The following is a 116,945-nucleotide window of genomic DNA, read 5'->3' as shown; positions in this document are numbered from 1 at the left end:
ACAGCCGGTGGGTCAAACCGAAAGACATGGAAGTGGTTCGACCAAATGGACGGCATTTACGGTCACCGCCCGGCGAACCGGGGCAAGGAGAGTGGCGTGGATACGGCGACGTCTTTGTTGGAGGTGATGGAAAAAGTGTTGTTCTTATCCCCTTGGTGCAATGCTTATATCTTAACAAATGCATGTTCAGTCTTTAACTTGTGTAAAAAGTTACACAGGTGTCTCATGTAAGTTGTTCTGAGTGAGCTAGCACACAACGCTGTTTTGGAAGGCTAGCAAAGTGTCTCACCTATGCGGTTTACGTGTATGCGTTTCGTATGTTCACACTTTTTATTTTTTTTCTCTCAAGACTCGGTTTGTGCAGCCGATGAGTGTTCGGTTGCTGAGGTCAGCGAAGATTCTCCAATCCCGCAGGCTTCAGAACCGACACTGGCATTGCAATCTGCAGCTGAGGCAACAGCTGCTATCTGCATTCCACCGGCACCAACACTGGCTTCGACGCCTGTATAGACAACTCCTGCTGTTTACTTTTGTACTGTCTTTTTTAATAAAGAGCTTGGTTTAACTAAACAATATGAATTGTCAACTGCATTACACATTACACTCCATCGTTGTGTTTACTTTTGACTAACATGACACTTTGTAGTCACCTGAAACCGACGTCCCGTTAGTGGTGAACGGGCCGACTCCGCCCACTTCCAGGTTACGGTTTGTGTGGAAAAGGAAATGGTACTAGTGCCGTGTCGTGCCGTGCCGTGTAGTGTAGTGTCGCGCTGTATCGAACCGAGTAGAGTAGGGCTAGCTCGGCGGTGGAAAAGGGGCATAAGGCACTGTTGCATTAAGTGCTGGAAAGTGGCAGTGGCATTGCAGAGACCGAAAGGCATATGTTGGAATTCAAACAAACCCAGTGGTGTAGTGAAGGCAGTTTTCTCTTAGTCCTCAGGGTCCATCTCCACCTGCCAATACCCGCCCGCCAGGTCCAAGGTAGTAAACCACCAGTCTCCTCAATTCTAGGGAGGGGAAAAAGCATCTTTGTGGGATACAGAGTTCAACTTCCTATAATCCATGCAGAACCTCCAACTGCCATCTTTTTTTTCTCACTAGTACAATAAGTGCTGCCCATGGACTGGAGCTTTCACACATCACCCTTTTTTCAAGCATGTCAGAGAGAAGTGTCCTCACTTCCTTGTACATCATAGGTGGTAGTGGTCTGAAACGCTCTCTAATTGGGTTAGCATCACCAGTGGGTATCTTGTGCTTTACAGTACCTGTTCTCCAAAAATCCTCATCATGTGTGGCAAACACCTTCTCCCATTTTCTGAGAAGCTGCTTCGCCCTATGCTGTTCCTCTTCAGTTAAATCAGATCTGCTTGTTAGATTGTTTAGGTCAAAAAGGTCAGATGGCTCACCTTCTACAGTGTGGACACAAGCTTCAATCCGTCCCACTTCAACTACACCATCAGTCTCTGGGGTCAAGCTCACATTTTGAGCTCCCAACACATCCGTCTCTTCCACATGAAACAGCTTCCCCAACTTCTGGTAGCGGTCCAGGGACACACTGAATGGATTCAGATTACGAATTTGTACAGGAACTCTGCCATTATTAACCACAGCCAATGTTTTTGCAATACTCACAGTACTTGGCTCCTGGTGTCCTTCTATCATTGCAAGATAGTCTTAACCACCAGGACCAGCTTGGGCTCGCCCCCACACCACCACTTCACTTCTAGCAGGCACCTGGATTCCTGTGCGTCTCACTGGCCAGATGTAGCCCAAGAATCCATCTGGAGGGGTGGCGGCAATCTTCTGGCACACAGCGAATGCATCTTTCCAGGCTCGCTGTGACTTTGGGTTCTGGCAAGAGAATGAAACTGGGCCTCCTGGGCCTTGAAAAACAGCATCCCAGCAAGAGCGGATAACATTCATTCCCACTGTCAATGGTGAAGAAGTAATCCCATGCTCAACAATAACTATGCCATGGCCCAGTATAGTTAGCCCCTCTATTTCAAAGTCCATAACAGCATATCCCAGGTAGGGGATTTTGAGCCCATTAGCAGCTTTCTGCTTCAGAAAGGAGGTGGGGGGTTGGCGAAAGTGTTGGGCAAATACACTCTGATGCATTAAAGTGACTTGAGAGCCAGTGTCTAGGAGGGCCTGTGGTTTGACACCTCCTACAGATAAACCCACTGTGGGACATTCACCAATAAAAAGTTCAGCGGTCCTTTGAGAATCTTTGACAGCTCAGTGACAGGGTAAATCAGTTTAAACCTGAACCAGATTCTAAGGAGTTTTTGCAGAATCCTGCAATCTGGCCAGATTGATTGCACTACCTTGTTTACCATTTTCATCCCACATGTTTGAGTTACCGGCTCTAGGGCGGCTGGTTCTAAACTGTGGCTGATTATAGGCAAGGCAAGGCAAGGCAAGGCTAGTTTATTTGTATAGCACAATTCAACAACAAGGTGATTCAAAGTGCTTTACAGAGACATTAAAACAATAGAAATAAACTGACAAGGACCAATGAATGGGAGGACTCAGATGCAGAGAGTAGCGTAATTCAGACAAGTTTTATTAATAAATAAACAAAGGGGCTATGAAAACTACTCTCGAACAAAAAGGAAAACAAAACTGACTATGAAAAGTGATAACAAAAAAAATCACTCCAGATGGAGGAAGAAAAGGATCTGTAAGAAAAGCTAAACTGAAAATCTCTCCTTAAAAACTGGAGGCTATTTTCTATGGCTGAGGCACTATGAACAAAAAACACTCCTAAAAAGGCTGGAGGCTATGACAATGAACTTCAAATATTGCGGTAGGTTTCTTTGGCTGTGAGCTATGAAGAAAAGGCCTGGCATGAACGAAAGATCGAAACACACTGGCAACAAGACAAAGGGAGACGCAGACTATAAGACACATGAGGATAATGGGAAACAGGTGGACACAATCAGGAATCAGGGAAGACACTCCAACATGTGACACATGAGGAAGAGCAAGTGACCTGAAACGAGAGGAGAGTTATTCTTCAAAATAAAACAGGAAATCACAAGACAAAAAACAACCCCAAAATAAAACCACCTCACCGCGGTGTGACATAAACAGCATGATTTAAATCTTAAACAAAAAAGAAAGATATAAGAACAATAGATAAAATCAGTAGTTAAAATATGATTAAGTTTTGAAACTCAAGCTTCAGATTTGGAGCTTTATCAGGAGGTCACTGATGTATTCTGGTCCATGACCATTCAGAGCTTTTAGACCATAATCAGAACTTTAAAGTCTACCCTCTGATGGACAGGCAGCCAGTGTAAAGACCTCAGAGCTTGACTGATGTGGTCCACTTTTTGAGCAGCAGAGTTCTGAATAAGCTGCAGTTGTCTAACTGACTTTTTAAGTAGACCTGTAAAGATGCTGTTACAGTAATCAAGCCTACTAAAGATGAATGCATGGACTAGTTTTTCCAGGTCCTGCTGAGACACTAGATCTTATAACCTTGATATATTCTTACGGTGCGTTCAGACCGGAATCGTTCGCGCGACGTGATTACATACAAAGTCAATGCAAAGACGCGAATAGACGCGGATTCGAGCCAGCGGCGCGAATGAGGCAAATGAGGAGGCGTGAATGAGGCGAATGAGGAGAATACCTTCGCGCGAGTGAAAAGATGCGAATTCGCGCGAGTTCAGAAAATCCAACTTTGGCGAAATATTCGTGTCACGACAGCCTATCAGCGTTGAGATTCTGGACGACAGTGACGTGGAGACAGATGGACAGGCGCTCCGCAGCTGAAATGGAGTCGTGTCTGGGTCAGTGACATCACCGCCTTCTCCAGGATTTGCGTCTGGATGACGGCCGCTTCCAGCGGTATTTCAGGCTCACCAGGACCCAATTTGATGACCTGCTCGGGAGGATCGGTGCCGTGATCTCTCGGCAGGACACCAACTACAGGCGCTCCGCAGGTGAAATGGAGCGCCTGTAGTTGGCACCGATCCTCCCCAGCAGGTCATCAAACTGGGTCCTGGTGAGGCTGAAGCCCGCATCACTGCAGACACCGCACCGATCCGCCTGTCAATCTCCTGCTCCCTTCGTCCCTCACTCGTGAACAAGACCCCGAGATACTTGAACTCCTCCACTTGGGGAAGGATCTTATTCCCGACCCGGAGAGAGCATTCCACCCTTTTCCGGTTGAGGACCATGGTCTCAGATTTGGAGGTGCTGATTCTCATCCCAGCCGCTTCACACTCGGCTGCGAACCGCTCCAGTGAGAGCTGAAGGTCACGGCCCGACGACGCCAACAGAACCGCATCATCCGCAAAAAGCAGAGACCCGATTCTGAGGTTGCCAAAACGGACCCCCTCAACGCCCTGGCTGCGCCTAGAAATTCTGTCCATAAAAATTATGAACAGAATCGGTGACAAAGGGCAGCCCTGACGGAGTCCAACCCTCACAGGAAACATGTCCGACTTACTGCCGGCAATGCGGACCAAACTCTGACACCGGTCATACAGAGAGCGAACAGCCCATATCAAGGAGTCCGGCACTCCATACTCCCGGAGCACCCCCCACAAGAGTCCCCGAGGGACACGGTCGAACGCCTTCTCCAAGTCCACAAAACACATGTAGACCAGTTGGGCGAACTCCCATGCACCCTCCAGGATCCTGCCGAGGGTATACAGCTGGTCCACTGTTCCACGGCCAGGAGGAAAACCACACTGCACCTCCTGAATCCGAGATTCGACTATCCGGCGGATCCTCCTCTCCAGTACCCTTGCCAGGGAGGCTGAGGAGTGTGATGCCCCTATAGTGGGAACACACCCTCCGGTCCCCCTTTTTAAAGAGGGGGACCACCACCCCGATCTGCCAGTCCAGAGGCACTGCCCCCGATGTCCACGCGATGCTGCAGAGGCGTGTCAACCAAGACAGCCCCACAACATCCAAAGCCTTGAGGAACTCAGGACGGACCTCATCCACCCCCGGGGCCTTGCCACCGAGGAGTTTTTTAACCACCTCAAAGTCCGTCCTTATCCATCTTTCTGCCATAGAGTCTCCTTTTGTTAGGATAGATGTTTGCCTGGTTTGCCCGCGTACGTGACCAAAGGTTATGGGTCAGTTGCCACTGGAAGTAAACAAAACCATGTTTATTGCGTAAATTTTTTTAATGCATTAAATATTTAAAATTAATTTCCAAAATTAATGCGTTAACTTTGACAGCACTAATTATTAGTATATTAAATAAATTCAGGAGTTCCTTTGTCCACTCGGTCATCAGTGTTGGAAATAACGGCGTTAGAGTATAACGGCGTTACTAACGGCATTTTTTTTTTTCAATAACGAGTAATCTAATTAACTACTACTAACTACTGAAAAAAAAAAATCGTTGCAACGCCGTTGCCGTTACTGACAATGTGAAATTGCGCGTTACTACAATTTGGTTGAATGAAGCCCAAGGTGTCAGGTTTTGGCCACACATCAGCTGCCTGGAGAGAGCATTGGTGGGGATGATGACCACGTTGCAAATACGATGATGATTGGCTGGGTGGCCGGATCATGCCCTGCTCAAGCTATCTCGCTGCACGCTCTGACTGCCAAACACAACAAGACAGCGACAATTGCAAAGAGCCAGGGAAATTCAAAGGTAGCGTTCTCAAACTGGAAGTACCGGCACTACTTCTCGCTTATTGAAATTAAAGGCAAGAATGTTTATGTAACATACACGCTATGCACAGGAAAAAAGACTTTATCCACGTCTGCCTCGAGCAACTCGAATAGTATGAAGCACCTCACATTAACATATGCTAACATGGCAGGCTGAAATCTATTGAGTTCAAATAAATAACAAATGTTCTACAATACTGTATATAGTGTTTTTATTCTTCGATCAGTTAATATGAACATCTTTGATGTTAAAGATGTTATAGAACGTAATAGCGTATAGAACATGAAAAATAACGTCAAAGTTACTTTGCTGAGTAACTCAATTACTTTTTGGGAGAAGTAAATTTTAACTGTAACTAATTACTTTTTTAAAGTAAGATGACCATAAGGATTTTTAACAGTGACTGCTGACATGTTTTTCTCAATCTATCCATCCATCCATTATCTATACCTCTGAATCCGTCGGTCGGGTTGCGGGGGGGCTGGAGCCTATCCCAGCAGTCAATGGGCGAGAGGCGGGGTACACCCTGGACAGGCCACCAGTCCATCACAGGGCCACATAGAGACAAACGAGACAAACAACCACACACGCTCACACTCACTCCTAAGGACAATTTAGAGTCACCAATGAACCTAACATGCATGGTTTTTGTACAGTGGGAGGAAGCCCACATATACACGGAAAGGCCCCAGCTGGGAGTTCAACCTGGAACCTTCTTGCTGTGAGGCGACAGTGCTAACCACTACACCACCGTGCAGCCCTCTATTAATTTTTTATTCAATTTTTGTGAGCTACTTGACTAATTTGAATTTCCCCCATTGGGGGATGACTCAAGTATTTTTCTATTCTATTCTATTCTATTCTATAGAATTCTATTCTATAGTATCTATTCTATTCTCTGCTTCTCTGTTGTATCTTCAGCGAACCAGATAGCGTTATAAATCTTTGTTTGGCACTCTTTCTTTGGTACTTTTAGATTTTTTAATACGTATTTATTTTTGTTTTACACAAGCTGCTTATACGAGATACTATATAAACGGCAAAAAGCAACTGAGGTTTACATATTTGTTTGGCTGTGATATCTCAAAGCAGTCCATCTAAAAGAGTATTCCCTTCTAATAGAACTGACAATTCCGACCATTCTGATTTCCTTGAACGTGTGTTTTTGTTCCCGCCCCCATTGGTATCACGTGAGATTAGGGCCGATTTTCTTTGGCCTCTGACAGCCGTCAATCTGAAACTCACCACACACTGTTGAAAATAACAAGGTTTTGCTCGAGGGGGCAGTAGTGGACTGGCTGTTTAAAAATTGTTTGAAGATATGAGAGTGCATAACAAACAATTCAATTCGGCAACTGAAACGTTAAGTTGAACTCAACAAGAAAAACAACATCAGGTTAACAGTTGGAGCTGGGCGAGAAGGCCTGTGAGTTGGTGAAACTGGTTTAAACGACTCAGAGGAGGAGTTGCCTGAGAAGCTTGATTTAGTTTAACCATCAGGAAGAAGAAGTATCACCGCCCGCTCCAACTCTCGCCAGGGGACAAGGGAAGACGGTCTGCGGTCATGGCTACCCTCGGTAACTTGGGGTCCGCAACCAGTCCTATTGTGATCCTAGCGCCCAAAACAAAGACGAAGAAGAAACACTTCGTGCAGCAGAAGGTGAAAGTGTTTCGAGCCAGCGACCCTGTCCTGAGCGTCTTTATGTGGGGTGTCAATCACTCGGTGAGTCAGTGGAAGCTAACATTTCAGTAAATGCTAATGTTGATGTTATATTGTTCTCTTACTTAGCCGTAGTGTCGCCGTGAGAGGCAGTTTTGCCAGTATATACGCAAAAAAACATTACCACAAATATGAAGTTATGACGCCTAAACGTGGGACTAGTCGGGCTTAGCGACATTTGATGGCAATCTTTGGAAAATATGTTTAGTTAGCCACATGCCTACTTACTCTGATACGTCAACATTCAGCTACACACAGGTTCTCGGACATTTTTCATTGGTTTCACATATAGTTTTCACAAAATGTACAGTATAATTTGTAGTCTGTTGTAAGCATTTACATTATTTGAGTGTTTTTGCTACTTTCACCTGGCTGATACATTTCCATTTAGTATTTTTTTCAAATTTGAAACTTTTCATGAAATTCCTATATTGATAGTTTTAAGGCATCTATTGTAGTTTTATTTTCTTTACGTGGGTCCATGTCTTGTTTAGTGGTTATGTTGTCATTTTAAAACTAATTCGATTCGTAATTTGGAAGTGTGGAAAAACAAATAAATACTCAATCCATCCTTTAGTGTCTTCAAACATCCTGTGTTGTCTAACTCGCATTCACAAATTATTCAATTCTGTAACGCTGAAAATGGCAACCAATGCTGTTTTTTGGTAAATTGGAACAAGTCGGTGTTTGGTATGATAGTATGGAAGTTTTTCTGTGCCATCAGAGTTTGAATGCGAATTTGTAATATCGAATTTTTACGGCATCAAAATCAGACTTTAAATTTGAAAAACCAACAGTGTAAAAAAAAAATTCAGTGGAAAAAGAACAAGACTCAACATCCGGGTAAACAGGGAGAAGCAATCGATCCCTGTCTCAATTCATCCAACGGCAGCCAATCAAGTTACGCTCCATTGGACAGATCAGCCATGTCCACCAATGCGGGTGATGGTGCTTCTGTGAGTGAGTTTACTTTATTTGCCTTTGTGTTAATAGAATTGAGTAATAGATATTACTCAATATCTATTGAGCTGATCTGATGAATTGAGACAGGGATTGATTGCTTCTCCCTGTTTTCCCTGTTTAAGCACAAAATGTGCTTATATGATGGCTTTTACATAGTATTTGGGTTTTGAACTGCTTGTCAGGCAGCACAAGACATTTGATTCTTTTTTCTTTTCAGACATAAAAAAACTGACCGAAATATCCAACGTGACTACTTACAACCTCGAGCAACATCATTAGTTGTCTTGCTTTGTTTTTGTGGGATATCTTGCAGTGATCAGAAGTTGCACATCTGTTTCACACACTTAGAAGGGATAATTGATTATAGTTTCTTCTTACTACAGATTAATGATCTAAACCAGGTGCCTGTTCCAGTCATGTTGCTGCCTGATGACTTCAAAGCCAACACTAAGATCAAAGTCAACAACCATCTCTTCAACAAGTAAGACACATGAATATGCACATGATAAAGATAAAAATATTGTCATTTGAAGAATTTCTCAAGTGAAAAATTAGACTTGAAATGTTCTAGAGATGCTCTGGAGCGCTGGCATGTGAGAAGGTTAATATCCGCAACAGTTGCTCTTTACATCTTATGGAGATTTTCTACTGAGCCTCAAATGTCAGGAACTTCCGTAGGTAAGACAGTATATGAACATGTCGACAAATATTCAGGAGGATGCTAGTGTGTGAGTGAGAGCGGGTGTGCTGGTGAGAGAGTAATTTATCCTGACCTGTTTGCTGCTTTACACTATTTTGGATATGTACAAATACATCCAGTACACATGACGACACAAGGAGCATGTGCTCTAAATGTATTTTAAAGAAAACATGATTTCACTGGCTGTATTTCTGCATCACATGCTGCATCCTGCGTCCTTCTCTCTTGCATTTCCAGATGGGAGAATACATTTCTAGCAGAAAGCCTCCTGCTGCGATGTGTATGTGTAAACGGCAACTGGTGAAATAGATTGAACCAAACGTTCTCCTGAAACTCTGGTGTTCAAGTGTGAAAATGGCTTTGACTTTAAAGCCAGACAAAACCAGTTTTCAAACAGGTTTTCAAACTTTAAAAGGAACATAAGAGTAATTTTTGCACTTCCTGTCCTTTTGGCAGAGAAAACCTCCCAGGACATTTTAAGTTCAAAGAATACTGCCCTCAAGTCTTCCGAAATCTAAGGGAACGGTTTGGTATTGAAGATCAGGACTATCAGGTATATTTATGTTCTGTAAAATTCTCACATATTTTGTTAAGTCTTTTGAGCCTGATGGAGATGGATGATCCTATACTAACTAAGCTGCATGCTTTTGGTGTTATACCCAGGTGTCATTGACACGCAGCCCTCCAATGAGAAGTGTTGATGACCAGGGAGAGGGTCTGCTCCTCAACTCTTATGATCGTACATTGGTTATCAAGCAAATCTCCAGCGAGGATGTTGCAGACATGCACAGTATTCTATCGGAATATCACCAGGTAACATCTTAATGCTAAATGCATAAAGTTTAGTATATTCTGCAAATTGAGCGAATGTCATGAAACAACTATCAATATGTCAAAAGTGTCCTATTTAACAATTTCACACAATTTTCTCAGGTCTTATTAAGATGTATGAGACAGGCTTTGGTCAAAATATGGGTTGAGCAAGTGCGCCTCCCTGCCCTTTTGGTGAGGTGGGCACATGTTGGCTCAGGGCACACATGCTAGCATGTGGCGACTCACGATGTGTTTACATATATAACCTATTTGCAAAACCCTCACACTCATTCTGTACTTTAATGCAGTAAATGCAATATAATGAAGCGATTCCTTCAGTCATAGAAAAAAACACTCCAGCTCCATATATAGGTATAGATAGTTCATCCATTTATCTAAGTGGGAAATATTTTAGTTGTGTAGTAGTTTTAGTAGTTAGCACCAGATGCTGGTAAACAATGCTTTCTGATCAACTGTAGGAGAACAAACGGAAGACGTACACCACTTAACACATAGTAATGCATGTGTACCATTAATTACCACTTCAACATTTTTATATAACAATGTCATTAAATAGTTGTACTTTGTAGTTGTCCATTGTTTTCAGATCTTTCACATCTTATCCACTCAGCTGTCTTAATTGCAGAATGCAACCATTCAATTAGACAGCATTAAATTAACAAATTAATGGTGGAACAATAATGTTAATCTTTCAAAAAGTTAGCAAAAACTTCTTAGAAGTTGGTGCACGTCATCTTCGTTACTTAAGATGTTAACGTTAGCTGTTGCTATACAAAAAAAAATGAATAGATAAATCGACAGTGACAAATTATGTCTCAGATACTTCCATTTCCCTCATTTGAAGTTTAGGCACTGAGAGTTGGCACTTATACCGCTTTGTGGCACAGTTTCTTCAGTCCAACGTTAAACTGGACTAACTTGTTAAAACTGTGCGATTAAAAAGTGGTTCCTGCACATACAGTATTTTGCTAACTCTTGCTGGAACATTACCCTCAAATAAAGTTTATCCAGTGGGCTGTTATGTCCTCTGAGGCTGGTGGTAGATGTTAGATGCATGCTCCTCAGAAGAGGTTACAACAGGACATTTCCACCAGAAGCTGCCATCATCAGCTGAGTGTATGCGAGCGGGCAAGTCTAAGAGGTCAAGGCTTACCAGAGGCGGTAGAGTGAACTTTACGAGTAATGTACTTTTAAATTGAAAACCAAATTGGCTTATTAAATGACGACATTTAAAACAAAGGGGAACTTTAAAAAAAAAAAAGGTAGTCTTTTGAAAAAAAAAAACATGATGGGAGAAGTTGTGATCAAATTGTCAAATTACTTCTGCATGTGCACGTTTAGGTGGACTTGCAAGCCGTTTTCACACATGAACACCAGAGATTTTCACAAGAAAATCTTGTTGTATGTTAAAGATACTGTTTGTGTAATTGCACCTGCATGTAAAATGTTTATGTATACAAAGCAAAATGTAAACATATAAAATTTTAGTTTATATGTTTTATGGGAATGTACACGGCATCAGGCAAGTTTGGCCTCCAGAAAATGGTTTCCCCTGAAGGTAAGAATGAAGTAAGAATTCAGTGAGCTCCTGAGAGCGACTCATTCTTTCACAAATGTTTGTAGAAGCAGTCTGCATGCTTAGGTGCTGGAATACTTTTGGCAATGTAGTGTACTTCTGTGTTGAGAGCATTATTCCCACAGGGACAGCTAAGTGCTTCCCTAAAAACAAGCCCTGGATCACCAGTGGCCTGGAAAAGCTACTGAAGAAGAAAGCCTTTGTGGAGGGAGACAAGAAGTCATTGAGTACTGCTCAAAAACCGCTGAGAAAGGAAATAACAGAGAGTAAGGAAATTATAGAAAAATGATAGAAAGCAAGCTCCCTCCAGGAGAGATGTGTGGTCGGGGATTTTAAAAAAAAAAAAAAAAAAAAAAAAAAAAAAAAAATCACAGGCTTTAAGTTGAAAGAGGATCAAACTGATGGAAAGTCGAACAGAGCGATAGGCTGAAAATGTGATTCAATAGGTTCAGTTCAGATCGGCACTCAGTATGTTCTACGCTTGCCTCCAGCATTGCAAGCCTCACACTCTTCCTCTACCTCCATCCTCCCTGTCACGCCTCCATATTGTCACCCTCCACCTCAGTCATGGATCTTAGCTCAGCGTCACCAACGTCTCACCCCACACCAAGACACTCTAAGACCTTCTTTTGCCTCCCTCTGCTGTCGGGTAAGGAGGCAGCTGGAGAGACTGAACCAGAACAAGACCGCAGGTCCAGATGGTGTCAGCTCCAGGGTCCTGAGGGTATGTGTGAAACGGCTTTGAGGGGTTCTACAGCATCTCTTAAGCCTTAGCCTGAGTCAGGAGAAAGTTCTACTCTCTGCTCTCAGTGACTATAGACCTGTTGTCGCGACAGTCTTCATCATGAAAGTCCTGGAGAGACTTATCGGCTGACCTAAAGAGTGCAAAGAATAACGCTGCAGAAGTTGGTGAACATAAGGAACAACACTGCCCACCCGCTTTCAAATGCAATGTGATCACCGTGAGGCTTCTTCCGCTGTGTCGTAACACTGGAAGACACAGGTCATTCCTGTCAGCAGCAGTAATGATTCATAATGAAAGCTTATGATGATTAAAAGCTTTTTCATTTCATTTCATTGAAGTAGGTGTGTTGGTCTTCAGGTGGCATAGAGAAAGGCTGCTCTGGTCTGGCTTTTTCCTTCTACACTTAAACAAAAATATCAGAACAAATGAAGTTTCTCTTCTACATAAACTGCAAAGTACTTCCGTGCAGGTTTGTGTGTGGCCATAATGTTGTTACCTGTGGCGCTGTGTACATGAGCTATTGTGCAGCTTATTTGTGAAAATTTAATTGGCACAGAATATGATAATGTGACACTGGTTTGCCAGTAATCATGGAATTGATTAGTGCCTCTCTGACTCATGACTGATAGTTATCTTGTCTGTACCTTCCATGAATACTCACAGTTGTTTCCTTCCTCTAGCACATAGTAAAGTGTCACGGCAGCACTCTGTTGCCACAGTTTCTTGGTATGTACCGAGTGAGCGTGGACAGTGAGGAGGCCTACCTGATGGTCATGAGAAATATGTTCAGCCACAGACTGGTGGTGCACAGGAAGTACGATCTGAAGGTGAGGAGGAATTGCATCAACAAACAGATCTTTAATTGCACAATCCGATTCTTAGCTTTGCTCACAAAGTGACAAGGAAGTCTCACAGGTAATAGTTATTACACTGCTGTTACAAGTACAAATAAAAAGACATGTTTGCCATTTATTTAGACATTTCAACCAAAAAAAGAAGCTTATTTTAACCTAATTTCTGTAGCTGAAATGTAAAGGTATGACTTTTTTTTTTTTTTTTTTTTATAAAAACCAAAAATAAGAAAGAGGATAACATTTTCTGACATTTCATAGAGTAAACCAAATGTCAAATCCTTTGATGCCACCTCCATTCATACCATTTCTCAAAGGTTCAGCAAAGATATTTAGAACAGTTTCTTTTTACAGGGCTCTCTGGTGGATCGGGAAGCAAGTGACAAAGAAAGGGTAAAAAAATGTCTTGCTCTACCATCCTTTTCATGATATTCTTTTGCTACCTATCTCGTCCTTATCGTGTGATATTTTACTTTTCAAAAGGAAAAAGAGCTTCCTACTTTTAAGGATATGGATTTCAGGAACAACTTGCAGAAAGTATATGTAAACGAGGAGGAGAAGGAGAAGCTCATGGAGAAACTCAACAAAGATGTGGAGGTAAGTGTGCTGTGTTGTGGTGAATAACCATTACCACACAGTGGCAGTATCACCCCTAAGATGCTATTTTGACTATAGACTATAGGCTTTTGACTATGCGCACTTGATTATAGATGTGTAATTATTTGCTAGTGAACAAGGGGAACAAGTCACTGCAACAGAAATAAGAGCTGAAGAATGAAATGCAGTCATTTTGATGATTTGTAAAGAATTTGGTCACAGTTTTCTTTGTCTTTGGCTCCTTAGGTTGTTGCTGCATGTTTGCTCAAAGACCAGTTCAGACATTGATTGTTCTCGCCCTAACATAACCTGTAGTTTATGAGAACAAGATGGATTGTAGTCCATGCTTGATATGACTCCAAATGATAACATGAAAGTTACCGAGCTGTTAGTTGGGAATAATAAGGTTTCAGTCAAAATGAACTGAAAATCCCTCAAGTTGAATTTTGAATGTCTGTGACATAGTACAGTCACACTAAAATTAGAATATCTTTTGTAATTTGCTCAAGGCAAACATCTTTCTCACATCTTCCTCAGTTTTTAGTCAAGCTGAAGATCATGGACTACAGCTTGCTGCTCGGTATCCACGACGTCGGCCGGGCTGAGCGGGAGGAGGAGGAGGGTGAGGAGGTGTCCAATGAGGAGGAAGTAGAGTCTGAGAATGGCATGGCACAGTGTTCCACAGTGGGATCTTATGGCACTTCTCCTGAAGGAATTGCTGGTTACATGTCCTCCTGCAAACCTCTTGGTTCCGGGGAGTTTGATTCCTATGTGGATGTGTATGCAGTTAAGAGCTGCCCAGGTGAATACTTCATTCAAACTTCAACATTTTTCTCACTTAGATGTGAAACTAAATCTTGAAATCTGATAATAGAATGCAAAGATTGATTCTGTTCTAGGATTTATGAGTACCTCTGACACAGACTTCCACTCCTTAATCTCAGTGCACCTCTTCTTTGATGAATGAAATTTGTGGGAACAGTCATACATCTACTTCTTCTAAGGCTGGTTTATGTTCTGATGATACTGATAAAGTTTTCAATGACATTTACCTCGCTCCTCTGTTAGAAATGAGTTTGTTGATCAGTCATCTTCCACTTTGGTGGAATGGTCTTTCAGTGAAATGATTAAGACTTCTCTGAGTGGCAGCAACGATGAGAGCAGTTTTAATTCACAACATTTTAAAGAAGAAAGCCTCAGTGCTTCCTTTATTATCTCTAGGAAACACTTTACCATTCTTTATGTAAGAAAAGAAAATCACTCCTTCCCACAATTCATTGCAGCCACAAGTTTCAAAGTGACATTATTAACATATAAACATGGATTGGTGTAAATAAATATTAGGACAAAGTAATACGTGTAAATGGCACAGCGATAAAATTTTTCCCTTTTTATGGCTTTTTTTGCAGCTTTTTTTTAAATGATCAACTTTCATAATGAGGTAATATATTTTTTTTTATATGATAGATTTAGTGTGAACCAGCATTTTAGGATAAGTATAATTCTTTTTTTTTTTTAAACATCTGTTTTTCACAGCTTTCACAGCCCAGTACAGCTATATGTTTGTATGTGAGATTTTTTTTTCAGCACAGTTGTGTTATCCTATCTTTTTATAAATTTCCCTCACCATCTTTCTTTAACATGTTAAAGACGAACATTTTTTAACATTTTAGATGAAGTCAGATAAATTATTATTGGAGGTTCAAATTCAAATCCACTTTATTTCCTCATGATGAAACACGTGATGAATAAAAAACAAACAAACAAAAAAGTTCACCAATGGGTCGTATTTTGACTCTTTGACCGAAACCAATGTCTTTTCCAAAGGCACTCTGACACAACAACAGGCTTGGGATCGAATCGCCAACTTCCAATTGGGAAAACAGCTTCTGTGCAACGAAAGGCACAGCTACCCCATTTCAGTTCAAATTAAGCCTCAGCATCCAGGGATACAGCTGCCTTCTCTAAGCCCAAGCTTATCCAAGACTGACTTCGCCTAAGTGATACACTGTCCTGTTGTTTGACCAATCAAAACATCATTTTTTGGGGAAATGGAAATAGTAACTTACTCTTTTGTAAAAACAACATAATTCTTAATGATACGTACAGGTTTTGAAGCAACAAGCAGCCATTCAGATGACATCTTTATTTCGTCAAGAAACAATGCCAAAATAACAATGACATCTCGCACTAAACAATCCAGCACCTAGTCTTCAGTGTTATGTGGTGCATCACATCCCCTCTATACCCCCTATACACAGTTCAAAGCACCAAAAAAATCATGGTATATAAGTACAAAAGGCACAATTCAGATTCAGTCTTTCTGTAAATTGAAAATCTTGTGGGTTTTTTGGACCTAATGGTTATTACCTGAGTTCTGTGACTACCACCATTAATAAAAGCTTTGCCAAATTGTTCTATTCCTTTAAACCCAGGAGCCCCTCAGAGGGAGGTCTACTTCATGGGCCTGATAGATATTCTCACTCAGTACGACACCAAGAAGAAGGCTGCTCATGCAGCAAAAACTGTCAAACATGGGGTGAGTAGCACAAAAGAAGAAGTAGTCATTTATCTAAAGCATTCCTGGTGAGTTTGATGTTTGTGTCTGTGCCGTGTAATTCTGGGCACCCAGATGATGTTAATGACCTGTTTTTTTTTTTTTTTGCTCTTGGTCTTTTCTCTCTTGTTGCAGGCTGGCGCTGAAATATCCACAGTCCACCCTGAGCAGTATGCCAAACGATTTCGGGACTTCATCTCAAACATTTTCGCATAACACCTGAGAGTGAACACTGCCAAATGCATTCCAACTGAGAGCTGAAGTCTTCGACTGTAAACCAACACTAGTATGCAGGCACAGAATATTGTTGAAACCTGATCATCTGAGAGACAGAAAGTTGTATCAATAGAATTGAATACTTATGATGCATATATTTATTATTAAGATTTAAGGGGTATTTCTGTAGGTGTTAAAAACTCATAAAGGGGCAACTCCAGAGCAACGGTGTATCTTAAAACAAACTGCTGTTGATCAGTGTTAAAAGTATTGAACTACATAAGTAGCAGATCAGAATTTATCTTTCTTTTTTTCAATTTTCTCTTTGTATCCAAGCTTGAACTGAACTTTAAAGAATTGTTAAAAGATTTGCTATCTCGTACTGAGTTAGATGAAAACAAATATTAATCGTATATCTGTGTAGTAAATATTAGATGGTTTGCTTAGCTTGACATAAAGGGGCCTATCTCTGTCTGAAGGAAAGGAAAGCAGCCTTCTTGCACATGTAACATCACAATCAAATGTTGGCCTTCTGAATCTGTTGGACGGGTTATTAGATATTGATATCAAGCTAATGGAACAGAATTAAAATAAGTTTGAATTGTTGCTAAACCAATAGTAGTAAAAAGGAAATGTATATAGAAAATAAATAAGATAGACAACAGATTGCTATATTAAGGAATCATTTGGTTTGCTGCCTAATCTATTCAGCTAAGATATACAAATTATTCTTTATTTTTGGAATTCTTGTAGGCTCCATTCAGCACCAGTAACATAAAGTGCTCCTGCTTTTTCTCTCTTTCTTTTCAAGCCTGTTGCTCTGTACCTTGTTAGAATTGAGGTTGAGCAGATCAGACCAGCCCTCTCAAATCACACATAGTTATATAAAGCCCTTCTGTGAGGATAAGAGGTGAGGGTAAGAGAACTTTTGGAAAAAGCAGAGCTTACTATTTCCCAGTTTCCAATCCTTATGTTAAACTAACTAGTTACTGTTCCATTTCCTTTGCAGACAAGTTATAGCTCTGCAAAAGAGAAGCACAGAAGATTGACTTTCCCAGAATTACACCTTTAATCCTACAAATTGTTATTAGAAATTAGTATTAAACAGTTGTAATATAGGTTAGTATACACTAAATATTAATTTATAGAAGGCCATCTGGACTTTTAGAATGCTAGATATGTGGGGACAAAAACTTTAATAAAGCAGAATATGCACTTTACATGCAATGACTTTGACAGAGCGGTGAAATCTAACACAATTTGAGTGGAACAATTATGGTGTACTAGTTTTTTGCCAATTCCATGAAATATTTCTAGAACAACTTTGTCTGTTGAATTGATAAAAAAAAAAAAGGTGACCATGTCTAAACATTTAGCCTGTGAACACATCTTCAGCCATGCTGCACAGCCTGTAAGTGGAACATGGGCTTACTCACTTGCACCCAGACCTGCACCTGCATTAGTGAAGGAACTCTTCTAAAGTTCGGGACCAGTTTTGCCTTTTGAATAAAGCAGGCCTTGTTCGATGTGCAGTTCCACATCAGAACAGTTCGGAAAAATGAGCCCATCCATCATGGTTCTGAAACGACTGAACACAGTATGGTGATTTTTGTGTTCAATTGGGTGAATGTGTACTAAATGAATCATTGTGATAAAGTAGTGGGGACTATCATGTGTAGCTTACTGACATTTCTGATTCTGTTGTAGTGAGCATACTGTGTTAAACATTAGCCAGGTTTCCATTAACCGGTAAAGTAATCTTTTAAAAAACTGCAAAAAAGAAACGAGTCAGAGATGTTGCCAAAGACTGGTTTGCAGAGAATAAACCGGGCTGCTCGCTGTTGCTAGAGAGTGTTGGTGATTGTAAATGAGTAGAAGTTAACTGGCCTAACTGGAAAATAAAGCTTTTACCTTGAGGAGAAAAAAATGACAACAAATATTTTGGTGGACATCCACAAGGGGAAAATAGAGAATGCTTTTCTTCAACAATTACATAAATCTTTGGGAATATTTGGGACATATGTGGGACGATATCTGCTCAGTTAAGTGATTTTATTTTTCCAACTCCGAAACAAAATAACCGAGTTATGTGATTTACACAGGCAAGATGCAATTTGCAATGGTGTCTCTGTTACTCCTACTGTGTCAAGTCTTCAATTTGGTCAATAAGCAAGGTTTTATTATTCATTGAATTTTTAAATAAAAAAAAATTATTTATTGTTTTCTATTACTATTCACTATTCTATCCCTTTCTTTTTTACATTAAAAGTACATTTCAGTGACTTAGCCTTATGAGAGATGATTCAGCATTCCTGAACACAGACAATAGCGTAGACAATGATATTCTGTATGATGTCTCATTTAATCGATGATTACACATGTTTTTTGCAAATCAGGTTTTGGTCCAAAAATATATTTTTACACTGATTTTCTGCTAAGTTTGACTTATCGCTGCTAAATGAGTGTGACTATGGGCATGACACTGGTGGGGGAAAAATGGGATCTGAGGCTAAACTGTCAAAAGACACACAGCATTGACTTTGCATAGACACTGGCTTTATCAGTCACTTATGTTAAGAATCAAATATCATAAAGTGTTAAATGGTTTGCCAGAGGAATTGAATGTATTCCCTAGCCTACCGCCTGCCCCTTTCGCTCTGTTTGACGCTTCAGTCTTTGAAATACCTTCAAATAATATGGTATAATTTAATTTAAAGGTTTTTAATCCCCCCAGGATGAGCCTATGTTATATATGTTGACCATGTCCCTTTTCATATGGTCTCACTTCATTTATCCAAAGTTATTTCTATTCCACTTCTTCTTCGTAGTTTGCTTTTCAACACATTCTCTTTGGCCTTGCTATTGTTTTCCCTTGCTTTTCATGTATGTGAACAAAAATAAAAACAAAAGTACTTTCTTACCATCCTTAACATATGAAAAGTCCATTTTAGGAGGCTAGTTTTTATACTTAATTTTCAACTTGACAACAGCTTCAATCGCTGTTTGGTTAGGTTTAGCCATTAAAAACTACATAAGTGTTGGAAAAAATTTGTGACTTATTTAAGCGGCGAAATCTTTTAGTACATATTTAATGAGATTCATATTACAGTTTTATTTGATGAATGATCCCCATGAAATTGAATTATTAACCCTGAAAGGCAAACCAATCGCTGGTGCTAGACCCAGCAGTCCATGCTCTTTTTTTTTTGCCTTTATAGTTTTTACTGTACATCTTCAAAGGTAGATGGCAAGTAATATCACTCAATGGGACGAGATCTTACTAACTGGACCATTAAAGGAAAACCTTCTCAAAATGTCTTACCATATGTTAAAAATCTTTCTTTTGCTTACTAGTTCACCAACAGAAGACAAATGTGGTGCAGGCGCATTAATAAATCTCATAATCTCAACATAGTTCAGCAGACCTTCAGACAATCTGAGCTGAATCTGCATTGGTTGAAAAAAACTAAAACATGATTAGATAAGAATCATGAAGTTACACAATATATACAGTATATAAAAAAATATTGTAGCCAGTTAGAACCTTCACTTTGACAAGGACAGTTGCACCCCTGGATTAGCGGCATCATGGCTGCCAGTTGTATATAGTATTCCCACTTGAAACGGGACCTGTCATAAATTGAGACACAAGCTACATGATTTAAGACATCAACAGGGCTAGTATATACTTCCCATTTACTAGGAGATAGTTCACTGCTTGACAACTGGTTTTCTGCAGTTGTTGACATCATATAGCTTCTCTTACAAAACATGAGGGCTTGTTTCCTTGTTTCTGCTGACTGGTTCCTTCCTGTTTCATCAGAGGAGACCAAATTTGCTGACAGGTTCCTACTTTTTTTCACTAGAAAATCAAATGGAATAAGACAATAGGATTCAGGCAGGATTAGCAACAGGACAGAAAGAGGGAGCAGTTGAGAGGGTCACTCTGCTGCAAACTGCTGACGATCAGTGGAAGCAGAAAGAACACGAGGTCCAGGGAGCACATCCCATCCATCGGTAGGAATCGTGGCCAACACAAATTTTCCTGTGTTCTCTCCATATGAAGCTGATTTCACTTTAACCTCGGCTGTTCCTTGTGAAAAGTTGCATCTGGGCATACCTATCAGGAACCACCTCAGTTTGCTCAATAGCAACCTGATGCAACAGTTTGTTTCTGGGATCCATTATCCTGCATGTCAAGTTTGAGCCTGCTCATGGCTGAATATTTAAGTCAATGGCACGTTACCTGCTCTCTCACCACCGTAATATGATGATGAGGATGTATGTGCACATTTAGGTTAAAGAGCTCCCTTCCTTCGTAAGGTTGATGTAGAACAGGCCACACATCTTCTGCCACTCTCTGCCTGTCTAAGCTCATCGGGATGGTGGTGGTGGGGGGCTTCCTGGCATTGTTCTCTGCTATGTGAGGACTGTTATTACTGTTTCTGCTCTATAAACACACAGAATTGTTCAAGGTCATTCACATAAACAATTTGCTGTCACAGAGAAAAACTAAAGTTCCATCATCTCCACAAATACTCAGACTACTGTAGTTGTTGGGTATAACAGTGATGGACAAAAAGCTGTGTACAGGGAACCCGTTGACCGGTTTATGGTATTGTGTTAGAACAGGCAACTCACTTTGAACACATACAAAACAACAAAGTTGATTGTGTATTTTAGAGAGACCAGGAATAAGGTAAACACTATATCCATCTTGGGAGAAGATGGATATAGTGAGAGAGGTGGTGGTGGATGAAGATACCTGGGAGTTTACTCGAACAGTTGAACAGACCTTAAATGCAAGGCTGTCTATGTAAAAGGACAGAATTGACTGAACTTTTAAGAGAGCTTAGGTAAGAATAAGAATAAGATTAAGAATCAAATAAGAATTTCTGCACTGGCTTCAGTTTTTTTAGATCTAGAGGGCTCATCTTTAAAGTGCTGTCTAGTCTTTATATAAATAAAATAGTTGTTACTCTCTGAAGCTGAATCTCTTTTTTTTTTTGCTATAGCCTCATCAAAGATCAGGATCCTACAGAACAATATTAAAGGTGAACTTCCTTCCTGTAATTAAGGTCAAACTATTAAATTTTTCATAAATTTATTTACAAATAACACAAATGTTCTATTATAAAGATTTGCATGGGGACAGTTCATATGTGTTAAATCAAGATGACCATTTGCTCATTATGACACCCCCCTCTGATAGTTACTGTATCTGGAGCAACAGAACCAGCGGGTGTTGTCTTCCGTTTGTACTGTCTGAAATCATTGTAACCAATGCTGTGACAGGACAGTATAGTGGATGCAGGTGCCCTTGTTATTTCTCTAGCTTTTCAATTCAATTCAAATTCAAAATTCACAAATACTTTATTTATCCCAGAGGGAAATTAAATGTTGATGTAACTCAATTAAATCAAGGAGTTATTATAGATGATGATGGCTGTGGGCAGGAAAGATTTCCTGTAGCGGTCCGTTTTGCATCCAAACTGAAGAAGCCTTTGACTGAAGAGACTCTGTTTTCCGATAACAGTCTCATGGAGAGGATGTTCAGGGTTGTCCATAATTCTCTTGATTTTATGCAAAATCCTTCTTTGCATTATTGTCTCCAGAGGTTCCACAGTCGTCCCCAGAACAGAACCAGCCTTCCTTATCAGGTTGTTGAGTCTTTTTAGGTCCCTGGTTCTGATGCTGCTGCCCCAACAGATGACGCAAGAGGAAATGACGCTCTTAACAACAGACTTGTAGAAGATCTGCAACATCTTGTTGCAAACCTTGAAGGACCTTAGCTTCCTCAAGAAGTACAGTCTGCTCTGTCCTTTCTTGTAGATGGCTTCACTGTTGTGTCTCCAGTCCAGTCTGTTGTCCACATGAACACCAAGGTATTTATATTCCTCAACCACCTCCACTTCTTCTCCCATGATGGAAACAGGGTTTGATCTGACCCTGTTTCTCCTGAAATCTACAATCATCTCCTTTGTTTTGTTAACATTCAAGATGAGATGATTGTTCCCACACCATGCCACAAAGCGGTCCACCAGCTCTCTGTACTCAGCTTCTTGTCCATCTCTGATACACCCGACCACTGCAGAGTCATCTGAATATTTCTGTAGATGACAGGAGTCTGACTTGTACTGGAAGTCTGAAGTGTACAGAGTGAAAAGGAATGGTGAGAGTACAGTCCCCTGTGGTGCTCCTGTGCTGCTGATCACCTGGTTAGATACACAATTCTTTAGTCTGACAAACTGTGGTCTGTTTGTCAGGTAGTCATTAATCCAGGTGATTGTTGATCACCTGTCTTGATTTGGAAATGTATGAATCCTTGACATTTGTGTAAAACAAATCCAATGTCTTGTTTTCTCTGGTAGAGCAGCTGACAAACTGTTGAAAAAGTTCACTGGCAAGCTTTGATGGCGTAAAAAACACTCTCTAATATGGTATGGCCTCGACAAACACACCAAAAGACAAATGTTTGGTTTCCAGTTTCTCTTTATTCATATCCTTTGAAGAGTTTTGTTTTGATTTCTGCGACTGTTTTTGGTAGGTAATAACCACAGCAAACAAGGAATATCCATAAAGACCTGACATTATGGCACTGCTCTGACCTTGTTGTCTTGTCATAAGATTTGTCATCTTAGTTCAGATCTTTACACTTGTTCATTATTTTTCCCCCTTTTAAACATTAACTTCATGAACTGGCTGTTCACTAGCTACCTGTTACATAATACCCCTTCATAGATGCTATTGTTATGAGGTCATCACTGTTTTAACTTCTTTAACTTTTTACTAAGGTGTCAGTGGTTTTAAAGTTACATAGAATGTCTGGAGGAGTGCTAGCTATTTTCTATAAAAAAAATTCCAGAAGGCAGCACCCCTCATAGAGAGCCTACTCCATTATGCTTAGCAAGTACCATTCACCATTTTTCAATATAAAATGTTTATAACATACTCCAGGTCCAAGATTAAAAAAAAAAAAAAGGGTACTTAGAATAAACAGAAAAGGAATATATAACAAATAAACCAGCCTCTCTAAAAGAGAAAACCATGCCAATCTATCTACAGCTAGGACAGGTGTCAAATAGAGCTAACCTCTACATTAGGTCGTCCCAAAATAACTTTATTTTCCAAGGCATTGAGGGGGAAAATCGATTATTATGTTTATTTAAACAGTCTCGACAATTCCTTCTCCTGGAGCCACAAAACATCTGACTTGCACGAAGCCATCTTCAATACCAGTCTCATGGCATCATTATAAGCAACTAAAAGTTTGTGCATGCTTGATTTTCTGTGATTTGATCACAAATGTGCAATACAGAGTGCTATTTATTATCTTCTAAACAAAGACATCCTCATTCTATCTGTACGTGCGCCAAACTTTCTTAGGAGAATGTTTGCATAAGCAAACCAACAAGATTTATGCAGCATAAAAAATACAGTAGTTCAGACATTTTAAATATTGAACTATCAGATATTTGACCTCTTTGGCTCTAAATGTGATGACAGCACTCTGACTGAAATTATATTTAAATCATCAAAGAGCAAATACATGTCGTGAAGAGCTTTTGGAGACCAGGGGCCTCATGTACAAAGACTTGCATGGATTTCCTAGTGAAACATGGCGTACGCTCAAACCCAAATGCCCTCCAACGTACAAAAATATCCAGATGTATGAATCTTTGCGCACGGATCAATCCAAGCACATTTCGTTTGTACATCCCAATCAACGTGGAATTGAGCGCACGTCGGAGCACCTGACTCCTCCCTGTCCACGCCCCTACTTAAATATGCAAATCATATTTAAATGAGCCCTGCACCTGCGATTCCCATCTGTGTATGATCAGAAAATACAGAAAAGGAAAGAGTAAGATGGAAAAAAAAAAAGAAACTTCACGGAAAGCGAGATGTCGGTGCTACTTTCTGAAGTGGAAGCGCGCAAAAATGTGCTCTTTGGCACGCTGTCCTCCGGCATAAGCAGCAAACGCAAGAGGACTGGGTAGGAGGCGAGGCTGTCAATGCTGTGGGGTCTGAGAAGCGCACACAAGCAGAGGTGAAGAAGTGGTGGTCCGACATTAAGGTGGATGTGAAGCGGAGACTAGCTGTCCACCCCCGATGTGTAGACAAAACAGGCGGGTGGGGGGTGGCCGACCCTGCTTGAACAGAGAGTTGGCGCAACTATGGGTGACACTGCTCTCTCTGGGGTGGTGGGAGCACATGTGGGTGACTCTGATTACCCCCGAGGTAAATACCGATGTTTTTGTGTAACTCACAACAAACGTGTTCATACAGTAACATGAAGAAGTTTTATGCACCGAATATGATGCTGTGAAGGACAATTACACAAATGAAGTTACTCACCAAGAAGCCACCCATTGCGCACAGCGCCAGCTTGTAGTCTGTTCCCAACAATGCTGTTACTCAGAATGTATGAATCTACGTTGAACCACAGCACCTCGCTACAATGTTGGTTAATTGCATTTGTGCATCACATATGATCTGTAAATAGATTGAAGGAAAATTTTTCCTGTTGATATATACAAATTCATCATGTGATTGCGCTTTTATAGCAATGTGTGAGCAGTCGATAGCTCCGATTACATCAGGAAAACCGTCTCTCGCTTCAAATTGAGCTTTAATGTTGGCCTGTTCAACTGCATTGTCGGAATTTGATATACCTGGCTGAGATGCGGGCAATTCCATCCGACCGGCTGGAATGGCTCGGGTCAGGGTAGACTGGCACAGTCTCAATCGGTTGGCCAGCTCCCTCTGGAATGCTCCGGTTGCTAGGAACCCCAGTGTGCACATCACCTGTGGGCACAAGCAGCGCATGCCTCCTCGCTGTGTTGCGCTCTAACGTCGGCCGAAGCTCTGCGCACAGTTCTAGGAGGATTTCCCTCGGGAACCTAAAGCGACTGATGAGCCAGTCGCAATCATGTTCACACACACTCTCTTCGAATTGCACCATTTGCAAAGTCTTCTAATACTGCTGAAGCAGCCATTGTTTTTAATGGTATGCATTGCACCACTTTGTGCATGCTTTTATATCCACTCGTGTAACTGCAGACACATGGGTGTGTTAATTGTTTATTAGTATTACTTGTTCATGTGTCTCAAATGTGCACATTACAGTCTGAGGACTAATTGTTTTCACATTTATTTATTATAACAGTTTCCCAACATCACCTCTAAGTGTCGAAAAAGAATCAACAGCTGTAGAAAAGTGCGTAAGCTAGCCCTGAAGTTGATCTGAGGCACCGCACATTTCCAAGGTTATTTCGCTCTTGATACATCTGATCGTTGACGTGAAAATGTGGGTACACCACTTTTTTGTGCGTATGCACACTTTGTACATAAGGCCCCAGGTCAGCTTGGGGTAAATAACACAGGATTGTTTTCATACATGATATGCTTCACCAGTAAATGACCAACCATGTAGCCATTTTCACACGCTTTTGACTTTCTGGGCTGAATATAAAGATAAAAAATGACCTCAATCTGGGTTTTCGGTGGTCGAGTGAGTGGAGCACATACATGCATGTTATTCTCCTAGTCTTTCTCCTCTCTTTCCTGTATCTCTCTACTGTCCTGTCCTTTAAAGGCAAAAATACCCCCCAAATACCTCTCCTTATCTGATACAACTCTTGACCAAAACCAGGGCTGATACACTATTGCCCCATTTAATTTGTATGGTCTGGAGGGCATACAATTTTGGCCGATAAGACTTTCTGTGATTTGCACAATCAAGATTCAAGAAGCTTTATTTCTCACTAGGGAAATTGCTGTGCAACAGTTACAATAAAAAGGGGGAAAGTAATAAAATAGAAAATAGAAACTTTAGAAGTATCAATTAAACATACAAAAGCGTGCAGAGGGCATGTGCCATGCATGTGTCATTTTCATCTTTTAAACCTATCTGGTTATATGAGCTGTCACTTTACCATGGTGGAGGGGTTTGCGTGTCCCAATGAGTCTGGGAGCTATGTTGCCCGGGGCTTTAAGCCCCTGGTAGGGTCACCCAAGGCAAACATCCTAGATGACGTGATCAGACAAAGAACAGCTCACAAGACCCCTTATGATGAAAAAGTTTGTTGAAAAACGTCTTCCTTTGCCTGGACATGGGTGACCAGGGCATCTCCCTGGAGCCAGGCCCGGGGGCGGGGTCCGACAGCGAGCGCCTGGTGGCCGGGCTTGTGCCCATAGGGCTCACCACCCATGGGATGGGCCAAGGGGGTCGGGTGCAATGTGAGCTGGGTAGCAGCCGACGGCGGAAACGTTGGCTATCTGATCCTCGGCTACTGAAGATGTCTCTTGGGACGTGGAATGTCACCTCTCTATTGGGGAAGGAGCCTGAACTGGTGCGCGAGGTTAGAGGTTCCGGCTAGATATGTGCGGGTGTGGGCATACTCATTGCCCCCCGGCTGTGTGCCTGAACATTGGGGTTTACCAATGCCTCCCTCCGCCTTTGGGTGGGGGGACGGGTCCTGACTGTGGTTTTCTGCTTACGTACCAAACAGCAGTTTAGAGTACCCACCCTTTTTGTAGTCCCTGGAGGAAGCACTGGAGAGTGCTTCTGCAGGAGACTCCCTCGTTCTGCTGGGGAACTTAAATGCTCACATGGGCAATAGTGAGACCTGTGTGGCAGCTGTCGCTCTTGTCTCCCTCTTGCTCTTTGACTCAGAACCTTGCACAATTCTGGGGTCAATCATAATTAGGCCGCAGGTATAAGAGGGGGTAGTGCGTACTTCGGCTCCCCTCTTGCTTGTGGCCCGTGGGCATGCCCACCCCCTAGTCGCCTCGCTCCATGCTCATACGGGCAGGTAAGTTAGCGGTAGCTCTACCGTCGTATCAGTGTAATTTTTAGATGTCTGCTTTGTGTTTTACAAGCAGCCTTGCTTTTATTAGGCGGCGCCCTGTGTCCCCTCTTATGACGAACGCCTCGATGTGCCTATGAACACGTAAAGCTCTCCTCTGAGCGTCCGTAGACTCACCTGTTGGTATGTGTGTCTCACGATAGCCTTTTAGGTTAATTTACCAAGCATGAGCGTTCCTGTACTAATGGTTTCTTTGTGTTAGGGGGTTTTGAGAAGCCCTGCTGCTCTGACTCCACTGCTTTTCCGGTCTAGTCTGCTACTCCGGCGCTGCTGCCCGATCCTGCTTCCAGCTGCTCTCGGTCCTCTGCGCTGCTTTCCAGTCCTGCTCTGTGCGGCTGTCAGCGCTGTTCTTCGGGCCCTCTTCTTTGACAGCTTATTGCTATCCAGGCTGCATGTGTGGCCCTGAACGCCACCATATACCAGTCAGTGGCAAGGATTGGTGTGGGCGTCCCGGTTAACAGGGTGTCATCATCCTACCCCTGTTTGACTGTGGGGCTGAATTTTAGTTATTTAGTTTTTATTGAATTGATTTACTGTTTAATTGGTTTATTGTTTTGTTTTGTTTGTTTTGTTTTGAGGATCAAATCCCATTAATTGTTTTATCTTGTCCTCCCAGGTGCTGAGAGCTGAAGGTGGTGGTCCTGGTGTCCCTGGTGTCGGTTCCCATTCTGTGTGTGTGTGTGTGTGTGTGTGTGTGTGTGTGTGTGTGTATATCGAGCACCCCCTGATTTGTCGTGGTTGTGATTGGCACAGGTGGACCGGGTGCTCCTTTCCTGGGATTCCTCTCACTCAGTATTGACCTCCCCTCATCACCACCGGTAGGCCTCAGCCCTGATGCTGCTCCCCCTGCTGGTATGGATGGTTTGGTGTTTTAAGGAAATGAGTATTTTCTAAATAAAATTGTGTATTTTGAACCCATGCCACATTAATGACAGACCTGGCTGCCTTATAGCTAACTGTTCAATCTATTTCCTTGGGTGTAAGTCCCGAGGTGGTGTTGTCGGACAATATTACTTAGCATTCCCTCCATAAATATTTTTGGTTTTGTTCTGCTTCCTCCCCCATTGCTCGGGGGTGATTGGGAAGAACGCCCCCCCCCCTGATCTGAATCAGAGTGGTGTTCTGTTGTTGGACTTCTGTGCTCGTCATGGATTGTCCATAACGAACACTATGTTCAGGCATAAGGGTGTCCACATGTGCACCTGGCACCAGGACACCCTACGCTGCACTTCAATGATCGACTTTCTGGTTTTATCTTCAGACTTGCGGCCGTATGTCCTGGGCATTCGGGTGAAGAGAGGTTTGGAGCTGTCAACTGATCACCGCCTGGTGGTGAGTAGGCTCCGCTGGTGGGGGAGCTGCCAATCAGACCTGGCAGGCCCAAAAACTCAAAAACCCGGACGGCCTCCAAGAGATTCTGGTCCACCTTCCGGCGGCTCAGGAGGGGGGGGTACCATCAACACCATGTATGGTGAAGATGGGGCTCTGCTGACGTCAACTAGGGACATTGTGATTCGGTGGGGGGAATACTTTGAGGATCTCCTCAATCCCACCGACATGCCTTCCGATTAGGAAGCAGAGTTGGGGAGCTCGGATCTGGGGCCTCCCATTTCTGGGGCTGAGGTTGCTAAGGTGGTCAAAAAGCTCCTCTGTGGCAAGCCCCAGAGTCGAATCTCGGATTCAGGAGGAACAGTGTGGTTTTCGTCGTGGCCGTGGAACAGTGGACCAGCTCTACACCCTCAGCAAGATCCTGGAGGGTGCATGGGAGTTTGCCCAACCAGTCTACATGTGTTTTGTGGACTTGGAAAAGACGTTCGACCGTGTCCCTCGGGAGTCCTGTGGGGGGTGCTCTGGGAGTATGGAGTGCCAGACCCCTTGATAGGGGCTGTTTGATCTTTGTATGACAAGTGTCCCTTTCAAGAGTTCCCTTTCCACTTTTAAGACCAGGCTTAAAACTTTCCTTTTTGACAAAGCTTATAGTTAGGGATGGCTCAGGTGATCCTGAAACATCCCATAGTTAAGCTGCTATAGGCCTAGACTGCTGGGGGGCCTCATCTGACACACCTTTCCTCACTTCACTCTCTTTATGTATATGTGATATTATTTTGGTCATTAACTCGTGTTTCCCTGTTCCAACAGATATCCTTTGAATGGTGTTACAGTGCCGTCGCCGCGGCAGCCCCCTCCCCCCCTTTCTGTCTTCTCAAACCCCAGCTGGTCGAGGCGGATGGCCACCCTTCCTGAGTCTGGTTCTGCCAGAGGTTTCTTCCTGTTAAAAGGGAGTCGTTTCTCTCCACAGTCCCCTCAGGCACGCTCAGGCCGGGAGATTGGACCGAAAAACAAAAAGAATTATGATTATTATTAATTAATTGAATTCCAATTGGCTTGAATTGGACTTACTATCTAAGTGCCTTGAGATGACATTTGTTGTATTTGGCGCTATATAAATAAAAATGAATTGAATTGAATTGAAAATGTCAGGGTTTGGTCCGCATTGCTAGCAGAAAGTCGGATGTGTTTCTGGTGAGGGTTGGACTCTGTCAGGGCTGCCCTTTGTCACGGATTCTGTTCATAATTTTTCTGTCTTTTAGGTTCATCAGGTAGGTTTAGAAATTAAATTCTCTGATCTGATGAAAGAAAGATTTTTGAGGTAAAAGATGATTCTAATCTATTTGGGAATAAGGCTGTAACATAGGATATTGTGGAAAAAGTGGGGCGCTGTGAATACTGTCTGGATGCAATGTAAGTCACTTTGGTATTTTAAATAAGGTGCAGTAATGTTGTTGCCATAATTCTGCAAAGATCCAGAAAGAGGCACTTTACATTTGTTAAGAAGGCTTATCACTTCAGCTTCTCAGCCACTGAATGAGCCCTCATGGCTTCCTCCTTTCTACAAATGACACAAATGAAATACTATATCCTGCAATAATGAGCTTCATTAATGTGGATGTCATAACACATAGCGGCATCCTTTTGTTTCTGGAAACACCATAAGAAATTAATTTGTATTGGTTTAATAGGCTCAAATGTGTTCCTTTGTAAAAGTTGACAAGGGCACTTTTTCTGTCCTGACACTATTTCAATTTCTAGATAGCAGAGTAATCAATTTTAAACATTTATTAACATGTGACTGGTAGATGATTAGTTGCTACAACCCCATATGGACATCTGCTGTACTGTAATGCAATGATCAAGCCATGAGGCTTGATATAAATTGTCTTGACTTAATTCAGACCTGATTGGCAAACAATGAATTCAAATAAAAAATATCTGCATTCATATCCCAAAAATATAAACACTGGAGATATTGTTGTTTTTTTATTAAGAAATAAATATCAATACAAGCCTATTTAAATACTAATTTTCATTCAGAGAACTTTCATATGGTGTGTATACTATTACAATAATAGAATCCTTGTCAATGTGTGAACTGAATCTATTACAGCAGTTAGCACCTGATTACCACACAAAAATCAGATGTGGATTTCCATGACACTCATCTACCTAAATTTTGCCCTGCTTTAAAATATTTATTTTTTTCTTTTAGGCATAGAATGTCAAAGTGGTCCAAAGGGCTTGTCAATAACCATTCGCAGGTGCAGGGCACAACAGTTGTCAGACAAAATCCGAATCGATATATAACAAAGCTTCTGAGAGTCAGTTGTGCCACCTCATTCTTCCCACCACCTCATCCTTCCCACCAATTTTCCCTAATGGGCTAGAGAAATTCATATTAGTAAACATAATTGGTGGCAGTAATTAGAGATAAATCTCGTAGTAGTCTCTTCAGACTCATTAATTACTCTAAGGGCACTTTTTAGATTATAAACATCATTCTGTGACACTTAATGAGATATTTCTTTGGAATGAGTCCAAACACTTTCTTTGAACACACTCTCACAGTCAAAAGTGTTAGCAGTCAAACAAACAATCATGGCTTAATGTCTTTTTTATTTTACAGCAAGGAAACTCATTTTTCACAATTGCTTTGCCATGAACTCCTTTATAGATCTCAAGTCTTCAAGACCGTACAGACTGTCAGACAGCAGGCTAGCTAATCCTAGTGCAGTCCCTGCTATGTCATTAGTTCTGTGTATCTACAATTTGTGAACACATTGTTAGCCTCATTCTTTCATTGGAAGCCCAAGAACAAGCTGGAGAAATCTTATGTTAAACAAAGTATTTATTAGTGGCCACATGTAAAGTATGGCAGCGCTGGACTTGGAGTGACAGAGCTCTCGCAGGAAATCCGTCAGCCCGAGCCCCGATATCCGGAAACTTTTCATATTTATGTTCACCTTTATCTCACAGAGGTTGGACTTACATGCGACTGAGTATAATTGGCCAGTTTTTAGTGACATGAGCAGGCCAACCACTGTCTTCGTCATGTTCTTTGGATGTGATAAACAGTGTGTGTGTGTGTGTGTGTGTGTGTGTGTGTGTGTATTGTTTTAGGCGTGTATGAAATGTACCAGACCTATCTGACCAGATAGAGAAGCTTTATCTGACCCAGTTATTTAAATCAAATCAAATCAAATCAAATTTATTAGTATAGCACATTCCATGTACAAAACAATTCAAAGTGCTTCACATGAAATAAAAGCATTACAGCAGGGAGTATAATAAGCATTAAAAATACATAAAAGAATATAAAGAGAAACAAATAAATACATTTTTTTTTTTTTTATAATATCTTCATTGAATTTTCTTTGTAAAAAAAGACATACAAGAACAAAAAAACAACGATCAAGAGAGTAAAATAATTCAGAAGTGTTCCAACATACATCGTCAGGTCCAATTTTCAAGCAGTAAACACTTGATCCGTACAACAGTACCAACAGACTGAAATTCAAACATGGCGGTCGGAGAGCCTCCTCTATGAAGGTGCATAATCATGAGTCCACAGAAGATATATTATATCGTATAGTCCAGGGGGGCAGGGGAAGAAAGAACTGGGTCATGCAGAAGTTGCTATACTGTTCCAGGCCCGTCCATCAGATGTGACAAGTCATTGTCCTTCATATAATTGATGAAGCGACCCCAAACGTTATAGAATATCTCCTGTCTGTCTTTGAGAGTGTAAGAGATAAAGAGGTAAACAAGATGTTAGTTCGCTAAACCACACAGCAATAGCAGGTTTACCAAAGCTTTTCCATGATAAAGCTATTGTTCTTTTTGCTTGTAAAGAACACATATTTATAAACATTTTTTCATGGTGCTTAATCCTATAACCCTCTGGGTAAAGACCCAGCAGAAAGAGCCTATGTTCCAGGTCCAGTCTAATTGAGAGAATCTGTTGTATAGTCAGTCTGACCTCCTGCCAGAACTCCCCCACTCTTGGACATTGCCAGATGCAATGAAATAAGGTGCCCTTATCTACCCCACATCTATTGCAGGTGTCTGGAATATTCAAGTTAAATTTGTTTAATTTTTCTGGAGTAATATACACCATTATCAGCCAATTATATTGTAGGAGTCTTAGGCGAGTATTACACGTCCCTGTGTGGGCTGCTTTACATGCGTTACGCCAATGTTCCAGTGATAGTTCCCCCTGTAGATTTGATTTCCATGCATTAAATTTAGAATCAGCAGAATCAGGGGAAAAGTCCCTCAGTAAGTTATAAAATACAGAGATGATGCCCTTTCCAAAAGGATTTTTTGTAAACAATTTTTCCAGAATGGATAATGGAGGGCAAGACGTAAAATGGGTATGGTTTGTTTTGATAAAGCACCTTAGCTGAAGATATTTAAAAAAATGTTTGCGAGGGATGTTATATTTTCTAATTAACTCTTCAAAGGTTAAAATATTCCCATTATTACCATAAATATCTTTTACTTGTTTTATCCCTCTATCTGCCCACAATTTGAAACCAGCAGACAAGAGAGCAGACAAATCAGCTCTCCCTGGTCTGAAGGAGCTGTTGCCCCAGATTGGGCTGAAGTAAGAGAGGGAGGGGGGGTCTTTTAAGTACTTACTGACTTCTTGCCAGACTCCAATCATGTTTTTCACTATAGGATTGGAACATGATCTTTTGAGTTTTTTAGGTTCATCTGAGTATAGATAACTGGGAAATGGGAGATTTAGGGAGCTCGATTCAATACACATTCAATCCACAGTTGCCTCAGGCACGCTCAGGCCGGGAGATTGGACCGAAAAACAAAAAGTTTTCAGTGCAATCTGTTGGTTTTCTTAGCTAAGAAATTGTTTTTGAATTGGCTCTATATGAACGAATTGGATTATTTTATGAATTATGATTATTATTAATTAATTGAATTCCAATTGGCTTGAATTGGACTTACTATCTAAGTGCCTTGAGATGACATTTGTTGTATTTGGCGCTATATAAATAAAAATGAATTGAAATTGAATTAGAAAAATACAGAATATGAATACATAATGTCTAAGAACAAAGCCAATTATAACAACATTCAAGTGTGCAAAAAAAAATGTATATGTTCCTGACAAGTAGGATCCGACATCATTGTTTTTGTTCTTTTGCAGGTGATGATATTAAAATGCATACCAAACAATCATTTTTTAATGAATTTTTTAATGGCATACAGTACAAGACATCGTAAAAAATAAATTTAAAAAGTATATCGTGGTGACGTCAGTGTTGTGGCCGGTCCCTGTATGTCAGTGACTCACCACAAAAACGACATAGGGCTTCATATCTATCCATGGATTGCACATCATAAAGGAAAAAGACAACACCAAAAGCACACAAGGCATTCTCTTCCCTCTTGCTGGTGTCTCTGGATTTTAGCTCCACTTCTCATCACTCACTGTGGATGTCCTGTTAGATGTGTGTGTTCATGGGAAATGGGAGGGCTGAAAGTCCTGGCTGCTTGATTGCTCAGATATTTCTCAGCATCAGTCTGCAAGCTACACAGAGGGAAACAAGACTTTGGGAGGAACCAGTTCAACTCCAGTCTGCCCATCATTACAACAAGGTACAGTTCAGCATTTCCATACATTTACAGATAACCAAACTTAGATTCGGAACCAGAAAAGGAGAGCTGCGTAAAGTTTCTTTTTCTTTTTTTGTCACTCCAGAGCTTGAAATAGATGTCCTTGTGTCATTGTAAAACAAAAATGAACTGCCTCTGGTCTTACCTTGAGCAAAAAGAGCTATTGAGAGCAGCTGCTGATTTCATTGGCAGGTGGAAATCTCTGAGTTCTGTTGAGCCTTTTTTTAAATATTCATTTTTATTTGTTCTTTTAAAAAGAAATTAGGAACAACAAAAAAAAAATCTTTATATGTTTCTATTGTAAATCTAATATTTACAATTTATTTGTAAAATACATGAATAATTTATTAGAATGTGTTCCTTTTTTCTCTCCCAACCCATTGTTGGTATGTATGGTCTTGTTTTGGGTGATGATGTTGGTAACTCATTCTTTTAGTTTTTTCCCATTGTCCTGTCCAGCATTGTGGCAGCAGAATTGTAATCGGAATGCCGTTTAATGCCAAACATATTTGCTTTGCCAAGGGAGGCTTTATGAATGCAAAGCTTCCCTTGTTTCCCAAGTACTGCTTATCTATTAATTTTTGTTTACAATACTTTACATTTAAAAGTGCCGAACCTGGCAGGCAAAGAGGGAGAGTAAAGAAAAAGAAATGGGAAAGAAACGATGGCTCATTCTGATGAGAGAAAAAAATTCAAAGACAAACACTATATTTGTACTTTCTGAAATTAAACATAGTTAAGAGAGTACCATAAGTGTCATAAGTGTGAGGCAGAGTGCTCTTTGTAAAAAATATTGCCATATTGTTAGGGTGTATGATTTTAATACTGCACCTTTAAGTAAAACATCTCTGTTCTGAAGGTTGTGAAATGGCAGTCTGATAACATGCCGCGCTTTTAGTATTTACCTCCAAAAACATTAAAAGTAACATCCTGCCCGGTGCTCTACTCCTCCTTTGCCATGATGTAACATATGAAAACAAAATCAGATTGACCCCAAAGTAAACCTAAACTCTGTCCAAATGTGAAACATGTTTCCTCTGCCTTTCAGTCCAGACCATGACCATCCAGGAGCACAACCACTCATTGGACTTCTTGAATGGCACACCATGGTTTGTATACGAGTGCACCATCCAACTCGATGCCGACTACAGACGCATTGCCCTCTTCCTGCTTTACCTTTTCATCTTCATGGTTGGCCTGCTCGAGAACCTGGTGGTTGTCTGGGTGAACTGGCGTCGACGCCACTCAGCCAATGGGGTCATCTTCTGCATCATCAATGTGAGCCTGTCAGACCTGATGGTGATTGTGATCCTGCCTTTCTTCATGATGGAGGTGACCATGGACAAGGTTTGGCTGTGGGGCCGCTTCCTCTGCAAGGTCACCAACCTTATCTACGTTGTCAACTTTTACAGCAGCTCCTTCTTCCTGGCCTTCATGACCCTAGAGCGTTATCTGTCCCTTACCAGACCGTCGTCCTCAGCTTTCTTCCCTGTGGTTGGCATGCAGCGCTGGGTGCTTTGTGGAGGCCTTTGGGTGTTCTCCTTGTTTCTAGCTCTGATGGAGAATGTCCATGTGGATCTTCTGGAGTGGAATGAACCGGGCTGCTACATGCTGCCAGAGTACAACTACACTGAATGGTTTGTGTCTGTAGCCTTTCTTTGCTTGCTCTTCCAGTTTCTCGGTCCTGCCGCTGTCATCATCACATGCAATGTGTTGATTGCCCGTGCGGTTCAAACAGCGCCAGATGTGCAGGGCCGGCGGGACGTGTGGCTGGTGCACATGTACTCCCTGGTGTTTGTGGTGTGCTGGCTGCCCTACCACCTGGTCATGTTCCTGATCATTATAGACGACCTCGACCCATATGTCTTTAGTTGCAATACTGTGGAAGCCCTCTACTTCTCTTTTAGCGTGGTGCAAAGCCTCTCCCTTTTCCACTGTGTAGCAAACCCTCTCCTCTACAACTTTCTCAGCAAGAGTTTTCGAAACAACCTTATCAACACTGTGATAAACTACATACCCAGAGAGGGGACTGTAAACCAGGTGGGGGCCAAACCCAGCACTCCTAATGAAGGTGAGGAAGAAGTGGGGAAGCAGCACACGTTAAGTAACGCCAGTACCAGCCAGTCTGATGTTGGATCGTAGAAAAAGAAAGAAAAAAAAAAACACTGAGAATAGCGAATAGTGTGGATGTCAGGTTTTTTTTTGTTGATAAGTAAAAGTGGAACAGAACTGAATCAATCCTATGTGTTCAAGGAGCATCAATTAGGCACAACATCCTCTCACAATCCACTTTTTTTTTTTCCTTTTTCGGAAATGTTTTTTTGGTCTGCAAACCTGCACAACTCCCGCAGGATCTTGTAGCAATGACTGTAATCTGACAACAAAGAGGAAGAATAGTGCCACGCCAGGAATGTCTATAAACCAATCATCTGCAGTCATCAGGCAGTTGCAATCCTTATATCCATGCAAACATCTTGCAAATATGAAAATATAACTGTTTAATTATAGATAAATCCTAGCATGCCTTCCTGAATGCTTATTAATCTTTTTCTGGGTGCTTATGTAGTAATGATCTGTTATCATACAATAAAACACCCTCAAACACTGTATCGATCTAAGCTTTCTAAACAACAGTAACTTGCTGAAAAACAGTAAAACAATGAAAAGGTTTGGAATACATATTTGGAAGCTTCATGTTTATTTTACAAGTCACTCCGCTTCTTCTACAGTTACTGCTGATTTTTCTAACACTGACTTCCATTTCTGGAATGTGTCATGTTCAACAGTTTAAATGATAAAAAAAAAGGTAGGAAAAGTAAAGGAAATGGGGGTGTCAGTCCACAGATGGCACAATAGCAGGAAGGAACATGGCTTTTGAAGGGCAAAGGTGAGAAGCGTCTGGAAGCAGGAGGCCCATGATGTCGCACATTTTTCTGCAAGTTCATCACTTAAATGATAGAGGAATTTTCTGTGGCAGGACGTAGTAAAAGGCCATCCAACAGATTGAAAATAATGTAGGAGAGAGAAGTCTACATAGAGGCATTCATTTAAAAAACATTCATACACAGCTTCAGAAATAGATACTCACAAATATAAAGGCATAAAAATACAATTAATAGCCATACTGTTGTCAAAAATATGAGTTAGAAAAAAATGTCACTAAGAAACATGGAGCACTTACAGAGCATTTTTATTACAGAACAGGCTTCAAATGTTAAAAACAACTGTAGCATGTGACTAAAAAGCTTTTACGTCTTCAAGATTAAAAGAAATCACCTTTATGCAAAAAAACATAAATGGAATTCACATTTTCTCTGTGCAGTGAAAAATACAACTTTAAGGAAACAAAATAAAATATGTACTAAGAAAAACTACAATAAGTAACTACTTGCCACATTAACCGCACACTCGTATAGAGCAGGAAGCACCGTCACCAAGTGACGTCCCCTTCTCTTCAAGTTCAGAGACTACAACTCCAGGTTGAGTCTGTGTCTAACAGAGTTGAACAGTTTTTTGATCAGAAAATTGTATGGCGATGGTACATAAATGATGAAAATGTATCATTTCTTTGACAGTCACAATGATGATTGATCAACATGAGAAAGGACTGTAATTGAGCCATAGTTCTGCAGGTTTCAGCCACTTCTTAAAAGTGCAAACTAAAGTCAGAGTAAAATGACTTATGATGACAGAGTAAAGTAACTTAAACCCACAGATCACGCATACCGATTACAGCCCAAACTGTAAAACCATGACAAATGTGCTCCGATTCCAGCTCCTCAAATCCGATGTATTTTGTGTACATGATATAATTTTGTGAATACTTTTTTGGTTGGACAAAATAATCCAAATGAAGATGTCATTCATGTATACATTTATATATTTTGTTTTACATTTTGTCAAAAATGGGAAAATTTGAGTCAAATAGTCAAAAAATGTCGATAACATTATTTGCTGTTGGAATCTTTTTCTTTCATATCACAAATTAAATGTTTTTGAGTTTTGGAAAGGGTGAACAACAAAAAACTATTCCAAGATGTCTTTTAGGGCATTTCAATTTACATGTTTGACAACAGATATTCAAACATTGCCCACAAATATAACCAATATTGAAACTAATCTTTACTTGCAGCCCTAGTTTATTATCCGCAGTGGTCAAGACAATCAGGCAGAGAGGACGAGGCATGCAGCTCCTCAGGTGTCCGCATTAGGCAGTGGTTCTTTGGAATGATCGTTGTACATGAAGGTCTGCTCGATGTTGAAGTCTGGTGGAAGGTAGTCTTTGTGGAGCTCCATATGCGACGACACCAGCTTCAGCGTAGAGAAGTAAAGGCCACACTCGGTGCAGCGATACATGAGTGCGCCGGCATGCGTTTTCAGGTGGCAGATCATGGTGGAGCGGCCTCTGAAGAAGCGCAAACACACCTTACACTGGTAGGGTTTCTCCCCTGTGTGGATGCGGAGATGATAAGTGAACTCCCCAGAGTGGGCGAAGCGTTTGCCACAGTAGTGACAGTGGTACCACTTTGCACGCAACCCTGGTGTGTCGGCTCCTCCTTCTGGCCCTGAGCTCTCATTGGTCTGGTCCCCGGAGGACAAGTTGTGTACTCGACCTTGAAAGAACTTCTCTGGTATGCTGAAGCCCCTTCCCATGCCCAAACCCAGGTTGCTAATCTTAATAAGGCTGCCAATGTTGCTTGAAGAAGAGGAGCAGGAAGATGGGGGACACTCCAGAAACTGTTCGGCTTTACGTTTGCTTAACCACCCATGACCCCATGTGTCTCCCACACTCCTAATGGACTCAGAGTTGTGCAAACTGAGGTGGTATTGAAAGGCAGAGGATGAGCAGAATGTCTGTGGGCACAAAAAACAATGCATCTCCTCCATAGCTGTCATACTTTCTTCCTCAATTTCATCTGTTCTGACTTTGTGAGTATTCAGCGTCAACTGCTCCCTCTCCTGAGCCGCTGCCTCATCAGCATGTGCCATCATATGTCTGTCCAGCAGGGGGCGCTCTACAAAGCAGCAGACGCATTGTGGGCAGGGGTACACAGGTAAAGAGAGGTGGGCAAGAGTGTGCCAGAGCAGAGAGCACAAGGAGAGCTGAGGGAGGTGACACACTCCACACGTCAGGCTCTTAGGACACACATGGCTCAGCAGGTGATCTCTGACAGTCTGCAAAGGATGAAGGAAATGTGACATAAAGGAGAGAGTTAGACCCTTTCACACGGAAAACAAAGACCCCCTTATTAGGCCTAGTCTTTTATCTATTTAAATTGCTCAAACTCACAACAAAAGTAATTCCAAGGTGCTTTAACGATATAGTCCAAGTCAATCAAATTCTAATTCAATTCAGTGCAGTCACTGTAATCTAAATTACACTCAATTCTAAAGATGTTGGGATGCTGCATAAAATGTATACAAGAACAGAATGTAATAATTAGCAATTTTCATAAACCAATATTTAAGTGACAATTAAAAGATAGAAAACATTAAACATTTGACCAATGAAAAATGTTACCTTCTATTAAATTTGATGGCAGCACAGCTCAAACTAGTTGAGACAGGGCCATGTTTACCACTGTAGCATCCCCTTTTCCTTTAAGGAGATTAGTTACTGGACCTGCTCAACAGCCTTCGGTCCTCCAAGTTATATTTCACATTTCATGATGAACAAAATGTTTTTTTATTGGTCAAATTTTTGGAATGCAGGCAGGCCAGTCCAGCCCCCAGAATCTTTAACTTGTGATGCCATGCCATTGTAAGAGATGCAGTATGCAGTTAAGCATGGTCTTGCTGAATATGTAAGGTCTTTCCAGGAAAAGACATATTCTGGATGGGAGAATATGTTGCCCCCATCCAGCATATTGATTGAGGGTATGCACGTAAAAATGTTACAAATCCAAGAAAGCTCACAAACTGTTTAGCAATGGCTTTGTGTAAGATATGTTAATCAACACAGCCAGTGTGGTGTTACCAACCCCCTGCAGAATCCTTTTTTTTTTTCTTTAACCTTATTATTAAACTAAACCATTTCTAAATCTTAAATTAGAAAAACTAAATTAGAAATTATTTAGCTATGTGACCTGTTCAGGGTGTACCCTGCCTCAAAAAGCTGGGATAGGCTCCAGCCTCCCCTCAAATGCAGTGGATTTTACCCACAGCTAAAATCTGCAGAAAAAAAAAGTTTCTTCTCTTGTCTTGCATTAGGCAGTTTCATCATTAAGGTCATTAAGGATGCACAGTCCCTGTAAACAAAATACAGCCTCAGTACAAGTCAGATCTGGCCTGTCAACTGCTGCCTGTCCATCATTGGCCTGTAAATAAACCAGTGATCTATACTCTTTACTCTTAGCAAAGATGAAGGTTGACTAACTACAACTTCTCACATTTACTTAAAAAAGCATGATGGCCGGTGTACAGTAAGTTCTAAAGACATATGGACATTTTAAGCTTAAATGTCAAGATGCCATCTGTGACCGCTGGCATAGTCTAAAAACTAAACTAGGAAATTGTTTAGTTTTCGTTGTAATGTAGAGTAAAAATAACACAATGGGGAAAATAAAAAGATTTGTCCTTTTGACATAACAGTACTGCAACAGTAAGTTAGTCAGTTCTTCGTGAAATACAAACAATTGTTTACATGTGAAGGATTTAATCCCCATTGGGGGATGCATAAAGTATTTTTCTAGTTTCTATTCTATTTAGGGGATGTCTTTAAATTTCTGTTACATTAAAAAAAATTTAAGTTATCATAATGGGTAAAATGTGGCAGAACTTGTTTTGGTCCTCATGTCTCCTTTTGAACCACACCCGACAGGCAACAAGATGCCACTTGAGTACCTCTTAGTGTCCATTTTTTCCATATATTTATAGTAATTTATAGAATTCTCATCCTCATTTTTCATGTTATTGTTGTACTACTGATATTTTCCATACACATTTAATGTCTTTCGCTCTTGTGAGCCTGGTGTCCCATAAAGAATGATGTATCAAACTGACCTGACATTTAAAAGCATTTTCTTAACTCAAAACAATTTTTTTAATACCTGGAAGTCCTTACTGAGGGTTGTGGTGCACAGGGCACACTCAAGCTCACAGGATAGGCCTTGGCTGCTGTTGGTCAGCTTCTCCTGTGGTATGCTGTAACTGGAGGCTGTCTGGTGGTGGTGACGCAGCAGTTTGTTTTGGCTGCAAAGTTGCAAATGACACATGTCACATGTGAAGAGCTTAATCCCAACATGGGAGAGGGAGTGGGAGACACCAGCAGCACGATCCGGAAACGAGGCCCCGCATACCCTGCAGAGCCCCAGCTCTGTCAGGTGGGTCTCACCGTGTCTCCTGATGGTAGCTGGGTCTGGCGGAAGAAGCGCTGAGCAGGCTTTACATGACAGCACCTGCAGGAGAAAGGTGCATTCTGTAGTATGGACACACATTCATCCTGAAGCATTCTACTGCAAAAGAACACAGCAATTACCTGGCTGTTTGCACTTCCTCCTTCTCTTGTAATCCTGTTCTCCACACAAACAAGGTCATCTTCAGCACTCTCATTTTCCTCCTCCGTGAACTTCTCATCATCACTCAACTCAATAATCCTACCTGCTGACTTCCTCCAGTGCTCCTCCTCGGTTCCCTCCATTGCCTCACTCTTCTCCCCCGTTTCTCCCGTTTCCACCTCTCCAAATATCACCCTGCAGTCCCTCTGCACATCCATCAGGCCATCCTTAACTGACCTTACATGTAGGATGCCTAGAGGCTCTCCTGAATATGAAGTTGGGGTGCAGATCTCAGCTTCGAGCTGAGCCGCTGAGTCAGGGAGGGAGCAGGAGTCCGATGGCACGGGCTTGCTGCTTTGAGGAAGATGGCCTCTCTCAGAAATCATTTGACCATTTGTGTTACGATTTTCACAGCCCCGTTCGGCCTCCCCATCTTCCAGACCCTGCTCAGTCTTCATGTGGCACAAGGGGCCTGGACGCCGTACAGTCTCAGTCTGACTGGAAAGGCTGTTGCTGGTTAAAAGATTATCTTGTTGTAGCTGATCACCTTCTGCCATCTGCCTATTGCTCATATGAGACTGGACATATTCTGTCTTTAGGTTCAAAGAGAGACCCTCAGTGTGAGATTCACAGTCAGGCCTGACTGTCCTTACTTGGGCAAGAGGCGAGGAGGCGGCTGCTGATGGAGCTGCTGATGAGCAACAGGAAGTGGCGGAGGAACACACGGAGGACGCAGTCACAGAAGCTGCACTAATAGCTATGATTGCAGTTGGAGCAGAGATGATTGTGGAGTCCAGAGGAACCTCTCCAGCCCTGCCTTTTTTAGATTTGGCAGACACAGATGCCTGCAGGTCAGGGAAAGTGGCGTGGCAGGTCCTCACCAGTTCACTGATGCCAAACCTCTCAGCCAGCTCATACAGCACCCCGACATCTATAAGATCAGTCAAGATCTCCCCTGTATACACAAATGTCAGCACCTTCTCAAAGTTGGCAGGGGAGATAAATTCCAGCGAGACGACAGCAGGGGATAAGACGGGGGCCTGGGTGAACAGGTTGTGGAAGTACGTACCGGCACAGGCCAAAATTGCACGGTGCGCTCCAAAAGTCTGATTGCCCACTTGCAGGAACACATCACAGTACTGGCGTGTTTGGCGGCAGCGGTTGAGCTCGACTAACAGGCTCACAGCATGGGCAGGACCCTGCAGCTGGATCCTCATGGCTACTGCTGCTCGTAATGCTACAACTGATCTGCAAGAACATGTAAAAAAAAAAAAAAAGGTCAAGATAAATATGGAAAAACAACAGACACACTTCTTCAACTGCAAATATCTCCATTATTGATTCATTTATAGATGATACTCAAAGGTCAGAATAGTGGGAAGTGTCTGTGACACCTAAGTAGGTCATGGAAACATTAAAAAAGAAAAAAAAAAGGTTTTCATCAATGACTTTTACTTTTGCTGTGCAAAAGTATAGAGCTTACCCTCAAGAAAAGTCACACACCAATATCTGGCTGGACAACCTTTAGCTTTGACAGCACACATTCACCATGACAGTGATACATGCAATGTCAAAACATTCATTTTCTGTCAGAATTGCATTCATTTTTTGTTAAGATCTTGTATGGATGATGGGACAGTTTGACCAATCCATAAAGTTATCTCAAGCACATTGCAAAGACTGTCCGTCATGTTAAGATCTCCGTGTGTAAAAAATATCTCGCGCAGGAGAACTACTCTTTCATAATTTGATACCAATGAATCCAGGCGTTGTGAAATGTTGGAATGTGCCAATGTCATCAGGGAACAAAAAACATCAATTGATGGAAAATCTGGTCTTTCAGTTCATTCAGGAAGTCAGCTGACCTTATTTTTTGCACACATTATACTGCCGAACGTAGACTTGACCAACTGAGGTAACTCCAGATCGTACCTCCCCTACAGGCTCGTGCAGTAGGCATTTGGCATGATGGATGAGGCACTTCATCCGATGCTCTTCTTAACCTAATGTGCCCATCACTCTGGAACAGGTTAAATCTGGACTCTAGAATCCAATCTTTATGCTGGCTGGTAAAATTGATGGTTATTTTTCTCAATGGCCTTGCTGACAAATAGTTTTCTTACGGCTACACAGAGTTTTAATGCAATCACTTTGATTTGTCTTTGCTTTGTGCATTTTGGAAATGCTCTGAATTTCTACTGTTGATTTTCTTGGATTTGATTTACTTAATGTATTCACAAACTCTGATCATGACTATCATCATCCATCCAATCTATTTTCTTTACCCGCTTAATCCAACACAGGGGGAGCTGGAGCCTATCCCAGCTGTCATTGGGCGACTGTAATTATAATCATTTTCCTCTGAAAACATCTTGAAATTATGGTTCACCAAAATCAAATTTATCATTCTTGGTTTTAATAATGCATTGGATAGTTCTTTAAAACATTTTGACCCTTGCAGTATTTTTCCAATGGGAGTCTCTGCAAACAAAAAATATTTTATGCCTGTCAAACTTTGTTATCGTTGGTATTTTTGTGTTGAAACTAAAGATATGGGAAGAAATGTGTGTTTGTAACAATTGCCTAAAGTTGGAATGAAAATAGTTATTTGCTGAATTGTCTGGTATATGCAAACAGGTCTTGTTCATCCCTTAATGTAATAAGGCTTCACAAACAATAGAATGTAAAAAAAAGAGATTTCTATTAAGATACAAATAAGTGAAAAAGTAGTACATATCTAAAGAAAAACTTTGGTTAGACCCTCCGAAAGCCTGAAGGATTAGAAAAAAAAATAGCTAGATTACAAGAAAGTGTGGTTCCCGGGGAGAAAAATATAAAGAAGTAAAAGCACAGAACTATATGTTACTATATGTGTATTCTGTTAACGAGTTAATCAAATATAAGAACATTGAGAAAGTAATAAGTATCAGTTTCCTGTTCCTGAAAATAATGTTTTCAAATAACAAGTTTACTTAAACTTAAAGTATAAAATTCCAAAATGCTCTATTATCAATAACATAACACAAAGAAAACTAGCAATTGACAGAACCTGGAACTATTGAGTAATGAAATAAACTACCTCTTAGCAATCAAAACAGGCACTGAGGATTCATGCATGAGTAACTGGCCGGTAGCTTTAGCTCCAAAAGCAATTTTTAAATTAATTTCAGATTGTATTGAATATTCTGATAATTTAGACATTTAGCAGTTTGGTCTCTGCTCTTGATCAAGTGATTGAAGTTGTTATATGACTGAGTAAATATGGCAGCCTTTAAAATAAATCAATTCCCAGCTGAGATATTGAAATTCTAATATATAACTATAACTATATACACACTTGTTTTTAAGTGAGATAATAGTTTGTTCCAGTAACCAATAAAATGCGGTCTAACACATCGATGTCTCATTTTACATTTACAGTTACATTAGCGTTTTTGCTGGCTCCTGCTGACTAAACTCTGTGTCACTGTATGTCAATGATGCTGACCAAGAGCAGCTCAATAAGAAGCAAACGGAGCTCAGACATGTTTTTAAAATTTTTATTATATTTTGCTCACTAACAGCTAAAAACACACACATTTTAGAGGTATTCGTTACATGTAATCTTTGACTTACCTGTGGACATGTATGTCTAATCCGTGAAAACTCGTCTCCTATCTTCTGTTTTCAAAAGGACTCAGGTGGTCAGCTACATGCATCTAATTACTAGCGTTTAGGTGGTCCGTCGCACTGTAAAGACGTCAACTAAAGCTGTGACGTCGCCCTCTATTGGCTGGAGGCGTTACTGCAACGAAAAAAGGCTCAGGAGGCAGTTTTTTTAAGACAAAATAAATAAACCGAAAAGAGTAAATTGAAACTGACATTGATTACATTTCTAGATTTAGTTACATTTCCAGTTTTAAAGGGTCTCTACGGTCCACTAAATGTATTTTGTCCAGGTTTAAGACAAGAGTATTGGATTTTGATCGATATAAAGTGAGATGGAGGAAAATAGACTGACTGACATTTCTCCCTCTTGTATTTCACAAACAAAATACATTTTTCAAATTGGATTTGAAACAGGGAAAGTCGGTGAGAGCAAGATGTCAGCAAAACACCTCTCATGGCACTCTATGGCCTCCCAGCAGCTACTCTAATTGCAGACTGCTACAACTAAAATACAAAAGGGAATATTATTACAATTATTTTATCCCAACTGACTTTTTAATACCTACATGGTATAAGGCTTTGACTTTTTCCCCTGCCCTTTTGTGTAAGTTATAAGCTAATTACCTTGTGAATACAGTTGTTCATCCACATAACATGCTATTATATACGTAATACCGGATTTGCATGTAGATATTTATCTATGAACCATGTGTGTCTCGGTTGTGTTTAAAAACTTCTGATTATACCTGAAACTAGACCTTCTTATTGATAATGTATTTCATGCATATAGCCTGTGTGCAAATACTCTGTTTTTCAGATGTTGCTGTAGCGTATATACTTCCTTGAGGCATAGATAAATTCTACATACAGACATACAAAGATATAGAAGAAGAAAAAATAACTGTGCATGACAGGGTCTTTTAAGTCTCAATTTGTTTATCAAGCCCTGGTGTGATAAATATAATTGTTGTCATTTCTGAGCTAAAAAGGATCTATCAGTACTTCAGATAGATTAAAAATTTAAAAAAGGGGAAAAAACAAAACAACAACAACTATGATAACACCCTTTGATAACACAAACCCAAGGCTTACTTTTAAATAATCTCTAAAGACTCTTTTCACAGCATTATAGTATTTTTAAGCATGATCTGCTTTATTGGGAGGATGATGGGGGAGCTTGGAAATTTGGGCTCTTATGTTTTGATATAAAATAAAACTCTTACAAACCAGAAATTTTTGTCTCTGCATGTCTAAAACTTTTGAAAAACCCATTGAATTGTATCTGCCATATGCAAAGCATTATTGTTTCCTCATGTCCACTTTACATTTCTATTACTTGGCAGAAATGAATAATTTGGCCTTGATAATTAAGAATGCACCTGCATTATTCATTGATCAGTATTCTGGTGTGATTATCTGAGTCATTTAGTTAAGGCTAAATGCACAATTTTAAAAAGCTGTTAAATCTATCAACTACTCTCAGCTTTACAAAGTTTGGTAATTACATTTTATCTAAGAAAAAGATGAATGTCTAAATTATAAACCCATTTATTACCTGTTGAGACATATGAAGTGAAAATGCCAACTTCATCAACATTCATTGTCTCATAACAACAAAGAGTTGTACAAATAATGTGCCAATACTTGCGGTAAATAATGAATGAGCTCACAGGTACTCTGACCTGCAGAAGGCAGTTGAGGGAAGTTATTGGGATTCATCTTCTGGGGAACATAGAAAACAAATTGTAGCATCTTTCTTATAGCTACTCCCGCCTGAATCAAAACAGAGGACAGCTTAAAAGGCCAATGTCTACACAAAAGAAACAAAAACTAGTTATGTTATAATATTAATAAATGCTAATAAAAAAGTTTATTTTATTCTGGAGACCATTTCTTTTGCTGATGAGGAATTAACACGACCCACAATGTGTCAGAAGAAACAGTGACAGCTGTAACCACTTTATACTTCAACATGAACTCACAGGATCGACCTACACAACAGTGATATAAAGGTGAGTAACATCTTCATCATGTGGATTCTCAGCAACCCCAAATAAAACTTTTATTACACAAGTTTACATTTGTAAAATCATCACTGGCTTATGACATGTTGAATAATCAGAAATGATGGAAGACAATGAAAAATCAACGTTCTTAAAACTACTTGTATGAAATCATTAACAAAACTGCGTTGGCCTGTTTATGTATGTCTTTGTTACAGAGTTGAACATTACATATGTAGTATGTGCACTTCTTTACTTAATAAAACATAATATCTGTGATCTTTGATAATAATTATTCATTTAATATTCCAAACATTCATGTCTGTAGTTTAATCATAACTATCTCAGCAGATTTATCACTGAAAATGTGTTTAAATTGGCCAAACTGACAGGCAGACATGACTAACAACATGCCATACTGTAGTTTTATGTTTATTTGTAAAGCCAAAAGAAAAAAAATGCCATTTTGGTCCAGTCACAACAAATATAAATAAAATCCTCACCCTGTTCTTGTACTAAGTTGGTCAAAACAGTGAGAATCTGACACAGTTCACACTCAAATTTGTTGCTTTTCATCTTCATAGCTGTATTTACTTTTTCAGGATGAAGTGAAACAGAAGCAGCAAGAGTGTTGGCTCTAAAATTACAGATTGCTACAATTCTACTTGAGCCACTTTGAATTGAGGTGAACAGCCAGATAGTAATTCAGCAATAAGTATTTTATCGAAAAAGTGACTGAATATTGCTTTGCAGTTGTTTGATATGTTGTTCAATGTTCAGAAATTCATGTTTGATCCTTTGTATGAAGTAATACAGTAGTTCTGTAAATTTGTTACACTTCAGCCCCTTCCACTCTCGGCTCTGCTTGTTAAAACAATTTCTAAACTGCAAGCATTCTTTGCCTTTGCCTCAGTGTGATAGCATCTTGAGTCCACACTATGACACCCGTTTCCTGGAGCTGGTTCGACCAAGACTGGCAGTGCTGGAGCGGCGGGAGAGGACAGGAGTGGCAACAGTGGGAGATGTCTCATTGGAACACCCATGTTGGAGCAAAATATCGATGCAGCCTTTGCTCCCTGTTTTCCTGGCCATCATCATGGCTGTCTGGCCTTGGTTATCTTTCGCTTTTACATTGATTCCATACTGTGGAGAAAGAAATGGAAAACAAACATGTAAACCTATTTATTGAATAAATATTGATTACAGGGTCAAACATTTGGCAGCTCTGATCACCTTGAAATATAAGTAATACAATATACAATGAAAAAGTCAAGTACTGAGCACGGAAAACCTCTGGCACTTTGTTTGGGGCCCCTTAGGTTTGACAATATTCAGTGAGCTGTTTAGAATGGCCATGAATTTCTACATCCCACTCTCAACTGAGAGTAGAAATATCCAGTCTTCTCATCTCCACCCAACTTCAAAGTTCAAATCATGCTGCATATACTGTGCCTCAGAAGTGGGAACTTCAACCTCTTTTGCTTTAGGCTTTGCGGTAAACAATACAATTTAATTATATAAAGGTATATAAACCACTTATCATAAGAAAAAAAATATCAAACTCTACCAGGTATTTGTCCACTGTTTTATATACCAACTCGGAAATGCTATAGGCCTAGACTGCTTAGCGATCTCCTATATCACACGTTTCCTCACTTTGCACTCTTTTTCTCACTTTATTTCCACATATGATATTATGCACATTTAGCATTATCAACAGGTATCCTTTGAATGGTGTTACAGTGTTTGTTGTCCCCTCTTTTCTGTCTTCTCAAACCCCAGCTGGTCGAGGCAGACGGCCACCCTTCCTGAGTCTGCTTCTGCCAGAGGTTTCTTCCTGTTAAAAGGGAGTCGTTCCTCTCCAGTCGCCTCAGGCACGCTCAGGACGATAGATTGGACTGAAGACAAGTTTCGGTGTAATCAAAGGAAATTGACCTATTTTGAATCTAATTAATTGGATTTGATTGTATTATGATTGCAATGACATTTCTTGTGATTTTATACTATGTATATAAACTGCATTGAATTTAATGGAAATCATACCTCAATTTTTTTCCCAGTCAGAAGCGGGAAAGTATAATCTTCCATTTGTCTTTGAATACACCATCAAAATAAACTTGCTACCTTCAGTAAAAAGGAGGCCACTAAGGCAAACAGTTCTCAATGTTAGCCTATACAATAAACAAACAAAACACAGAAGAAGGAAAGGACAGTGAAGCACGGGGTTTATGGAGCTGAATTGTAACAGAGGAATTAAGTGAGTTTTGACCGTGGTATTAACCTGCTAGGTGGTCTTACATTTTGTGGGGCCCTGTTTTAACAACCTGAACTAGTTGAACACATGACTTGCAACAAAATTGTGCCAAAAAGTTGGAACGTTACCAACTGGCCATGGGCAAACTGCAGACAAAGCCTTGAGCCTATCCCTTCTGTCATTGGGCAAGTGGTAGGGTTCGTCACTATTGACCAAAACATGTCACTGGCATTTCATTCAGCTTGTGAAAAAAGAATGTCTCCTTCAAAACATATGCTCCACTGAGTTTAGGTTATCACCTGCAGTACATTTAATACAGAGGCCACCTGCTCTTACTAAGTGTGTCAATTATGATAGATTAATCAGTTTTGATAAATATGCAGATGAGGCTTACGGTACAGGTTTGACAGTGTTTACAAATGCTCCTTGATAGTTCATTGTAATAACAGCAAATATTCAAAGCTTTAAGTTGGCTTCACATATGGAGCGTGACATCTGGAGAATGTCATTATTTTCTTTCACCTGCTGCATGAGACACCCATCTCAGCCATAGCTCCTGCAGATGTTAGATATATACAGTTTTGGCTTGGTGCCTATTCTACATGTGTGAGGTAATTGTCGTGGAAGCAGTTTTCAGGCTAGCTTTACACCAGGAATGTGGCATGTGTATTGCATATACTTTGCTGAATACCTGCAAACAGAGTGTGTCTACTCTATCAATTTTTCTGTTGTGCTGTAATAACTTCCAAATCAACTGCTTTTAAACACAGGGAGGCCTCTGCTTATTCCATAAATAAAAAAATTGGTATTACCTTGGTATTTTTCCTTTTATAGGCATTGCAACCTGTAATGTCAATGTTTCCCCTACCATTATATTAGGGGGATGCTCCTAATAGGGCAAACCTTCAGTCTCCAATCTCTGGAAGACTGTCACTGGTTTTCCTTTTATGTATTTAGCACCATCAATCATTTCCTCAATTCTGACCAGACCAGTTTCCTAGTTCCAGCCTGATGCTACCATCACCTTGCTTCACTATGGGGATGGTATTCTTGGGGGGGGATTAAAGGTACATAGCGACATAGCGTTTTGCTTGATAGCTAAAAAGTTCAATGTTGTTTTGACCCGAAGACCCTCCATATGCGCAGCGAGCCTCCCATGTGTCTTTTGGTGCAGTTATCTGTAAGCAATGCCTGGGCCTTCTCTAAAGTCCAGCTCTATGGAGCATAAAGCTTACAGTGGTCTCTTTGGACAGATACATATTCTTAAACAGTAGGGTTCACTACTGAGAAAAAAAGTGCAGTGACACTGCAGGAGTAGCTTTAGAAGTAGTCACTAGTGAAGTGAAAAAGTAATAAGCAAACATAATTTCATACTTTCAATTTCTCTGTTTCACTTTTAAGCCTTTTTTTTCGATGTTGTATCCTATTTGGTCTGAATAAGGTAAATAAATATGCCTCCATAGAAGGACCTGCTTGCAGACTCTTCGCTGTAGCTCCTCCTGTTTTCCCAACACACCCCTCACGCAGCGTGCACAACGTTGCAAAAAACAAGTGGTACATGAAGCTGCGATTATGCTCGCTCCATTGGTCACTGACTTCAGCACAACGCCATAACTGTTATACCAGCATTACAAACAGATCAAATCGAGAGGCACACAAACAGGCCAAACGACACCAAAGTGCCAGCTAGAGTGCTAGGAGAACAGCAAGCACAAATCAAACATGATGGTCTGCACATGCTAAGTTCCTGGTGAGAGGCCTATATCAAAGAAAAAAATAGAATGTCTCTCTTAATTCTTTTCACCATCACAGTGCATTGCTTCTATTTGAGCCATGAGATCAAAACTATACAAACAGCGGGCACATGGGTGCTAAAGCTGGCTCCTTGTCTCTGTTGACTGCACAGTATAGATGCAGGGAGAGGTGGGCCTGCTGTGGGGACGCAGTACATTGCTTTCACAGCTGTTTAAGGCTACCTGGAAAAAACAAATCAAGCTGACATGATTGTTGATGAACAGAAAGGAGAAACCCACCCAGACAAGCAGCTGGGTCATGACAACATCCCCAAGCTGACAAGCAGCGTGCAGAGCCGTGCGAGGCAGTGAAGATGATCCGACTGGTTGAGTGTTGATTTGTTCCTTGGTGCTGTGGGCCAGAAGAAGCTGCAGCTGGGGCAGATCTCTATCAGTCACTGCAGACAGCAGCCACTCAGGCATGCTGTCTTCTGGAAGCTGGGTCCCTGAGGCAGGCTGAAGAGGCGCTACAAACGCACGCTGTTCGTATTTAGCACGAATCCAGCCTTCTCTTTCCTCTCTAGTAAAAGATTTGGAGAAAAATTGGAAAAAAGAAAAAACAGACACAAGTGTCAGAATACACGTACCTAAAAATACAGAGGTTAGACTTCTTGGACATTTAGGTTTCCTATACGTACTTAATTTTGACTCCACCATTTGAAGCTTTGAATATTTAGTTCATATTAAATTTACAGCAAATGTAGAGAAGCATTTGACAATAGTATAAAATGCTGCACACTACTGTTGAGACAAAAGTTCACAGAAATATGATAAAATAAACTTGATTAATTTATTTATCTACATTTGGGCATTTGAGCATCAGTAATCCATTTAGTCATGTCGGCTGTGAAATATGAGTAAATACAACAGTGAAAGCTATTAAGTGTAAAAATGAGTTGAGATTTAGGGTCAGGGATTAGGTAACATCAATTAATACTTGAAGGATAAAACTTTGTCTTATTACAAAACAAAGCAATGTTAATCATTTGTTAAACCATTGCATTCAATGTTATAAATGAGTGTCTACAAATCTATGGCACCTTTGTTGCTGTTTGAAAGAGAATTTATCACACCGAACGCTATAATTATCTGCTAAAGAAGCAGAGTGACTGCTTCTTCCCCCAAGCAGTCACTCTGTTGAACACCCAGGAATAGCACCCACCCCTACAGTGAACATAGTCAATCAAACTGTTCTGCTCATCTCCCTCATCTGCACCTTAAAAACTTTGATCTTAGTTACAGTATTGCTATTAAAATACATTGTTATTGCTCTCAACTGCCTTGCACTACAGTTATTTCTAATCCTTAACCTGCCTACTCTGATATTGCAATATTGCACTATTGAACAATTCTCACCCTCTTCAATTGTATCAATTGTATTATTGCATTTTGCTTGTACCTGTTGAGGTATCCATGACCATGGTACACTAACCGGGACAACAAGAAGGCGGACATTCCCAGCCGCACACACCTCTGGAATATTGCATTCCCACCCATAGTTTCTATTTATTGCAAATGTACATACTGTATTTATTATTCTCATACACAGCCCTATTTACCACCCATACTCAATTCCATTCTTACTGTTCTGTATTTCTAATTTTTATTCTTTTATGTTATTGTTGAGTGTTGTACTTTTGGGAGTGAAGTTTTACCGGAGTCAAATTCCTTGTTTGTTTAGTCAAACCTGGCCAATAAAGCTGATTCTGATTCTGATTCTGAATTAAATGTAGTTTTATTTGACCCAACCGTGTAGAATTAGGTGTTGGTTTGGTTCGGCCTCGGGTGCAGCTCTCCCAGATGCTGTTGGCCATGTGGTTTCCAATGGCAGCCAGGACTTGTGTCAGCTCTCCAGGCCAGTCGTCCAGGTCCAGCGAGCGAACACGAGACAGATGAGTCCCCAGATTCCGATGGATCCCTGAGCACTCAATACAGATCAGTGCACCCAGGTTTAAACTAGCCCAGGTGGGATCTGCAGGGCGAGAGAGGGAAAAAGGGTTACAGCATGTGATGCTATCAAGAAACTAAAAGGACTAATAATAGAAAATAAACAAAGCACAAATGATGACGACACTGCAAGCTGTTGTGTCTTTACGCCAAGTTATTGTCCAAAGGAAATGTTAAGAGTGAAAGATGACAGATGACATTTGGGAACGTACTTGGTGCTTCGCAATCCACACACAGACTGTTGCCCTTGGCATTACGAATGGCCTGCAGTGCCATTGCCTCGCTGTGACTGCTCCTCCTCGCCTGAGCATACAAAAATGGCAATCATCTTATTAATCAACATATATATTTCTGCTATATTCTATACATAGCTTGGTAACATGGGAACCTGAGAGAGAACATATGAAGAACAAGGTTCCCTTAATGTTCAATTTAAATTACAACTGTAGGAACTGTTTGTCTTTGAAACTTTGTAGCAATAAATGACTTGACAAGATTGTTATAATTTATCTATTATAGATGCCATGTTTTAAGCAGCTCAATGTCTGAGTTTTGTGGGTCTTGGTGTGAAAATATGTTTTAAACCAGCTTACAAAAGTAATATCCAAGTATCCTCATCATGTAATATTTGTTTGCTATAAAAAGAAAGTCTGATCACTATCATGTATCAGTCAGTATAAGCTTTTTTCTCTATCATTCACAAACCTACACAACAATAAGTGCACGAGGGGCAATGTAGGATCATTGTGTTGCCCAAGGACCCTTTGAAGCATGGACTGGGGAAGCCAGGAATCTAACTACCTATAGTCCCTGATTGGCATGTGACTGCTTTACCTCCTGGGCTGCAGCCCACTTATGGAAGAGTTTCTAACAGTACACTAAGTTTCAGTTCATATACTAATCAGTTCATGCTTTGTGTGATCTGAGTTTGTTTAAATTTCTGCCATTTTGAGAGACAAAACTCAGAGAGTGTACATGTATTAAATATATAGGCCAATCCATGTTACATGACTTACAGTAGCTTTTCTAGTTCATGTCACTTATTTTGCACAAACAAATTGCATGAAAAGCTCTACTATTAAATACTTTTCAGTCATGACGTTTAAATTTAAAAAAAAAACAAAAATTCCCAACTACTCTAAACTTTTGTTAAAGCATATATGAACTTTTTTTAAACAAATAGAGATTGTTTACTTTTTAAAAAATTTACATTAAATAGTTTTTACGTTCTAAAGTGGCCAATGAGTGCAGTTTGGAAAGATAGAAAAAGAGTTTGGCATTAACAAGGTACAAATATACACCTAAGAGATGGATGAGTGCAGTTTTACAGCAATTAAACAGGAGGAAAAATGAGCAATTTTATAAAAAGTATTAAATGATTAAGGATGGAGGACGAATACACTAGTTTTCAATTGTTTAAACATTAGTGATTGGTATTGGCATGATTGGCATGACATGACCCCTTCAACCCAGTTGAAGGTTAGGTTGATTTTTTTTATGCAGAACCAAGTATCTTCTAGGTATGACAGAATTGTTTCAATGCTATTCAGAAATAATATTTGATAGAAAGACAGAAAGACTAAAACATTGAAAATAATATTCTAACAAATAGCTATATGTAAAGTCATTTATTAATGATCTGAAAAATGTAAACCTTTGTGGAAATACAAATTACAACCAAATCCAACAATAAATAGGCAATTTGTGAAACTAAGAAAGCATAAAATAATGAAGTTTAGTTTTGAGGGATGAACTTTAGAAAAATTCAGAATTCTAGAGGCATTTGAAATTGAGCTTTAGAATCAGAAGTTTTTCCATATTCAAGATAAAACTGCTTATGTTATATGATTTCAAGAAACATGACAGTTTCAAAATAATCCATGACATGAACTGGTAGGGTTTAGTGACTTGGCATGGAATTAACTCTGCGCCCCCAAGAAATGAACTAATTATTTTCTGCTAACAGTCCAATAAATGTATCATATGTATGTAATGTATATATAAATGTGTGTAAATGTCTCATTTCGCAAAACAAGAAAGAGAAGTTCAGCTGCTTTTCTACAATGTTTTTTAAATTAAAAAAATAACTTTTTTCAAGAAAAGGCTCCTCCAGAGACATTTCAACAAAACTCCAAAAACTTTTTTTTTTATAGTGTCACTGTTGCTTGTGAACATGTAAACACTGCTGCACTTTAGTCTATACAGATAACAATGCAAGAACAGAAAGTATGGAAAAGAATCATCAATAAACTCTGGAAAACATGTGCGCAGTAATGGGACAGCGAGAAAGTCCATGCAAAACAAATAAAATGCTCAACTTAACTTGAGCAAACTGATTTTACAATCTTTCAAACTTGCAGAGAATAACTGTATTGCATTACTCATTGTTAAAAACTACTAGAGAAAGAGTGTTTTCAGAAATATTCTCTTCTTTACCTTGTTTCTGCCACTCTCACAGGACTGGAGGCTGGCTAGGATCTGGCTTTCTATAGCCGACACCCAAGAGTCCCTTTCTTCCTGGCTCTGAGCCTCAAAGTGCCATGTCTGCCCAGTAAATGAAATTATAATAAAGTCTGCATTCTCTTCATCTGCATGTAAAAGAGAAGCAGAATAAAAGGTTAATGGATTGTATTTATATAATCACTTTTTATCACCTCTTAAAGCACTTTTACACTACAAGCCTCATTCAACCGTTCACAGACACACACACACACACAGCACTTAGTCTATACAATGTCGCAGGCTGCACAGTGCTTTTTCTACCACTCACATTCACACATTGATAGACACATGGGAGGCAACTTGGGTTTAAGTGTCCTGACCAAAGACATTACGATATGTAGTATGTGGAAATCTGGGATCGAACCCACTGACCTCCTGGTTCTTCTTTGGTGTATTTTGCATTTCTTGATCCACTAATTGCTTTTAATTAGAGAAAGTTGTGGACTGCAAGGCATGTCCTGCACCTGTTCTCTTCTAGTACAAAGCCAGGCTGGTGTAACAGATGCAGGATATCATTTAGCATTGATGTTAGCTGGTTGGAGGCATGTGTTCCTCTAAAACCTGTCAGCAATGCTGATGCCTCTCCAGACGTTCAAGTTGCAAGTTCCACAGGCACTAATGTACCCCTATATCATCAGATATGCAGGATTTTTAACTGGGCTCTGAAAACAAGTTGGATGGTCCCTCTCCTCTTTAGTCTAGAACAGTGGTTCCCAAACTGTGGTACGCGTACCCCCAGGGGTACGCGACATGACGTAGGGGGTACACGGAAAAAAATGCATAAAAACATGGTTTGCAAAGAGCCTGATTACATTTTTAAACTGGGATATACTGGAGTACCTGTTCACAGTCCCAAAAACACAAGATACTGCCATGCATAGATAGGCTATCCTCTAGTGGTCAGTGAATTAATTGCACTAACGAAATGCTAGCCCAGAGGCTAACCGCCAAAAATGGATAAATGGCTAAAAAGGATAAATTGCCCTTCCAGAGGGACATCAACTGCTACCACAAGTCAGCCCACAGTCAAAAGTGCACTTTCCAGCGCCAACAACCCACGTTATTCTTCACCTTCAGCGTCTACCTTTGACCAGGATGCTTGCGTTGCACCTGTGGCTAGCCAAGCTAACAACCTCGTCAAAAAGGCGAAAATGTGCCACCACATACTTGTGTGAGAGTGGATTCTCAGCCCTAACAATTATGAAAACAAAATGGAGAGCAAGACTTTGTGTGGAGGATGATTTAAGACTCAGACTTTCTGAAATTCAGCCCAATATTGCAGACGTATGCGCGTCCTGTCAGGCACACCCTTCTCATTAAAGCTGTGGTGAGTTTGTTCTTCAGTTTCAAGTGATTTATAACTGAATATGTTCTAGAAATGTAGAAATGTTTGGTAGATTTATTTTTTCAAAAGTGAACTGGTGTTGCTCACTGAAAATGCCGGTAGAAATTGACCTATTTGGTGAAGAATAAAATAATAATTTAAGTGATTTCTGATGTGTTATGTGCTGTGTGTGTGGTGATGGTGGTGAGGGGGGGCTTACAGAATGTGTGTGCAGGAGTAGGGGGTACATGGCTGGAGGTCATATGTCTGAAGGGGTACGTGGCTGTGGAAAGTTTGGGAACCACTGGTCTAGAAGATTTCACATCCATGATTTTCCAAAAGAATTTCAAAATTCGATGTGTTTGTCCACAGAACATTTTCCCACTTTGACTCAGTCCATTTTAAATGAGCTTTGGCCAAGAGAAGCCCGCTCATGGATCATGTTCACATAAGTCTTCTTTCGATGATAAAGCTTTAACCTTGAATTGTGGATGACAAAGACATTATAACATGTGGTCCAGGGAAGCCAGGGATTGAATCACTGGCCTTCTGATAGGCAGACAACTGCTCCTCCTCTTGAACTACAGCCAGAAAATAAGTTATATCCCAGAAACTGTTGAGGTCTACACGATTGTGACAATAATCTGTTGAGCATTCAGTAAGTGAAGGATATGAAAAAAGAAATACAAGGCAGCACAAGACGTGTGATGGAGGGTGATACAAGAAGCATGTTGGGGTTATTACAATGAGAAAAAGTCAAGCTCAACTCATGCTTGTGATGTAGATTATGATTATCAGGCAAACAGAAAACTAATGTAGAAAAAAATGCAAAGGACAGCACATACTGAGTCAGCACCCTCACCCTCATGTGTTACCTGTCTTATTAATGTTTCTTAAGCTACCAAAGCTCTTTAATTTCCACATTTTGCGTTTAGCTGCAGAAGAAGAGATAAGCATGAAACTGGGAAAAAGAGTAGCAGTGAGACACACAAGAGGCTGTTCATAAATCATCAGAGAAAGACAAACATTTTCACTCATCTATAGCTGTCCTGAAATGACAAGGTAGGACAAAGAAAAAGTGCGCTGAAATAAGTTGTTTATAGTAACAAGTGACTTCACAAATGACAAATTCAAAATTCACAAACAAATAACTAAAAGTGCTCTTCTCTTTTTAAGTTCTTATAATTTCCTACAGTGTCAGAACTTTATACAGCAAACACAGAAAAGTCTACTTTTATGACATGCCTAGAAGTAGATGTTTTATTGTCAAAATGACATTACCTTCAGCTTGACCAGCAGCTGCATCTCCTTTCTGATTCATGCTCTTCTTCCTCCTATTCTTCTTCCTGTCACCCATGGGAGATGATTGGCTAGGATCTTTTCCAGCAAAAGGACTTGCTGTCCCTTCAAAGCCATCTGACATAGATGCAAACATAAGATATGAAAATATTGTTTGTGATCTAGAGCTTTTCTTTTTTTTCTTTTTTTTTTTAATAATGGTACCCACCAACACTTTGAGCTTTGGTGGACAGTGAGGAAGGGCAACGCTGAAGTCCTCTCTCACCTCCTTGAGGAGACAAACCACCAGACCGGTCGTCAACCACAGACACAGTGACTGGACACAGCTGAGGAACTAATGACCAGACAAGCAATTATATTGTTTTTATACGGTAGATCACATTTTCATGATGCAAATAAAGTCGTCATTACAGAAATCTCATGACAGAAAGGGAAATCAAATTTAAAAGATTCAGGTACTATAATGACAGACAACAAGTAACTAAACTTTCTTCTATTTCAGAGACAAATCAATCTGGCATTCCTTTAGTTATTTGTTCACTTTGTCCTTCTTAGAAATTCACTCAAAGTTGAGTTGCTTTGCAAATTGTATATACAAACACTACAATAATTTGCAAAAATAGCAAACAATAGCAAATTGACAAATTATCAAATGTTTAAAGTGAGACATCTTACTATTTAATATAAAATATTAGTTGAATTTGATGGCAGCAGGACATCTCAAAATATGTGGAACAGGGACATGTTACCGATGTTAAGCATCCCCTTTTCTTTTAACATCAGTCCTTAAACATAAGTGAACTGAGGAGCCTCGCTGTATGACCTATGGGATTGGAATGTTGTCGCATTCTTTTCTGTCTCTATAAGTTTCTAGTTTCTTCACAGTTTGACACTACAAGGGATAGAACCCACCAACTTTCTGGTTCTCCTGTATTTTGCTTTTTTTTTTTTCAATTTCAAGTTCCCAGTTTCACAATCACTAATGCACTCCCATACCATCAGAGATGCAGGCTTTTGTACTGACCAACAAAAACCAGTTGGATGGTCCCTCTCCTCTTTAGTCTGGAGGATTAAGCATCCACGATTTTTAGCCTTAATCCATTTTAAATGGGCTTTGGGCTAAGGAAGCTGGCAGCGTTTCTGGATCATGTTCACATAAGTCTTCTTTCTATGATAAAGCTTTAACCTGGATTACTGGATGGCAGGACAAACTGGGTTCACAGACAGTAATTTCCGGAAGTGTTTCTGATTTTCATTTCAGAATCATGCCTGTTTTTAATGCAGAGCTGCCTGAGGTCCTGAGGACCACTGGCATCAATTATTGATTTTTGCCTGGATTACTTGTAAATCTTTTCATGTTGTGCATGTACGAATATATGCAATCCTCATCGATTTTAAACACAGTTATTTGCAAATTGCTGAAGTTCCCACTGTCACTTAATTCTAAGAGACTCTGCCTTTCTAAGGTGCTCTTTTTATAACCAATCATGTAACTGTTGTTACAATTAATTCAAGAAATTGCAACATGTTCAAAAACTGTTTCTTTTTAGTACCACATACCTTCCCAGCTTTTGTTGCCCCCATCCCAATCTATTTGAGATGTGCTGCTGTTATCAGATTTCAAATGAGCTGACATTTTCATATGAAATATCATTTTAAGTGTTTTTCTATGTTCTATTCTTAATAAAAACATTGATTTATGAGATTTGCAAATCATTGCACTATAATCTTAATCATAATTCACACAGCATCCCAACTTTTTTGTTTTTGGGGTTGTACAATATTTAACAGTTACTGATTCCATGTGACATCAGTTATGGTTATTTATTTCAAACTATGTTTTGAATTTGCTGTGGTGAAATTTTGTTCTGTTAGTTAAGCAATATAAATGTAATCCTTTAATATCTATTCTCCTCAATCTCTAAGTAGCAAATGCTTTTAGCAGGATGTTGGAGAGAACCAGATTCCAAGGATGTGCAAGACATATGCTGTAGACACGAGCAAAATTATTCAATCCCCCTTGCATGATGAATCCAATGCAGTGGGTGTTGAATAACTTTGCTCGTTACTGTTATTGGTTCATAAGAACTTGTCAATATTTGGTTATTTTTTATGAATGATATCCATCAGTAATGTTGCAAAAGTCTGTGGCTCTAAACTCCTTCAGTTCTAAATATCTATTTCAGGAGAAACATGTGTAATGATGTAAGTCTAATTTGACAAACCAGTTTAAGAATCTTTATGGTTACTTTCTTTTCTTTTCTGCTAAGAAATGCTAAGAAAACTGAAAAAGAAGAGTTGAAAATCTATCAAACTACATGAAACACACTCAGAATTAAATCTCTTTTGCGTGTTTGGTAGACTCACAGGTCCTGACTCACAAGAGGAAATCTTTATGAAAAATGATATTCCATATAATTAAAAAAAAAAAAAAAGAAAGAAATGCAGATCTTAATCACATCTTAATCTTGTTAAACAAGCCTGTTTTATTTTAAAAAATGTGATTTCCTGTTTTGGGTGTTTTTGGTTTAAAGACTTAAAATCATACATATGTTTGGAGCTAAGAGCCACAGACAGCATGTATTAATCAGAAAGTGCTGTATCTTTCTGTCAATGAGATGAGTTGACAGTATGAAAAATAGAGAATGACATCAGCCCGTATTAAGGAAAATCTCTGTTTAAACCCACTCAGTGACAGGTGCACTCAGTTTACATGTACACAAGAAGAATTACCTGTGGTGGTACTATCAGCTGCTGTTGGTTCCTTACTCAGCCCATTAACACCAGATAAAGGTCCTGGGGGGGCAGGTGAAGGGCCTGTAGGTGCAACAGCTCTCGGAGGACGTTTCCCAGGAACTTTGACTGTTACACGCAACAGGTCAATTTCCTTTCCATGGACATTCTGTGTATAGTCCTAAAAATTTAAAATTTAAAAAAAATATTGCTAAGTAACATGTCATGAATTATACCATATGTTGTCAACAAGCACTGCAACAACTCCTCCTTTTCTGTTGTTGCTCTTTCTGCAATCTCTGACAACCTGTAAAATCTGAAAGCCAGGTAGAATTTGGTTGCTATGATCCGGCCTTATCGGCAGCAAGTCTGTGTAGCTCTCAATTTTGTTTGTCGTTTATATAATTATATGTAATTTTTTGTTTTAATCTAAACATTTTTAGTGATTTTTAGTGATCTGCTTTATATTTACATTTATTTTTATTTTTTGACAATGTGCACTGCTACCAGTGGAGCAGTGTACACAAGAGAAGAACTGTTGGCACTGTCAAGGATTGGACGCGGAATTAAACATCCAATTCCAACCGAGCTTAAATAGCTGTACCGTGGATGCAGAGCTGGAGCAAAACTAAAGGCAAAGAGGCACAACAGGAGGTGGAGGTATAAACCTTTTCAACCCTCTGTGATTATAGGAAACGTTAACTCGCTACCAAACAAGTGTGATGAGCTACAGGCGCTTGTGTGGAAGCAAAGGCTGTATAAGGAGAGCAGTTCGATCTGTCTGTCTGAGTCCTGGCTGAACCACAACATATCGGACTCATGTGTGGATAAGCGGAAAGGCGGGGGTGTTATCCTGTTTTTTAATCAGAATTGGGTAAACCCCCGCAATGTGACCTTTAAGGAAAGGATTTGTTGTCCAGACATCGAACTGCTGTCAGCTGGTTTCCGTGCGTTCTATGCGCCCAGAGAGTTCCCATACACAGTCGTCATCGTTGTTTACATTTCACCGAGGGCGGCACCTACAACGCCGTGTGACGTCATCCATGACACCGTTGCTAGGATACAGACCCAGCATCCTGAGGCATTCATTGCAATCACAGGGGATTTCAACCACGTCTCTCTATCCTCCTGCCTGACTGGCTTTGTACAGTATGTGGACTGTCCAACACGTGGAGAAAAGACATTAGATCTGTTCTATGCTAATGTGAAGGAGGCTTACAGGTCAGTGTCTCTTCCACCACTGGGTAGATCGGATCACAGCATGGTCTATCTACAACCCACACACAGACCTTGTGTACAAGGTCAACTTGTACTCTGTCCCTGTACAAATTGTTGTGAAATATTGATTATGTATTTTAATTTATCGTATACCTCCTCTAAACAAAAAAAGGGTGTTGGTGCCTGTTTGAGGCAAAGGCTCATCTTAATAAAGTGACAATTATGCATAGCTACTCTAATGAGGAGTCAGAAAAAATATAAATTTAAAGAGATGGAAATAAGAATGTCTAATTTTGTTGAATGTGTAAATCGGCAGATGTCATCTTCTCTGTGAACATTTGCTTATTTGCTGAGGCTTCCCTGTGTTTTACCGCTGTATTGATTGTGTAGTGTTGTTTCCTTACACTGGAGCTGGAGTGATAAGACAGCGTGCCATTGTTGGATAGGGTGACATATTTCTTCTTCCACTCCTTATTTAGAGAGTTACCACTCCTCTTCCACAAGATGCTCTGTTGAAGACAAACAGTGTCACTGCAGTCATGGCACGTTGCCCTCTGAATATGCCTACATTTGAAATACAACTTCTTCAAAGTGTAGCATCATTCAAAAACACATCCTGAGAAAGGTTAAAATGGATAAAACATTTTTGTGCTGCTGCTCATGTAAGACGAAATAAACAGAGAAGTGCGTTTTTTGTTTCCTTATTGTTTCTGAAAAAAGAAATGACAAATAATATTGTGCTGGTAGCAAAGTGAAACTCAGCTCCACCACATTCTTTGTTTGTAATGATACACTATCATACCTGTTTGATTGGAACACCCCTCACGCTACTCAGGTCTCCTTTAGGATCACCAGCTTTTTTATCCGTGTCCCGGTTCTGTAACAAATTCAACAACAGGGAATTGTTTAAAAGACATGGTTTCAGCCGAAACAGTCTGAGATGGATGAATGGAGTGAAATGTTATTGAAATGATAGGAGACTGAAAGGTATGAGACACCAACAGTTGGTAGTGACTGACCTTAAAGAGGGAGGGCCGTCTTGGGATGCTCTTCAGCGAACGTGAGTTGACATTGCCTCCCCCATCCACCTGAGCAACCCGTAGCTCTCTGTGACCAACCACAGGGGTGGAGGGGAGGGAGTATGCGTAGCCACTACCGGGGCCATTACTGGTCTGAGATGAGCAGTGAAGGACGAGAGCGAGGTCATGAATTTAGGATGCAGAGGAGAAACATGGGAATGGAGATGAGTGAGAGGAGATGGAAAAAATGAAGTGTGAGTTTAAAGTTGAAACAGATCTACATAAAGTGGATGAAGATTGACAGCATGACTTGTTGATTACTAAGAATGAGGGGAACTGTGATAGAGGATGTCATAAAGGATGTCTGAAATGGTGCGAAAAATTTGATTCCAGTTTTACAGATGATTTCAAGCATATCTCTTCCTCAAGTTAAATACTTATAAACTACAGAAAGAGAACCAAATTTGTTATTTTTAATCCTCTAAATTTGGATTAAAATTGAGGGAAAAAAGTATCAAGGATAACATAACTCCACCATAACCACCATTAATAACTGTGAACTGGACTGCATTGCTGCATTGTACACTACTTACCATCTACCGCAGACAGCAGCCCCCTGCCCCGCCCCACTTCCAACCCCCCTCGGTAACATATCTCCACCATAATCATAACCATCATTAATAATAATTGTGAACCGGACTGCATTGTTGCACTGTACACTACCTACCATCTATTGCAGACAACAAGCCCCCCCCACCCCCCCCAACGACAAACCTCATATTCAACTGCACTAGCACTATTGCACTTTGGGTAATGTTATTTAATGTGATTTATATTATTTGTTATTATTTCTTTTCATATTGGGTGGGGTATTTATTTATACTTGAATGCCAGTGGTGATGGTGATGCTACAAACAAATTTCGTTGTAAACTCTGTTTAACAATGACAATAAATAATATATCATATCATATCATTACATTTTATAAATAACTCAAAGACAACAATTGTAACATTTTCACAATAAGAATTTTGATTAAAAAACAGCAACACCTATGATAGAAAAACAGTGTCCAATATGACATAAAATACACACAGTACGCCGCGAGTTTCTGCCAGCACTGTTTTAATGGGGATTTGATATGATCAACTGTAGGGAGAGAGGCCACATCACACAATTCTGCCCCACCCCCAACACCACAGGCCATGATGCCACAGCAGCTGAAGTTAAACTAATAAAGGGATGGCCCCTGACCCCTGTCCCTTGAGTCATCACAAGGTTGTATTGGCCACCTAAGAGCTCCCCATGGATTATATGTGCACTGCTGCATTCAAGGGGTCCCTTGCAGAACCCTAGTGGACATCTGGGCTACTATTTCTTTTGCCCGGATCTGGGACACTGCCGGATTCAGATCGAACCAAACCCAATGGATAGCCCACCAAGTTCTGTATCACAACAGTCACTGGGAGAGATGCCGAGATAAGAAAGGCAGTCATCAGCGAGAGCTACCACCCTCGAGGGAGCAGCCAGCAAACAAGCTGTGTTAGGGGAGACCCAGGCTGCTGTTGGTAATCTGCGGCAGATGAGCTGTGAGGGTCTCGACAGCGACCAGCAACAGCAGCTCAAAGAATTGCTGGAGCAATTGAGGAGCATCTGGACAGCTTTACTACTCGAGACAAAGATGGCACCCACGTTAACCTGGACCAGCATTTGATCAACACTGGGACTGCCCATCTGCCTCAGGCCAAGATGTCTACCTCTTACCAAATGGGAAGTGGCTGAGCCAAAACTAAAGGATATGGCAGAGGTGAGCATCTTTGACCATCCAGCAGTTCCTTGGCAGCAGCAGTTTTTCCATGGTGTTGAAGAAAGATAGCACCTGGCAGTTTTGAGTAGATTAAAGATGGTTGAACAAGGTGTCCCGGAAGGACTCCTATCCCTTACTACATATTTGATATGCACTGGACTGCACTGCCTACCCACACCCCCAGTGCCCTTCATTCTCAATAAATATGCAAGCAATGTGATTGGGGGGGCAGCGCAGTCCCACAAGGGGGAGAATGGAGAGCAGGTAATTGCCTATTTTAGGTAGTCTCTCAGCCGCCTGGAACAAAACTACTGTGTCATCTGCCAAAAGACAAGTGTGTTGACCCTGGACTCATAGACCAAAGCCTTCCATTCCCAATGTTTGTGCACCAGTGTAACTCTAGTGTGACTCCAGTGCAGCACAGGAGGGTCCATGTCTTCAGGCGCACACTCCACTGCAGCTATACCAGATTGGCGTGACTGAGAGAGAACATCCTTGGTCCTTTTCCCACCACCAATGCCGGGAATCGTTACAGCTTGGTGACTATAGAGTACCTCATCAAGTGCCCAAAGGCAGATGCAGTTCCAGATCAGAATGCAGGGACCACATAAGAAGGGGTGAGTAAAATGTTCTGTTGGTTCGGGGTTCATAAGGAGCTGCTCATTGACCAGGTGAGGAACTTCGAGGCTGAAGTGTTCCAGGAGGCTCTGGCGGCGCAAGTCAAGAAGACTCACACCACTCCCCTCCACCCTCAAAGTGATGGGCTGGTTCAACCGCACTGGCCACACATCTGTTAATCCTTACAAGCAAATGACAGAACGACTTGGACGACAGTTGCACTTCCTTATTGCACTGCGGTGCACCCTCAAAGCCCTCGTATTTGTGAGGGAACTTTGCACCCCAGTGGAACTGGCATTTGGGTCCCGACTAGAGTCAGAGGTAGCAGGGAGACTTAGACTAAAGCATTTTCAAAATCTTCAGGATGGGCTCAGAGTTGTTCACGAGCTGGCCACCAAGCCTTGGAGTCCATCCGAAGTTGATGCCTATTTATGGATGTACAACCCAAACCACAAGAATGGACTTTCACCCAAGCTCATGAAACACTGGATTGGTTCATGCATCTGCTAAAAAGACTGATCAACGGGACTTAGCAGGTGGGGCTGGTGGGGTGCGATTGGGTGGTGGTCCTTCACTGGGACAGGCTCGCACCCTATCAGCCTTGGGTACCCCAAATCAAACAGAATGAGCACTGTTATGGTAAATTTGATGTCTGCTAACCACTTGTCTTTTAAAAGACACCTTGTTGTAGACCCAATGTCTGCAGACCATGTGTCTGTTGATTAACACATTGACAATAATCATTCAAATGACCATTGTCTCCGGATTCTGCATCTCCCCAAAGTGCGAGACTTTCCCCCAGGGGGTGTGGCAAGGAGACAGTTGGAGAATACACACGGTGTGTTCTTTCAGGTGTCACCTGAAAGAACCAAACCCTCCTCTTTCTGTATAAATGCATCGTATTTCCTTTGTTCTGGGTCTCTTCTCACCACGAACGCTGACTGGTGAGGACTGACCTCTTTTGCAGAAGAAAATAAACACGTGGCCGGCCGGCACAAACATTGAAAGTCTATATTTCACTTCTCATCAGATGTAATAGGATGGTAAGCAAAATCTTAGTAGGGAGTTAAGACAATAATTCCATAACAATTTGGCGTTGTCGGCAGGACCTCACGCGCAATCGTTTGGGACGAGACACGGGAAGCGATTGGCCGTCCTGAATTATATAATTCAGCCTCCGAACGTCTGTTTAGTTTTTAAGACGGGAGGGCTAACCGTGTAATGTCCTAGATCGTTGCCGCTGAGATTCAACGGACATAATTCAGCGAAAAACCATCTGGTGAGTACTGAAATATTGACTTCTAAATTATTATTTCAAATTTGGGTTTTAGCATTTCCATTTCTCATGATCTTAGCAGGTGGCAAAGTTTTTTGCTGCTTGTGAACTTAAGAAAACGAAGCAGGAACGTTAAATGTTGTAAATGTTCGTCTAATGTAGTTTTTTGCTGCTTGTGAACTTAAGAAAACGAAGCAGAAGGGTGAATGTGTTTGTTTGTAGTTTTTTGCTGCTTGTAAACTTTAAGAAAAACGAAGCAGGCGGGTCAGTTGTACGACGCTTCCTATTTGGAATGGGGAGCAAGGTCCCCGTTGAGGAGCGCGGCCTCCGGGGAGGGCCACTTGTTGACGTTATGAGAAAGAAATGTGGGGGAAAAAGGTTAAAATATCTAAATGTTTGGGTTCCCAATAGGGGGTCCCTTAGTTTAAAAGACATATCAAAGTTAGAAGAAAAAACTGAAGAATAGAGAACGGAAATAATAAGACAGAACAAAATTCAAAGAGAGTTTACTAGAGAAAAAAAAAAAAAAAAGGGAAAAGTGACATTTGTGTGCACACCCAAAGGAAAATCCAGCTGGTAACTAAAAGCACTTCTACACAGGAGGTCTCCAAGTCACTGTGGACTGTCGGTAAGTATGATGTTTTTCAAAGTTTGTGAAAATGTTGTCATCACTCCAAAATCAGACTTTAAACTTTGTAAGTCAGTTAAACAAGAAGCCATCGATTCTTTGAGCCTCTTAAGACAGCAGGAGTCATTGTCCCAGATGATGATTCTCCAAAACACACACCTTTATTTCCTGATAAGAAGATCAGAGATAAAAAATCAGCCAACACAGTGGCGTGTTTTTCAGGGTCTGCAAGCAGGTGATGCAGCCAATTAATACAAAATTTGTTTCGACGGTCAACTTTTTCAGACATCTAATTTGAGGCTCCAGGTTTACACAGGAAGCTAATTCTGGTTTGCTTTCAACTTCAGCACACGAGGCCATAAATCCACACGTCTGTTTCAAGAATACTGTGAAAGCCAATGAAGCGTTCAGACAGTCTTGAATCCTTTGTTTTCTCTCCAGACACTACTTCGTTACAATATGCTGATGACCTAAAGATTTGCATCCCACTTTGCAGGTCTATTCTGATGTTGATATTCTATTCTCACACTAACAACTCAGATCCTGTCTCTCTCTAGGAAATGCAGGCGAGGATGCCGCTGGCTGCACACAGAGCGACATTCCAACACACTGCCACTGATTTTGTATCAATTCCTGTTACCATTCCCAACTTTCTTACAGCAACACAGCCCTTCACACCACAGGAAAAGATGCTCCAGTGCCACACAGAAAAGGAAGCTGTGTGATGTGGACCTGACTATAAATCTTTCCTGCCTAAACATTTCTTTCCTCACTTTGCATAACTGACACATGGGTTGAACCATGTGTCAAAAGGGGGGAATAATGCCATAACCCAACACTGTTTTCACTAAAGGATTTTCAGATTTTCTTCAAGTTTCATCAATCATGAATGGTTTGTGCAACGCATAACAGGTAAACAAAACGATCACACCCACTCACCCACCACAGACAGACCATTTGAACACCTGAATAATTGCTTAGTAATAGATCGACGTGTGGTCGAACTGAATTGAAGTATTCCCAGCAAAATACCTAAAGAGGCTCTGCTAACAGAGATTATTCCCAGCTCACTTTGTCAATTCTGCAATAACCCAAATTAATACATTTCTTGCTATTAACCTCAAACAACATTGTTTATAACACCCTGCCAGAAAATGACACTCTAAAATCAAAATAGCGTAGTGTTGTGAGGAAACAGGACTGCCATGGACAAAAGCCTATTGTCCTTATGCATATTAGAATAAGGAAAACATCTAACATATACATGTGACCTTTTGCAATTCTTTTACACACAGAGTTTGTAACCAGGCCACTCCATTCCACTCACACAAGGAAATATGTTACAATATTGCAAAACTTATTCTGTCTATCTGTGTCAGCAGGTAAAATCACCACCAGCTTCCACTTCACGCAATGATTTCCAGCCTGACGACTGAGTGGGGGTGGAGGGCCTGAGAAGGAAGCACCGGCATTCCAAATGGTAACGAGATCCATTCCAGGGCCTTCTGATGACACATACCGCTGTGAAGATGACAGAGAACGACGCGGGTTCACGCCAACCACTGAAGGAAGATCCCCGAGGTAACGGAGGAGCCAAACTGCCAACCGGAACGACAAGGAGGAACACACGCCGAGGATGAACAACACGAGGACGAATGGTGCAAGGACGCACAGACGCCAAGGAAGATGGATGACATCAGGAACGAACGGTGCAAGGACGCACAGACGCCAGAGAGGACGACGCAAGGAATCAACTCAATAAACGCCAACTAGACGTGTTTCAACAAACTACACCATGGCACGTATTGGTGTGGAATTAAATATCCAAGCTCGGGTATGCACAAACAACTCAGTTATAGTCAATGGGTCACCCGACCCACATGGCTCCCAATTTAACATGCTGTTAGATTTTAAGACGGTCAAGCGGACCTCTGGAACTGAAGACAACCATTCTGATGAATATGAGAACATTACCATCATCATCAAACATATGCCAGATGCCATTCAACCCCCACCAGCAGTGAATGACTTTCTAGGCTAAAAATCTTAGAGCCAAGGATGGCCATCACGGTTTTTAATAATAATTTTCTTTTTGCTCTGCATCTTAATTCCATGCGTGTTAAAATGGCTGTTTGATGTGCTCATAACAAAGATGATTTACTCCTCCACGTATGTTCATGTGTATGCCAATAAGGCCGACCAAAATTCAACCTCTGTTCACATTCCTGACACCAAATCAGACTCTGATGATAACATTTTGTAAATGTTTATTTTTATTTTCTTTGTGTAACGGGGTCCTCGCCAGCAGGCAGCGCTGCCTCCTCACCTGGGGAGGCTATTTAGGTGCGCCGGTAGCAGGATTCGTCCTCTCTCTTCCTCTGCCGGGTCATTGGGAACTCAGCCAGTGTGAGGGGACGCCTGGCTTCCGTGCTCAGTCGCCACTGAATAGACGAATCCGTTGCTGTACAGGTACACGCGCTTTCGATATTGCAGTTTATAATTAATCCCTGTTCATGCGCACATTGTGTGGCATTGTGCGTCCTGTTGTTTACCGTTCTGATTTCCTCAGTGTTCCACGATTGCAGCGCAAACGCAGGGGCACTGATCACTAACACAAGGCGTGTAGATGTGAGTATTATATACTGATGCATGAGGGTTTATACAAACGGAATGAATGTTGAGTGTAATATGTTTTCTATGCAATTAGTTTCGGCTGATTGGCGGACGGGGATACGCGGCTCGTCGGGCGTCCTCAGACTGATAAAGGGACTGTCGCTGTTTTTTCTCCCCATAAAAGGAGTTTGTTAGGACGGGCTTTTGTTTTATTTTATTTCTTTATTTGTTTATTTTGTTTTAAAACCTTAGTATCGTTAGAGGGCATCATTCATTCTTTTATTTGATATTGAGCAACTTATTCCTCAGACTGCCATTTTAGACTAATTGTACATTTTGGGGCACTTTTGTTTTGCTGTGATTTGAACTGTTTTAAGCACCTTATCTGTGTGTAGTGTGAGACGTGTATTGGTGCTATATTTTAACTAGTGTTTTGGGTCCTAAATGCATAAAACTGATATCTAGGATTGGCGGCCTGAGGAGTTACTGCCTGCATTGCTCCGATACTATTTTTATCCTATCTGTGTCCAAATCATTTCTAATAAAAATTGTAATTTATTGATAGACGCATCTCTCTGTTGTCCTGTTTATTCTGGACACTTACCTGGAGTATAGTGGATTAGGAGGGTTGAACACATTTATACCACCTTCGACACTTTACCATACTACATAATTGGCGTTGCCGGCAGGACCAGAGAGATTGTTATTTGCTTGTTTTTGTTTTATTGTGGGCCCTTTAAGATATAGAGTGAGGTGGGGAGAAAACAGCGACAGGTCCCCTACTTCGAGGGAACAACAGGCTCATACGACCATCCTCTCTGAGTGACTCATCTCACCCCTTCAAGAGAATGGAAGAGCTACAGGCCCTCATGGAGCAAGAGCAACAGCTTAAAGCATCTAATGACCAATTAAGAGAACAGTTGCAACGACAACCTCAGGTATTTAATTCTGGGGCGGGGCCATCTACAGACCCTTCTGGTGTGGCCCCTGCTGGTGGCCTGGTAAATGAAGCCACAACCTTGCGGTATGTACATGTACCCAGAGAACGTAAATGTTCCAAGTTCACTGGAAAAATGTCAGTTGATCTGTTAACAGTTGAACAATGGGTTGAGGAAGTACGCAGATGTTTGGAGGTTAGGCATATGTCAAATGCTGAACAACTACTGTTTGTTACTGATCATCTCGAGGGGGTTGCCAAGTCCGAGGTTAATTTCCATGCTGGTGCTAACAGAGATACTCCTGAAAAGATTTTTGCCATTCTAACTGAGAACTTTAGTTGCACCCAGTCTTATGTAGCAGCACAGTTGCAGCTTTTCCAGCGCCATCAGCGGGAGGGTGAATCCCTCCGCGATTATTCACATGCTCTGAAGTCTCTAATGGATGTTGTAATACATAAAACACCCGGTGGTATTATCAACTCTGACCTATTGTTACGTGATCAATTTATTGAGAATGTGTTTGATGACATGTTACGTAGGGAGTTGAAACTGTGTGTTCTTGAGGAACCACAAGTCTCGTTTGTTGGTCTAAGGGCTATTGCGATAAGGTGGGCTGAAACATCAAAACGTGGGGGTAAAGGCAGGCCTAGAGTTTATTCCTGCGATACACACTCCACAGTAGTGGAAGGTTTTGAAGTGAGTGCAAGTGCAGTTACTGCAAGACCCAGTGATGAAATGGCAGAGATTAAAGAGTGCCTTCGCAAACAACAACTCCAACTGGATGCCATTATGAAACACTTCACTGCCATGCCCTCACAGTCGGGTCAGAGTGAGGTAAATTCTGATTCAACTAAGCGGCCCCGCTTCCAAGCAGATGGTAGGCCTATTTGTCTTCGCTGTAACAAAGTAGGCCATATTGCTCAATTCTGTAGGGTAAATCTAACTGCCCCCAAAGCTCAGGAAGCTGGTGTACACAGTCAATTGGGGGGAAGGGGTTCTGACTCTCAGCCGTCGGAAAACTAGTCTCCTCTGGCGCCGCGAGCCAGGCACCAGAGAAGGTTCTTGTGGGCTCACATGAAGATATGATGGAGGATTCTTCCCGGCTTGTGGGAGCATGCCCAGTAGTGGAGGTCAGTATGGGGGATGTCGTAGTCCCTTGCCTTCTAGATACTGGTTCCATGGTCACCACAATTAGAGAAAGCTTCTTTGAGAGACATTTCAAGTCAAAGGGGGGAAGCCAGCTGAAAGAATGTCATTGGTTACGTCTTAAAGCCGCTAATGGGTTAAAAATCCCTTATAAGGGGTATATGGAGCTTGATGTTACCATTCTGGGCAGAACTCTACCCGGAATGGGCGTGTTGGTTGTTGAAGATCCCCCATGTGAACACACGGAGCCACACCTCCAACAACCTGTGCCTGCCCTCCTAGGAATGAACATCATTGGCCGCTGTTACCACCTGCTCCTTGAACAGTTCGGCCCACGGTTTTTTGAGTCTCCCACCCTTCAAGCTGCTGGTAAAAAATGGAGAGAAATGTTTTCCACATGTCAACGTATTGAAGCTTTGAACATGCAAGGGCACTTGGGGAAAGCTAAAGTCTATGGCCGAGCCGTTTGTGTTCCTGCAGGCTCATTGAAGTGGATTCAGACCACCTGCCCCTCTGCTGCCAACCTAACACTTCCTTCTGTACTTCTAGAGCCCCTATCAGTTAGAGATCACCTTCCTTCTGGCATCCTGGTGTCTTCTGCTCTCCTCGCTGTCCACCAGGGCCAAGTTGAGATCCTCGTAATCAACGTCGGCACGGAAGACGTGTGGTTGCAGCCTCATACACAGTTAGGTGAGCTACATGTGGTTGATCCATCGCCTGTAGAAAGTTCAGTTTTGATAGAGGAAATGGAAGAGCAGGGTACTGTAGCAGTAATTCACGAAGTGACTGCAGTGAGTTCACCCCCCCTCAATCTTTCCAGCCTTTCTTGGCCCAACCTTTCTATTGAACAAACCCAACAAGGACATAAGCTCTTACAGGAATATGCTTCAGTTTTTAGTAAAGGGGAGGGGGACCTGGGATGCACTACACTGGTGGAGCACGAGATTCCTTTAGTGGATGACGCTCCAGTGCGGCAGCGTTACCGTCGGCTCCCTCCATCACAGTACGAACAAGTCAAAGCCCATATTCAGGGACTTTTGGAAAGAGGTGTTGTGCGGCAAAGTGGCAGCCCCTATTCTTCTCCCATTGTCGTGGTGTTTAAAAAAAATGGAGAGATGAGATTGTGTGTGGATTATCGTTTTTTTAATGCAAAGACAAGAAAGGATGCTTACCCCCTTCCTCGGATTGAGGAGTCCTTGGATGCTCTCACTGGTGCTCAGTGGTTTTCAACTCTTGACCTTGCAAGTGGTTACAACCAAGTGCCTGTGGCTGAGAAAGACAAATCGAAAACAGCTTTTTGCACACCCTTTGGGCTTTTTGAATACAATCGCATGCCCTTTGGGTTGTGCAATGCTCCAAGTACTTTTCAACGTCTGATGGAGCGTATTTTTGGAGATCAGAGTTTCCAATCTTTGCTCCTGTACTTGGATGACATCGTAGTCTTTTCCACATCTTTTGATCAGCAGCTTCAGCGCCTTGCTTTGGTGCTATCACGCCTCAAAGAGCACAACTTAAAGTTGAAGTTGGAAAAATGTCACTTTTTCCAGTCTGAGGTGTCTTATCTGGGCCACGTCATTTCAGCAGCTGGCGTTGCTACTGATCCATCAAAGATAAATGCAGTAGCTGAATGGAAGCGGCCGACGACGTGCATAGAGCTCCAATCCTTCTTAGGTTTTGCGTCTTATTACCGTCGTTTTGTTGAGGGGTTCGCAAAATACGCTGCGCCACTGCACCGGCTGGTGGCTGAAATGGGAGGCACGAAGAAGAGCCGTAAGACCCGTGGGAGTGGGACTATAGGCGACCGCTGGAGCGAACAGTGGGAACTAGCGTTTCAGAAACTCAAGACTTTGCTTGTGAGTGCACCTGTTTTGGGATATGCCGATTTTACCAAACCTTTCATTCTTGAAATAGATGCCAGTCACACAGGTCTTGGTGCTGTATTATCCCAGGAGCATGAAGGGAAACGCAGACCAATCGCTTTCGCCAGCCGGGGCCTTAGACCCACAGAAAAGAACATGTCCAACTATAGCTCCCGAAAGCTTGAGTTTTTGGCTCTTAAATGGGCAGTTACCCAAAAGTTTTGAGAGTATCTACTGGGCAATAATTTTGTAGTGTTCACGGACAATAACCCTCTGAGCTATATGCAGTCTGCTAAACTAGGGGCGGTGGAACAACGGTGGGCCTCAGAGCTAGCAGTGTTCGACTTTGAAATCAAATACAGACCAGGGCCAACCAATTGCAATGCTGATGCTCTGTCACGTCAGTTGCATCCTCCAGACACTTCCCAGACTATACGGCCTGCGTTCCCTGGGCTGAAAGTGCCCAATGAAGTTCACGCCTTCACAAAAAATAAGTCCCCAGATGCCCACGCAGTCACCGCTGCCTGCCACACTGTAAGTGCTCTCCCCTTAAGGCCCCCCGCTGACCTTGCCATCCTGCAAACTGCAGACCCAGTGATTGGTATTTTTTTGCAGCATTGGAAAAAGGGTAAATACCCCACTAAGCAAGAACTTTCCAGTGTTTGCAGTGGAGTAAAAAAACTGGTTCAGCAGTGGCCGAGAATAAAATCTAGAGAGGGCGTCCTCTATCGCCAAATCCAGACTCCAGGGGATAGAAGAGTACTCTCTCAATTACTGCTTCCTCAATGCTTGCAAACGGATGTCCTCAAAACTCTCCACGATGATCATGGCCATCAAGGCATTGAACGCACCACAAGTCTTGTCCGTCAGAGGTGTTTCTGGCCATTTATGGGGAGGGACATTGAGAAGTATTGCAGGGAGTGTCATAGGTGCACGTTGGCTAAAGCAGCCCCAAAAGCCCGCACATTCAGGGGTGGGTTGGTGGCTTCAAAACCACTGGAAATTATTGCCATCGATTTCACTGTACTGGACAAAGCTAGTGATGGACGAGAGAATGTACTGGTTGTCACTGATGTGTTCTCTAAGTTTTCTCAGGCATACCCCACACCAGACCAGCGAGCTAACACTGTGGCCCGAGTGCTGACAGAAAAATGGTTCTATATGTATGGGGTACCCAAACGTATCCACAGCGATCAGGGAAGGAGTTTCGAAGGAGATCTGCTGAAACGACTCTGCCACTTGTATGGAATTGGAAAAAGCCGGACAACTCCATACCATCCTGAGGGAAATGGACAATGTGAGCGCTTTAATCGAACATTGCACGACCTCTTGCGCACTCTTCCACAGGAAAAGAAAAGAAAATGGCCGCAATACTTATCACATGTTCTCTTTGCCTACAACACCACAGAGCACCAATATTCCCCATATGAACTCATGTTCGGCCAAAAGCCACACTTGCCAGTAGATTTTCTGCTGGGCACCTCGCAGGAGGAGCCTGTGCCCAGGTCAGCACGAGACTGGGTGGATGAACACCAAAGTCACCTGAACTCAGTCTACCTTCACGCCAAAGAACAGCTCGAGCAGGCGGCAGAAAGGAGGAACAGGTACCATCAGCCAACGGAAACCTCCCCACTTGCCCCTGGAACCCTGGTCTATAAAAGAAGTCACCCGAGTGGACGCCACAAAATCCAGGACTCCTGGGATCCCATGGTTTATGTTGTGATCCAAAACCTGGACGAGGTCGGAAGAGTTTATAAGATACGCCCTCGGGATGGTGCTGGCACTGAAAAGAACCTTAATCGGGCGGAGCTCAAAGTGCTTTCACCCTTAACCATCATGCCAACGACTCTGGTCCAGCCTCTTCCTGACCTTGGCCCGATCGAGATCCCACTTTCACAGCCATGCCACGACCCTGTGGACGACGACAGTGATTCAGGAGTAATAATCATCTCCAGGCCAGGGTGCCCGAGAGTTCAGATCCCTTCCCCAATTCCCCCTGAGCAACCAAGTTCCATCATCCCACCAGTTCTCATAGTGGAAGCGCCAGAAATTAGGCCTAGCGCACACGCAGATACAGTAGCAACAACGGTAACTAGTACAGTGATTGAGCGCCCCAAGAGAACTACAGCAGGCCAACACTCTAACCCCTTTAACCTTCCAAGGTCAGTGAATCACACCACTGCTATTATGGCTGTTAGGCCTCCAGAACCCCAAGCTGCACCAAATCTGGTCACAAGTACACTTTTCAGGCCTTGGTAGTAGTATCACCGGGACGGTGATTTCTCAAAGTGGGGGTGAGTGTAACGGGGTCCTCGCCAGCAGGCAGCGCTGCCTCCTCACCTGGGGAGGCTATTTAGGTGCGCCGGTAGCAGGATTCGTCCTCTCTCTTCCTCTGCCGGGTCATTGGGAACTCAGCCAGTGTGAGGGGACGCCTGGCTTCCGTGCTCAGTCGCCACTGAATAGACGAATCCGTTGCTGTACAGGTACACGTGCTTTCGATATTGCAGTTTATAATTAATCCCTGTTCATGCGCACATTGTGTGGCATTGTGCGTCCTGTTGTTTACCGTTCTGATTTCCTCAGTGTTCCACGATTGCAGCGCAAACGCAGGGGCACTGATCACTAACACAAGGAGTGTAGATGTGAGTATTATATACTGATGCATGAGGGTTTATACAAACGGAATGAATGTTGAGTGTAATATGTTTTCTATGCAATTAGTTTCGGCTGATTGGCGGACGGGGATACGCGGCTCGTCGGGCGTCCTCAGACTGATAAAGGGACTGTCGCTGTTTTTTCTCCCCATAAAAGGAGTTTGTTAGGACGGGCTTTTGTTTTATTTTATTTCTTTATTTGTTTATTTTGTTTTAAAACCTTAGTATCGTTAGAGGGCATCATTCATTCTTTTATTTGATATTGAGCAACTTATTCCTCAGACTGCCATTTTAGACTAATTGTACATTTTGGGGCGCTTTTGTTTTGCTGTGATTTGAACTGTTTTAAGTACCTTATCTGTGTGTAGTGTGAGACGTGTATTGGTGCTATATTTTAACTAGTGTTTTGGGTCCTAAATGCATAAAACTGATATCTAGGATTGGCGGCCTGAGGAGTTACTGCCTGCATTGCTCCGATACTATTTTTATCCTATCTGTGTCCAAATCATTTCTAATAAAAATTGTAATTTATTGATAGACGCATCTCTCTGTTGTCCTGTTTATTCTGGACACTTACCTGGAGTATAGTGGATTAGGAGGGTTGAACACATTTATACCACCTTCGACACTTTACCATACTACATTTGTTTTGCTTTGGTTTGGTTTTCTTTGTTTGTTTTTATATTCCCATTATTTTCTCTCTTGTAGACAACCGCCAGGATGATATATTTTTCAATCTGTGTGAATTAGTGATAATAGTTATGACTATTTTTAATTTTGTTCCCTTTCATTTTTTTTAATTCCTTTTTATTTTTCTTTAAGGTTGTTTTGTTTTCTGTTAGTGATTAGTTCTACTCAATTGAAAGAAAGTGGTTGGTGATTTCTAATTTTTATCTTTTTAAAATTCAATTTCAATATTGTTTTCCTTTAGTTTTTACATTATTTCATTTTATTCTTCTTATTTTATTTTTTTTATTCTTAAGGTTGTTTCCTATCAGTGATTAATTTTAATCAAAAGATGGGAATGTTATGGTAAATTTGATGTCTGCTAACCACTTGTCTTTTAAAAGACACCTTGTTGTAGGCCCAATGTCTGCAGACCATGTGTCTGTTGATTAACACATTGACAATAATCATTCAAATGACCATTGTCTCCGGATTCTGCATCTCTCCAAAGTGCGAGACTTTCCCCCAGGGGGTGTGGCAAGGAGACAGTTAGAGAATACACACGGTGTGTTCTTTCAGGTGTCACCTGAAAGAACCAAACCCTCCTCTTTCTGTATAAATGCATCGTATTTCCTCTGTTCTGGGTCTCTTCTCACCACGAACGCTGACTGGTGAGGACTGACCTCTTTTGCAGAAGAAAATAAACACGTGGCCGGCCGGTACAAACATTGAAAGTCTATATTTCATTTCTCATCAGATGTAATAGGATGGTAAGCAAAATCTTAGTAGGGAGTTAAGACAATAATTCTATAACAGCACGAACCACAGCAGCAAAATCAGGGACACTCTTCCCCCAATGTGGAACTGTGACAGTGGCACCAGCAACTGCCCTCCCATCTCATGGACTTTGTGCTGGACTGTTTAGGGCCTTCTAGCCAATCAATCTGATCCACGTTTTCTACAATTCTCTTCTGTGCAGATGCAAAAATCATATTCAAAGCATTTTCAGCAAGCAAGTGTGTGATAGTACAGGGAACAGGAACATGGAAAGTCATATCTAGGTTGTGCCTCTCTACTTGTCCACGGTTTGTGCAATTGTCAATGTTTTGACTGTTTTTTCTCATTTTCCATATCGCTTCCTGACTTTTCTCCGGTGAGTTTGGCAGAGAAATAATTTAGATCTGCAAGCCTTTGCGCTTGACATTTTCCCCTACTGCAAACATTTTCATTCAGCTCATGCCATTGATATAATCATGCAGATCCTCTCTCGTGTTTCTTTGGGTTCTGGAGTTCAGAATTAATACACATGCTAGCATGTGTAGCATCCACATTTAATTCTGTAAATGCAGCGTGCTGCGTTTGACATCACATCTTCTGCACATGCGGGTGACTTCAGGGTCGTAGACTGTTCACACTGGAGTCTGATGGCGGTGGCATTTAAATAATATGTGAACAATCACGCAAAAAGAAAAAATCAGATCTAAGCAAAAAATTGGAATTGAGCATTAGGACCTGCAGTGTGAACGTAGCCTAAGATATGATGGAGCTTGGTTACTGGTTGCAACTCTTAGAAGTTAAAGACATTTAGATGGGACCGTAATATGTATTATTAGTGGATGTTCTTTTCAGCTAAACAAGTCAATGGGCCTCACGCAAGAACCACTCGTACAAATAGATTTGTTCTTAAATCGTGTGTACGAGTGATTTAAGTGAACTTGCGCATTCTCCAATTTTTTTGTATTTTGCTTGTTTTCTTTCAGGTACGAACAGAATTTACGAGTGATCCAGACCTGTCGTAGGTCACGTAAAATAGTCTGTTGTTATTCGAATCAAGTTTGCTTGACTAATGGATTGTATATTTAATTACTTTGAAGATATCATTAATAAATATATACATTATACTCCATAATTATGCTGACATTATTCTGTTTGACTTAAATTATGCACTAATTGAAGGTTAATTTGATTCTGTATATAACAAGGTCAATGGGAAGTGTAACCAGTGGTTGACTTGGTACTTTTAGATTCTTTAGCGTGTGAGGCTCTTGGAAGAGAGCGTGTGTTCGAGACCATGTAGATATCCTTGCGGATACAGACGAATGGCTAATTGGGGGCCTAGCAGCGAAGCTGCGAAGGCACCCATTGTGTTAGTAGCTTTTCTTATTATTGGGGGTCCTAGCAGCGAAGCTGCAGGAACCCATTGAGTTAGTAGCTTTTCCTATTATTATTATTATTATTATTATTATTAATCCGTTTCCGCTGCAATTGAAGTCTATGGCAGCCCCATGAACGCTATGGTAAAAAGTTGTGAAATTTGGCACACCTAATCAGCCAAGTGCCAAAACCAAAGTCAAGAATTTTCATGCCCCAAGAGCTTACTCTCTAGCGCCACCAACACGTCAAAGTTCAAAGTGCATTAAGCCTAATAACTTTGGACTACTTGGTCCAAATTTCACAAATGAGGCATCGTTGGAATCCTTGGATCATGACGAGTCCAACGCACCCTACGACGTCAATTTGCGTATGCCTAGATTTTCCGCCATTTTGAATTTTATCAAAAAGCTTAAAAAAGCATTTCAGGTCACAGAGATTGTCCAATTTACACGAAACTTGGCACATAGACTCTTAAGACCAAGCCGCACAAAAGTTATCCAAGGGAATTTTTAATTAGGCTTCCATTTTTCCATAAAAGCCAATCAAATTCGACGTTGACGCCCCCAAACCGGAAGTGAGGCCATATCTTGGTAACCATTTGATGTTATGATGTCAAACTTATAACACAGACTTACGACCAAGATGGTAAGAGGCCCAAGAAGTTTGGTGACGTTCGGCCTATAGGTGGCGCTATATGTAGCCAAAATGCATTTTTGCTCATAACTTTGGACCCCTTGGTCCAAATGTCACAAATGAGGTACCAATGGAATCCCTGGATGCAGCCGAGGTCAATGCACGTCATGACGTCATGAGCGCCATCTTGGATTGTCCGCCATTTTGAATTTAATCGAAAACCTTCAAAAAGCATTTCAGGCCACTGAGATTGTCCAATCTCGACGGAACTTGGCAAATACAATCTTCAGACCAAGCCGCACATAAGTTATCATGTGGATTTTTTTACTTCACTTCCGTGTAACCGCGACAGCCAATCAAACTCTACGCCGATGCGTAAACGGGACATTTGGCCGTATCTCTGCGATGCATTGATGTATCGATGCCAAACTTGTTGCATGGACTCAAGACGCCTTCCTGAGCAGCCCAAGCCTTGCCTATTGGGCCATTCTGCTAGGACCCCCACATTGCTGCTTGCAGCTATATTTATTATTGATCTACTTTCCGCTGCAATTGAAGTCTATGGCAGCCCCATGAACGCTATGGTAAAAAGTTGTGAAATTTGGCACACGTAATCAGCCAAGTGCCAAAGCCAAAGTCAAGAAATTTCATGCCCCAAGAGCTTACTCTCTAGCGCCACCAACACGCCAAAGTTCAAAGTGCATTCAGCCTAATAACTTTGGACTACTTGGTCCAAATTTTACAAACAAGATATCATTGGAATCCTTGGATCATGACGAGTCCAACGCACCCTATGACGTCACTTTGCGTATACTTAGATCTTCCGCCATTTTGAATTTTAGCAAAAAGCTTAAAAAAGCATTTCAGATCACAGAGATTGTCCAATTTTCACGAAACTTGGCACATAGACTCTTAAGACCAAGCCGCACAAAAGTTATCCAAGGGAATTTTCAATTAGGCTTCCATTTTTCCATAAAAGCCAATCAAACTCGAGGTTGACGCCCCTAAACCGGAAATGAGGTCATATCTTGGCAACCATTTGATATCATGACGTCAAACTTATAACACAAACTCAAGACTGCTAAGGTAAGAGGCCCAAGAAGTTTGGTGACGTTCGGCCTATAGGTGGCGCTATAAGTAGCAAAAATGCATTTTTGCTTATATCTTTGGACCCCTTGGTCCAAATTTCACAAATGAGGTATCAATAGAATCCCTGGATAACGTCGAGGTCAACACACTTAATGACGTTATTTGCGCCATCTTGGATTGTCTGCCATTTTGAATTTAATCAAAAACCTTCAAAACGCATTTCAGGCCACTAAGATTGTCCAATCTCCACGAGACTTGGCACATAGAATCTTCAGACCAAGCCGCACATAAGTTATTATGTGGATATTTTTATTTCACTTCCGTGTAACCGCGGCAGTCAATCAAACTCCATGCCGACGCGCAAATGGGACATTTGGCCGTATCTCTGCGATGCATTGATGTATCGATGCCAAACTTGGTGCATGGACTCACGACGACTACCTGAGCGTTCCAAGCCTTCCCTATTGTGCCATTCTGCTAGGACCCCCACATTGCTGCTTGCAGCTATATTTGATCTACTTTCTTCTGCAATTGAAGTCTATGGCAGCCCCATGAACGCTATGGTAAAAAGTTGTGAAATTTGGCACACTTAATCAGCCAAGTGCCAAAAGCAAACTCAAGAATTTTCATGGCCCAAGACCTTACTCTCTAGCGCCACCAACACGTCAAAGTTCAAAGTGCATTCAGCCTAATAACTTTTGAATACTTGGCCCAAATTTCACAACCAAGACATCATTGGAATCCTTGGATCATGACGAGTCCAACGCACCCTATGACGTCAATTTGCGTATACTTAGATTTTCCGCCATTTTGAATTTTATCAAAAAGCTTAAAAAAGCATTTCAGGTCACAGAGATTGTCCAATTTTCACGAAACTTGGCACATAGACTCTTAAGACCAAGCCGCACAAAACTTATCGTGTGGAATTTTTAATTAGGCTTCCATTTTTCCATAAAAGCCAATCAAACTTGAGGTTGACGCCCCCAAACCGGAAGTGAGGTCATATCTTGGCAACCATTTGATATCATGACGTCAAACTTATAACACAGACTCAAGACTGGTAAGGTAAGAGGCCCAAGAAGTTTGGTGACGTTCGGCCTATAGGTGGCGCTATATGTAGCAAAAATGCATTTTTGCTCATATCTTTGGACCCCTTTGTCCAAATGTCACAAATGAGGTACCAATGGAATCCCTGGATGCAGCCTAGGTCAATGCACATCATGACGTCATCAGCGCCATCTTGGATTGTCCGCCATTTTGAATTTAATCAAAAACCTTCAAAACGCATTTCAGGCCACTAAGATTGTCCAATCTCCACGAGACTTGGCACATAGAATCTTCAGACCAAGCCGCACATAAGTTATTGTGTGGATTTTTTTATTTCACTTCCGTGTAACCGCGGCAGCCAATCAAACTCCATGCCGACGCGCAAATGGGACATTTGGCCGTATCTCTGCGATGCATTGATGTATCGATGCCAAACTTGGTGCATGGACTCACGACGCCTTCCTGAGCGGCCCAAGCCTTCCCTATTGTGTCATTCTGCTAGGACCCCCACATCGCTGCTTGTCTTATTGGGGGTCCTAGCAGCGAAGCTGCAGGAACCCATTGAGTTAGTAGCTTTTCTTATTGGGGGTCCTAGCAGCGAAGCTGCAGGAACCCATTGAGTTAGTAGCTTTTCCTATTATTATTGGGGGTCCTAGCAGCAAAGCTGCAGGAACCCCATTGTGTTAGTAGTTATTCCTATTATTATTCTTCTACTTTCTTCTGCAATTGAAGTCTATGGCAGCCCCATTAACGCATTGCGGGAAAGTTGTGAAATTTGGCACACGTAATCAGCCAAGTGCCAAAAGCAAAGTCAAGAAATTTCATGGCCCAAGTGCTTACTCACTAGCGCCACCAACACGTCAAAGTTCAAAGTGCATCTAAATGCATAACTTTGGACTACTTGGTCCAAATTTCACAAATGAGGTATGGCTGGAATCCTTGGATCATGGCGAGTCCAACGCATCCAATGACGTCATTGGCCTATGCCTACAATGTCCGCCATTTTGAATTTAATCAAAAAGCTTAAAAAAGCATATCAGGCCACACAGATTGTCCAATCTCCACGAAACTTGGCACATAGAATCTTCAGATCAAGCCTCACAAAAGTTATCATGTGGAATTTCTTAATTAGTATTCCGATTTTCCATAAAAGCCAATCAAACTCGAGGTTAACGCCGCCAAAGCGGAAGTGAGGCCATATCTTGGCAACCATTTGATGTTATGACATCAAACTTCTAACACACACTCAAGACCCCTACTGTAAGAGGCACAAGAAGTTTGGTGACGTTTGGCCTATAGGTGGCGCTATCTATGTTAGCCCCATGAACGCAATGCGAGAAAGTTGTGAAATTTGGCACACGTAATCAGCCAAGTGCCAAAAGCAAAGTCAAGAAATTTCATGGTCCAAGTGCTTACTCACTAGCGCCACCAACACGTCAAATTTCAAAGTGCATCCAAATGCATAACTTTGGACTACTTGGTCCAAATTTCACAAATGAGGTATTGCTGGGATTATTGGATCATGACGAGTCCAACGCACCATATGACGTCATTGGCCTACGCCTACAAACTCCGCCATTTTTAATTTAATCAAAAAGCTTTAAAGAGCATTTCAGGCCACGCAGATTGTCCGATCTCCACGAAACGTGGCACATAGCATCTTCAGATCAAGCCGCACAAAAGTTATTGTGTGGAATTTCTTAATTAGTATTCCGATTTTCCATAAAAGCCAATCAAATTCGAGGTTGACGCCGCCAAAGCCGAAGTGAGGCTATATCTTGGCAATCATTTGATGTTATGACGTCAAACTTCGAACACACACTCAAGACCACTACGGGAAGTTGTCCAAGAAGTTTGATGACGCCTGGCCTATAGGTGGCGCTATATGCATTAGAAATGCATTTTTGCTCATATCCTTGGACGACTTGGTCCAAATTTCACAAATGACGCATCATTGGAATCCTTGGATCATGTCGAGTCTAACGCACCCTATGACGTCATTGGCCTATGCCTACAATGTCCACCATTTTGAATTTAATCAAAAAGCATAAAAAAGCATTTCATGCCACGCAGATTGTCCGATCTCCACGAAACTTGGCACATAGAATCTTCAGATCAAGCCTCACAAAAGTTATCATGTGGAATTTTTAATTAGGCTTTTGAATTTGCATAAAAGCCAATCAAACTCAAAGTAGATGCCGCCAAAGCGGAAGTGAGGCCATATCTTGGCAACCATTTGATGTTATGACGTCAAACTTCGAACACAGACTCAAGACCCCTATTGTAAGAGGCCCAAGAAGTTTGGTGATGTCTGGCCTATAGGTGGCGCTATATGCAGCAGAAATGCATTTTTGCTCATAACTTTGGACTACTTGGTCCAAATTTCACAAACGAGGCATCATTGGAATCCTTGGATCATGACAAGTCCAACGCACCCTATGACGTCATTGGCTTATGCCTACAATGTCCGCCATTTTGAATTTAATCAAAAAGCTTAAAAAAGCATTTCAGGACACGCAGATTGTCCGATCTTCACGAAACTTGGCACATAGAATCTTCAGATCAAGCCTCACAAAAGTTATTGTGTGGAATTTCTTAATTAGTATTCCGATTTTCCATAAAAGCCAATCAAATTCGAGTTAGATGCCGCCAAAGCGGAAGTGAGGCCTTATCTTGGCAACCATTTGGTGTTATGACGTCAAACTTCTAACACACACTCAAGACCCCCACTGTAAGAGGCACAAGTAGGTTGGTGACGTTTGGCCTATAGGTGGCGCTATCTATGGCAACCCCATTAACGCAATATGAGAAAGTTTTGAAATTTGGCACACGTAATCAACCAAGTGCCAAAGCCAATCTCAAGAAATTTCATGGCCCAAGTGCTTACTCACTAGCGCCACCAACACGTCAAAGTTCAAAGTGCATCCATATTCATAACTTTGGACTTATTGGTCCAAATTTCACAAATGAGACATCATTGGAATCCTTGGATCATGACGAGTCCAACGCATCCAATGACGTCATTGGCCTATTACTACAATTTCAGCCATTTTGAATTTAATCAAAAAGCTTAAAAAAGCATATCAGGCCACGCAGATTGTCCGATCTCCACGAAACTTGGCACATAGAATCTTCAGATCAAGCCTCACAAAAGTTATCATGTGGAATTTCTTAATTAGTATTCCGATTTTCCATAAAAGCCAATCAAACTCAAGGTTAACGCCGCCAAAGCGGAAGTGAGGCCATATCTTGGCAACCATTTGATGTTATGACATCAAACTTCTAACACACACTCAAGACCCCTACTGTAAGAGGCACAAGAAGTTTGGTGACGTTTGGCCTATAGGTGGCGCTATCTATGTTAGCCCCATGAACGAAATGCGAGAAAGTTGTGAAATTTGGCACATGTAATCAGCCAAGTGCCAAAAGCAAACTCAAGAAATGTCATGGCCCAAGTGCTTACTCACTAGCGCCACCAACACGTCAAAGTTCAAAGTGCATCCAAATGCATAACTTTTGACTACTTGGTTCAAATTTCACAAATGAGGTATTGCTTGGATCCTTGGATCATGATGAGTGCAACGCACCCTATGACGTCATTGGCCTATGCCTACAATGTCCGCCATTTTGAATTTAATCAAAAAGCTTAAAAAAGCATTTCAGGACACGCAGATTGTCCGATCTTCACGAAACTTGGCACATAGAATCTTCAGATCAAGCCTCACAAAAGTTATTGTGTGGAATTTCTTAATTAGTATTCCGATTTTCCATAAAAGCCAATCAAACTCGAGGTTGACTCCGCCGAAGCGGAAGTGAGGCCTTATCTTCGAAACCATTTGGTGTTATGACTTTAAACTTCTAACACAGACTTAAGACCCCTACTGTAAGAGGCACAAGAGGTTGGGGGACATTTGGCCTATAGGTGGCGCTATCTATGGCAGCCAATTAACGCAATGCGAGAAAGTTGTGAAATTTGGCAAACGTAATCAGCCAAGTGCCAAAGCCAAAGTCAAGAAATTTCATGGCCCAAGTGCTTACTCACTAGCGCCACCAACACGTCAAAGTTCAAAGTGCATCCAAATGCATAACTTTGGACTACTTGGTCCAAATTTCACAAATGAGGTATTGCTGGAATCCTTGGCTCATGTTGAGACCAACGCACCCTATGACGCCATTGGCTTATGCCTACAATGTCCGCCATTTTGAATTGAATCAAAAAGCTTAAAAAAGCATTTCAGGACACGCAGATTGTCCGATCTCCACGAAACTTGGCACATAGAATCTTCAGAGCAAGCCGCACAAAAGTTATCATGTGGAATTTTTAATTAGGCTTCCGATTTTCCATAAAATCAGAAGCAAACTTGAGGTTGACTCCGCCGAAGCGGAAGTGAGGACATATCTTGGCAACCATTTGATGTTATGATGTGAAACCTCTAACACAGAATCAAGACCCCTACAGTAAGAGGCACAATAAGTTTGGTGACGTCTGGCCTATAGGTGGCACCAAATGCAGCAGAAACTCCACGCCCACCCGCAAACAAGACGTTAGGCCATATCTTTGCCATTTATTGATGTATCAATGCCAAACTTGGTGCAAAAACTCACAACGCCTTCCTGAGCAGCCCAAGCCTTGCCTATTGTGGCGTCCTGCTAGGACCCCCACATCGCTGCTTGCAGCTATATTTATTATTATTATTATTAATCCGTTTCCGCTGCAATTGAAGTCTATGGCAGCCCCATGAACGCTATGGTAAAAAGTTGTGAAATTTGGCACACCTAATCAGCCAAGTGCCAAAACCAAAGTCAAGAATTTTCATGCCCCAAGAGCTTACTCTCTAGCGCCACCAACACGTCAAAGTTCAAAGTGCATTAAGCCTAATAACTTTGGACTACTTGGTCCAAATTTCACAAATGAGGCATCGTTGGAATCCTTGGATCATGACGAGTCCAACGCACCCTACGACGTCAATTTGCGTATGCCTAGATTTTCCGCCATTTTGAATTTTATCAAAAAGCTTAAAAAAGCATTTCAGGTCACAGAGATTGTCCAATTTACACGAAACTTGGCACATAGACTCTTAAGACCAAGCCGCACAAAAGTTATCCAAGGGAATTTTTAATTAGGCTTCCATTTTTCCATAAAAGCCAATCAAATTCGACGTTGACGCCCCCAAACCGGAAGTGAGGCCATATCTTGGTAACCATTTGATGTTATGATGTCAAACTTATACCACAGACTTACGACCAAGATGGTAAGAGGCCCAAGAAGTTTGGTGACGTTCGGCCTATAGGTGGCGCTATATGTAGCCAAAATGCATTTTTGCTCATAACTTTGGACCCCTTGGTCCAAATGTCACAAATGAGGTACCAATGGAATCCCTGGATGCAGCCGAGGTCAATGCACGTCATGACGTCATGACGCCATCTTGGATTGTCCGCCATTTTGAATTTAATCGAAAACCTTCAAAAAGCATTTCAGGCCACTGAGATTGTCCAATCTCGACGGAACTTGGCAAATACAATCTTCAGACCAAGCCGCACATAAGTTATCATGTGGATTTTTTTACTTCACTTCCGTGTAACCGCGACAGCCAATCAAACTCTACGCCGATGCGTAAACGGGACATTTGGCCGTATCTCTGCGATGCATTGATGTATCGATGCCAAACTTGTTGCATGGACTCAAGACGCCTTCCTGAGCAGCCCAAGCCTTGCCTATTGGGCCATTCTGCTAGGACCCCCACATTGCTGCTTGCAGCTATATTATTGAAATTTAGATTGCCAAGGACTGTGCTGCTGCAAACATGCAGCTTGCTAGAGCCACAACTTCAAAGAGAAACACGCCACTCAAACCCAATTCCACCACACGTCCAGGTCGTCACCACCCTTTGATTTTTGGCAACGGAACCATTTAAAGGGGGAGATTGGAGACAGATCGGATGTGTCTCAGTCCTCTGTGAGTTGTGTGCTCCTCTTGGTCATCAAAACTCTTATCAGTTAATCACCCATGGTACATCAAATTCCCATACGCCGCTGTCGTACAAGTACAAATTAAGAGGGACTTTCATGCCATGGCTGGACTGCCAAACATAATTGGATATTGTATATGTGCACACATATACTCATCAAAGCACCCGTACCGTTGTGGAGGCCAGGTGGATGTGTCTTGAGGGGCAAACTGCTCTATAGCCCAGAGATTGGGCTGCTTTTTGCACAATATTGCCATGAATGAACCAGCCCAGGCAGACCAGAAGGTGTGGTAGACCGTGCAGAACGAAGTGCAGACCGAGCGGTCCCCTGCTTCCAAGGAGTAAACACCATAACAGGCGCGGCTGTCGGCAGGTGGCAGCATGCAGTGATACAAAGAGAGAGAAAATAGTGCCAAGCGATTGTTAGGTCTGACTTTTTCCTAGAGAATGATTTTGTGACACAAATGTATTACTCTTTTGAACGCATCTTGTTTGAGAAGCAAAACGCTTTATTTTTTTAAACCCCAGACAACTAGCCGGACTACTTTTGTCAACGCCAAAACGAGGCTGGAACTCGGCTCACAGTACGCAGCAGGGGGTAAGTCAATGTTCATAAATGATATTGCTAGTATGGGATGTCATTCAGCTTAATGTCAAGGTGAGGTGAACTATCCCTTTAAGTATAAATCTCTTCAAACTTAGGCTGATATAGGTCTTGATATCAATTATTCGGGCTATCATGCTATATCATGGCCATCATTGTAATACTCAGAATATCATTATAATAGAATGAAAATAAAAGTGTTCAGCTCTGACTCTGGTCCGAACCATGTTTAGTGAAAGTCATCAATTTTGCATTGCTGCTTATCTTTCAACAATATCAAGATTGTGAGTCATTCCAAGTTGAGGAAGAAAGGGCACAAAAAAGAAACAAGAATTTTTTTTACAAACAAATCAGCATCCTATACTCTCAGCTACAGTGGTATGGGAGGCGGATGCCTTTAATTGTGAATCAACTTGCTGATGAGGTCTGAGATTACTGAGGGATGAGGGAGATCAAAGCTGGAAAATGGTTGACAGGGCGGTAGAAGTTCAGAGGAGGGGAGGGGAGAGGTAGAGGAGCCTAGGTGCTGGTGGATTTAGGAGGAGAGAGTTGCAGGTTTCAGAGGAGTAGAGGTGGGGGGGTTAGGAGTCAGGGGGTTGAAAGATGCTGTTGAATAAGGAAAATTATCATCCATCCATCCATCATCTTCCGCTTGTCCGGGGATCGGGTCGCGGGGGCAGCAGCTTTAGCAGAGAAACCCAGACGTCCCTGTCCCCGGCCACTTCCTCCAGCTCTTCTGGGGGGACCCCGAGGCGTTCCCAGGCCAGCCGAGAAACATAGTCTCTCCAACGTATCCTGGGTCTCCCCCGGGGCCTCTTCCCAGTGGGACGGGCCCGGAACACCTCACCAGGGAGGCGTCCAGGAGGCATCCTAACCAGATGCCCGAGCCACCTCATCTGACTCCTCTCGATGCGGAGGAGCAGCGGTTCTACTCCGAGCCCCTCCCGGATGACCGAGCTTCTCACCCTATCTCTAAGGGAGAGCCCAGACACCCTGCGGAGGAAACTCATTTCGGCCACTTGTATTCGCGATCTCGTTCTTTCGGTCACTACCCACAGCTCGTGACCATAGGTGAGGGTAGGAACATAGATTGACCGGTAAATCAAGAGCTTCGCCTTCTGGTTCAGCTCCTTCTTCACCACGACGGGCCGGTGCAGAGCCCACATCACTGCAGACGCTGCACCGATCCGTCTGTCAATCTCCTGCTCCATTCGTCCCTCACTCGTGAACAAGACCCCGAGATACTTGAACTCCTCCACTTGGGGAAGGATCTCATTCCCGACTCGGAAAATTAAGGAGTTCTGAATAAGGAGTCTTGGTGTTGCCTGCATTAGAGCAGATAAGTCCGGAGTAATATTGTGTTTTAGCATGAGAGATGGAGTCCTTGTAAAGAGAGAGCTGAGCTTTATGTGTGGAGAGACCAGATTTCCTATGTAGTCTTTCAAGATGTCGATTTTTAGATTTCATGGAGCGGAGATCAGGAGTGAACCAGGGAGCAGACCGAGTAAACCCTGTATCTGAAAACTGAGCGGGATTTGACAGGAGAAAATGAGTTGAGAATGTTAGTAAGACCATTGTTGTATTGGGTGACAAGAGCATCAGGGGTGGAAGAAGAGTCCAGAGTCAAGGTGGCGATGTGGCAATGTGGGAGGAGAGGGAGTCCAGGTTAATGTCCTTGATATTGCGGAAAGAGATGACACGGCATGGTTTGGAGATGGTGAGGCGGAGGGTGACATTAAATGAGAGGAGGAAGTGGTCCTCCAGAGTCCTCCAAATTAAGTCCAGGGTGTGACCTTTTATGTGTGTGGGGAAGTCTGAGAACTGTTTGAGGCCAAAACCATCGAGTGATGAAGAGAAGTCTATGGTGAGGGGAAGAGCACCATTGTCCATATGTATATTGAAATACCCCAGCAGGATTACATAAGGTGAGAGAGTGGAGAGGTGGGTGAGGAGGGCGGAGAATTAATTTCAGAATGAAATGTAGTATTTGCTACGCTTGATGATTTAGTTGAGCCAATGTTTAGAGATTAATGGGTTGTAGTCGCTCCAGACAGCCCCATGAGGATACTTCCTTCTGTAACTTTATGTTGTAACGACGCTTCATCCTTGTTACAACTTGGAAACATTTAATGTGTATTTAATAGTGTTGCGCGGGTGAGGGTTTTTTTAACACCCGCCCCAACCCGACCTGCGAGAATTTCCAAACCGCCCCGCCCGACCCGTGGGAAATTCTGAAGTGGCCCGCCCGACCCGCACAATATGACCCACAAAAAAAAAAAAAAAGCCAAGGCCTGTGGAGAGGGTTAATTTAACACAAACCTAAACAAGAAGGATTTGCGCTAGACTCGCATTATTGTGAAACTTCAACGGTAGGCTACATCAAACAACAACAAAGACAGCAAACTTCGATTTTACGCTATTCTTTATTGAAGAACTGTTATGAACGACTCAGCGCAGCGCAGTTTTCTCTAAAACAAAAGTGGAGCAGCCACTAACAAGTAGCCTACTCAATGTGCACCTGTCCAAACCGTGCGCCTATATTTACAAGCCCCTGTGCCACCTGCATAAAGCCCAGCGAAGTCATCCACTAATTTAGACTTCGCATGGAGTGGTACCGTGCCTTTTAGGAAAGATGACATTAAAGTGATAGTTCGGACTAAATTCACCCTAGGGTCATTTGAACCGTGACATCCAGCCAAGTAGCCCACCCGAAGTTTTTCCGATATTGGCCGAACATCAGCCGAGTTACCGAGTTATTCCAAATAGCTTAGTGCAAGCGCTAACGGACCCTGGCAGTATCTCCAAAATTACCACACTAAAATCACATGCCATGACACCAAACTTCTACAGTAATACAAATATGGTCTGTACTCACAAAACGATGCATTTGGAAGTTTGTACATAGTCCAGGAGTTTATTATTATCAACACAAGCCTAATAGCTTCTCTGCTGCTAAAGCTGCGTCGACGTCACTTCCTTGATCTGGGAGCTTCAATGTAAGATGAGGGTTGATCTACTACTGTAGACAACAAAGCAAGGCTGCTCAATTTCTCCATTGATAAAATAAATTCACAACTCTACAACATAAAAATTCATGTAGAATATAGCATATACTTTGTTGTCTACAGTAGTAGATCAACCCTCATCTTACGTTGAAGCTCCCAGATCAAGGAAGTGACGTCGACGCAGCTTTAGCAGCAGAGAAGGAACTTCTGTAACTCAAAATTGCGATTTCACCTATATTTCCAAACTTCCGGGTTGCGGGTTTTGACTATTTTGACCCGCTCCGCCCGCACCCGCAATACTTAGAAAAAACTGCTACCCAACCCACCCGCGCGTGGGTCACCCGCGGGTACCCACGGGTCAATGGGTGACCCGCGCATCACTAGTATTTAATGTGTTTCTCAGAAGGAAGAGGGGTATTCTGACAATCGAAACCCAGGTTATGTCTAAGTATCCCTGGGTAAGACACTGAGTCCTAAATTGCCTCTGGTGCATTCACTGGTGTGTGAATGTGTGTGACAGAGAAAAAGCACAACGTACCTTGTAACACTGTATAGATTTAAAAATGTTGTATTAGTGTGTGTGTGAATAGATGAAAGTGGTTTAAATGTATTTATTTTCTTTAATTTGATTGCATTTTTTTTCTATTTAGAACCCTCAGAAAGCTTTTAATCTATTGATTAAACTGGTGTTGAACGTTAATTCTGAATTAGATTATTTTAATTGTTATCAATGATTGAACTTGTTTATTATATTGCTTCAGTACTTATCCTACTTGACTTATTGGCTGCGTTTGACACTGTCAGCCGTTGTATCCTTTTGTCCATACTCTCCAGTATGGGCATCACAGGGAGAGCACACTCCTGGTTTGAATCATACCTCACTGGTCGGTCATTCAAAGTATCCTGGCTTGGTCACACTTCTGCAACGCACCGCCTCCCCACAGAGGTCCCCCAAGGTTCAGAACTGGGACCTCTTCTCTTTGCCATATACACCACCTCACTGGGCCAGATCATCCGATCACATGGCTTCTCATACCAATGTTATGCTGACGATACCCAGCTCTCTCTGTCATTCCCACCTGACGACCACGTGGTCTCAGCACAAATCTCAGACTGTCTCTCAGACATATCAAAATGGATGAAAGCGCATAACCTCCAACTAAACCTCTCTAAAGCTGAACTGCTTGTCTTCCCAGCCAAACCAACCATACACCACCGCATCTGCATCCAAACTGAATCCCTATCTCTTGCTCCATCAAAGGTAGCTAGAAACTTGGCTGTCATGATTGATGACCAACTAAGATCATGTTGCCTCTGTTGCTCGATCATGCTGCTTTGCATTGCTAAACATAAGAAAGATCAGGCCATACCTAACCCAACATGCCACCAAGCTCCTGGTGCAGGCTATGGTCATCTCCCGCCTTGACTACAGCAACGCTCTCCAAACTGGTCTCTCAGCATGTGCTGTGAAACCGCTGCAGATGGTCCAGCACACGTCACCCCTCTGTTCATTGAACTCCACTGGCTACCCATAGCCGCCCGCATCAAATTCAAGTTACTGATGTTAACCTACAAAGTCCTTAATAGAACGGCTCCCATTGACTTGAATGCTCTTGCAAAGGCTTATGTCACAACTCGATCACTCCGGTCGTCACAGGATTGTCGTCTAGCAGAGTTTTGTGTTTTTTATGTTTGATATACTGTATAACTGTGCATTGTAATGAGCTGAGGCAAATGTTTACCTTGACTCACAGAAACTGAAGTTGTGAGGACATAGTACCTGTCCAGGGAATGATGCAGATCCAGGTGTGGAGCCTCCAGAGTGACTGGGTGAGTTAGGCAGAGATTTGCAAGCCTGCAGTGCTGTCTGCTTCTTGTGAGCAACAATCTTCTGGGCAGCTGAAAAAAAACCCATCAACAATTAGATTAGATTAGTTAGTTTCTGCTCTTTGTGAATCCTTATCTGTGTTTTTGTGTGTATTGACAGCACTAATAAAAAGAGAGTCAACTCACCTTCTGAAAACACTCTGTCAACATTAAACCCATATGTGGCACAGGTCTCATAAAACAGCGAGTGACGTACATCAATACACAACTGTCTGGCTCTCTGATCCTCAATCACACGAGGGTTGGTGCTGCTTATTTTATCTGAATAAACAAACAACAGTGAGAGTGAGAGAAATGATAAATGTTTTCTAAATTCATGGCACTTCAGTAAATAACTCACAATATAAATATCTGGCAACCATTTATTCTTGTATTCTCTGAATATATCTGTAAATTTTTACTGACAGGCACAGTCAGACTGTGAAAAGTGCACACTTTCAAAGTAACAAAGTAACTTTCATGCAAATAATCCTCTGATACTCTTTGTCTCAGTCTGCTTTTGGCATTTATTTTGATGTTCCATCAATGTCCACTCTGAGTCTGATATACAGCTTTCCACCATTGATTGAATGGTGCACTATTCCAATCCAATGATGCATTACACTATTGGGTGGATGATGTGAGTTGGATAGTAGATATACAAAACTTTAACACTTTCAGTGTCTGTCAATAACGAAATCCCTCAAGTTTATTTTTTGGTTTTTCTTTTTTTCTGGAGTGTACACTAAAAACCTTGAAGTATACAAGTTTAAAATTTGCTAACATTGCCATCTCTAATGAATGTCTGCCTAATCAGTCTGAAATTTATACTAGTTTTTACACAGTTCAGTCAATACAGTTACTCTGACTTGATATGATCCTCTGACTTGATACGAGAAGTTAAATGAATAAACTCTCACTGAGAGTGCAGCATCAAAACTTCTTACAGCCATCCCACTACATATCCGTAAAACACAATTCCTAATCCTCCTCCAGAGCAAATCTCCCACCATTGTATCAGCACTCACACAAGTATTAAATGCATTATTGGAAAGTTCCCAACTGCATTCATTCAAAGAGGCTTGGAGAACAACACTTGCCAAAAGGCCTTTTCTCAATCTCAGTCAAATTGAGAACTCTTGTGGGTCTAATTACCTATCTTCCAATGTATGGTTGTTGAGATGGTGATTTCAAATGGGTTTCACATTTCCTCTGACAGAACAACCCCTTGATTCTACTTAGTCTGTCTTTAAGAGTGATTACTCCACAAATGGTAAATGGACTGTACTTATATAGCGCCTTATATAAAAGCAGCTAGAGCTGCAGCAGTCCTTGGTTCTTATCTTGTGAGACCAATCAGCAGCTTTTGACACAATATACCACCACATCCTTTATCCAAACTTTCTGAAATACGTATAATGGAAAAGGCACAATCACGGTTTGATTCAAACCTCACTGTGCATTTTCTTAGTGTGTCAGAGCAAGGACAAATGTCAGCATCTCATCACCTTGCCACCTTTACGCTGATGACAGTCAGATTTACCTATCTTTAAAAATGTCACAGTTCTTTTTACGAGAACCACTATTATAGTGTCTCTTAGAAATAAAAGCTAGGATGGCTTTGAAATTTTTTTCTACAGATTGTTCAAAACACAGCATTTGTGTCCCTATTACTCACTAAACTCAACAACTCTCAAAATTGTCATGACAGCTGGTCCCTCTTCATCCTTTGGCTTTCTTTATATCTCCGTCTCTCTCTTTCTCTCTTTCCTGTCCCTGCACCCTTTGAATACAGATGTTTACTGGTTTGCTGGAATCTGGCCTCACCTGTTCAGCCCAATCAAATCTGCTAATTGTGTTGGCTGCTATCAGCAACAGCTTGTCTACTTCTACCTCACAAGTTTGTCTGCGCCATTTAACCTGTCCTTGCCTAATCTTGTTTTCCCTGTGTCACTCAACGGACCGGACTACCAGCTGTCTCTTGCCCACAGTACACACAATCTGGCTTGCTTTCTGAACAAGATCCAAGCCTGCTGCCCCAGCTCCAGCTCCAGCTCCACACTAAATTTCCTGTCTTGCAATCAGCCCACAAAATAAACTGTTACCCTGCCTCTGAATCTGTATTCAGGTTCCACTTCTGAATCTCTGACTTACTTAGATTAAGGTGTCTTATGTTTACCTTCAGAGTAATTTCTGGGATATTTGCTCGGCTATATAAACTCAGTTCTGCAGGTTTATGTTCCTTTTCAACCACTTTATCCCTGTCAGAAATGTCAACCTTTTCTGCCACCCCTATGCACAGAGCAGTTTCGGTCCCACTTGCTCTCATTTGTGGTTCCACATTGGCAGAACGAGCGACCAAATGCTTTCAGAGCATGGCTATTCCTTCTCTACTTTTAAAAATCTCTTAAAGACTCGTTCTTTCTAAAACACCTCTTCCCTTAACAGCTCTGATAGCCTAAATACCTAATTTGCACAAACTTTGCACAAACTTTGCACTTATTTATCTTTATTATGTGCAACCAATTAGTATTCCCAATAGGAGATAGAGAAGATATTGAATTTCAAAGTGAGAAACTTTTCTATTTCATGAAAACCGTCAGCAACACATCTTACAAAAAAGTTGGGACGGGGGCAAAAAAAGGTTTGAAAAAAAGAAAATACTAAATAAAGAAACAGCTGAAGGAATATGTTGAATTGTTTGGGTTAATTCACAACAATTCAGTTACTGTAAGTGAATTGACAACAGGTCAGTAATATGTTTCAGAATAAAAAGAGCCCCTTAGTGTGGCTTTCAAGTGACGAGGTTCATGAATCTGCAAAAAAATGTCTACAAATTGTAGATAAATTACAGAAAATGTACCTAAATGTAAAATTGAGAAGACTTTAAATATTTCCATCAACTATAGAAAATAAAATCCTCACAAGATTCAGAGAGTCCAAAGACATCTTTGTACACAAAGTACACTGCTGAAAATCAGTATTTGATGCCTGTAATCCTCTGGCCTCCAGGCAGCACTGCATTAGGAATAGGCTGGCTTCTGCCACTGAAATTTCTGCATGGGCTTAGGAAAACAAAATCATTGTCTCGGCACACAGTTTGCCATGTTATCCTCAAACGCAGGTTAAAGCTATATCATGAAAAGTAGAAGCCATTTGTGAACATTATCCTGAAACTCATCAGTCTAAGCCAAAACCAATTTTTAATGGACTAAGGCTAAGTAAAAACTGTTCTGTGGTTAGATTAATCAAAATTTTTAAACACTCTTCACAAATCATAGATGCTGCATTGTCTGGACATAAGAGCAGAGGGATCATCCGACCTGTAACATAAAAACAACATAGCCTTGTAGGCTGTCTTTAAACTAACGCTGGTATAAAAGCTGCAGTGGACAGTGTATTCCCAAAGCACGAGAAAGCTAGATTGTGAAACAACACAGCTGAAAAGCTCCCATGCCTTTCTCACAAACCTCTTCAATGTGTGCATATGCGCCACCCTAGTCAGCTGGAAGATCAGGGAGACAGCCTTGGGCTAACAATGTGGTAAACACAATAACTGACTAATACATGATGTAGCCACATAGCTGTGTTGGTGGTGTAATAATGAAAACAGAAAATTGTTCACAATAGCTACAACTCAGTGATCCTCTGAGCTTTAGCCATTGTCCACAATGGGTCAAAGCATTGACACCATGTTTTTCTGCTGGACAGGTAATGCTTTGGTTTGTTTTATTGGGAACTTTCTTATTTTATTATAAGTTTTCCTTATGCTGACTGTGGTTTGATTTCTTTCTTTATCCAAATTTTTATTTTTTTTCCCTTGATACAGTTGTTCTGTTATTGCCTCCTGTAGAAGTGTTTGATGTGGAAGGTTCAAGTTTCAACTATTTTTCTGCTTGAGCCGCAGCTAAGATGTGCATCTCACACAGCCAGTGTGGATGCTTTAATCTGTTAAGATGGGAGCCAAACAGAAGTCAGATTTCGCTCAAACCACACACACATAAAGCTCTTGGTTTGAACCTGGCCTTGTTGTGCTGTCTGCTAGCTGCCCTTGCTCTATGTCCCTGCAGCCTCTGTAGGTGACACACAATTATTGGACAGACAGGGTCAGCGCAGAAAGGAGGGTAAACAGATAGGCTATCCAATTTTTGTATTCAGTTTGGATTATGCCATGGTTCATCTTTTTACATGCCTGTGACTTACAATACGGACTTTTTTTTATCAATAGCTGTCGGGATACGGAGAAGAAAAAGTACACTTAGAGAGAAATGAGATACTATGGCTTGAATCAAATGCAGCATGTGACTGATATTTAACTTATAATACAGCTGTTCACTCACACCAAGAAAACATCAAGGAAACTGACATAGTCTGTTATCTAGATGAGAAAGGCTCACTTTTAGGATCCTTGTGGTATGATTAATGTGGTTTGTACTCTGACCTTGGGTGCCAACAACAATGACGGGTATGTCTGAACGATATGCACTGAGTTGGCTGTAGAGCTGGTAAAGATCCTGGAAACTGGCTTCGTTCTCCAGACTAAAGACGAGGATCACGGCATCAACCCAGCTGCTGAACTGAAAGAATAAAAGAGACGGAGATGTCAGCTCTTTGTGCCCAATGAATGAAAAACTTACATGCTCATTGCTTTTTCATACAAACACACACATACACACACACATACACACACACACACACTAAAAAGCACCTGTGAGTTAGGGGGTCCAGCTTCCTCCCGGATCAGTAATAAATTACTCTGACCGTCCACCAGCACTTCCTTTTTGTACCTTCCACCTGCCAAGTATAATGAATGTGGCAGAAGATTTTTAATAGCATGAGACACCAAGGATGATGCCACATCACATGTCAGACTCCACTGTTGATTCTCAGATATCACTTTGAAAAGGCATAAAGAAAAAAAAGGAAAATACAAACTTTGCAATCAATAAACCACTTTTGAACAACATTTGTTTTTTACCCTCTGGCTTCTCAACTGCAGCATAACTGCCAGTGATGTATTTGTTCACCAGTGCTGATTTGCCACTCTTTGGACTTCCAAGAATGCCCTGAGAGAGGAGGGGAGAACACAGCACCAAGCATTTTATTCAGATTCACCATCTTGGCACATTTACAGCTGAATATATCAAATATAAGTCACAGACTACGTTAAAGCATTTGAAACTGAGTTTCGGTTTCCCTATCACAAATGTTTTGGTTCCCAATAATCAGTTTAACTCTGTCTGTTGTTGAATCTGTCATGACTACCATTAGAATTTTTGCTATTTGAGATTCATAAACAGACATGGTTTGTGTAACAGAGGCAGTGTTCTAACATCAGTATCCTTTTAGCAAAGTAAAAAGTACTATTGGTTAGTCAAAGGGACGGTCATGTTCTTAAGTCAAAGTATTTTAACATGCACAGTACCTGAAATACTGACTGGTCTCTTATTAAAGTGATCATTATTGAAAAAGACTTTTTCTTTTCTGTTTTTTTTCCTATTCTCATTCAAGGCATATTGTAAGGCATTAATTGTACCAAAAAAATATTCATCTGGGGCCCACACAATCAGTATCTTTTGCTGGCAAGATTAAAAAAGTGGCAACTTTCACCAGACTTGAATGGCGTTTCAAGCCTGTTGTTTCAGGTTGATTTTAAAGCAAGAAAAATGTTAAATTGATTCATGTGAGTTACATTACTTTGGTCATGAGTAAAAGCAATAGTGAGTGGTGCACCTTTTTTGACCAGTTTTACACCACTTTATTTTAAAAAATGTATACCTTGACACCTGAGTGCATTTACTGCATAATAATAATAAGGAACTGTTTTATTGACACTTACTTTTCTCCCTGTTGTATCTGAAAATGAAAAAATCCTTCACCCATGTCCATTTTGTTTCTGACTTTGTTTTTGAGGGTGTAAATTTGCCCATTAAAAATCAACATCTTCGATGTCACTGAAATATTGTAAATCCAATGCCTGACGAAGTTTTATGGCCAGTAGAGGTGTAAATACCCTTAATCTTCCAACGTCAACTGGTAGGGAGGTATGAGGATGCAGTAACTTGCACTCACCAATCTCAGCTCGGGGACTGATCTACTCAGCGCCCACTCCTGGCTGTTGGCAATATTTACTGAAAGAAAGCCAGACAGAGACAGTCAGTGAGGATTAAACACAGACAACATTAATGATTTTGACAATACACAGTGAAAAAGGCAGCCATCTTAACAGCCTAAGCAAAGTGTTATTCAAGCACAGCGCATTTTATCCACTTTCCTTCCTTCGTGCTTTAAATGACAGGCAGCTGTATGTTGTGTTTAAGGTGCTGGTCTTGGGTGGTTCTGTTCAATGGCTAATCAAAAACGTCTGAATTCAGGACAAATGAATTATTTTGTTTCTTGACAAATAAGATAACTGAACTGGGATAGACTCAATGGGACTTGGTTATGCGGAAATGACACAAATTCCAAACTACTTAGATGTGCCTTCGCTTCTGACAGAAAGTTGACGTTTAATTAAAGTTTATGAATTACTACTCTTTACAAATTGAATCTTAAATATTTATATTAATACTAAATATTCCAAATGTTCCATCATCACAGGGATGATAGCAGGTTTGAGGCACAACCTCTGACATGAAACAGTTTGATTTCACATTGAAATTACATTTAAAATTCAGCCTGGACTAACTGTCCATCCATTGTCATTCGCTTTTCCAAGGTCTGGTCGTGGAGGCAACAGTTTCAGAAGAGAAACCTGGGCACCCCTCTCCCCATGACACTCTGCAGCTCCTCCTGGGGGATCCCGAGGCATTCCAAGGCCAGAAGGGATATATAATCCCTCCAGCAAGTCCTGGGTCTGCCCTGGGGCCTCCTCCCAGTAGGACATAGGACTCCCTCTCAGGGAGGCGACCAGGAGGCATCCTAACCGGATGCCAAAACAACCTCAGCTGAATCCTTTTGATACAGAGGACCAGAGACTCTACTCCAATTTCCCTCTGGATGGCCGAGCCTCTCACTTCATCTCTAAGGTTGAGCCCAGCCACCCTCTGAAGGATACCCATTTCAGCTGCTCCTATGCGCGATCTCGTTCTTTCAGTCACTACCCAGACCTCATCACCATAGGTGAGGGTTGGAACAAAGATGGACCAGCTAATTGAAAACTTCGTCATATGGCTCAGCTCCCTCTTTACCAACAAAATGGACCAGAGCGGCGCATTACAGCTAATTACAGCTGACGAAGCCCCAGTCTGTTAATTTCTTGCTCCAGCCTACCATTATTCGTGAACAAGATACCCAGACACTTAAACTCCTCTGCCTGAGGTAAGGACCCCCAACCCGAAGAGAAGATTCAACCTTTTTCCAGTTGAGAACAATGGCCTAGGATTTGGAAGAGCTGCTTTACACTCAGCTGCAAACAACTCTAGTGCGCTCTGAAGTTCTTAGCTTGAAGAAGCCAACAGGACGAAGTCATTCACAAAAAGCAAAGACACAACCCTGAGGTTCCCAAACTAGACGCCCTCCAACCTTCCTGTTGCCGTAGTTATGCATCCTTTTATGATACAGATGGTTATACAGATTTGAAAAAGTGTCAGAGTTCCCAGCAGAGATCATTCCATTACCACAGCAATCAAACCAGTGTAGAAAAATGTTTCAGAAATGTCTGTTTCATCGGAAAAATTTGATAACAAAATCTTGAGAGGATGTAAAAAAAGAGACAATATGTCCAGAACTAATGCAGCCCGCTGCCACTTGTGCGGCGCCATTCTTGAACAGCTTTTCCTGCCTGGGAAATATGAAATCCAGAAGAGTTGAAGAGGAGACAGCTAGGATGCAGTGCAGGAACAAAATAAACAAAATCAGGAAGAAGTTTAGACCTTTTCTTCCTATGATCATCATTGGAAGTGTGAGATCAATTTGGAGTTTTTTCAACTACAGTCATGTAGGCTGCAGGAACAATAGCCTACAACAACTCTGGTACCTCTCTACTAAGATTTAAGACATTATGGGCAGACAGAAAGATAACAGTGAAGGAGGAGTGATTACAGTGCTTGTTAAAAAAAACAGATGGTTAAATTCTGGATATGCCACTGAGTGGGAGGAATTCTGCACCGTAGTTGTTGAACTGTTGGACAAACTAGGACATAGGAGGATGCAAATTGCAGGATTGTTGGTTAAGATGTAAAAAGTGAGCAGTATGAATTTAAAAGCTGTGTGAACCTGCCTTCCTTGTAAACACAGGGCGAACGGTATCTGATATTGAATTTCCTTTTATCAGGATGTGCATCCTCTGCTGTAACAGACCAAAAACCGGAACAAAATGACTGTACTTCTATGTTGTGAGGGAGGAAGTGATGTTTCAAGAGAAAAGTAAGATTATGTACTCAAACTTGTGCAAATAATATGTAATCTACAATTTAATATTTTCTCATAAAATTCCAACTGTTATGATGATGTAGGAGAATTAGTGACACATGATTAGTAATGAGGGTATGACATGGTTATCCTGTACAAAATTTTTTGTGAACAGTATTTGTTACTCTCAAAGACATAGCTTTGTAGAGAATATCAACATGAAGAAAGTCCATTTTTTAAAACGTAAAATCTTGAAACAACAATTAAATAAATTATGACTATAATTTCGTGGTACGAGCAGACTTAATCGCCAACTAGTTTTCAGCGAGAGTGCGCTTTTTTCTTCATGTGGACGGGGCGGAGCTTTGGTGGAGCTGGAGGGGGAACAGATCTCAACGGGGAAACAGGCTTCGACGCAAGATGGGGACTGATACGCATGATGTCATGCGTGGAAGTGCAGAGGTGGAACAGTTGATTGAAGTCTGCTGCTGATATGCCCCTGAGCTGGTTAGGAATGTATTGCATGTATTGAGGCGAAACGATACCGCCTCCAGTTTGCTTACACACGTCAAGAAACTTGTAACTCTAAACAACAGTGCTGTGGTCACTCCATCTGATTCTGTGACGCTGGTTTGATGTGTGTAAGGACTAGGGATGGGAATTGATCAAATTTTTACGATTCCAATAAGTGAGTTCGCAATTACCGGCGCGAAATGCATTATGGGTAATATTCGCCATTTTGAGAGATAAACAAAACAGCGTTGCCCCGGGATACATTTAAACGCGCATGCTATTCCTTTGCTCACTCTGTTTTGTTGCGTGAAAATATAAGTTAAGTGAAGATTTCGTACCGTAATGGATGACGACTGTGATGGTCCTTCCTTGGATGAAATCCAGTTCTGGCGTGTGCCAGAATTGAAAACTTTTTTTAAGATTCAGAGGACTGAAAACAACAGGCAGGAAAGCCGACCTGCAAGCGTTAGCATACTGCGCCGTGCAGAACCGTACGCCAGTAAAGCCCGACGAGGTAGCAGAGGACAGGGCACGATCAATCCAACACGCCGAACTTTTGAAAGTGAAAGGCAAGAAACTGCCCGATCCATTGTCTGACTTGACCGAAGGTTGGATTAATGAAAAGGACGCCGTGGAACAATGGCCTCCGGTCGGCCTTACCGACATTGCCAAGTGGCTGCTCTGTGAGGCCCCCTGCGTGTGTGAACACGAAATGTTCCATTACTGCAGCCAACTACTGCACAGAGCCTCATGGTGACCTGGTGTAAATAACATTGTTTAAAAAAAAAAAAAAGAGAGAGAGAGAGAGCGCTTAGCAGAGTGCTCCGGTTACATGCTGCCATTCCGACATACCGACAGAAATTTACTGATGATGAGGGCTGACGAGGGGCTCGTTGTGTAGCCAATATTTCATTTGGCAGTGTAAAACGGATGCTATTTGTTTTTGTGACAATTGCCTCAATTTATTTTACCTTAAACCACTGAGAATGCTGTCAAAGTGAAGCCTCACAACAGCTGGTATAGGCTAGATCTTTATCAGGACAATGGACACTTGGGTTCACCGGCAGATAAAATGTCTTAAATTTCGCCGATTTTCGAAGAGTGGCATTAAATTTCATCTGGGCGGAATGAAAGAAAGATATGTCTGGAGAGAGCTTTTGTGTGTGCGCCAGTACTTCCGGTGAAAACTTCCAGGTGATTTGACAGCTAGCTTGTCAGGTTAGGGCCAGTGGCCGTAAACAAAGGTTATAGCCGAGAAGAAAGATGATAATATAACGTAGCTAAAAAGACTAGCTTTCTTCAGTAGCCTAATGCTTACCGATTTAGCAAGCCTAGCAGCCTCGTTGCTAATACTACGAAATCCACAAATTATGACATTTATTTACCTCGTTTACTGGTGTGCAGCTCAGTGTCCTACCGCTTTGGGAAGGCAGGATCGGGTATCCACACATTTGTTTATCTACCGTTTTGCGTTGCTAGGTCAATTTCGCGCAGGCGCACTAGTAATTGCGAACTCACGTATTCCATTTTCGATTCTGCTTAACGATTCGGTTCTTTATCGGTTCCCTTATCGATTCTCATTTGGAGAAAAAGGACAACAAACCGGTCGATTAGCATCAACTTTGTTTAGTTTAGAAGTAACACGAGTCATGACCTTACAAACCCAACAACGGTGAGGTCCACATTGGTCTATCATGGCCTGGGTAATTTAACTCTTCCCTGCTCTGGTGAAAGGAGAAGCTGGAGGTAGACGTGAACTGGGGTAGTACCACCAGCCTCTGGCTCTGAGCCAGTCAGGCTCTGTCTCTCATGATTTCATCTAAATGTAATGCCTGAGAAGGCATTCATTTAACCTTAACCGTTACTAATAGCAGGTTTAACAATGAGGCAGTGTTTGTTAGTTAGTTAGTACCTGCAGTGTTAGCCGAGGACATGCTAACATTGCTAACGTTGCTGGGTTCAGATTCACCAACGTTAGTCGAAAACGCGACATTCATTCATAGTTATTGCATGTTGGTAGTATTTCCTCCCTTTGATGAAATATTCACGATTCCAAGGAATTGAAACACTGGGAACCGGTTCTCAACAAGAACCGGTTCTCGATTCCCATCCCTAGTAAGGACACAGTAATGTGGGAGTGTTCTGCCTTTGTTTGGCATATGAGTTACAAGGAGCAACAGCAGTGTAACCCATAAGATGTATTTTATTGGGCACTACTGCAATTCAATATTCTTTGAAAAGATTAAATGTCGTTCAGTTTTTCCTTCAAAGTTCAAAACGAGGCTGAATACCCCATGCATTTTCATGGTTTTATGGTTAATTTCAGTTTATTCATAACAAATGTCATCTCAAGTCACTCGACACATGCAGTCCAATTCTTTAAATCTTCCAATCGATCCTTCATCTTAGCAGTCAGAACACAGTGTGGGGGTATTGCTTTCATTGCTTTCATTACTTTTATATATACATTATTACACTACTGGGGTTTAATTTGACCATGGGGCCAGCAGTATAGTATTAGTATTGCAGAGATAAATTTGCTGCCAGAACTTGATTAATATCAGCTTTATCTACATAGCACTTTTCAAGCACTGGAAGTGCAGCCCAACAATAAAAATGACTCAGAAGAAATAAATCAGGGAGAAAAAGTAGCATTAATAATACTTGGAAAAAAAAAAAAAAAAAAAAGTTTAGTATTGTGAACAGTAATGTGAGCAAAAGTCAAAATACAAATATAAAGATAAAGATAAACAAATTAAGTAACCGCTGTATAACAACGGTGAGCTCAATCTTAAAGGCAGGAAGGGAGTTAGAATCCAACTTGTTCTACAGTAGAGGAACCAGTAAATGAAAGATTCTGCCTTCCATTTTGGTCTTGAAAAGTCTGGCAAGAACAAGCAGGCCAGAACTCTGTGAGGGTTGATTTGGAAGGATGAGATCTTTAAGGTAGTATGAAACTTGGCAATTCTGGGCTTTGTATGTAATATAAAGAATCCATCTCCATTTTCTATACCTGTTTTATTCAATTCAGGGTCACAGGGCGGCTGGAGCCTATCCCAGGTGTTATCGGGCGAGAGGCAGGGTACATCTTGGGCAGGTTGCGAGTCCATCACAGATGGAAGAAGAATCTTAAACTCTCTTCTAAATTTAACAGGAAGCCAACATAGAGAAGCTAACACAGGAGAAATGTGTTCTCTTTTGATGGTACCATCAGTTATCTTCCAGCAGTGGTTTGGATAATTTGAAAGATTTTTTTAAAGAATTTGTCTGGACCACCAGCCAAAAAGTAGTCCATCCAAGATGTGATGAAGACACGGCCCAGCTTTTCAGCATTGCCTCAGGACAGGAGGCTTCTGATTTTGTTAATAATCTACAGGTGAAAAAGGCTGCCCTCGATACCTGTTTGACATGTGAATTAAAGGACGAATTGGCAAAAATTGGCAGGCTTTGCAACGTCTGGACTAAAAAAAAAAACACACTTTTTTCCTGTCATAATATTTTTCTTGTGGTTATTCATTCTTCTATCCTGTTGCTATTCAAACAGATAAATTACTTTCCATCTATTTTCTAAACCTCAGCTGACAATGGCCAGTATGTTTGTGAAGATAGGTTGCAAGATCTACCCACGTGTTGCCACACAGATGACTATGTATACTTTACATCTATGGCCAGTTTAATCACCAGTTAGCTGTAGACACAAAGTGGAGGCTATGGCCGATGGGAGACTTGGTAACAAAACAATACAGTGGGCAAATTGTTTCACCTGATGATTGAGTTGGACAAAACACTATACAACATTTGATTTAAAACTACAAACAAGATAATGACAAGAGTCTTACAGGATCATTTATGAAAATACAACTGAAAAGAAAATAGTGCTTGATGAAAAAAATAATCACCAAATTCTTATGGATTTATCCACTGCTGACCACAGACTATATGCAAAAATGGACTTTAACAAGGTGAGGCGAGGAGATACAACTTATGTTCTGCATTATTCTTCCAATTAAAGGATAAGACCGTTTTTTTGACATTGGGCCCTTGATTTCACATTATAACATGATGTTCTACTCACCCCTGCTTGTTGTTGGTCATTTGGAGCTGTTCCGAAGATATTCGCGAGGTGTCTGGCTGCTCTCTTGAGATATTCGGCCATGAAACGGTTTCCTATGGGCAAGCTTATACAGGCACAAACTATGCTGTTTATAATTTATTAATTACTCTACACTAGCACTGATAACGAGGAGGTGCGTCGCTTACTTAAAAAAATCCGGGTTACTGTAATTTAGATTTTTTTGTCGTAAAGTGGGTGTTACTGACGTCCTCCTCGTGCTACTGCCACAGACAGCCCACAGACCTGCTGCCTATTTATTCATTCGACTTAAATTCAAAATTAGTAACCCGGATTTTTTTCAGTAAGCGACGCACCTCCACGTTATCAGTGCTAGTGTAGAGTAATTAATAAATTATCAACAGCATAGTTTGTGCCTGTATAAGCTTGCCCATAGGAAACCGTTTCATGGCCGAATATCTCAAGAGAGCAGCCAGACGCCTCGCGAATATCTTCGGAACAGCTCAAAATGACCAACAACAAGCAGGGGTGAGTAGAACATCATGCTATAATGTGAAATCAAGGGCCCAATGTCAAAAAACCGGTCTTATCCTTTAAGGAGTCACACATGTGGACAATTGAAAATTCTAGAGCTGTCAATGAGAGCAATCAAAACAATGACAAGTGCAGTTATTACATGGATTGTGGTTTATGGATGATGGAAGTCAAATGGAGCCTGGGCTTTTTGAGGCTGCATCTTGTTGGAGGTAGTGGTATTGTCCTTAACAGTGCATCCACATTCTTCTTCACGTGCTTTAACCACACGCAATGATAGAATTCGTGTCAAAATAGGAGCTTAATTAATTGAATTGTGAGACGTTTCAGTTCTGATGTTAGTCCTGGTGAGTCTTTCCTCATTTTGTAGTTTCTAATAAAAGTTTAGTTTTTTAAAATGTAAAAGGAGAAAAGTAACAACAAGAAAATAATATAAGAAGAGACTAGGACATTTTGGCAGCAAGTCTGACAAATATGTTGCCCACTGTGCTCTGTATGAATGTGTCCTTGAAAAACAAGCTATGATTAAATAGGATCCTTTCTCTAAATCTGTGGAGCAGCTAGTGGTAAACTAATGTAGCCAGTGATGATGTACTTCAGTAGAGAAACAAGGGACTTTCATATGGGATGCCATTACAGAATGCTACTTTGCAAGAAGAGCTATTCCTGCTACAGACACAGAGATACACACACACACACACACATACACACTAACAACATACACACACGCCTTTGTCTGTCTTCCTGACTGTAAGTTTCTTTTTTATAACTTGCAGCTAGAGCCAAAAGTGATCAGACAGTGTGGTTCTTCCGCTGCTTTTGTGCAGATTCTATTTTTCGAAAATTTTGTCCTCTAAGCCATATGTCAATGCACTGTCTCACACACACAAAAACACACACACACACAACCGCCTCCACCCTTCGTTTCATCAGGCTCTGCCTCTGTAGCAGAAGCAGAAGCAGCAGTCCTGATGGTTGCCATAGCAACACTTCCTTCTCCCCTAAGTATGTGAGAACGCGTATGTGTGAGTGCGGTTGGCAGGGCTATTCTCAGTACACGAGTGAATGAATCCACAGTGTGCATGTATAACAGTGTGAATATACAATGAGCGCATGAATACATAAAACATACACACTCTATCTCTTATCAAACATATTTGTAAAAGACACACACTATATAAGCTGCAGTTGTCAAAAAACTGCAGAGAGGAAAAAGAAAGCTCCTGAGTCTTAAAAGGCACATGTATGCCTTTGACATGAATTAAAAAAACACACAGAGGGAGACAGGGAGGAAATAAACGTTTAAGGTGGTAGAACATGCATTGAGTGGAATATTAAAGACAGGATCAGAAATGTCCATTGAGAATGGATTCATTTTTCATGTGGGTGAACAAATATCGTCTGATGACTTTTACCCTTTCCAGCCTTCCAGTTTATGGCTATAAAGCCAAAAACAAAAAAAGTGGAGCTGAAATGGTGCAATCCATCTGTTATCATGCCACCAGCTCCTCTCCCCTTCGACTCCATTCTGAGATTTTACGCTATTGCTTGGACGGCTGCTCAGTATTTCTGTGTGTGTTGTGCGTGTCAGTGAATGTGGGTAAAAATTACCTCCTAAGCTTTGTGAAATTGACCCATACTGGGCAATTAGATTAGGACTGTCCAAGATTACTCTTTGTCAATTCTCAGATCAACGACCTTCATATATCATTATTCTCCAGTCACACGTGGCATCAGGAAAATCTTCCTCATGCCACTTTCTTTATTTAAAAAATAAAGAAAAATCACAGAGGATCAGTCTGACGGCTTCAAACAGTCTGACACCTGTAGTGTGGGGGGGCAAATTAAATCAATAAAAAGACAGAAGAAAAGCAAAGGAACTGCATTATAGTCTGCAGACATATTCTTTGTGGGATTCACACCCAATTCCAGCCTATAACATTTTAAATGGATGCCTCCACACGGATGAAAGGGCTACATTCTGATATGTGTTTGGCAATAAGAGATTTCAGTCAATAGTGTCGCTGATAATGGCTTGTTATTAAGGGTGTACATGAATTAGAACTACAGAGGTGACAGTGATGTTGTGCACATTTATAACATCCTACCTTCCTCCTCACTGGAATCTCTTTGTATATAAACAGGAGGTGCTGTGGTGGATGGCCCCACTGCCCCATAACTGCTCTTTGTGAAAATCCCACTGATGAACTTGAGCATCTTTCTGTCCTTTGCAGTGCCTCGTTGGCCCTGCTGTGCCTGCTGGGCTTCTCTGGCCAGCCCCAGGTCTTCAGAAAGGCTGTTCAGGTCACTGTTATCCAGTGTGCGGCTTTTATCTTTGCGTGTCGCTTTAGGGACCTGGGTAGTCGGTGCAGGTAAGGAAGTTGAGCCTGTCTTCAGCCTCTCCTTCCTTGGGACGTCTCTTATCAAAGCAACCATGCCAACTCCCGTCTCCAGTGGCATTCCAGCTGGAGCCCCATCCCGCGTATCCCTCCATTCTTTTAGCTGACTTGCCTCTGCCCAGGAGGCCCGGCAGGGGGCTGGTGAATGAGTAAGCACACGGCAGTCCTTGCGATCGAGGCTTTGTGCGGAAGTAGGACTGCGCTCTTTACCCTCCCTGGAGTCACGACCACGGGTGATCACACTGCTGTGAGACTTCAGCAGACTCACAGGCTGCTGTCCGGCCGGACGAATAGGGAGGCATGCCCTGGTTGGGGTGCAGCTTGACTCCACGACTTCTGTTGGTGGTGCTGTGGTCAATAAAGGAGACGTACTGGGTTTTGCCTCTGAGATGGGAAGTGTATTCTCGATTATGACTGTAGACTTTGTCTTCTGAATTGTTTCTCTCTCTGAAGGAAAGGGAATTGAGAGATCGGATGGTTGTGTTTCACTATTCTTACCTCCAACATCAACATTAGGTCGTATGTTACCTCTCAGGGGGCTGAGTTGTTTTCTGTCTTCATCCTTGAATTCATTAGTGCTCCCTTTCACAATTGCTGTATCCTGAGCTTTTTGTGGTTCTTCTAGAACCACTCCAGCTCTATTTTCAGTGCAGGCAAGAGCTCCACCTTCAGTCTCCACTCTCATGCTGACCTCCTCCTTTCGCCTTATTTCTTGTCCACCCTCCACCTCCTTCCCCTGGGAGCTGTTCCTGGCCTCCCCTCCATTCTCCTCCACTGCCTCTACCTTCACCAAGGTGAGGGAAATGAGGTAGGTTGTACGTTGCTGCAGGGCACTGCCTCCACTCATGTGGTCAGGCCTCAGTAGATACACAATAGATGAATGAAACTAGACAGAACATGAACAACTGACAGTTTGACTGTGTGTTGGGGTGTAAAATTATCCAACAGCAATATGGAGACAAACGGTTCAGAAGGAGGACTTCTTCGGAAGACTCGGTAATAGAGGATATGATGGTGTCATCCATCCCCCAGATCCCTGACACTATTTTTTTTATTTCAGTCACTGATTTCTTTGCAGACAGTAGTTTTCCATTTCTCTAGAATAGAAAAAGCAAAATCCACTCCTCTTGACAACCTTGAGCATTCTCTCAGTGCAGACCAAGCAGTTCTTTTGTTCCAAGAGGACACCCAGTTAGAATCTATAACCGTATGCATGCAGCTACTGAGGCAAATAAAACTCTGTTACCATGTCTGATGAATCACTGCTAGTGGTAGTTATTTACTTGACCTTTTTTCATGTGCTGTATCCCAATCCCTCCTTGTTACTGCCAGAAAAATTCTTGATTCGGATCAGAATAACAGCTCCCCATCAGGAATGAGTGGAAGAGCAGCTGTAATTCCATTAGTGTCACCCTAAAGCAGCGTGGCACAGGAAACCCAGGGCTGAGTGCAATCCAGTCCAGATCATGGGCTGCCAGAGGAAGCCTCACATGTGTTTTGACAGCTGTATCCATTCAGAGAGTACAGTGGCAGGAAGGCAGGCAGCCTCACTGGTGAGGGCTGGAGGGGATCAGGAGGAGAAGCCAGTAGAAGCCTGGGCAGATATTTGGAAATACTTGAACGAGTGAGGGTGCGTCCGGCCATCACGCCCCTCTCTTTATCTCCTGGGTCGCCTGCGTCCTTTGAGAGCATCTGGCATTAAGCATTACAACAAAGCGCTGGTACAGAGGTGCTGAGTAAAATCGCCTCTCCAATAGTTCCACAAAAGCCTCTGAAGCCCTCCGACAGACTCACCGTCACACAATTTCAGTGAGTCTAAAGCATATCATTCACACACCTTCACACATGCACAGCTCGTTTCTCTAACACTCTGTTAGTCTCACTCTCCTACTCTCATAAATACACTGACAGGAATCTCTAATGCCCCTCCCACAGCATGCCCCTCCTTGATCCAATATGCATCCATACAACGCAGAAAGATGCTACATCTTTTCCATCTCCTCTTCTTTATCTTCTCACTCACGATTTTCCCTGCTGCTCTCCTCAGAATGTGCACGGTTCCTGATTTTTATTACTCATCCAATCTCCATCCCCTCCCTTCCATCTTTCTTCCTGTGTGCCAGAGAGGTGGGGGAGGCGCATTGTAACTGCTGGTGGCAAAGCAGCAGTGCACATACAAGCTGGATCTGCTACATGAGAGGAGACCGCAGAAGGACAGATCAGTGTAGCAGGGAGAGGAAAGCCACAAGGGTTAGTCAGGAATGACAAACAGCTGAAAAACAAAGATGAATGTATATTCAGGGAAAAGGGGGGAAATGACAGAGAAAAAGAGGGGCAGCGTGCTCTTTCCATGTATCTGTCTGTCATGTGAACAAACAACAGAACAATTGCATCATCCATCTGTTTTTAGTTGCCTGTTTGTGTTTGTGTGAATAAGTGCATATTCATGTGTCTGTGGCTCTATGTGGCTCCTCCCCTGAAGGAGGCTTGGCTTGTTTGTTGCTAAGGTGTTACAATCTTCCTGGCTCTGGTGGCGCCATCATCTCCTCCATGTCCTTCCTCCTCCTCCTTTTCCTTGTGTGCATTCTGTATTGTAATCTCTCCCACAGTATCAGAAAGATGTTTCTGTGTTTATATATGTTTTGTATCCAAGTTAACAAGATTTCAATGAGTTTATTGATCTGTAGTCTTATTGCCTGCCGTTCCATGTGCTCATGAGCAGAATGCAATTGCCAGTGCTCGCTGCTTGAACCAGGGAATAGTGTGAGAGGTTAAGAGGAGACTACTTGAATCATATAATGAAAATTTTTGAAAATACACAAACACCTAATCATTATTTAGTTTTTTTTTTCTAAATCTACATGATGGACTATTAAATATGGTATGTGCTATGTTAAGATGTGCCAAGTGATGCGCATGTGCCTTGAGATGACATTTGTTGTAATTTGGAGCGATATAAATTAAACTCAATTGAATTGAATTGAACTGGCGGCCTGTCCAGGGTGTACCCTGCCTCTCGCCCAATGACTGCTGGGATAGGCTGAATAATCAACCAACATTTTCCATCAAATGTCATATTTATTCAAAATAAAAATCCCTCAAAATCACTTTATTGGGGAAAAGCAGCAAAATTTGGCATTTCATTAGCTGGAACCATGACAGTTAAACCCAATTGATATAAGATAATGATTTCAGATGATTGACTTATCAAAAACTTGACAGAAAAAAATGATCTAAGCAAAAGCACAAGAGGAACTGCTGCAATTTTGTTGTGTGCAGTACCAGAGACACTGAAGAAATCATCATTAAACATCCATCTCTTCAGTAAATACAGGGTGTCATTTCATGTTAGAAAATCTTAGGAAAAATCATTTGAAATAAGAGACATCTTTCCTAATGGTGTACCACCCTGAGCTTCTCACCATCCTGCCATAATTACTGTCCACCTATTCAGCCTGCCACCCCCTCCACAGTCAGTGATAGGGCAAATAACTACTCACATTGAATACAAAAGATCTCTGAAACCGTACTACCTGAGAGGCTTTACAGGTGGACCCTCCAACACAAAAGAGATAGGGGTAAAATGTTACACAGAAAGAATGAACTTCATTAAAAATCTTAAAGCACTTTTAAATTTGTCACGTGTCTAAAATCCATTTCAGAAAGAGTGAGGACATGACATCATGCTTCAGCTTGCATTGTTGCTGATTCATCTTGTTTTGCCACAGATGCCCACATATGAAAGAAAATCAAGGAAATACACGCATAAACATAATCTCTCTCGTGCACACAAAGTTCTCCCAAACAAACAGACATATACACACATCCATAAACAACACACTCGCACAGACACCCACACGCACACACATCAATGGACAGGTGCTGTCAGATGGCCAGTGGTCAAGGTCACTGGTTAGGCTGGGTGATTTTTCAAATCTCTCTATCACTGGTACCTGTCCTTGCTATCTTTCCCCTCAAAATCTCTCACAGCAGCCAATACCATAACAGTCAAACTTCACTTTCAAATGTGTTTATCATTTAGTTTCCAGGAACACTTTGTCCTTTTCTCTCACAGCCTTACAGTCGAATGTTTATATCACATTTACTTATTAAGTCTGAATAGATTATGGCTCACTTTATTGCATCAGTGAACTCTAATCCCATGGAGCCACGCTCTGCCATGTATACAAAGGTTTTGACCCTCACTGTCTATAGTACTGACACTCAAATCCTCTAATTACACAAAAGATTAAATAAAGTATTTTTACACATATGGGATACCTCTCAGGGAATGGCACATTCTGCTCGATTCTAAAAAGACCTCACAGCTCACAAAAATCCATCAGGAAGCTGACCTTCAGACCACAGACTTGAAGAGCAGAAATGTTGTGAATAAACTAATCAAATAAACAGCTATGCTTTTTCTTTTTTTTCCTTTTCTATTTCTATTAACTTCACAAGCGGTTTAGAGTATTTGGTCATTGGTACTGAAGCTTTGAGAGAAACTTAATATGAACATGGAAGACTTGCTACAAATTCATGTCATTGATTTAAAAAGCCTAGATCTCAGTTTTGAGCAACATATTAGCAAAATTAATTATGCATTAATCTGAAAAAGAAAATTCCAAGATTACAACCAGTATGTTTTTATTAGCACTAATTGTTCCCAACCTATACATAGTATAACTTATGTTGCCATCAACTGTACTTACATTCTGAGGAATCTTTTTTTTTTTAGGTTTGCGTTTTGAAAACTAACTTAGTAAGCTAATGTCAAACAGTTCAAGAGCACAGCCAAGGTGGAAAAAGGTAGATTGGCTGTTATAAGGCAAGTTAGGTAGCTAACTACATAGATAGCTAGCAGTCACCAATCATGTCACAGTTGGGGTAGGGGACATGTTTTGGTTACAAATAACGTCACCAGCCAAAGATGACAGATCTGACTTCCACATTTTGTTAGTTCCATATAATAAACATGTAACCATAGACTAGTTTTACAAGAGTGAAGCCAGTGCATGATACCTGCATTCTTTGTAGAGTGCAGCAGGTGCGACTCCAGTGGTGACAAAATGAAATCTAACTGCTGTCTATAAAAGTAAACGAAAAAATGATCCTTTTCATTTGATTTTTACCTCAGTAAATATTGTACTTGAGATCTGATAGTCTTCGTCAGTAGTTGACTTTTTCTTCAATAGTACAGCATAATGTTCACTTTGTCAATTATGGTCCCAATGAAAGTTGAAAAGGTGGAGAAACACTGACTGCTTATGAGTCAATCATAGGACAATTACGAGTAACAACTCCAACTATCTGATAGATATGAAGAATAAAACAGATACAATACAATACAGGTACAGATTACATTTTTGCATTGAGAAATGCTTTGACAGTAGAACCTACATGTAACAGTGTATGTCTACATGATTATATCAGTCTTGTTAGTTAAAATGCAGGATTGGATGGCTTCCTCCTAAACTGGGTTTCGTTTATGCTGCCGCTGTAGAAAAACTATTGTTTGAGATGATTTTAAAGAATACATGAGAAATAGCTGCGTGGTGTTAAATAGAGACAGTGGGAAGTAGCAATATAAGGAAATGATGCAAAACTGATCATGTAAAAGCACTGTTTGTCTGAAAGGAAGTGGCTTTGAGGGCAGTTGCACATTGGCAGACAGGAAGTAGGCCGCACAGCAGGTTCCATCCTGCTGCCATGGCGATGGCTGCTTAGGCTTTTACTATTGGTTGCCCCTGTCCAGAGGCAATAGACTAATGTCTAATGGCACTACATAACAGTGACCAGGAGGTTGTCCCCTCTTCCTGGTAAAGAAAACTCATAGACTGACTCAGGAAGCTGTGAGGACGATATCAATCATCTAAACTATCTATACATCAATAAAGCTGGTGAAAAGAATAACTAAGTTTCCTTTGTCATACCAAGTAAGTCATTAAAATTAGCATCTTATTCATGTGACAGTGAGTTAATAAGTATGTTACAGCTATGGTACAGGTTAGCAGACAGAAAATACAACAAACAAAAGTCAGTAGCAAAGAGCTGCATAGCTTGATAAAGATGATCTGACCTTGAATGCTGTGGAGGTAAATTTTAAGCCCAGAACGCAGCTGAAGATCGGCCACCCTTTCAAATTGCTTGGAGAGTCTGTTGATTGTGCTCTGGAGAGATTCATGCCTCTTGATCTCAGCTTTTATTGCAGTGGAAATCACCGATTTACTGTTGCTGGTCATCCTCACGTATGAATTAATTATACACTGAAGCAAAGAGTTGCTTCAGGCCATTTGAACTCCCGGTTGTTTGTTCTACAAGAAGTCAAACTTAAGACGCAGAGGCAGCAGAAGAAGAGGTAAAGGCAACTCAGGGTGTCGCTTTCGCTCTCTCTCTTTTCAAACCACAAAAGTCAGATCACAATAATGTCAGTTTCCTCTGCAGGTTTGAACTGAACTGAATTCACTTCCTTATTTCAAACCCTACTCTTCACAATGAGCCAGCGCTTACTGCTACTGTTTCACAGCATTGATGAGCTTCAACTGCCATATACCTCTCATAATCTGGTGAAGAAACTATAAATGTTAAAAAATATTACTATTACATTTCATATGTTTTAATAACAAATTGTCTTTAAATGACAGGTCTGGACAGTGAAGAATTATCACTGTTTTGCTCATAAACTATCCTTTATGAGATAATTGGTCAAATGCCATAAACCCACTGAGCCCAACAAAATACAAAAACACAAACCACGATAGCAATGGCCCACAAAGCATGACATATAATTTTATATTGTTCCTTTTAGAAACCCTTTTTTTCACTTTTCAGGTTTACAGTCAGACAATCTGTAAATCCAAATGAACAGATTATCTATTTTTTGTCATGCTGTAGCCTATAGCACAAATGTATTTTTGTCTGCTTAGCAAGTGTTCTGCCATTACCACTTGGGCAACATACTGCTGAGAATGCTCATTGTACTGTGTGAAGATTGTGGAAATATGTTCTTCTCA

General features: G+C 41.5%; 4 protein-coding genes across 8 annotated transcripts; 2 read left to right on the top strand and 2 right to left on the bottom strand.

The window, feature by feature from the left end:
* Window positions 1-6,916: 6,916 nt before the first annotated feature.
* Window positions 6,917-18,649, top strand: pip4k2ca (phosphatidylinositol-5-phosphate 4-kinase, type II, gamma a). Its single transcript, XM_075475271.1, has 10 exons — window positions 6,917-7,376; window positions 8,720-8,817; window positions 9,493-9,589; window positions 9,700-9,849; window positions 12,872-13,018; window positions 13,397-13,435; window positions 13,526-13,639; window positions 14,177-14,441; window positions 16,075-16,178; window positions 16,332-18,649. Exons 1-10 carry the CDS (start codon window positions 7,218-7,220, stop codon window positions 16,410-16,412), a joined length of 1,254 nt encoding a protein of 417 aa, XP_075331386.1. The 5' UTR covers window positions 6,917-7,217; the 3' UTR covers window positions 16,413-18,649.
* Window positions 18,650-34,086: 15,437 nt separating this feature from the next.
* Window positions 34,087-36,934, top strand: ackr5 (atypical chemokine receptor 5). Its single transcript, XM_075475270.1, has 2 exons — window positions 34,087-34,237; window positions 35,304-36,934. The coding sequence occupies exon 2, from the start codon at window positions 35,312-35,314 to the stop codon at window positions 36,395-36,397; it is 1,086 nt and encodes a 361-aa protein (XP_075331385.1). The 5' UTR covers window positions 34,087-34,237; window positions 35,304-35,311; the 3' UTR covers window positions 36,398-36,934.
* A 38-nt stretch (window positions 36,935-36,972) lies between these two features.
* Window positions 36,973-45,604, bottom strand: zbtb39 (zinc finger and BTB domain containing 39). Its single transcript, XM_075475268.1, has 4 exons — window positions 45,367-45,604; window positions 41,733-42,999; window positions 41,305-41,652; window positions 36,973-39,430 (listed from the first exon to the last, which is right to left on the bottom strand). The coding sequence occupies exons 2-4, from the start codon at window positions 42,966-42,968 to the stop codon at window positions 38,450-38,452; spliced, it is 2,565 nt and encodes an 854-aa protein (XP_075331383.1). The 5' UTR covers window positions 42,969-42,999; window positions 45,367-45,604; the 3' UTR covers window positions 36,973-38,449.
* Window positions 45,605-47,342: 1,738 nt separating this feature from the next.
* Window positions 47,343-116,310, bottom strand: agap2 (ArfGAP with GTPase domain, ankyrin repeat and PH domain 2). 5 transcript variants are annotated; one of them, XM_075475266.1, is made up of 19 exons: window positions 116,012-116,310; window positions 100,135-100,193; window positions 99,041-99,128; window positions 98,771-98,856; window positions 98,504-98,639; window positions 94,210-94,344; window positions 93,977-94,095; window positions 63,492-63,644; window positions 63,275-63,349; window positions 62,877-62,981; window positions 61,255-61,435; window positions 58,730-58,855; window positions 58,504-58,638; window positions 58,098-58,157; window positions 55,833-55,984; window positions 53,609-53,699; window positions 53,199-53,421; window positions 51,690-51,969; window positions 47,343-48,545 (listed from the first exon to the last, which is right to left on the bottom strand). In XM_075475266.1, the coding sequence occupies exons 1-19, from the start codon at window positions 116,172-116,174 to the stop codon at window positions 48,339-48,341; spliced, it is 2,574 nt and encodes an 857-aa protein (XP_075331381.1). In that variant the 5' UTR covers window positions 116,175-116,310; the 3' UTR covers window positions 47,343-48,338. The 5 variants fall into 5 exon arrangements, with proteins under 5 accessions (XP_075331381.1, XP_075331378.1, XP_075331382.1 ...); XM_075475263.1 differs by lacking the exon at window positions 116,012-116,310 and adding an exon at window positions 109,642-112,115; XM_075475267.1 differs by lacking the exon at window positions 58,098-58,157.
* Window positions 116,311-116,945: the final 635 nt, after the last annotated feature.

Source organism: Odontesthes bonariensis, chromosome 10 (assembly GCF_027942865.1).
Source record: "Odontesthes bonariensis isolate fOdoBon6 chromosome 10, fOdoBon6.hap1, whole genome shotgun sequence".
Classification (NCBI taxonomy): domain Eukaryota; kingdom Metazoa; phylum Chordata; class Actinopteri; order Atheriniformes; family Atherinopsidae; genus Odontesthes; species Odontesthes bonariensis.
The sequence above is the reverse complement of the archived record's forward strand: the minus strand, read 5'-3'. Positions and strand labels throughout refer to the sequence as shown.

What these genes read in the sequence shown, in the direction of transcription:
- ackr5 (XM_075475270.1), top strand. Translation starts at nt 35,312, where the DNA reads ATGACCATCCAGGAGCACAACCACTCATTGGACTTCTTGAATGGCACA.
- agap2 (XM_075475263.1), bottom strand. Translation starts at nt 110,779, where the DNA reads ATGAGTGGAGGCAGTGCCCTGCAGCAACGTACAACCTACCTCATTTCC. An exon ending in TGACAGAGTGTTTTCAGAAG is followed by an intron (nt 94,096 to 94,209) that starts GTGAGTTGACTC and finishes GTTTTTTTTCAG; the next exon opens with CTGCCCAGAAGATTGTTGCT. An exon ending in TGACCCAGCTGCTTGTCTGG is followed by an intron (nt 48,546 to 51,689) that starts GTGGGTTTCTCC and finishes CTTTCTCCACAG; the next exon opens with TATGGAATCAATGTAAAAGC.
- zbtb39 (XM_075475268.1), bottom strand. Translation starts at nt 42,968, where the DNA reads ATGAGGATCCAGCTGCAGGGTCCTGCCCATGCTGTGAGCCTGTTAGTC. An exon ending in GAGGAAGTGCAAACAGCCAG is followed by an intron (nt 41,653 to 41,732) that starts GTAATTGCTGTG and finishes TTTCTCCTGCAG; the next exon opens with GTGCTGTCATGTAAAGCCTG. An exon ending in CCCTCAGTAAGGACTTCCAG is followed by an intron (nt 39,431 to 41,304) that starts GTATTAAAAAAA and finishes CATCCTTTGCAG; the next exon opens with ACTGTCAGAGATCACCTGCT.
- pip4k2ca (XM_075475271.1), top strand. Translation starts at nt 7,218, where the DNA reads ATGGCTACCCTCGGTAACTTGGGGTCCGCAACCAGTCCTATTGTGATC. An exon ending in ACAGGAAGTACGATCTGAAG is followed by an intron (nt 13,019 to 13,396) that starts GTGAGGAGGAAT and finishes TTCTTTTTACAG; the next exon opens with GGCTCTCTGGTGGATCGGGA. An exon ending in TGCAGTTAAGAGCTGCCCAG is followed by an intron (nt 14,442 to 16,074) that starts GTGAATACTTCA and finishes CTTTAAACCCAG; the next exon opens with GAGCCCCTCAGAGGGAGGTC.